Below are 144,179 nucleotides of genomic sequence, written 5' to 3' on the forward strand. Positions count from 1 at the left end.
TTTTGTGTGCGAAGTAAAATATTGGTAAGATTATTTGTATTTTTATTATTTTCTCTTCCCTTGTACTAATGAAATACAAATTGTTAGACGTTTCCTTCATTGAGGTTCATCTTGTCTTTTCAAGAATTTATTTTCTTTGCAAGTTTTACCAATATCTTTGCACCCATTTCATCCATAGTGAATTTTATAGGGTGTTCGTTAAATGGCTTGTGATTTTATTATCCTCCTTTAAAATAATGGGTAAAACATGAACATTGACATTGGTATTAATGAAGAACAAACTACTGTAGTAGTTTCCATCATTATATCATACATGAAGTATGAAGTGTGGGAGCATTTGATTTATCAAATTTGTAGATCTAATGTAATGCCTACCCCTAGTCTACTTTTAATATTTTATTGTCATATTCTTTTAGGTCAACTTTATGGTTATATTTTATGACTAATGGTACTTGATTACCAAATTTGATTGAATGTTATTTCATACTTAGTTTATATATCTGATGAGCTACTTGATACTCAATTGTTTTATGTGTTTATTATTAGTCTTTTGATGATGATATATGTATGTTCATATGGTGATTTTAGTTATTTTATGGTGATAGTTAGATGGATGATTTGTATGCAGTTTCCATGGTTACCTACCCCATACTTGCATGTGTATGGTGTACATGCATATTTTACTTTATGGTTGACATTTTTGATGTGGTTGAGGGACAGAGTCATAGTCACCTACGAGTCAGGATTTACATGATGTACCACTCCCATCATTGTCTATTTAGTGTAGATTTATATGTATATGTATATGCTCAGCTTTTATGCAGATTGCAAGTGCCAGACATCAACTTCCCTCAATTGTTAGGATGAGTGTGCCCTATCGTAGTATCTCAATGGTAAAAGATGGGAGATAGTTCTTAAGTTCAAATCCTAACCCTAAGCCAATAGTCCTATAAAGTAGGACACGTATCTGAGTTAGTTGCCCTTCCAAATTCATCAAATGATGTGAATCTAAGATTTTGACCCCTTGAGTTTGATTTAGAACTTTATTTTTAAAATGAGTTTTATTTAGTTTTGTGGGTCTATTGTGATTTTCAGTTATAATTAAATCAAATAAAAAAATTATTAAATGATTTAATTTAACAAAAAAAAATTATATTAATTTTTTTTAAAAATTATGTTTAATTAATTAATTAAATATAAGAAATAAATATAAAAGATTTAATTAAAGTTCTAATTTTGGTATAATTACATTTATTTAATTTAATAATAAGTTATTTAGTAGTTTCATTTTAATAATAAATTCCTAATATTATTATTAGTTAAATTAATAAATATATAATTAAAGGTGTCTTATAAAATAAAAGAGAGAATAAATTTAATAAAGTTTATTTTAATTAAAATATAAAAATAGTTTGCATATAAAATTAAAATAAAATAAAATAATTAAGAAAAAGACACCTTTGAGAAGAAAAATTCTCCATATAAACATATAGCATGATCTAGGAAATGACAAAAACATCCTTCAAGATAATTTCATTTCTTGGCTCTCTCAAAGAGAAATTTAAAGATTTTAGAAATAAAGATTTTCCATGTATACTTACATTTCTTTAGGATTGCTAGAACTATTATCATCTTCTAGTGGCAAGAATGTACCAAAACCTTTATATCTCGCTTTGTAATGTAGCATTGAAAGATTGAATGGTCATGCACCATTCTTGTGTATCTAAAGAGTTGAGATACTCCAAATTGTTTGATAGATTGTGATGCCCCCAAATCATAAAGGGCTATTCACACTGATAGTCTTGCTGAGAACTTCCTTTCCATTTGTATCACATAAAGAAAGGTCGATGTGAAATTGGGATACCTAAATAAAGATGGGCAAGAAAAATGAATAACAACAAGATACCTATTGTTAACATCTCAATGCAGTTTTCGAAAGAGACTTGATTATTTTGAGATTATCAAAATAAAAAATGTAGCCAGGAACACAAAAAAAGAACAAAGAGTTGTAAGATGGTGGCTAGAATATTGTTTCTTCTTTTATGTGAGTGGTTGTGTGAAGGAGAAAAAAAGCTCCAGATTGTAATCCCAAATATATATATACCTCAACATTCTCATAGTAATCAATATAAAACTTCTCAACATGAACTTTGGTTTGAAAACAGGGAATTGGTTTAGACAAAATCTCATTTGGAGTAAGCACATCCCCCATCATAAAATTCAAGCCTTGAGGAACTGTAACTGAACCCAAGTAGCCCCCCATAGAACTTAGAGGTTCCCCTACCATTATGAGAAAAAGAGCTACATGTACACCAATAGGTGCAACCCTACTAGCAAGCCCTTTGAATCCATATAGACCTGATTCACCGAAGAATGCAAGCCTCAAATTTTGAAAACAAAAGATCATATTATCCATGGAATAAGAGCAAAAACATTAGATGAATGCTATGCGATCATTTCTTTCAAATAATCACAATTAGGTTACCTCATATCTTGAACCCATCAGAAGAACACCAAGGTCTTGAATATGAGTTCAAGGAAGTGATTATATAACTTCTAGTTTTAGGATGGTGGATCCAGACTTCATGAATGCTAAGGAGAAGGCTATAAATGTCCTAGGGAACCCTAATGCAAGGGTTGGTAAATGCCATTGTACGACTATAGTATGGAATAATAGATTGTGCCTAGAATTGTAGTGACGGTTACTAGTTTTTATTAAGTTTTGAAGTGAATAGGGAAGTATTTATGAATTTTATTAGATGGAATAGTGTGTATAGTGTTAATACCTCCTTGTGAAAGCATTAAGTTAGATCTTTTCAAGTCTTTCAAGTGCTTTTTTTAATTCTTTCTAAGAAGACTATGCTCCCCATCTAGTATCTATGATGTCATTATCATGACATTATAATTTGGAAGCATGGAATGTTAATGTAATTCTAGAAAAAGTAGAATGCTAATTTTAAAGACAGACAAAATGCAAGCATCCCCTCATAATAAAGGCAACGCCTTGAATAAAATCTGGCATTGAAGGATCCCTCATTTTGGTAAAGATCATCAGAAAACTATAAGAGACATGAAATTTGCACAGTTCATGATAGTTCTAGTGAATGCTTTTGGATATAATGATGTAACTTTTTTCAGCATCAACAATTTGGATTACACTCACATTTTTTCTCAAATGTTGATGCTGAAAAACACTACACAGTTTTATCCAAAAGCATTCGTCAATCCCATATAACTACCCTTGCTTCCTTTATAGGCTATATTCTAGATGCCTGTATGAAATCTCTTTCTTGAAGCATATAGGGGAAAAAGTAGCTATAAGTCATATATTAACTATGGCATGGAATCCTTGTAGCACTAAACTTTTCAAAGATTTTCTTAATTGATGTCTTTAAGGATGTGAAAATTTTAAAAATAGACCATGACTAGAATGGCTCACTGCCAATCACAACAGATAAAGAGTGTAAGTAAATCAAAATTTTCAAACCTGAACCAAGTCTTCCAATCATTCAACCTCTAAGCTAAGATCTTTCAATGCCAAACATTAATACCTAACTCATTTAAACACATAATGAAACCAACATCATATGAGGAGTACATTACCATATCAATGGACTAATTTCTGCTGCCTAATGATTTACATGTTGCCAAACATTGAAGCTATCAATACAAAGCAAGGAGCTATTAAAATTATTATCTAGGAGAGAAAATCAAATAAAAATAGCAAATGATTATCTTAACTTACCATCTATGGCTATGCAATGAATTTGTGCAAAGCATTTTCTAGCCTTAATTTTGACATAAATTCCCACCAAACATAATGCAAACGTAGCTCCACCAACTACTCTACATGCTATGGTTATTGCTTGTTTTTTTGCCCTTCCTGCAGAATAGAACACTTTGCCTTTCATAATATTCCCAACAATAGGTTAATTTGCAGAATTATGGGTATCTTAATTTGATATAAAGGCAGCCTAATTAAAAACACACCTTTGTTTCATGTCAGGAAACTTACTTCCATTTTTGTTAAATGCTTATTTAATAGTAAAGTGATTGAATCATATACAAATGGTAAATGGGCATTCATTGGTAGAAACAAAGTAAAGCATTAAATTACTCTTCGTGAACCAGGATTTAAAGGAATGCATAGGATTATAAGATCATTTGTCAAACCCAAAATAAAGAGTAGCATGACAAATACTAGTGCTTAAAGATCTCTATCTTTCATAGTCTATATTATTATAAAATTATCTCTTGGTAATATACTATATAGAATGTTTGAATCGAGTAGTCTTAGATAACCCTGAAGAGCACTCAAGTATAATGAGAAACCAGCCAAAAGGGTGTTGTACATAACGAGCATAAGAAGACTATGCTTCTGTGAAAACAAGAATTAACATGGCTGAAGTTCTGAACATACCAAAATTAGAGAAAAGACACTAAATACAGATTAATAATGAAAGATGAATCATCGCAGAGCTGAAATTATAGTTCATATAGTTTTGGCTTGTCTAAACCAATATAGAAGATTAAGCAATCTAACACATAGAGAGCAGCTCAAGAGTTTTCTATAAAGCTGAAATCAAGACAAGTAACTATTTGAATTTTGACTACACTACACGAATCAAATCTTATTCAGTGCTTGATCACAATATTTCTCCAAAGTAGAAAAATTAAAATAGGTAGCCTAGATAATATAAAAGAGAAAAAATTAGAAGGTACAAGCTGGGTGCACATATGGCAAAAATCAAAGTGAGCCCCAATCTTTTATTCAACAACCCAATCACTAAATCAGTCAGTTCCAACTTCCACATATCAATGAATATTCACCATCAAAAGCATCACAGTTTAGGAGAGGGGAAAGGTTTCAAGTATTTGTCAAGCAGTCTTATCTGTCCACATTGAGCTGAGCATGTCATATTTATAGCCAATTCTTACACAAGACATGAGCAAATCCACAAAGTCTCTTGAAATATGAGTTTAATTATAATTAACTATTATATAAATGTGTTAAGATGTCTAAAAACCATACTTGTTGGATGATTATGAGTCTTTTCATGCCAAAAGCAAAAGGATAGATAATGACACTACATAGACGTTATAGCTATACATCTCTTCCGCTAACAGCTATGCATCCTTTCCACAAACAAGTCTCTAATGTCCATGACTTGCATTCGACATTTTTACATACCCATCGCGGTGTAACAAACAGCAGTGCTAACAAATTAATTTGTTAAAAAAAAAAATTATAATTCTCCAAGTGCAGCAATGAAGAGGTCCAATTCTTGCAACATCAAAAAAATTAAACATATAGGTTTGTTGAAGAGGTGGGACTGACTCCTAAAGAAATATGAAGCATAGAGTTAACTGCTTAAGTGTTAACATAGACTGTCATTGTATGGTATCAAAGGCCTATGAGTTCAAGAAACAATTCATTCAAAACCTGTCTTACAACATTACTTGATATCCATACAATATCATCCAACTGGCATTAAGAAAATTTCAAATCAATCATCACCTACAAAAAAATTTAGTTTTCCTGCAATAATACATTCTTTTTGGAAGATTCAATAAGCATGCAAAAGGAATAGCTTAATCTAGCCTTTATTATTTGAAGTATTCATGTAAGCTTTAAGGACTTTAAATAAAAACAGTCGGGACTCAACAATATGAAGGCATATGAGTTAAAGCAATAGATATATTAAAAAGGAACACAATATCAGAGAAAATTTTATTAAGACTATGTGTAGAATTATTTTTCACAAAGATTAAATAGCAAATAAGGTAAAAAACAGACTAAAAAAACTTACCTCAGTAAATGTTGCTGCTGTTTGTACCACACGGGTAACAAGTTGCCTATGACTACTTGAATATTCATCTGATAACTTAATATATTGCTCCCCAAGTCGCTTAAGTTTTGCATTTGTGAATATGAATCCATCCTTCCATGTTTCTAAGACTATATGTGATGTATTCAACTTCTTCTGTACTTTTGGTTCCTCTTGTCCGAATTGTGTGCCTTTGACAAGTTTTAAAGCCTTGTCAATAGGAAGATCTAGATCATCTACTGCTCTATGATGTACTTTTTGAATTTGTTCTTCCACTTCATCTTGTTCACTCTTAAGTGTCATCAGACCAGGATCGTAACCAATTGAGATCATGTACTGTCCATTGTCAAGTTGATCGAGATTAACAACAACCTCCACAAGTGCTGCAAACTTTGTCAAATGCTCTTCATCTGTCCAAAGTTCAAAGGTATCCAAATATCTTTCCCTGATCAATAAAGAAAAGTCCCCTTGATATCGTTCAACTGAACTTTTGATTATAGGAAGTTATATGCTTGTGTATCACATGTAAAATAACTATAGTGAACAAAAACAATCCAAAAATAGTTTAAGTGCTTGAAAACCATAGTTCTCATCTTGTAAAAGATGTGATATCTGTAAACTGCAAGCTTAGCATGATAGCTAAGAACAATCATAGATGATGAAATACACCATTCAATCAGTAAGTGCAATTGCACAGCACAAAGATAAATTTAGATACAAAGCAATGATCAACATTCATTCAAAAGAACGATGTCATTTTTGTGAAAGAAACACTAATTTAAGTGCAAAAGTATCCATGTGATCATAAAAGAGAAAAAACACAAAGCACGTTTATTGCAAATGCATAGTATAAAAAATCAAATAGATTAAAACGTAAAGGTCCTTGCCTAATAGAGCTTTAGAATATCTTGTAGATTGGCCCCACCCTTCTCCAATTTTTGCACAAGTCAGTCAATATCTACAATTCTTTCTAGATGAAGTCTTAAATCTTGGCGTAATACTGCATCCTCAACAAATGCCTGCACCATATCTAGTCTACACTTGATCTCTTCTACATCTAAGAGAGGTTGCTGGAGCCACCTATTCGGCAGTCTCTTCCCCATGCCAGCAGTACATGTCCTGTTCATCAATCCAAATAAACTAAAGTTCTTTCTTCGCATCTATTTTACTTTTAGGAACATTCAATGCTCGTAAAGCTGCAGCATCCAGCTGCATAAAACTGCCTATGTGATAATACTGAATGGTAAACTTTCTATAATTGCTGTCATCTGCAAGAAAATCTGTGTAAGAGGGGAGGGCCCCCCGAGCTCCAGCAGCAGACTCTGAACTTGCAACTATATCCTTCAATGACTCAAGTGGTACAAGGCGACGGAGATCTTGATCAACATCCCTAGACTTGAAATCAGATTTCTTCTTTTCAGTTAAGAGAACATTACAACTTACCAATACATCATGCAGGCATTTATTATTAGTGGATTTTCTACTGCCTAGAGGTAACAAGCATTCCCCACAACCAAGAGCTATCATAGAAAATTCCAGGTATGAGTATAGGCTGTCATCAAGAAACTCGGCGATGCCTAAAGTTCTCTTTGTCGGGTCAAAAAAGGCCATACCCACAAGGTAATCATTTTCATGAATAACATATTGAAGAGCGATTATCATTGGTGTATCTTGCATGTCATTGCTAGCAAAGAGAATGTCCTCAAAACTGCCAAGCTTGCCAGGGGTTTCAGTTTTTGCCAACCTCCAATTTGATCCACTTCCCTCAAAAGGCTCCATAGTATGATCAGTTCTCTCTAACAACAAGTTTTTGATAATTGTTTCAAACATATTCCTGCTAATGCTCACACTTGAGGGAGCATCATGTCCGTTACCCAACTGACAAAGAGTAGTTGTGGTGTGGTAGTAAGTTTTTGCAATGAAGAGTGCATCATCCCCATGAGTAGTATAGTAACCCTGATATCATCAAATCTTTAGTCAGTTCTATGATCATCTTATCATCTGTCAACTTGAATAACTCAGTTCAAAATATAGCTGCAGAAATTATGCTGAAGTTATACCTCTTAAATATTATAGTCTCACAAACATCAATATAAGCTAAAAATCAGTAAAAATTAGAAAGCGGCAAACTATAGCATCGAATTATACTTTTTCCTGTATGAAAGAAATTAAAATGCTAAACATTGTTCGTGTAGTGTTTAAACTTTGAAGACATGATTCAAAAACCAAATTAATTATTTTCTCCAAACAAGTGCAGATTATTCAAACCATATTAAGAAGATATATTGGCATGAATATAGCATTTACTTTCGAGTTCTGAGGTTAAAGATGGAACATACCAGTACTTATTACTGGATATACTTTCAAGGTGACACCTTCAAAATTTCAGTTCTATCTTACACATTATTCAATCCTAAACTAAAGCAACACACCAGTGTTTATACATTTCAACACACACTTCACTGAGTATAAAATGCAAAAGTCGGTAAAGATGCATGAATTAAAATAAGGATAAAAGTGTTTTAAAAAAATTGAAATAGATTTTTTCTTTAAATAGAGAAAATAAAGCAACACCATTGTTACAGATACTTAACATTCACATTATTTATGAATCTTCTGTACCTTAAAACATATCCATCTTTCTAATATTTGGATAAATTAATACTGCATTAAGCAACTGCAGGAAAAAGGACAATTAATTTAATTGATTCAAAGACATTTCCGTAATCTTGAAAGGGATAGAAAGATCACTGAAAGCACTATTTGTAGAACCCTATATGGGTCACAAGGAGAATGGTGTAACTATTATTTGAGGAAAAGTCAAATATACCACTTGAAGGCAAACTATAAACTTTTTGAAATAGAGTATGCTTAAGGTCAAATCCAATCCAAAAGTGTTTGAGGTTCATTAGAGTTGACAACAGTAGGTTGGAAGATTGGTGAACCTATCATAGGTCATTGAGGTTAACATTTTCATTCTTTAGGGATTCCAACATCTTGATTGGAATTCATGATTATCATGTATACAAGATTTGTTGAAAATCTGATTTGAAGTTAGGCTTGGAACTTCTTCAGTTGGAAGGCAATGAGTTCTCAGATTATCTACATGTAACTATACCATACTAGGAAAGAACACTATAATATGTCACACTCCAACAGGCCTGTGTTACACCCAGTTGTAAATTGCGAAGTTTTGTAAGGGTCAGCAATATGGAATCCCCTATAAGGCCCATGTGTTTGAAAGGGAAAATCAAAAGTTGTTCTTCCAATAGAAAAACATTAAATATTCTTGAAATAGGACAGCTTCAAGAAATGCTTAACTCAAAAATATAGAAATTGGAACCATTATTCAATCAATGAGCCTATGATTTCTACCTATTATTCAACTCCCATGATGTGTTGGAAAAGTGAGAGACAGTCGAAAACATTTCATAAATACTATGTAGATGTGCAAATATTATATGACAACACAACAACATTAAATGATAAAAATAAGAGAATTGATGTTGAAAATATAATGATGATGAGGAAATAAGGTGGATTGGCAAAGTTGGGTTTACTCTCAAACTTAATCACGAGGTTACAATCTAGGAGAGGAAGAGTATACAATATGAAAAATTATGAGATAAATGAAAAAATATAAATTCATTTGGACTCCCATGGAAGAACACTTGTAAGCCAAATAGTATTTATCTTGGAGGTGACTTACAAATCCACCTTTAGCTTCAGCTAGAAATTTAAAAACATTAATAAACAAAAATAGCTTTCATCTTCCCTATAGCTATTGAAAAGATCAAATAATACTAAGAGATAATGATGCTTAGGTTAAATTTATAACCCAGCCAAGCTACATATTTTTCTTGCAATAAGGGAAGAGATGGAAAAGATACAAGTGAGACCTTTGAGGATTTGACAAATGGGTGAGTAACTTGTTTATTGTTCCACTCCAAGTACTTTGAAGGTTTTTCTTATCATTACTTTTATTAATTTAGGAAGATAATATTTGCTAGGGATGGGGATAGCAAGAAAAGCTCTAGTGAAGGAGACAAAAAGCCATCCACTTCTTCCTTCATTCCTACTCCTTTGTCATCTTTATTCCATTCACTTTGTGCTTTTGTGTATGATTATTTTCTGCCTGATGTATTGGTCCATTGTGTTGTTTTCTATGTTATTTTCACAAAGCTTGATTGATTAGTGTCATAAATTGTCCCTTTACAATTTCACACTTAGTTTAGGCTCACTTTAGTGGTTGTGCCTTTAGGCTCACTTTAGTGGTTGTGCCTAATTTTATACAACTTTGGGACCATTTGCATAATCTTGGTGCATTCTATAATTTCTACGTTCTAAAATAGTTTTTAATAATAAATAAATAAAATTAAAATATGAAAATTAATAAATAATAAAATATATAATAAAATAATTACAAGTTAATTAAGTTAAATGAAAGGTCAAGAGATGTGAAATGAAGAAATGTGACTCCCTTGACATTAGATATAGATGAGAGGAGAGTTCATTTGAAAGGGTGAGAGAGAGGAAGGAAGAAAGAGGAAGGAATGAAGAAGAAAGGAACATAGATAAATAAAATAGAGAAGTGACTCTTTCAAAGGGTTGTAACTCTTCGAAAGGGTTGTGACTCTTTTAAAGGGAAAAAATGTTGAAGGGTTGCGACTCTTTCAAAGGGTGGAAATTGTGACAAGTTGTAACCATTGCAAAGGGATAGACATGATGAAGAGGTGTGAATTTCCCCCAAATTGGAAGATATAAAGGGTAGAAGGTTTCATTGAAGAAGAACATCCAACCGAGATCACTTTGGGGAATAATATATTATTCTCAAAGGAAACAATAGAAAGTGGTGACTCAATCCTTATGAAAGGTGGTAAGCCTTCCAACAATAAAGTAAAAAGGAGGATTGGTAAAGTACTCATTAAAAGGTGGATCAGAGTGGAAGGCGTAATCAAATCATCCAACAATTAATACATTTAGAAGTTCCTTACTAAACATCATGGGAACAATTGAAGAATATATCCTAAGGAATCATTGAGGAAGAATCAAACACAATAATAAGTCAGAAGCAGTTATAGGAATTAAACAATAAGATAAAATGGAGATTAGGCATATGAAAGCAATAGACCCCTAGGATTTTCATAATTGTTATTACCAGCATCTTGTAATCTATCAATTGCTCTTGTGGTATTTATCATTTCCTATGTGTTATTTTTCAATCAATTATATTTATAATGATTTGATATAGAATGTATATTCAATAATCTATTTGTGAACTTTCATCATTATAGAAGGATGTGTAAGAGAAAGAGGAATCATTAGGAATGCCATCTAGATAGGGACCCCGGGTGAATGATCAACCATGTTGCTAGCCACCTAGGCCAAAGCTCCATTCTTAAGCATAGATAGAATAATCAAGGTATTGAAGATCATTAGCTACAGAAGCTATCTACTATACCTGTCAAGCAACATATTGAAGAGCGATTATCATTGGTGTATCTTACATGTCATTGCTAGCAAAGAGAATGTCCTCAAAACTACCAAGCTTGCCAGGGGTTCTAGTTTTTGCCAACCTCCAATTCGATCCACTTCCCTCAAAAATCTCCATAGTATGATCAATCCTCTCTAACGAAAGGTTTCTGATAATTGCTTGAAACATATTCCTGCTAATGCTCACACTTGAGAGAGCATCATGTTCATTAGCCAATTGACGAAGAGAGGTTATGGTATGGTAGTAAGCGTTTTCAATGAAGAGTGCATCATCCCCATGATCATTATAGTAATCATGATATCATTAATTTCTTTAGTTAGTTCTATGATCATCTTATCATCTATCAACTTGAATAACTTAGATTTTGTGTTATTGGTAGAAGTTTGTGACTGCTCCTCTTTCATATCCTTTATATCTCTGTGTGCCCCCATCATTTGATAATCTATGATAGAGTGTTGAATCTTATTCAATGCCTGGGTGAATAGATGACTTCATATCTTAAAGTGTTATATCACAACCTCCATCAGCCAATGACTATCTGATATGTGACTCTTGATTTGAGTCAAAGTGTAATATTTTGATACTTTTCTAGTAATAAATAATTTTCTATTGGACCCTCACCAATATTTAGTTGATATATAGTCGAACTACTACCATTGAAGACTTACTGGTTTCCTTTCTACTCACTGCCTTCCTCAAATGGGATGTTAGCATACTCTACTACTGCAATGTTCCCTATTGAGACTTTTACCAACTTACTCTACTATTCACAACTAGGGTTTAGATCCCACTCAAATATAATGATATAACACTTTCCTTACTAGAAAAGTGCCAATTCCTAATGATCAACTTTCATCATTATACATTTAAATTACATTAAGGAATAGTTGATGATTCATAATACATTTTCAACCATTCAATTCCTTGTTGCACTCTTCATCACTAACCTTGAGAAAGATGGGGAATTACTTATCCGTGGGCCTTGGAAACAATTTCTGAGTAGGCTCCCTGAAAGGATTTGTGGTACATATATCTAATACCTATCATGAGGCTACCTCCTCAAGGATTAATTTCTTGGCTATCTGAGGGACTGCAGAGAATAAAATTTCTAATGAGGAACAAGTAGGTGATAATTGGAGAAACCTTGTGGTATGCTATTGGGTTTAGTTTGAAGTGGAAATGGTAAACTTCAACCAATTGGGTTTAGCATTGGATGAACCTGATCCCCTTCCAAAGTATCTACTAGTGCCAAGACCAAGGAAAGGAATGGGACCCATAGTGTAGTGCACAATGCACTAACAACCCCTCCTTTAGGATGCACATGGGCAGGGAATGATTAGCCATTATATGTGAACTAGTCACTATTGTCTTGTGATTCACATTTGAGTAGGTCAATATAGTCCTTGTGATGTATGTTGGAGCTACTTACTATGTATGTGATGTATGGAAAGCTAGTTAACTTGTATACCTATGATGTGTATGAGCAATTTTCTGTATATGAGACATGTGCTCATTATAATCATGATGTGTGTGATTTGTGATATGGGGTTGAGGTTGTTCAGAGCAACTGTCAAATGACTATTGAAAACTAGAACACTAAGGAGAGCTATAATTACCTATTTACAAAATAGCTAAGACCAAAGACAAACATCTATTCAAAATAAGGATTGTTTGTATGGTGGCTTTTGGACTGCAACACCATCTATTATCATATGGGATTTATGGTAGGAGAGAAATAGATGCATTAAAGAAAAAAAGGATAGGATGGGAACAACTTACCAACAAGATGGAGGTTTCCATTATCAAGATTGTGAATAATAAAATATTGAATATGTAAAAATTGGTGGAAAAGATGAATTATTGGGATGAGAAGATGAGAGATAGATGGATTTTGGTTTTGTGATTCTTTGGTATGTTAGTTTGAACTTCACTTGGTTTCAAGAATACTATAATATTCTCTACTTAACAAGGTCAACCACGTGAAGGTGGAAACTCATTTGGCCTCACCCCCTCCCCTAACATCAATCTAAATTATCCATTATTATCTAATTACATATTTCATTCATTCATGCATCCATTTATGAACTATAACATTCAATCAATAAAATCACATAACATTCATTAATATGATATAAAATTTATTAATACACAATACTAATGAAGACTTCATTAACGAATAACAATATTCATTAACATAAAATAAAAATCAATATTAATATGCAAAATTCATAGATAATTACTTAAAACAAAGGTTTTTCATCATCCAACAAGGTTTATCAAACACCATTTTAAAAACATCAATTCTCCTTTTTGTTTTTCTTAGCTCTGTTAAGAAAAACGCTGAGAGGAGCATCAATATCTTCCTTATTTTCCTCCTCTTGTGGCACATGTAATGTTAAATTACGATTGCTCCTCCTCTTTGAAGGAGTAGGAGGTTGCTGCACTAAAGGGGGCTCTATTGCAAGAACAAGTAAATGGGTTAAATTCGCATACTCTTTTTCTTTTTTTAACTATTACAAGTCTATAATTAAGTACTAGTACAACACAACATGCATTTTTCTTACTTGAAAATGCGACATCATGTACATTAACATTTTCATCCACTGCCACGTCAACATGCTATCAATTTATGTTCAAAACTAGAACCAAAAAAGAATTTTCTCAACTATTCAATTTCATTTACTTCTCATCTGACCAATTTACCTATTTCTCATTTGGTGCAGCAAATTCTTTGGTAAGGCTTTCAGATTCTTGGCATAGGTGTGTAGCCATGACTTTATAGCCTTCCTTCAAGGAAATTTTTCTATCTTCATCTGTGACCTCCACATTGAATTTTGTGCCCTGTATTTTTTGCTTAACACCATGAGTTTTCCATGTATGGTTTCATTAAATAAAATTGTTTGCAACATTATATATATATATATATATCTTTGTGTGTGTGTGTGTGTGTGTGTGTGTGTGTGTGTGTGTTTGTGTGTGAAATTTCATTGTTGTTACTTACAAGTCGAGACTGAAGATTCTTATAGCCACTAGAGCCAAGTTTGTGTTGGCCAACTTTTTTTAGTCTCACTTTTGTAACCATAGATGTATCCTATAGTCTATTAACAGTTTCAAACATGTTAGATTATATATTTACAAAGATCACTAATTAGTGCATGATTAAAATGTACTTATTACTATCATTAGATACCTTCTTTTGCACTGTGCGAGTTCATTTACTCTATTTTTACATAGCCTTTTCTCCTTTGCATCTTCTATTATTTCATTCCACTCCATTGGTGGAATCATAGGAGGATGCTTGTACTTTGGGTTATCCATAAGACCCCTTCTATATTGATCCCTCATAGCCTTTATATGCCTTGATACTTTTTTTAGAAGTAGGCCACTGTCAAAAATGTTTTTTTCCAAATAAGTCCTCAAAAGATGTAATCAGCTAATTTTTTAATTCAGAAGCCTGTAAATTCCACCTTTTTAAAAATGAAAAAAATTGTTAGATCAATAATTTCAATATAATACAATAAACGAAAGAAAAGAAAAATTAAGTAGCAATGATATGAAACTACATACCTTTTACGTATGGTGGGTTCAAATAGCCACTATATCATATTAGAAAGATGGTCAAAGAAAACATTATTACCTAAAAAAACATAAAGAGATTATCAATCCAAAATGAGTTATGTATAAGTAAACTAAATTTATACTTTAAATAATAACAATTTTAAAGCACCTCAAAGCTTTCGTAATTTAAATGGAAACATAGTTTTCTTGTTCAGCAATAATGTCCCTTCAAATGAACTAGTACTAGTCACTCGGATTGCTCTAGGAAATGGATCATCTTCAGTAGTACTATTCTCTATTTCTCTATCAAATAAAGGTCTATCTATTAGTGAAAAAAATAGATACATGAGTATAAAATCCACCCAACAAAAAAAAAAAGCATGGTTAGCACATTATGCAATATAGAAATACAAGGTTTTACTAGTTGTACTAGGCATAGACAAGGATGTTTGTGTGCTCCTTGTTGCCGACAATGAATAGAGCAATATTAGACCATCGACCGAAGGAGGTGTTCACACTTTATCGTGAGTTGAAGATTACAATATTGTTAGCAAAGACATTTGCAATGGATAAAGATGAAATGGGATACTAGCTAGAAGCGTCCAAAAAAAGAAGGTTGTGTTATAATGTTGATGAAAATGAATAAAGAAATTGTTACTTACACGAAGGTTGTGCACTACAACCCTCACCATGTTCACCATGTGATTTCATAGTTGTCACATATTTCTGTAAAAGAATACAAATATTTTAGATCATGATCCATAAGATACTATAGAATATTAACATCTATTAAACTTCTATTATTACTTTAGATTAATTACTGCTTACCTTCAAAGATTGGACCCTACGGTCCAATTCTTTTTTTAGTGCCTATTTCTCCTCACTTGTGTCACAATCGATGATAATGTTAACAATTTCATCAATGTATCTTTTTTTGAGTTGTTGGTCCATGAACATAGGGTTAGCACTAAAGGTGATGTCATGTACAAATGATGCCCATATTTTAGATCGCATTTGATCTGCTATCATTGTAGCTTTTTCCTATCATTTGTGACATTAATATCAGTAAAATTTCATCAAAATAAATCCAACCATAAAGAAAAGAATATAATAATACAACTTTTTTTTCTATATAACAATAAAAATTACAATAATTAATGTTTACCTCCGCTGAAGGTGATTAAGTTGGTGCAACCTTGCTTGTACGTGGTGGTCTACCCATGTTGCCTTGTGAAAAAGATTACTAATTCTTAGAAATCAGCAGCAAAATGAAAGTATTTGACATGTAGTACTTAATGTTTGTATCTGCACATATGGTTTTGAAAGAAAACTTTGGTGTAACTAATCTGTATATCCGCAAAATTCAAAATTAGTAAAATTTCATCAAAATAACTCCAAAGCCATAACAAAAAGAACATAATAATACAAATTTTTTTTGTAAATAACAATAAAAATTACAATAATTAATGTTTACCTCCACTGAAGGTGTGTGAAATGATGCATCTCCACCTGTACGTGGTGGTCTAGCCGTGTTTCCCTTTGAAAAAGACTAGTAATTCTTAGAAATCAGCAGCAAAATGAAAGTATTTGAAATGTTGTACTTAATGTTTGCATCTGCACATATGGTTTTGAAAGAACATAATAATAAGACATTTTTTTCTATATAATTTGAACAATTACAATAATTAAGGTTTACCTCTGTTAAAGAAGGTGTGTGAGATGGTGCATCCCTACCTGTACAACATGGTGGTCTATCCATGTCACCCCGTAAAAAAAGAATTAGTAGCAAAATGAAAGTAATAGACTTACCAAAAAAAATATTAATAATAAAGTAGATTGTATATTTAAATCATTTATCTTAAGTTAGCCAAAAATTTGGTGTAACTAATATGTATATGTAAAAAAAATATTTGAAATGTTCTACTTAATGTTAATATATGCACATATGGTTTTGAAAGAAATTTTTGGTTGTACATGACCCTATCATAGTTGAAATTGATTGTACCTAGATAGACATTTCATTGATCATCATCTTCATCCATGTCATCATCATTATCATCATCATCATACTTGTCACTTTGATCATTGTCATCACCACCACCATCTTTATCACCATCATCATCATCTTCATCACCATCATCATCATGACCATCATTGCCATGATCATCACCGTCTTCATCAACATGATCATGATTGTCATCATCATCATCATCATCATCACCATTATTGTCAACATGACCAAAATCATCACCATTTTCTTCTTCATCATTGGGTAAAAATCTTTCGTGATTATCATTTTTGTCTTTTGCTTCTTCAGTATCTTCTTCCATCACATTATACTTTACTGCCCTTCCTCTTGAATTGTGTCTAACAAAAAATGACCAACCTGGTTTGTGTGGAACACCAAAGTAAAACACTTGCTCGTATTGGCTTGGGAGAACATAAGGCTCATCTCCGACTAGCTCAAATGCCCTTGTATTAATCATTGTAAATCCACTATCATGTTCAATGATAGTTCTATAAGGATCATTTTGATTAAGTCATAGCCTGAACCATTTGATGAAAAATAGAACTATTTGAATGAATTAAAGTCGCACTCAAGTATATCATCCAAAATGCCATGGTATTAATTTTTAGATTGTTGAGGATGTATGTCAATTCTAGAGGAAATATTGGTGACCAAAAAGACTACATTTATCCCAGAATCATACATTTTCTTTGTTTCATCTGACTTTTTTATGCAAAATTTACAGCCATGGTAGTACATAGCTTTGTGATGTTTGACCTATAATTTTTCAAACATGTCAAGATTATTTACATCAATTTGTGAGTTGATATTAAACTTATGGCTTATTATTAGTAATCTTCTACATACTTTTGTATCTCTTAATCCATATACTAGATCAAGTACCATTGGCATAACATTGGGATCTCCATTACGATGAGCTTCTTTAACCAACGATGCAACACTATCCCATGTTAATGAGTGACCATTTTCTTGAGACTGTTCAATCCATACCGTCATCCAATCAAGATTATTTGCAATATACAAATGTAGTGCATCCCACTCATGACCAACTATAAAGAAAACAATTAGACTAGTTAGAAACAACTTATATTGATGATGGATAAATTAATAAACTACAAAGAAAAAATTTATAATTACTTGTCAATCTCCTCAATCTACCTTTCCCTATCAAGTACTCTCATTTGAATTTGTCATTAGAGTTGGGATCCCAAATGTGATCTATATGGATATTTTCTACAAACTTTGGAAGATAATCACTAATGTAGACCATGGTCTAGTAAACCATATATCCCTCTACCATAGAACCCTCAAGATGTGCTCTTTGTTGAACCAAGCCCTTCATAAATTTCAAGTGCCTCTCAACCATTCACATTGACCTAGTTTGTATAGGTCACACAATTCAATCTCCTCAACTTGATGTATGAGAGTGTTCTTGAGCATTGAAAAAGGTTGAAGGTAGACACTTTTTCTTTTCACACATAAGCTATGAAATTTTTCTCTTCCAATATTTTATATCTTTTTTTATCAATTTTTTTAGATGATAACCACTTGAAATAGATTCAACACACAAGAACATTAGATTTTAGATAAAATTATACAAATCTAAGAAAAAAACACTTCTAACCTCATATATTTTTCAAGGTTGTATATAACTTGTTTAATATTGTTCTCAAACTAATGTGGGAGGGATAGAGGTAGGACGTACTACAATCATTGAAAAATGATCATTTTAATATATTATTAAATAATACAATGGGTAGTACATTAAATTTTAAAAATATACTGTAAATAGAGAATATGACTTACCTTGATGAAGGTATGCCAATCATGTGTTTTCAACCTTGGCCCAAAATCACCTGTCTTTGATAGAAGAGTGCTTATATTTGTAGCAAATCCTATTGAAATTTTTTTTTTAATGACTTCTTTTAATACATCACTTTTTTGCTTTGTTAATAACCAAGGAAGGGCACTTGCATTTATGCAGTCTCCATTGCTATTTGATTCAATGAAATCTTTTAGTGCATTGGATTCATGAATGTCAATACAATTTTTTTGCAATTTTTTCTCTATCATGCCTCCCAATATTTTCCATAGTGTCTCTATTACATTCTTTTGAATATGCATAGCATCAAACAAATGCATGATTGAGAGATCCTTGTAGTACAATAACCTACTAATTATGTAGGATAACTTTTCATTTTTCTAAGAAGTTGGTCATTGATTCCTTGACGACCTTCATGAGCATCAATTACATCATTTGTAAATAAGACAATATCAAAATAAAAATTTTAAACTCCGGACAACAAACTAGACATTACCTCAATGATTTAGTCGATGATATTCCAATTTCCATAAATGAAGTTTCATTCTTTGTGGACTTGATGATGTCTCTTCTTTCCCATTAAAAAGATATTTTTGAGTAATTTGATACTTATGATTATTGTGAAGAAAGTTCCTAAACTCATCAAACACCTACTTTCCTAAACTTCTTGAATGATGTGATTTCGTCTTCGAACCACAAACTGGACATGTGAATTTTTTTTTTCTGCAAACCTAAAAGATCATGTACAATTTTCATGTGCATCTTAAGAATACAATAAGTAACGTGTAAACACTATAATAGACCAAAAATATGTGATCTTAACAATATAACATACCACAAAAATGAGTTAGCCCAGAGGCATCATGCATTGTCCATACAAGCATTGCATTGAATTGAAATTGTCGATGTCCTATTGGTCTAGAGATCTCATACATAGTGATGTCATTCCATAACTTTAAGAACTCATCAATTAGGGGCTCAATATGCACATTCATATCTTTAACTTGGTACTTACCCAGTAATTGAATGAACATAAACATTACATAATTATTATGACCATTTTCATGTATTTTTTATAAATTAATTTAGAAAACTATTAAATGTAAAAATTCCTAGCACAATCATTGACAACATTATGTACTCCCTCTTTATGAACGTCCAAGGAGAAATGTTATTGTTAATAACAAAACTAGGCCACACTGAGTAAACATTTCTCATATCTTCAAATGGATTGACATTGTCTGCTGCTAATGAAAGCTTCAAATTACAAGTTTCTTCTTTAAAGTGTGACCATGTTTCTTCTATCTCTTTAAATGCAGAATCATCTGTAGGCATTCACATAATAAAATCTTGACTTCTATTGCATGCATGGTAATTCATAAATTGTGCCATGCTAGTGCACTTGAATAATCGTTGAAGATGTGGAATAATGAGAATGTACCAAAGAACCTTGTGAGGCACCTTTTTTGTTATTTGATCTAACTGATATCTACTAATATGATAATCAGGGCATTGTATTGCAAATTCATGTTGTTTATGATATGGAATGTGATCATTGGGACATGTATGTATTGTCTAATACTTCATTCCAGTCTGATTTATAATGGTAGATAATTCTTAGTACCAATGAGGTAAAATGTTTGATGGTGGTAACAAAAACTCACCTATCAACCTACAACAACAAATATGCGTTATTAATATAAAAAATATTAATTGAATACTAATATTGAAGATGAAAAAGTCGCATACCTTAGCATACATGATATTGCTATATTGGATAAACCATTCATAACCTTTAAGTTCACCCAAAACACTATAATCAAGAGAAGAGTTGTGTGGGAGCCTTCGTATAGGTCTCGTGTGCCTTCTCCAGTAAAGGTATAGAAGGATTATCTTCATCATCATTATCAAATGCATTAGTACCATCATCGTGAGCCTCTTCATCACCTGCTCCAGTACCATCTTCATCAAAAATGTCCTCTAGCACGTTATCATCTTCTTCCATGGGAGTGTTAACCTCAACTTGGATATTCACACCTCCATGTTCCTTTAGTAGGAAATCCACACTTACAAATGGACAAAAATTGTGGCCACCTTCAATGCGACCATGTTTCCTACAATGTCTCTATGCTGTTGTGATTAGAATTCATCAATTCTTTAAGCCTTTACACTTTTTGCAAGGACTATTACATTAATCAGCTTTTCTTTGGAACTGAGATCACAATGTAGCTATTGTCTCATTATTTTGTTCTGGGTTCATGTTGTTAGGCCCAGTCTTTCTTCACAAGAAAATATATCTACAAATAAATTGGACATGTTGTACTTAATGTTTATATCTGTACATATGGTTTTGAAAGAAAAATTTGAGCTAACCAATGTGTATATTATCTGCAAAAAAATTGAACATGTACTAAATGTTTATATTTGCACATATGTTTTTGAAAGAAAATTTTGGTGTAACTAATGTGTTCTCTAATTGTAACAACACTTCTACATTATAATACAATGAAGGTTTTGCAATTTTGAGTGCAATTCCCTAGGTCTCCAATGATCTAGAACATAAAAAGATAGTAAATAGATGGATTAAAATATTTTGAGCACAAACCAATGAGCTTTTTTACAAAGATTGTGTGAAGAAGTGCTCAAAGGTTTTAAAAAGAGTACTTAACTATGAATGTTGTTACATGTGTTTCATCAAGTCTTTAATTTTTTAATGTACTGAGACCACTTTAAAGGTACCAAAGAAAAGTGTTTGGGGTGAAATTTTATTTCACAGAGGCATATTTTGTGCAAATAGATCTTGAAGACCTTAGAAGGTAAAATAAAATGTTTCCAAAACTATGTATTCTACTTGGCATTTTCTAATAACAATAGTTTGAAGAAAGATCTCTTTTTCATTGTTATGTGAAATTCTACATAAATATCCTTACTATTTTGTCATTCTTCACTTTCCAATTGTGATCAGATAGATTGTTAAAGATGTGACTCCATGTAACATGAGTGTTGTTTGCAACCTCCATAATTTGAGTACACATTAAATTACCAAGCACTCTTTGCATAGAGACGAGACATGATACTCAACATGGATTCTTTCCTTATTAATGATATTTTGTTAAATTTCTATGTGACCATAGGTGTGTACATAATTAATATAAGATGTTATAGATGCCAATGTGAACTCTAAGGCATACAAAATCAAAAGTAATAATCATATATGCTCGAGCAATTCATGATAACTAATAATTTAATAAACAAAATCTGTTGAGAAAAATTACCAATGCTACATTTTTAACAACTAAAAGACTATAAGCCAAAAAAAATAAAATGAATACACAAAGGAATTGCATCATAGGAAATAGAAACTATGCAAAAAAAAAAACTTTAACATTGTTATCAATGCCCAATCATAATAGGTATTCGTAGTGTTCCTATAATATACTCTATGATTGATAATGCATATGAATGTGAAAATTATTTCTAGATGATAGTCAAATTTTTTTTAAATATCTTACAATCTAGAGTGAATTTTCTTAGATGGAACAAGCTGAACTTTCAAAATGTGGTCAAACAAAAGATAATTGTGTATGCAATCTGCTACAATTTCAACAACCTGCATAGAAGCACAACATCATCACATGGAAAGAAGCCAAATATAGATGAGAATATACTATTAATAACATAATCTTATGTCTCTCTTAAGTAACATAAATTTACTTGCCTTAGGAGACTCGAAACTAATGAAACTATAGCATCTTCTACTTATAACTTCTTAAAATATTGTTATATTATAACTTAACCACTCGAAATGTTCCCAACACCATAGGAGACTAGGCTACACTAATATGTACTTTGTTAAAATGTCTCAATATAAACAACAATAAGACTCTATTTATTGTTAGTAATTTTTTGTAGTCCATTGATTATAATTATAACTTGCAGAATTTAGCGTTTCCTTGAGCTCGATTTGTTTGAAGGAGTTATTGTTATAATACTTGAAGATAGGTTAGGGGCATACACGTAATTTGAATTCAATTAATTCATGGACTTGAAATTTATAGTTATATATCAATTCAAGTATTCTTTCAAAGACTATGTTTTAGTAGACTAGTGGTCAGATAACGCTAACAACTATTTTTTCTTTTATACATTGATTAGATTCTTTTATTTAAACAAGTATTTCTTTTTCTTTTTCTTTTTTACTGAAAATGAGTAAAATGAAGAGAGAAGTAGTTGAAGCATTATTCAGGAGCTTCCAAAATTTCACATGAAGGTAGTGCCTATAGACTATAGTGAGTGCCCCATCTGCCTTAAGGAGTTCCATGTAGAAAATGAGGTATGCAGTTTAATATTGTTATAAATAATTGCGTTACACTTTTTTAAGGGAAACTTGGTTCATATATTTAACACTTGGTTGTGTTTTAATGATAACTAACCTCTCTAATTATAGGTTTGTGGGCTACCTTACACACAGAACTTCCATGTTGAATGTACTGATTGATGGATGTGCCTTAGCATAAAATGTCCTCCTTATCATTTCTTTATTTTTCCCAACCTGGACCTTAATGCCTTATTATAGAGCATGCTTTGATAAATACACATGCAAAATTGCTCTAATTTTTTGTGGAAGTTGAAAGACTTTGAACTTAGGTTTCTAAGGATTTGAGTAGGCTTCTACTTTCAAAAAGACAAAAAATAAAAAACTAATATCTTTAAAAGGTTATTTTAAAATGTAATTTTTGTACATCACTTTAATATGAGATAAATTTAAATTTATACTTAACAATGAAACAAATACACCTTTATAATATACAAAAGTTATCATATAATTTATGATTATTGTAAAAAATTAGAACCTCTTAGATAGAGATTAAGTCTTTGGGAAGATTAAGTACATTCCATGTGGTATTGCTTATTAAGAATTTTTTTAAGTCACTTAATTGCACACTTTTATTGGTATACGATCAAAATATTATTACAAATTTTATAGTTATCTTATTTGTAGGCTTGTAGTGGGAAAGTTATGGTGCTTTTCACCAAATCTTCAGAGGCTAGCCTTCTTTTTGTATCAACCTTGTATCACTTTTGTGGGTGAGTGCAATGGAGTCTATTTGAGAGCATCCATTTAAAGAATAGGAATAGATTAACCCAACAACACCTTTGTCTTCAGCAAATAGAGCTTAGAAGGCATGGATTTTTATAATATGATTGATTTGAAGGACACCAATCCATATAATATATTCATGTTTTTGATTAAGTAAAACAGGTTTTACAGGGACCCTGAAACCCAGAATTTTTTACAACATATTTGAAATAGAAATATTAAATAAAGTCCAGCTGCAATCCATCTGCTTATCAAAAGCCAAAGCCAAACAATAGGCCCACAACTTGGTACAAAAAGCTTGCTACATTAGAAAAATATGAGACAAAAAGAAAGCACTCACTATTAGCTTTCCCTATCAAGAACCTGTAGGGTCTCTGCAGCTTCATTGGTCTTCTGGTTGTCCACGTCCTCCTGATCCTAGTTCTAAGCATCCGTCAGATCCCTAGTTTCTTTCAAATCATCCTCAGCCTGCCCAATGTCCAAGCTGGCCTTCTCCAACTTTTCACCACCATAACCAATAGTCATCAGTGATTCACCTAGACTATTAATATTCTCATTTAGGGTGTTCAATGTAGTAATCACCTGATTAGCTAGGTTCTGATGGGAGAACTCCATCCTTTTGACTCTTTGTTCAACCTTGGTGATTCTATCCTCCTAGTCAACATTTTATCCCTAGATGTTGTAGTGTCATTGGCTTCCATCCTAGCTTCTCTTCTCTTCATTGTGCCCCTAGTTGCTGTTGATTCCCTGGCTTCCTTCTTGGCTTCTTTTCCTCTTAAGGTCTTATAATATATTTATGTTGGATTCTTGAGGATGTGGATGTTGTGTTGAGTGACTAAGAACCCACTGGATTGTAGAAAGAAGCAACATAATTAATAAAATATGGTGTTTCATTCAATCTTGAGGAGTATTCAGATTTACTTTCTGTTACTACTATGGGGAGTGAAAATAAGTTAAAGATTATTGTACAATATCGAAATTTTGAGTCTTTAAGGGATATGTAACCATTTTAATTCCTAGAGAACTTATAATCATAATAGACTGATGCATCCTCTAAATTTGTTATGTATGCTTCTTTGATAATCATAATAGATTGATGCATCCTCTAAATTCATTCATGTATGCTTCTTGTGAATTAGTTTGTTTTATGTATCATATAATTTATTTTATTTTTGTATTTTTTTTGTAATTTTTTTGCTTATTAGGAGTCTACTTCAAGTTTTTTGGGTTGCTGTGTTGCAGCCATGTCAATTTTTTGAATTACAAAATGAATATAAATATTTAAAATAGAAACAATTATTTTAAAAGATGAGAAGCTCTTAGGTAGAGATTAAGTATACAGGGTATGTGCAGGATCATGGTCAACCAAACTATGCTCTTAAGTGGCAATAAAAAATTAAAAAATCAGGGGGGTATGTGCAAGATCATGGTGTACCAAACTATGGCCTTAAGTGGCAGTGAAAAATCAGCAAATTAGGTTTATGTCAACTTGACACATAATTTTGAAGTGGTTATGGACTTTATATCAAAAATTTGTAAGAAAATAATTTGTAGAAAATTGAATTTAGTTTCTAAACTACTAGGCCTTATCAGGAGAAAAAAATAATTGATTGGTCAAAAGTTTGAATTTTAATGCAGTACTAAGAAAATTTCAGGGCAAAAATAAAAAGTAGGTGTATGTCTGGACACCTTAATCAAAATCAAATCATAATATTTTTTTAATATAATTATAGATATGAAAACTAGACTCATGCTCGGATGTGACGCATATTTTTTGATATTTTTATTTCAAATAAATAATTAAATATGAATTTTCTACCAAAACTTTTTTGGATTAAAAAAAGTCCCGTGTCTGACCACCCTAACTAATAGAAAATTTGATCAAATTTTTTTTTTTTGTTTTTTTCTTATACTAGGTGAAGTATAGAATGTGACGCAACTTTTAGATTTAAAAAATGTTATACCGTTTGAAAGTTATAGCTATTTTTCATTTAGTTTGTCAATCAACACTTTACAATAATCTTCATTGATAATTAACTAATAAATACTTATCGAACTCAGAATTTGACAGAAATTATATTGATGGAATCTAGAGAGTGATATTAAAAAACCCATTTCGTTTCATTCAATTTTGATCAAAATAACATTGTCAGACGGCTACCCGAAGTCTGAGTATCACTAAAACTCTCTATAAACACGTCTTTGGGGTTGACCGGGCAGGCTTGGTAAATACCAAGCCTGATCGGATATCCGATTCAAAATCAAATATCCAATTTCAAATCGGATATCCGATTTGACATCGGATATCCGATATGGCTCGGTAGTCAAATTCCAAAAATCTTCAAATTTTGGAGGGAAATTCGATTTAAACGTTCTAGTTTTTTATTTTTAAATTATTTCACTTATATTAATATGTAAAGGCATATTTTAATATATTATATATATATAATAACGTAATGTAAACATACAAGATATAATCTAGTAATATATAATAATATCTTATGTTAATCTTATTACAATCTATAAATATAATATATATTATTATTACTTTTACTAAATATAATAACGTAATTTATATATATATAAAATACGTATTATATATTATTATATTAATAAGTATGTTATTAATATATACAATAACGTAATATTTTCATTAAATGTAATATGTATTATATATTATTATATTAATATGTATAATAATATAATATTTATATAACAACGTAATATTTTTATTAAATATAATATATATTATAAATATTATTATATTAATATGTATGTTATTAATATATTTATATAATAACATAATATTTTCATTAAGTATAATAATGTAATATGTATATGTATATATATATATTATTATATTGATATGTATATTATTAATATATATGTATATTATTAATATGTATATTATTAATATATAAGAGTCAAAGGGGTTCATAGGGTGACCTATAACCCTCTTTGACCCATTAAACGATGATATATGTCTCTCGGATCCCTAGGGACATATGTCGTCCTTTAATGTGTCAAAGGGGGTCTCTTTGACCCATTAAATGACGACATATGTCCCTAGGACCCCCAGGGACATAGCCGAATCGTTCATATTGGTCAAAGGGGGTCATAGGGTGACCTATGACCCCTTTGACCCATTAAACAACAACATATGTCTCTAGGGGTCCTAGGACCCCTAGGGACATATTCGAATGAGTATTATGAGTCAAAGGGGGTCATAGGGTGACCTATGACCCTCTTTGACCCATTAAACGACGACATATGTCCCTAAGGGTCCTAGGACCCCTAGGGACATATTCCAATCGTTCATATGGGTCAAAGGGGGTCATAGGGTGACCTATAACCCTCTTTGACCCATTAAACGACGATATATGTCTCTAGGGGTCCTAGGACGCCTAGGGACATATTCGAATGGGTAATATGGGTCAAAGGGGGTCATAGGGTGACCTATGACCCTCTCTGACTCATTCAACAACAACATATTTCTCTAGGAGTCCTAGGACCCCTAGGGACATATTCAAATCGTTCATATGGGTCACAGGAGGTCATAGGGTGACCTATGAAACTCTTGATGCATTAAACGACAATATATGTCTCTAGGGGTCCTAGGACCCCTATGGACATATTCGAATGGGTAATATGGGTCAAAGGGGTTCATAGGGTGACCTATGACCCTCTTTGACCCATTAAACGACGACATATGTCCCTAGGCATCCTCGGACACTAAGAGACATATAAAAATGGGTAATATGGGTCAAATGGGGCCATAGGGTGACCTATGACCCTTTTTGACCCATTAAATGATGACATATGTCCCTAGGGGTCCTAGGACCCTAGGGACATATTCCAATCGTTCATATGGGTCAAAGGGGGTCATAGGGTGACCTATGACCCCCTTTGACCCATTAAACGACAACATATGTCCCTAGGGGTCCTAGGACCCTTAGGGACATATTTGAATCGTTCATATGAGTCAAAGGGGGTCATAGGGTGACCTATGACCCCCTTTGATGCATTAAACGATGACATTTGTCCAAATGGGGTCATAGGGTAACCTATGACCCTCTTTGACCCTTTAAATGATGACATATGTCTCTAGGGGTCCTAGGACCCCTAGGGACATATTCGAATCGTACATATGGGTCAAAGGGGGTCATAGGGTGACCTATGACCCTCTCTGACCCATTAAACGATGATATATGTCTCGAGGGGTCCTAGGACCCCTAGGGACATATTCGAATCGGTAATATGGGTCAAAGGGGGTCATAGGGTGATCTATGACCCTCTCTGACCCATTAAACGATGAGATATGTCGCTAGGGGTCCTAGGACCCCTAGGGACATATTCGAATGGGTAATATGGGTCAAAGGGGGTCATAGGGTGACCTATGACCCCCTTTGACCTATTAAACGATGACATATGTCTCTAGGGGTCCTAGGACCCCGAGGGACATATTAGAATGGGTATTATGGGTCAAAGGGGGTCATAAGTTGACCTATGACCCTCTTTGACCCATTAAACGACGACATATGTCCTTAGGGGTCCTCGGACCCGAAGGGACATATTTGAATGGGTAATATGGGTCAAATGGGGTCATAGGTTGACCTATGGCCCTCTTTGACCCATTAAATGACGACATATGTCCCTATTGGTCCTAGGACCTCTAGGGACATATTCGAATGGGTAATATGGGTCAAAGGGGGTCATAGGTCCTCTTTGACCCATTAAACGACGACATATGTCCCTAGGGGTCCTAGGACCGCTAGGGACATATTCCAATCGTTCATATGGGTCAAAGGGGGACATAGGGTGACCTATGACACTCTTTGACCCATTAAACGATGATATATGTCTCTAGGGGTCCTAGGACCCCTAGGGACATATTTGAATGGGTAATATGGGTCAAAGGGGGTCATAGGGTGACCTATGACCCTCTCTGACTCATTAAATGATGACATATTTCTCTAGGGGTCCTTGGACCCCTAGGGACATATTCGAATTGTTCATATGTGTCAAAGGGGGTCATAGGGTGACCTATGGCCCCCTTTGACCCATTAAACGATGACATATGTCCCTAGGGGGTCCTAGGACCCCTAGGGACATATTCGAATGGGTAATATGGGTCAAATGGGGTCATAGGGTAACCTATGACCCTCTTTGATCCATTAAACGACGACATATGTCCCGAGGGGTCCTTAGACCCCTGGGGACATATTCGAATCATTCATATGGGTCAAAGAGGGTCATAGGGTGACCTATGACCCTCTTTGACCCATTAAACGATGACATATGTCCCTAGGCGTCCTCAGACCCCTAGGGACATATTCGAATCGTTCATATGGGTCAAAGGGGGTCATAGGGTGACCTATGACCCGCTTTGACCCATGAAACGACGACATATGTCCCTAGGGGTGCTAGGACCCCTAGGGACATATTCGAATCATACATATGGGTCAAAGGGGGTCATAGGGTGACCTATGACGCCCTTTGACCCATTAAATGACGACATATGTCTCTAGGGGTCCTAGGACCCCTAGGGACATATTCGAATGGGTATTATGGGTCAAAGGAGGTCATAGGGTGACCTATGACCCTCTTTGACCCTTTAAACGACGACATATCTCCCTAGGGGTCCTTGGACCCTAAGAGACATATTCGAATAGGTAATATGGGTCAAAGGGGGTCATAGGGTGACCTATGACCCCCTTTGACCCATTAAACGACGACATATGTCCCTAGGGGTCCTAGGACCCTAGAGACATATTCGAATTGTTCATATAATATAACATATATATTACATTTTGTATAGTTTTATATTATATTTTATATTTATTATATTAATTTACTATATATTATAATATAAAATATTATTATTATAGTATATTATTATAATTGATAATATATTATACTTTTTTATTATATGTTATATTATAAGATATTACTTTTTATTATTATATTATTATATATATGTATATTATATTACATTACTATATATTATAATATATGAAATATTATATTATATTATTATAATATAATATGTTATTATAATATTCTTATGGTATAATATTATAGGATTATAATATAATAATAATATTATTATTATATTATAGTATAATAATTATTATTATAATAATATTATTATATTATAGTATAATAATAATTATAATAATATTATTATATTATAGTATAATAATAATTATAATAATAATATTATTATAATATAATAGTATGATATATTATTTAATATTATTATTATTATTTTATATCAATAATAATAATATTAAATAATATATCATACTATTATATGATTTTAATTATTAGTCGGATATTGGATTTAAAATCGGATATCCGATATCAAATCGGATATCCGATATGATATCGGATATCTGATAAGGCTCGGCTTAACCTTCCAGGTTTGGTTCCTAGATAGGTAAAAAAAAGTCAGAGCGGATTTTGAAGTGCTTTTAGGCGTCTTCAAACTCTTTTTTTTTTCACATCGCCACTTTTTGGCACACCATGATCCTGCACATACCCAGGGTTATATCAACTTGACGTGTTATTTTTTACTTGTTATTAACTTTATATAAAAAAGTTAAGAGAAAATAATTTGTAGCAAATTGAATCTAGTTTCTAAACTACTAGGACTTATCTCAAAAAAATAAAAATTGATTGGTCCAAATTTTGAATTTTAATGCAATATTACAAAAATTTCAAAACAAAAATAAGTAGATGTATGTCTGACCACTTTAATCAAAATCAATGATAGTATTTTTAAATAATATTCTAGATATAAATAGTAGACTCATGCTTGGATGTGACACATATTTTTGGGTATTTTTATTCTAAATAAATAATAATTAATTAATTTTTTACTTTAGTATTTTTGGAATAAAAAAACTCTCGTGTCTGACCACCTTAACTAATCCAAAATTTTGCAAAAATCATTTTTTCATTTTTTTCCCTTATAGTAGAAGAACCATAGAATGTGATGCATCTTTTGAATTTAAAAAATGTTGTACCATTTTAAAGTTATAGTTGTTTCTCAAGTAGTATCTCAGTTAGCACTTTATACTTAACTCCATTAGAAAATAAGTAATAATTACTTACTAAACTCGTAATTTGACAAACCTTACATTTATGAAAAGATAAGAACATTCTTAAGAAATCTTTTAAATTTTGGTGGAAAAAAGTCGTCAGCTACATGTTTGAAGTAAAAATCACATAAAAATAGGCCAAAAGCTCATTTTTAGGATGTTTTTAAAGTTGACCATATAGGTTTGTTATCAAAAGGTATAGTAGACCTTATAAAGATATTAATTGTTTTCATTTAGTATCAAAGTAGGTGGGAAAAAAGTTGGAATAGATTTTGAAATGGTTTGAGATATTTTAGAACTATAAATTTTTAGATCTCCACTTTTTGGCACACCATGGTCCTGTACATACCCTAGAATTAGACGATTGGTATTAGTTGATAGATTAGAAGTTTTGAGTTTTTCCTACAATAGTCTAGGTTCTTTTCATAATATGACCATTCCATGAAAATCCAAGGGCCCTAGCTTCATCGGATGTGTTATTCTAACCTATATAATAGCCTACTAACCCTTAAAATATAGAAATAATGCAACATTAATTGATTGTTATGGAACAGTGAGGGTTTCATGAAGAAATTTCAATGAAAATGGTGGTTAAGTACAACAGGGTGAGTTTTGGCCACATGAAGGGGGTATTTTGTGATTTGGATCATCTTATATGATTAGTGTGAAGGTGTATGATCAACAAAATTGATCTAGAAGTTTGGGGAATGGTGATATTGGTGATACCCTAGATTTGAGGGTTTGAATGAAGGTAATTTGGGATTTTTGGTTTCCATGAAGTTTGAAACAAATTTTTTAGGGAGTTGGTGGTCTTATGCCATGAAAGATTATTGTTGAAAGTTACAAGGTCTGGGAGCCAATATTACTAGGAGTTGCTTTGTTAAATTAATCATTTTCATGCTAAAAAATAGGGCATTGGTCAGAAACAGGGGTGTTGGTCCAAAATGACCATATGAAATATTTTGGTATGTTTTAGTACTTTGAATAGAGTGTCCATAAATGTAATTATCTTGTCAAGTGCTACTAGTTTGTCAATTAGGTCTCCTAAGGTGCATTGGAAGAATTAGGCTTTGGGAGTTGGGTCTAGCCAATTAGATGGTTAAATATAGTTGAATACACATTATATAAATCATAAAATTCTTATTTAACCCTTGGTTGAGTCCCTTGGATATTTGGAGTCATTTGGAGTCATATGGGGTTTGTAGGTGTTTTGGGCAACTTGGAAAATTTACATGCTTGAAGAATTTTGTAAGTGGAGTTTGTCTAGTGAATTCAAAGGTGTGGAGATCAGTGTGTTAACCAAGAAGATTGAATGGGTAGGCTCATTACTTCAATTTCACTTGAGGAAGATATAAGGGTATTGTTTCAAAAAAAAGGGATAGTTATTTCATGCATCAAATCAATGGTTGACTATTGATTTTGCATCATGCATGGAGAAAACCAATCAACATTAAATAATTAGCCTTTGTCAATAAAGGAACTTGGGAATTGATTGGATCCTCCAAACCCATTGGTACAAATGAGTCTTTCAAAACAAAAATAAAGGATAGAAGATGAAGAGATTTTTTATTAAAAAGCTTAATGGACCACCATTCAAGTTTTGTTAATTTTGGCAGCACAAATCGAATGGAGACTAAAATTAATTTTCTCAAAAATGATCTGAAAGAAAGAATTAACATGTCTTTCAGTCAATGCTTTGAAATAAGAAAGATAAGCAAGCTAATGGTACCATGCTTCTTGGAAAGAAAATATGTCATTATTGTATCGATGAAATTTTTTTGATGGTTTGGTTGTCAAGTATAATACTATAAAGTTAAGAGACAACATTCTTATAAAACTAAATGTGGTATAGGTTTTTAAGTCATAAATCATGGAATGAGTGTCTAAAAGATGTTAATGCATAGTGAGTAGAAAAATATCTTGAAGACCTTAGAAGGTAAAATACAAAACAATTATAGGCTGCGAGACTATCATAATGAGGATAGGTAGACATTATTGTTTATTGTTAGCTTTGTTTATGGAATTAATCTCTCTTAATTTTACTAATTTTGTGTTATTCCTTTGAACCATTTCAACCCTTCTTGTTGTGTTAGTGGTTTGACCAATACCTTCATTTTCTACAAGAAAGGGTTTCTCTAAAATCAGATATCCGATTTCAAATCGGATATCCGATTTGACATCGAATATCCGATATGGCTCGGTAGTCAAATTCCAAAAATCTTCAAATTTTGGAGGGAAATTCGATTTAAACGTTATATATTATTATATTAATAAGTATGTTATTAATATATACAATAACGTAATATTTTCATTAAATGTAATATGTATTATATATTATTATATTAATATGTATAATAATATAATATTTATATAACAACGTAATATTTTTATTAAATATAATATATATTATAAATATTATTATATTAATATGTATGTTATTAATATATTTATATAATAACATAATATTTTCATTAAGTATAATAATGTAATATGTATATGTATATATATATATTATTATATTGATATGTATATTATTAATATATATGTATATTATTAATATGTATATTATTAATATATAAGAGTCAAAGGGGTTCATAGGGTGACCTATAACCCTCTTTGACCCATTAAACGACGATATATGTCTCTCGGATCCCTAGGGACATATGTCGTCCTTTAATGTGTCAAAGGGGGTCCCTTTGACCCATTAAATGATGACATATGTCCCTAGGACCCCCAGGGACATAGCCGAATCGTTCATATTGGTCAAAGGGGGTCATAGGGTGACCTATGACCCCTTTGACCCATTAAACAACAACATATGTCTCTAGGGGTCCTAGGACCCCTAGGGACATATTCGAATGAGTATTATGAGACAAAGGGGGTCATAGGGTGACCTATGACCCTCTTTGACCCATTAAACGATGACATATGTCCCTAAGGGTCCTAGGACCCCTAGGGACATATTCCAATCGTTCATATGGGTCAAAGGGGGTCATAGGGTGACCTATAACCCTCTTTGACCCATTAAACGATGATATATGTCTCTAGGGGTCCTAGGATGCCTAGGGACATATTCGAATGGGTAATATGGGTCAAAGGGGGTCATAGGGTGACCTATGACCCTCTCTGACTCATTCAACAACAACATATTTCTCTAGGGATCCTTGGACCCCTAGGGACATATTCGAATTCTTTGTATGGGTCAAAAGGGGGTCATAGGTCACTTGACCCATTAAACGATGACATATGTCCCTAGGGGTCCTAGGACCCCTAGGGACATATTCGAATGGGTAATATGGGTCAAATGGGGTCATAGGGTAACCTATGACCCTCTTTGACCCATTAAACGATGACATATGTCTCTAGAGGTCCTAGGACCCCTAGGGACATATTCGAATCATTCATATGGGTCAAAGGTGGTCATAGGGTGACCTATGACCCTCTTGACCCATTAAATGACGATATATGTCTCTAGGGGTCCTAGGACCCCTAGGGACATATTCGAATGGGTAACATGGGTCAAAGGGGGTCATAGGGTGACCTATGACCCTCTTTGAACCATTAAACGACGACATATGTCCCTAGGGGTCCTCGAACCCCAAGAGACATATTCGAATGGGTAATATGGGTCAAAGGGGGTCATAGGGTGACCTATGACCCTCTTTGACCCATTAAACGATGACATATGTCCCTAGGGGTCCTAGGACCCTAGGGACATATTCGAATCGTTCATATGGGTCAAAGGGGGTCATAGGGTGACCTATGACCTCCTTTGACTCATTAAACGACGACATCTGTCCCTAGGGGTCCTAGGACGCCTAGGGACATATTTGAATCGTTCATATGAGTCAAAGGGGGTCATAGGGTGACCTATGACCCCCTTTGACCCATTAAACGATGACATATGTCCCTAGGGGTCCTAGGACCCCTAGGGACATATTCGAATGGGTAATATGGGTCAAATGGGGTCATAGGGTAACCTATGACCCTCCTTGACCCATTAAATAAAGACATATGTCTCTAGGGGTCCTAGGACCCCTAGGGACATATTCGAATCGTTCATATGGGTCAAAAGGGGTCATAGAGTGACCTATGAACCTCTTGACCGATTATACGACGATATATGTCTCTAGGGGTCTTAGGACCCCTAGGGACATATTCGAATGGGTAATATGGGTCAAAGGGGGTCATAGGGTGACCTATGACCCTCTTTGACCCATTAAACGACAACATATGTCCCTAGGGGTCCTAGGACCCCTAGTGACATATTCGAATGGGTAATATGGGTCAAAGGAGGTCATAGGGTGACCTATGACCCTCTTTGACCCATTAAACAAAGACATATGTCCCTAGGGGTCCTAGGACCCTAGGGACATATTCGAATGGTTCATATGGGTCAAAGGGGGTCATAGGGTGACCTATGACCCCCTTTGACACATTAAATGACAACATATGTCCCTAGGGGTCCTAGGACCCCTAGGGGCATATTTGAATTGTTCATATGAGTCAAAGGGGGTCATAGGGTGACCTATGACCCCCTTTGACCCATTAAACTATGACATATGTCCCTAGGGGTCGTAGGACCCTAGGGACATATTCGAATGGTTCATATGGGTCAAAGGGGGTCATAGGGTGACCTATGACCCCCTTTTACCCATTAAACTACGACATATATTTGAATCGTTCATATGAGTCATAGGGGGTCATAGGGTGACCTATGACCCCCTTTGACCCATTAAACGATGACATATGTCCCTAGGGGTCGTAGGACCCCTAGGGACATATTCGAATGGGTAATATGGGTCAAATGAGGTCATAGGGTAACCTATGACCCTCTTTGACCCATTAAATGACGACATATGTCTCTAGGGGTCCTAAAAGCCCTAGGGACATATTCGAATCGTTCATATGCGTCAAAGGGGGTCATAGGGTGACCTATGACCGTCTTGACCCATTAAACGATGATATATGTCTCTAGGGATCCTCGGACCCCTAGGGACATATTCGAATGGGTAATATGGGTCAAAGAGGGTCATAGGATGACCTATGACACTCTTTGACCCATTAAACCAATCAACATTAGATAATTAGCCTTTGTCAATAAAGGAACTTGGGAATTGATTGGATCCTCCAAACCCATTGGTACAAATGAGTCTTTCAAAACAAAAATAAAGGATAGAAGATGAAGAGATTTTTTATTAAAAAGCTTAATGGACCACCATTCAAGTTTTGTTAATTTTGGCAGCACAAATCGAATGGAGACTAAAATTAATTTTCTCAAAAATGATCTGAAAGAAAGAATTAACATGTCTTTTAGTCAATGCTTTGAAATAAGAAAGATAAGCAAGCTAATGGTACCATGCTTCTTGGAAAGAAAATATGTCATTATTGTATCGATGAAATTTTTTTGATGGTTTGGTTGTCAAGTATAATACTATAAAGTTAAGAGACAACATTCTTATAAAACTAAATGTGGTATAGGTTTTTAAGTCATAAATCATGGAATGAGTGTCTAAAAGATGTTAATGCATAGTGAGTAGAAAAATATCTTGAAGACCTTAGAAGGTAAAATACAAAACAATTACAGGCTGCGAGACTGTCATAATGAGGATAGGTAGACATTATTGTTTATTGTTAGCTTTGTTTATGGAATTAATCTCTCTTAATTTTACTAATTTTGTGTTATTCCTTTGAACCATTTCAACCCTTCTTGTTGTGTTAGTGGTTTGACCAATACCTTCATTTTCTACAAGAAAGGGTTTCTCTAAAATTTCTTAGCTCTCCTACTAGAATAGTATTTCCTTTAAAGCCATTAAAGTTGAAGTAAATTAGTTCCTTGTAAGAGTGAATATACTTTAAATATCTTCCTTTGATTGAGAAATTAAGAGAATTTAGAAAATTTTCTTTTGGAGAAATAAATTTTTTTCTTGTAGTTGAAGGGGAGCCAAAAAAATGTTGTTGATCTTTGTAGAGATCTCTGGTGGGGAAGAAATCTATACCTTCTCTCCTTCTTATGCTTGCTCTAATTAGGGCCTTTAATGTGAACTTGTCTATGATGTTTGATCAGGTTTGACATACTTATCCTCCTTCTCTAGATCCCATATTCTACTTCCTAAGAAGGTTTTTGTCTAAAGGATCCCATTTTGCTGGTGCACTCCTAAATCTGGCTATAAAACCATCATCACTGCAACCTAGTACCAACTAACTCCTCCAATGGATTCTTCTTCTCAATTTTTTCCTTTCAACTAGAAAGAGTTGAATACCCTTTTATATCAAGGGGATTATATCTCAATTCTTTACAAGAATGCAGATCAACAATGTAAAACAAAAAGAAAATCATGAACTAAATGATATCCTAGTTTGTCAATTAGGTCTCCTAAGGTGCATTGGAAGAATTGGGAAAAGTAACAAAAAATGAACTGATTAATTAGTGATAAGATGACTAAGAAATGAACAAGAATTCTAACAAATTATCAAACCTTGTACTCAATGTTTATGATGTACTAGTAGTAAGGATTGTTGAGAGAGTTCGACCAGGATTAATTTCCCACCAAAATTAGTGATGAGATGACTACGAAATGTAACTTTGGCAAAAATGTAGTGAGGCTAAGAAAACTAAAGTTCAATGTGGCACCCAAACCATATCTAGCATGCTCCCTCACCAAAGTTAAGTAAAAATGCACACTAAACTATATTATTGTACAAACAATATCTTGTGTGCTCCCTCACCAAAGTTTAGTAAAAATGCGCCTTGATCATTTGTGAAATTTCTCATCTTGGGAATCCATGCGCGAATTTATGTATAGTCCTTAATAAAGCCACACATAATTAATTTAGTATAGTCCAAATTATATTATGACTCAAGTTGGTCAAAATTTTGACCAACTTGGGAATAGTTTGGATATCTTTAACTTGGGTGAATGATGTTGGTCAAAATTTTGACCAAATCAAGAAAAAAAATTTGTGACCAACACGGGCATGAAAACCAAAAATAAGGAAGATTCATAGCTTTGGTCAAAAAATTTGGTAGAAAAATGGGTGCAAATTTGCTAGTGAAAACAAAATGTATCAGCAATGCAAATGAAAATTTGGAATATTTAGGCATATCCATCAACGAAGAAGGTATTAAAACTCCTATATGTGATAAGAAAAAGGTGAAGAGAGGAAGGAAACCCCTAAAAGAGCTAAGGGAAGCAGATGGTTAGGAAAAATAACAAAAAAAGATTTGTCAGATTCTTAAAGTAGGGAAGGAAAGAGCCTTCCCATGACAATATGAGAATAAAACCTTGGAATGCTAGGGGTCTCAATGCTCCTATAAAAAAATTATTGATAAAAAGAAACTTAACACAATTTGAATAAAAAATTATATTAATATAAGAAACTAAACTAAACAAAGAAGAAAGTATAAAACTAGGTAAAAAAATAGGTAGTTGAAACATAATCTTACAAGAATCAAGAGAGCATCATGAGGATTAGGAATAATTTTGAATCCAAGAAAGATTAATTTAGACTTAATGAAATCTAATTAAAATTGGATGAGTTGTAAAGTTAAGAGTGTCAGAAATGATCTTTAAATAATACTAAGAAATATATATGGCCCAACTCAAAGTGCAAATAAAAATTAGTTATGGGAAGAAGTTAGCCTATTTATGAGAGACCATAATAATAATAATATATTAATAGGGGGAGATTTTAATGCAATTTTAAGTTTGGATGAAAAATATGGAGGGAGGCAGTATACCTCGCAAGCCTCCAAAGATTTCAAAAATTGGATAGAAATAGATAAATTATTAGATATCCCCTATAATAATGGAACAGACACTTAGACCAATAGAAGGGAAAATTTCACTTATATAGTAGAAAAATTGGATAGATTCTTCCTTAAAGGATAATTAAGAAACATAGATAGGGATTTAGAATCAATTGTTTTGCCTATAGCAAGATCAAACCATTACCTAGTAAGAATCAAATTATCTAAATCTAGGAAACCTCATAGAAATCCCTTTAAGTGTGAAAAAATGTGGTTCCTTGATGACAACTTTATGGATCAGATCAAAATATGGTGGAAGCAAGGTATCTTTAAAGGATCTTAAATGATTTGTTAAGTGGAAAAAATGAAAAATTTAAAAGAGAATATTATTAAATGGAATAAAAATCATTTTAAGAATATCTTTAAAGAAAACTTAGACAATGAAGAAAATCTTAAAAGTCTTAACGAATAAATAATAAAAAAGGTAATGGATAATGAAAAATATATAAAGGAAAAAGAGATGCTAGATAAACAAGAGGAGATATTAGCAAAAGAAGAAATGTATTGGAGATAAAAATCAAGAGAAACCTGGTTAACATAAGGGGATTGCAATAAAAAATTCTTTCATAAAGCACTATATTTAATATATCTAGATAATAGATTATAAAAGTCAAAGACCCAATAGGGACTAGGGTTGAAAATCTCACAGAGATAACAAAAAAATTTATAGATTATTTTAAAACATTCTGAATAATAATGGAAGCTCCAATAGAACTACACAAATTAAAAATGCTAGAATGAATTTCAAAAATAGTAAATTTAGAAGACAACAAGTGGCTAAATAAATCCATAATCATAGAAATTAAATCAACCTTGTTTAGCATGAAGCTAGACAAATCCCTAGGGCCAGATGGATTTCAAGCTTTCTTTTATAAAAAATGATGGGATATTATAGGGATAGAGTTATGGGGTGCTATAGAAGCATCTAGGAATGGGGGATCCTTATTATTAGAGATCAATTACACTTTCTTAACTCTCATACCAAAAAAAATCTAAATCTGAATATCCTTGAGACTTTAGACCTATTACCCTATGCAATACCATTTACAAAATTTTATTGAAAGCCTTATTCAGATTCTTCCTAAACTTATCTTAGAAGAGAAAACATGATTTGTCCTAGGTAAGTCCATTCTAGATGGTATAATAATTGTACAAGAAACAATGCATTCAACAAACAAGAACAAAGAGGTCAGTATGTTTATGAAGTTGGATATAGAAAAAGCATATGACATGGTGGGCTAGAGAATCATTGCATAAGTTTCTTGCTCGTCAGGGTTAGTTATGTCTTAAGAACAATTGAATTGTTAAAAGCATGCACAAATTTATCATATATATTGAAATTTTTCATAATGTGAAAATGGGGAGAAATAAAGATATAAATAATACATTTATATTCTTCTGATTTGATAATTAAAAACAATAAATTTTCTATGAGCTATTTAGATGGCTTGACAAGAATTCCAAATGAAGATGTTCTTCTGATTTGATAATTAAAAATTATTATTTTTCCTTGAACTATTCAGGTGGCTCAACAAGCATTCCAAATGAAGATGTTAAAAGTAATCTCCCAATGAAGAAGGGAAAATGTTGCCTCTCATGTACACAACATTTATTAAGTGTAATCTTAGGTTTGAATATTTCTTCAAAATCAAAAGGACAATTTTAAATTTGATTCATTGTTCTCATTATGATTTAGCTATACGTTATAATTATGTTAATTAATGATTATTAATGTTATTGGACGAGGGCTATCTTTTTTTTTTAAATAATGAATTAAAAAATTATTCAGTGGCTAGCCAATATTTGTCTTTTCCAAAAAATAAATAAATTATAAACTAGTGCTTGTACTTTTGATTACGCCAGTCAAATGATGTCATGAAGTGTTGGCATGGAAATTTTGTAACATTTTGTGTGCAAAGTAAAACATTGGTAAGATAATTTATATTTTTATTATTTTCTCTTCCTTGGAACTAATGAAATACACATTGGTATACGTTTCCTTCATTGAGGCTCATCTTGTCTTTTCAAGAATTTATTTTCTTTGCAAGTTTTACAAATATCTTGCACCCTTTTCATCTGTAGTGAATTTTATAGGCTCTTGGTTAAATGTCTTGTGCTTTTATTATCCTTCCTTAAAATAATGGGTGAAACATGAGCATCGACATTGTTATTAATGAAGGACAAACTACTGTAGTAGTTTCCATCATTATATCATGTACATGAAGTCTGGGAGCATTTGAGCTATCAAATTTGTAGATCTAATATAATGTCTACCCCTAATTTACTGTTCATGTTTTATTGCCATATTCTTTTAGGCTAGCTTTATGGTTATGTTTTATGACTAGTGGTGATTGATTACTAGATTTGATTGGATGTTATTTCATACTTAGTTTATATATCCGATGAGCTACTTGATGCTCAATTATTTAATGTGTTCATGATTAGTCTTTTGATGATGATATGTGTATGTTCGTATAGTGATTTCAGTTATTTTATGATGATAGTTAGATGAATGATTTATATGCAATTTCTATTGTTACCTACCCCATACTTGCATGTGTATGGTGTACATGCATGTCTTACATTATGGTTGACATATCTGATGTAGTTGAGGGAGGCAGTCATAGTCACATACAAGTCACGATCTACATGATGCACCACTCCCTATCATTGTCTATTTACTATAGATTTATATGTATATGTATATGTATATGCTTGGCTTTTATGCAGATTGCAACTGCTGGGTATCAACTTCCCTAAATTGTTTGAATAAGCATGCCCTATCGTAGTATCTCAATGGTAAAAGATGGGAGATAGTTCTTAAGTGCAAATCTTAACCCTAAGCAAATTGTCCTATAAAGTAGGACAAGTATCTAAGTTATTTACCCTTCTGAATTTGTCAAGTGACGTGAATCTAAGACTTTGACCCTTTGAGTTTGATTTAGAACTTTATCTTTAGAATGAGTTTTCTTTATAGTTTTGTGTGTTTATTGTGATTTTCAATTATAATTAAATCAAATGAAAAGATTATTAAATGATTTAATTTAACAAAAAATTTATATTAAAAAATTAATTTTTAATTATATTTAATTAATTAAACAAATATAAGAAATAAATTTAAAAGATTTAATTAAAGTTTTAATTTTTGCATAATTATATTAATTTAATTTAATAATAATTTATTTAGGAGGTTTATCTTAATAATAAACTGTAACTATTATTATTAGTTAAATTTTTTTTAAAAATATTAAAAGTGTGATTGTAAAAACAAAACCCTAATGGGAAAGCTCTTTATTAAGGAAATAGAGCTCATTTCTATAGACATAGGTGGTTTGGAGGAGCAAATTTTGAGAAAGGGGGTTTTCAAGAAGACATGAATTCTTGCAAGCTTTGACCATTAATTTGGTTAGCATCAGATTGAGGTAGGACCTTGTTGAGATTTGCACAGTAATTTTCCTTCAAAATTTCTCTATCTTCTCCATGTTTGTTATAGATCTACTTTCAGAAATAATTCTGGTTGAAACCCTTGTTAAAATTTATGTTCTTTATTATTGAAAAATATCTATGAATGATATCAAATTGGAAATCCTTGATTGAGAAATCCTTTTTTTTTTAATTGGATTGATTTTGGAAATTATGAATTAGGATGGGGTTTAGAAAATAAAACTAAATTTAATTATTAAATTTGATTGTTTTTAGTTTTTTGCCCTATCAAGATTAAAATTAATATCTATAATAAAACAAGGGGGTTGCTGAAAATTATCCGTATACCATGCCTTTACTGAGTTTTATAAAAATACTATTGTTAAATGAAGTGGGGACATTTTCTTTTATTCAAGCGAATTTATTAATAAAAAATAAATTTAAAAAAAAGGAGAGAGGAGGGGCTGTGACCTCCCCCCTCGACTATGATGGTAGGCACGCTACCAAGGTAGCGAGCTGCCAAAGCAGTGAGACCGCTTGCGGCCTTCACCCATGGGGTTGCTATATGAAATCACATAAATTTTTATTATTATGTTTTTTTTATAATTAGAATATTATTATGATTATTATCACCATTATTATTAATTTTTATATTATTTTAATATTAATGATTATTATTATTAATAAATTAATATATATTATTTTGTTAATAATTTAATAATAATAATTATTAATAACTTAATAATTATTTCTAAAATTTTAATAATAATTCTTAATTATCAAACGTTCTTAAATAAAATATGCTTTTAAAATCTAAATAAACTTTTCTTTTAAAATTTTGAGAATGTTATTTTGGAAAGGGTAAAGTTGATATGTAAATGATTTTATACTAAATTTGAAAACTATAGTAAATATAACACTTGATGAATAAAAAAAGGCAAACCTCATGATAGTATCAAATTTGCTGAAGAGTAGGAAAATCTTGATTGACAAAAAAGTGATTAATACCTATCATCAACAACCACGACAGATAAGATAACAAGAAAGATAGAAATAAAAACAAATATGGAACCACAGAAATGCCTTAGAATTGAGAAAATCATGTTAAAAAATAAATTTTACATCCTAGTAGAAAGGCATGAAGAGTGCATCAAAGAAATAGTGGTTGACTATAGGAAAAATGATTCAAGAATATCTAAGAAAATCATCTTCAAGCCAAACAAGTAGACTAATGAAAGGCAAAAAATGGATGAAAAGGAAGGATGGAGGCAGGTTCGACCCTAGAAGCAAAAAAGCTCAATGAAAAATTTTCAAAAAGGGATCAAGGGGGGCCAAACAAAAAACTTGGATGAAAACGAGGACAAAAACTAGAGAAAGGAGACCATCTTCGGAAAAACTAGGTATGCAAAAGAGATACAAATGTCAAAGGCAAAATTGGGCAAGATAGCCCCTAAAATCCTAACCCTAAATTGGTCTAATCCTTATTTTTCCCAAACCGTCTTTCATTTCCAAAGCCAATAGTGTCCCATTAAATCTCAACCCTAAAATTAGCACCCAACATCCAGTAAACAATCTCAGGGAGGAGAAAACATCAAAACCACTACACCCTAGATTCCAATTTGGGGAATTTCAGTATGACAAAATAGTCAATCGATAGCAAGCAAACCATGAATCAGAAACAAAAATTGATAACACGATAACCATAAGTGATAAAAATATAGGAGAAAAATAGTTTGAATGTGAAAGAAGTGGACTATATGACATCTGGATAGGCACACAGAAAGACCAAAATTGATGAAATGACTCAAATCAATGGGCATGAATCAGGTAAGTATATCCCCCCTTTTAGATTCTTTAATTTATATAAATTACAAAGATGTAAAATTTAGAACATATTTTCTTAAAAGAGAATTAAAAATTAAAAATGGTTATAGTTTAAACTTTGTAAAATAGAAGCGAAATTTCAATGATATAGAAATTAAAAATCTCAATATAACTAAGTGAGTATAATTAAAAAAAGTTCTAGTAGAACTATCTGACATAGACATATTCATTAAGATTGGAGAAAAACTAGGAGGAATAAAAGAATTTGAGTGACATCATTCGGAAACAACCAATGTAAAATTACTAGTTAACCCCAAACCAGATAGTGATGAACAAGATCAAATCAAAATAATAACAAATTGTTTAATTTATACAATCAAATACATGGTCAATCCAAAAGAATGAACAAGATGAAACTTAGAGAGAACACTTTGATAGTGAAGAAGATTAGGAAAAAGAGAAAAATCAGAGAATAGAGAAAGCAAAAAATTCTTGGCTAACACCTAAAAATGCAGATAGAAGTAGATAAGAACAATCCAAAGAAAAAACAACAATGGAAGAACTCATAGAAGTAACTAGTGAAACAAATGGTGAATGAAATTATAATATTCCTCCAACAACTTCAAGCCAATGGTGTAATATCACAATCAGAAAAAGAGCCAAAAAAAAAAGCTATAAATTTTGAGAAAACCTAAAGAATTGAGGTGATCCTTTCAGAAAACCAAAAAAATACAAATGAAGAAAATGAAGACACAATAGGAAAAAAAGTAAAATTTTGGAGTATAGAGGACTACAGGGTAGTCACAAAGAACCTAGAACAAAGTAATGATCAAAATACTGATAAAGAGGATAAGACAAACTTAAGGAAAAAATGTGAAGAATATGACATAATGATGGATTCATAACAAAGAATTATAGAAGAATTAGATGATCAAGAAAATGGACAAAATGAAAAAAAAAGGATACAAAACAAAGAGCAGTTGAATTTAGAAGAATAGATAATAAAAGAGATGGAAAGAGAAAAGGAAGAGGAAGAAGGAAGGCAAACAAAAAGTATCAGCAATGCAAATGAAAATCTAGAATATTTAGGCATATCGATCAACCAAGAAGGTATTAAAAATCCTAAATGTGATAAGCAAAAGATGAAGAGAGGAAGGAAATCCCTAAAAGAGATGAGAGAAGTAGATGGTTAGGAAAAGGAACAAAAAAATATTAGTCAAATTCTTAAAGTAGGGAAGGGGAAGAGCCTTCCTGGGACAGTATGAGAATGAAAACCTAGAATGGTAGGGGTCTCAATGCTCCTAGAAAAAAATGATTAATAAAAAGAAACTTAACACAATTTGAATAAAAAATTATATTAATGCAAGAAACTAAATAAAACAAAGAGGAAGGTATAAAACTAGGTAAGAGAATAGGTAGTTGGAACATAATCTTACAAGAATCAAGAGAGGATTAGGAGGATTAGGAATAATTTGGAATCCAAGAAAGATTAACTTAGACTTAATGAAATCTAATCAATACTAGATGATCTATAAAGTTAAGAGCATCAGAAATGATCTACAAATAATACTAATAAATATATATGGCCCAACTCAAAGTGCAGATAAAAAATAGTTATGGGAAGAAGTTAGCCTATTTATGATAGACCATAATAACGACAATATATTAATAGGGAGAGATTTTAATGTAATCTTAAGTCTAGATGAAAAATATGGAGGGATGTATTATACCTCACAAGCCTTTGAAGATTTCAAAAATTGGATAGAAATGAATAAATTATTAGATATCCCCTCTAATAATGGAACATACACTTGGAACAATAGAAGGAATAACTTCACTTATATAGCAGAAAAATTGGACAGATTCTTCCTTAAAGGAGAATTAAGAAACATAGATAGGGATTTAGAATCAACCATTTTGCCTATACCAAGATTAGAGCATTACTTGGTAAGAATCAAATTATTTGAACCTAAGAAGCCTCATTGAAATTCCTTTAAGTGCAAAAGAATGTGGTTCCTCGATGACAACTTTATGGATCCGATCGAGTATGGTGGAAGCGAGGTAACTTTAAAGGATCTAAAATGTTCTATTTTGTGGAAAAAATCAAAATGTTAAAAAATAATATTCTTAAATAGAATAAAAATCAATTTAAGAATATCTTTGAAGAAAAATTAGACAATGAAGAAAATCTAAAAAATCTTAATGAAGAAATAACAAAAAAGGGAATGGATAATGAAAAATATATAAAAGAAAAATAGATGCTAACAAAACAAGAGGAGATATTAGCAAAAGAATAAATACATTGGAGACAAAAATCAAGAGAAACCTGGTTAATAGTAGGGGACCACAGTACAAAATTCTTTCATAATAGCACTATATTTAATAGATCCAGAAATAAGATTATAAAAGTCAAAGACCCAGTCAGGACTGAAGTTGAAAATCGTACAAAGATAGTAAAAATATTTATAGATTATTTTTAAAAACATTTTGAATAATAATGGAAGCTCAAATAGAACTGCACAAATTAAAAACGCTAGAATCAATTCCAAAAATAGTAACTTCAGAAGACAACAAGTGGCTAAACAAATCCAAAATCATAGAAGAAGTTAAATCAACCTTGTTTAGCATGAAGCTAGACAAATCCCTAGGGCCAGATGGATTTCAAACTTTCTTTTATTAAAAAATGTTGGGATAGATTTATAGAGTGTTATAGAAGCATCTAGGAATGGGGGATCTTTATTATTAGAGATTAATTACACTTTCTTAACTCTCACACCAAAAAAATCTCAATCTAAATATTCTTTAGACTTTAGACCTATTGCCCTATGCAATACCATTTACAAAATTTTATCAAAAGCCTTATCTAGATGGCTTAAATTGATTCTTTCTAAACTTATCTTAGAAGAACAAACATGATTTTCCCCAGGTAGGTCCATTCTAGATGGTTTAATAACTGTACAAGAAACAATACATTCAACAAACAGGAATAAAGAGGCGAGTATGTTTATGAAGTTGGATATACAAAAAGCATATGACATGGTAGACTAGAGATTCCTATGCAAAGTACTAGGAGCCTTTGGTTTCTCCCAACAATGGATTAACTTCATTTTTAAATGTATATCTAAACCTAAAATTTCACTCCTAATCAATGGGACCCCTGTAAGGTTCTTTGATATATCAAGAGGAATAAGACAAGGAGACCCACTATTGAATTTCAATTTATAATCATGGCAGAAGCCTTTGGATGGTAGATCCAAAAAGTGAAAACGTAATGCAATATTAAAGGAATTACAGTGACAGAGAATGTCCCAAACATCACCCATCAAAAATTTGTAGATAAAACAATCCTACCTGATAAAAGCACATTAGAGGAAGCACACAAATTTAGAAAGTGCAAAAATTTAGAAATATTATCCAATTATACATAGAAGCATCAGGACAAAAATTAAATGCGAAGAAATCATACATCTTCTTTATTAACACTAAACTTGAAGTAGAAAATTAGATTTGTAACATCATGGGTTATAAGAAAAGAACATTCCCATGTAAATACCTAGGTATAGAACTTGAAAAAGGTTCGAGCAGTAATAAAGGCGAGAATACTATCTTAGATAGAATGGATAAAAAAATAGGACATTGGAAAGGGAAATAATTAACAAAAGTAGGAACAATAACAATGATTAAAGCTATCCTTTCAGCTCTACCAACTTTTCAACTATCATATCTTCCACTAAAAAATAAAAATAAAAAGTAGAAGCAAAGTTGAGAAACTTCTTTTGGAATGACATGGAGGATCATAAGAAAATGGGACAATATAAGAAAACCCAAGGAACTAGGGGGTTTAGGGATTAAAAATCTAAACTGGCAAAATGAAGCCTTAGGAGTTAAATTGGTTTGGAGACTTTATAATGAGAAGGAACAAATATGGGCTAAGATTCTATATAACAAACACTTAAATGCATTTGACCCTACTTCCTTATTGAGGATGCAAAATTTACCCAAAGGATCTATAAGTTGGATTTTCATAGTCAATTGTAGAGAACTAATTAGGAAATATACAACTTGGGACACAGGAAGAGGAGAAGAAGCCCTTTTTTGGGAGGACTCATGGGATGGTCACCCTTCCCTTGACAACTTAGGCATCCCAGAGAATGTTAAAAACACATTGGTAAATTTATGGGGGGGAAAAGTTAGAAATTATAAGCATTTGATAGAGAAATATGGCAGAGCAACATGGAAATGGAAAACTCTAGAAAACATTGAATTGGACTGCAGAGAAAAGGAGGCTTTTCAAAGGATTATCAGAGAAAGGAAAGTAAATCACATTGAAAGAGTAGAAAAGCACATATGGGGAGCTTCAAAAGATGTAAAATACTATGTGACAAAAGTTTACAACCTCATCATTGAATCAAAAAGATGGGAAGAGGTAGAAATGCCTCTGAAGCTTTTTTGGGATTCTGCCTGCCTCCCAAAAGTAGGAATCTTTCTTTGGGTTGTCCTCCAAAATAGGATTTTGACAATAGACAAACTCAGTAAAATAGGTTTTGAGGGGCCCTCAAGATGCATTTTGTGTAAGAAAGAAAGTGAATGTATAGATAACCTATTATTTCAATGTAGCTTTTCTCAGTATTGTTGGGAATGGTTAAGACAAAAGCTACCCTAGATTGCACTATTCCCTAACAATCTAGAAAGCAATCTAAAAGGTTGGCCTATTGACAAGTTTCATAATGTGTGCAACAAAGTGTGGAATATAAGCCCTTCTATCCAAATGTGGTAAATATGGAAAGAAAGAAGCAAAATAATATTCTATGAAATGGAATTTACAAGCTTCTTGCTAAAGAACAAGATAGAAGCATGCATATTAGAAGTAATGAATTCTCACCTAAAGAAAACTATTATAAAAGAAGGAAAGTTTACAAAATAGGATGGAGTGATGAAAATAAATTGGAACAAACTGATTAAGCCCCCTTTACTTTACAAAAAAAATAGTCAAGAGGTTAGGCACAATTGCAAATGGGAATCTCCCCCCTTAGTTGGACAAAACTGAACTTTGATGGAGCCTCCAGAGCCAACCTAGGTGTACCAAGAATATGATGTATAATAAATCAGGATTTAGGAAAATGGATTATCAAAAGAGTAAAACATATGGGAAATATAACTAACAATTTAGCTGAACTGGTAGCCCTCATAGAAGGACTCAGATTATGTAACAATTTAGGGATTAAAAGACTAATCATCAAAGGGGATTCTCAGATTATTCTTAATGCTTTGAGTAAAAGGAGTACCTCAAATTGGGTATTAAACTCAAAAGTAGAAGAAGTTTTAAAGTATTTTGATCTCTTTGAGGATACTAAAATTCAACATATTTTTAGAGAAGGAAACCAAAAGGATGATTTCTTAGCAAATAGAGGGGCAGATGGAGAAGAAATATTATTAGTTAATCAAGAAATTTAAAACCATTATTAAACACTATAGTAAATATAAAATCCTTATAAGTAATAAGAAAATAAAGTTAATTTCTAAGGAATGATGAATAATGATGGAAATATTAATCATCAACCATCATAAGTTTATTAGGCTTCTAGAGCGTTAGGTAGTCTTTCCATCTATAAAAGGAGCATCTATGTCCTATAGCAACATATGACATATGTTTGTTAAATTTAGTGTAGGGCTTAGTATGGAAACAACTATGGTCATTTTTCATGCATTAGAACCTAAGACTATGGCTTTTAGGGGTAATGTCAAGCATGAAAGGTGGAATAGGATTTTGAATCCTATGGATAATCTTTCGAGGGTAGTGATCAGTAGGGTTTTAGGAGATCAGATCTTCAATTATGACTATACTTGGAGGATGAACAACTCTATTATTGAGTCCTTCATAGCCTATCTAGTTAGGGCTAACATAGAGCATGGTTTGATTGTTAATCTATGTTGGGATATCTTCAATTTAACTTCGTTAAAAGGGCTGGAAAATACAGTTAAGAGTATTGTGAATCATAAGATTCTACTCTTGAAGGTATATATGAACCACCTACCTAGTAGACCAGGTCAAGATAAGATATTTAGGTGCCCTATTCTAACAATTAGGGACAATGCCAAGTTTTTCCAAGCTTGATAAAAAATGGAGGCAAATATCTCTTTTCTCCTGAGTTGGAGAGGAATGGTGGTTGAGCCAAATATTAAATGGCTACACAGATATCTAAACATATATAATAAACAAATGTAGAGCTCGAGGTTGATTTGGAAAGCTTGGAGAATGTGGAAATCATTCTACCCATTATGTACAAAATAAGCAAAGAATAAACATCTTTCATCTCCCTTCTGGGATGCCTAGTGACAAACCATAAGGAAGCTATGGAGATTATCATGGTTTGCATTAATAAGGATGATGTATAGATGGCCAGTCTTATTGAGCTTACTAGTTTAGTTACTATGTGCAGGTTTTCGACTTTAGGGTTTTTTTTTGCAATGCTTTGTTAGTATGGGCTAAGACCTTTTTGTTTGTTTCCCTTGTAAATATATGGCATTTAAAGATGTATATGGGGTTCTGTCAGGTTTTCCTCTTAATTTTTAAGTTTTCTAGATAGATACAATTGCATCTTGCTCTTTGTATGAACAAATTTGTAAATTTATATAAATACATAGTATTTTCACTATTCTACTCTTTATGTGTGGAAAATTACCCTCGAATCTCTTTTGGCATATCTATTTTCACTACTGAAGAATTTTTGTAGTAAATTTTTGGTGAATTTAAAAGTTTCTACATTAACAACATACTGAAATAGAGAAGGGCTAGAAAGCATTATAAAGATGAAACTCAAACAAGTACAATCAAGGAAACATAATCTAGTATCATTAGTAAGGATATTACTCATTAGTTAACAATCAATTCAAAACTAACACTAACAAGGGTACAAAAATTTAGATCATTATTTCATTAAACTAAATCATTAAAAGATTGAAAGAGGATTTTAAAAATAAATTCTAAGAATACATGGTTCAAATTTTTGCATTAAGTATAAAAATTAACAGGTTAAATTGAATAAACAAGAAAGAGAATGATCAAAGCAAGTTAGCAATTAGACTATTAGGATTCTTTTTCAAAAACTAACAATGTAAATACATGTTGTCATCTAGTAAACTTAGGCTAATGGATAGGAAACTAATTCCCCAAAATGTTAGCCCCTTCAGAAAATTAAGGTAGAATAACCTCAAACACATTCTAATTAGGTTTCATGAAAAAATAAAAGAATATGGTTAAGTATCATTGTAAAGAAGATGTTTAATTATTTGATCATTTTCTAATTATTTGATTACCTTGAATTCCATGGGAAAATTGCAAGATGAGAAATCTAATACAATTAGACTTTAATTTAGCCTTTTATTATTAACTTAATAGGGGCAACACTAAACGTGGGTACTAATTTTCATAAGAAACCAAGTTTGAAAATACATTATATGGTGATTTAGAGGATGGATTATTAATAAGGAATCCCTTTATTTTACCTAGATTGTGAGCTTATTAACTATGATTTGGAAGCTAACTACTAACCTTTTAGGGAAATTAACTATCTTTTTTTTGTAGAATTTCATCCATATCTCTCAAATTAGGTAAACATTTGGTTCTCAGGATAAGGATTTCCACTTTTCATCCTCTCAAGGAAGTTTTTTGAGTATGACTTGAACACATATATCAAAAAGAGATTTTATAAACTAGGGTATGATCCTTTAAAAATGTATAATATAAGACTTTGGTCATAGGCCAGACTGGAGGTTTCTAACTCTTTTCTTTCCTACCAGTGCCCATTTGAATGGAGAAAATTTGTAAGTTATTTTATTCATTATATTATAATACAAGGCTTTAGTCATTTACACACACACACACACACATAACACTCAGTGAAATGAAAACTTGAACCTTATTGTGATGTATGTTTTACTTTGTGTTGGATTTGGGGTTGACTTAGTATGTTGACCAGAGGCCCAAGAGTTACTATTTTATGATGTTATATGAGATGTTGTGGTTTATGCTTTCATCTTTGAGATATGGATCAATGTTTATTATTTGGTCACGATCTTTTATTTTCGACCACTCTGATGTATTTATGTATTTCTATGATGAGTTTTGATCAGTTGTTTGTTAGTGCTTTCTAGTTGTTTGTTTAGGACTAAGGTGAATGGTGCGATTTTTTTGGTGTAACCTTTGAGTTTTGATCAATTATCCTTTGGTGCTTTCTAGTTGTTTGTATATGGCTGAGGTGATTATTGTCAGTTTCTTGTTATAACCTTTGAGTTTTTGATCAGTTATCTTTCAGTGCTTTCCAGTTGCTTATATAAGGATTGATGTGAATATTGTGATTTTATGAGTTGTACTTCTCATTAGCTTTGAGTAGGTTATCTATGTGTATGTTGGGAAGTGGCTCACAATGGAAGCTTGAGCCTTAAAGAGGTTGCTTGGGTAACCCATTGTAAGTTGTTTAATTAAGTGAAAATTTTTTATTAAATAGGTTTCAAATGCATTAATAAGAGTTAGTGTTTTCCTCACCCATGCATTCAGTGCTAGTATAGGCTAGGATGGGAGTAGAGAGGATGCTTGGTTGCAACCTTGCCATGCTTGTATGCATTGTCTATACGAAAGGATATCGATGCCACATAAAGATACTAGGGGGCTAGAGTCTAGAGGTTGCCAGGGTAACCTTAGAGTTGACTCATGCCATGACACTTACTGACTTACATAGTAGATTTCTTATGTGTCTTTTGTTGCCTCAAGGATTAGATGATACTTGTGTCTTGATACCCTTTGAGATAGTTTTCTATCAACTTTTCCTTGACCTAGATATTGGTTATGACTTTTGTGGTTTTATATCCATATGGGACTTGAGATTATATCCTCAGCATGGTGGGAGTGGGCCATTTAGTTTCCACGAGGCCAGGTGGTAGTTTTTCCTATACCATTGAGGTAGTTGGATGTAATTACTAGATGTACTTGTGTAGTTGTTTCTTTCATTTTGATCTTATGTTTTTGTTGGATGCTTATATTATGTTGTACTGTACTTGAATAATCAAAGATCTTATGAGATGATGTATTATATTCATGATGTATATTATTTGAGCTTTTCATACCCTGTGACTTGTACATTGGATGATTATGCATTCTGGTTATGCCAAGTGACATCATATTTAATTGAATTCATACTTGTGATTATATTATGATGTGGATTTTGGTTATGTATCATATTTTGTATCAATGAAATCTCATGTATGTGATTCAACATTATGTAACCCTTAAGAGATGTAATCTATTTTTGGTTTTTTTGTATGTATGTGAGTTATTCCTTCCACTATATTATCTCTTGTTATTTTAATCTTTCAAAAAAAATGTTTGTAAAGATTATAAGTGACACTTTAGGTTAATTTTTTTGGGGTTCCCTTGTGGGGTGTTACATCTAAGATACTTAGCCCTTCAACTAATGCACCTGAATGTTAGTTTGAATCACCATGGAGGCTTCATAAATCTCACAATGGTTTGACCAAGTTCCATCTTATGCCATTTCATTGAGATTTAATTTCCTCTTGGCTCTCCTCATTTTTTGGTTCATCCAACATGACACTTAATTGAAATTGCTTGCCTCCTTATTTGGTGGGCATTTTAGGCTGAGGAAGAGATGGTCTTGCTAAAACTTTAACATATAATTTAAATAGATAATAAGATGTATAGTTAAAACTTGGCTATAAACCATAAATATTTTATTTCAAAAGAGAATAATGTTGAATGTTAAACTATTTATAATAGTACCTCAACCTCTGCATAAATTGTCAAATTCATTCATGTGTAATCCTAGAAATTACAAAGAAGATCAATTGTAGAATTCATTTAAAATGAGATGAAATGATATCCATGCGTTATAAAACAAAAAAAATCTTATATTCACAATTTTCAAGTCTATATTAAACTCCAAAAATAGAAAGATGCCTTTTCTGTACAACAAACTGCCTATTCTAGTTTTAGAAAATGCATTTTCCCCATTTTCTCATCTATATGAAAAGAACGCATAACACATCAAAATCTTCACACAAACATAGCAAGTATCCAAGAGATAAATGAAAGATGCCTGGTTGAACATCAAGCTACCTATTTCACTATCAAAAATTGAAACCTTGAAGAGCACATTCAAGGCAACAAAATATGAGACCTAAATAATTAAAATAGGGGAAAACTAAAAGGATTTTGTTAAAGGAAAAAAAAATATCAACATTGGATTTATGTTGGAGCATCAAAGTACTCCTCTACCAAATGCAGTGTCTCTTGTGATAACCATAAATTTCCTCCCAAAAGTTTAACACTAACAAGCTATGAGTTAATGCAAAAAAAAATTGAGAAGCTTATTCAAGTGAGGCTACATCATTACATATGCATTTCCTTAATGAAGTTTTTTAATTGCACATAAATATAAAAGGGAACCTATTAGTTATGCCCATTTTGCAAGTTTATACTCTCTTTCTCCTACTCTCCAGTAAGCTTTCTTGATCATCTCCAATTCTCGTGCCTCCTTTGATCATCTCCAAATAAATAATTTGAATTTTTTCAAACTTTCATTGTTCAATGTTCTAAATAATACATGTACTCCTATTTATATTCTATCATAATCAACAAGATTATTTAATATGAATGCATTCTAATACAATCAACACACACAAACACTCATAAGACACTATTTTTCAACCCAAATTTTTAACACTTATTTGAAGAAATCAATTCTAGAGAAAAATTAATACACATTTTATATAAGCACAGGTATAATAATCATTTCAAGAACCTTTTTCTATGCGAGTGTGTCAATTCCATTACCATCTTTAGTTTTACAAGGTTAGACTACCTCTCTTCGACAATATTCCCCCTTTCTTATAATGTGGCATTCCCTCTGTTCATTCATAGGAACAACACCAAATTTCAGTCCATCATATATCATAAATCAAATCAAATTTCTAATGAAATATAAAATCAAATACTTCCTTATCTCAAGAAGTCTCAAAATTAGTAACATATTGCCTTAAAATCACATGATATTACACACATACCTGTGCACGTACCATACCTTGGCATCACCTATGGATTTTGCCTTACTAGCAGGTACTTATTATCCACAATCTACCATACTTTTACACATGCACTAAAAATATCATTAGCTCATATATAATATCAATATCTCAAGGAGATTAATTCAAATATCAGGAGTCAAAAAATTTGTTCAACTTTATGACTTCTTAACTTATCTTTCAATCGCATCTTGATCATGAGTAACATAAATAATCAACCATTCATACTATGTGTACCATACATACCATCTAATATGTGGTGCATGCTAAGTTTGTACCCATCCACATCAATAGGTCAGTGTCAATGAAACATAATCAAGTAATGTTATCATGATACATATAATTTGTCATTGTTTAAATCATCATGAAATACAAAGACATCCACACATAAAATCATCAATGTACTCATCAAAATTTGATCATCATAATGCATACATATGCCTGCAAAAGGTGACATATAATGTAATTATATCATAATGTGTCATATAGCTCCAAATTAACAACATACATTTAACCAATATAATAGAAAGATCAAGGATATAAAGTCACACAATCAAATGTGTCAAGTAACATTAACCCAAGTTCTACATCAATAGGTTATTCAACCAAATCCCAACACAGATGTTGACCAAAGGGTCTAAGTTTATGTCGAACACCATATCGACTAGGAGTCAAACAAATAACTCAAGATGACCACATCAATGATCATCATTCATTGACCAAATTGACTAAATAAAAGGATTAAACAAATTTATATATAGTAGAAGTCACATGCATGGTGGATCATCACATATACATAACACCAATGCAAAAATATTATCAAAGTAGGTAAAAGAGGGATCTATACATACCTGTTTGCATTCTCATAGGACAACCACATATCCATATACTTGCCACATAGGAAAAAATTTCAAGTTAGGTTAGTCCAAAATTGTCTACAATTAGTTTAATTTAACAAGTAGATACAATATAAATTCTAATTAATTTTGCAACTTCATTCTACTTTCCAACTTACATGTTGAAATGATAGATATAAGAATAATTACATTTCATAAACCAATTGTCGACCAAATTGTTGATCACAACATATCATCACACATGAATATTTCATAAATGAATATACTAAATAAGTTGACGTACATGTCAAACTATATTTCATCATATGTAAGAACCATGTCCTACTAAACAATTGTCATATCATTATTTGCAAAGACACATAAATGAGCAAGTAAAACCCTAGTTGTATAGTCAACAATTATTTCACTCACCATAATTAAAGGTTAGAAAATAATTTTCCATTTGAGAGTGACATTATCCAAGGAATCCATCCATCAAAGTGCATGATTTAATAAATATATGAAGTATAATTTAAAGCATCATACCTCAATGGCATCATAGAAAATGTCAACCTACACATTGAACATGGAATAATAAGCACATATACAAGTGTAATGTCATCTACCATATGATCAATACCATTAAGTAAATCAGCTAGGTATGCTCACCAATCACCTACAAGGATCAATAAATCCAATTTTTATCAATTTAGTGACCTTAGGCCCTCAAGCCCATCTTGTCACCATAGTGTACTTAACCAACATATAAGCACATGTTGTGATGTATGACCTTCATGCCATTAAATCATCACATAAAATATGGTTTGAGGCACTTTAATCTCACCAACTACAGAGTGATTTTTTCTTGGGACTCTTCCTAACATGAAGAATACCCTGACCCTAGCACGAGACACCTAGCTTCCTAGAACAAGATGGATCAGATGGATTCAATGTGTTTGTGAAACACACTGCATGCAACCATGTTCTTAGTAGCCTAATCATAAAATGTAGTAAGGAATAAAAATAAACTACACATCTACACATATGTAGTAAAATCAAATAAGCGTAACCATATACATATATGCATTATTTGGAAAACAAATGGCTTGGCCAAGCACTTTATAAAGCTACATTTATTGGTAGAGCAAACAAGAACAACATGTACCATTCTACAAAATTGGCAGATAGAGAAACTAAACATGAAGTATCCATCTATCTTTCCCATAGCTACTACATTACACCCAGCCATGAGGGAAAATAACAACATTTTGTAGTGTCAGTATTACACTGATAGGTAGAGTGGAAAATGAAAGTAGTACTTCTACCCTTCTTGTTTGTCCACATTGGGCATCCACACTAGAAGGTAAACTTCCAAAATAATAAAAATAACATAAAATAAATGCAAAAGGAAGAATGACATGGTCTTCACAATCTACTCCCTCATACATCCTATCAAGGCTCCACAATAAACATCATAGATGACATCACTTCCAAATCACAGGACTAGCATCATCAAAAATACACACACCCTAGCCACCTCAAGATAAAAGAAATCTTGAAAACAAGATTCATAATTCTCAAGTCAAAGTCCAAAAAGGAGATACAAAACCAAAATAAAAGTGAACAAGAGTCACGGTAAATAGGTCACATAAGAAATTGGTGGCTTGGTGGTCATAAAGAATGTAAAATTTTAAGCTAGTCTTTCATCACATCCAAGTTCATGAAATTGAACAGAATAAAATAAAACCCCAATTCACTTAAAGCACATTGACTATCACTAGTCACCAAGAGGGAGTAGATGTTTGAACATAACCAAATTTCTCATGCATCACATGCAATTTATTTTGATAATCACACATTTCTAAATGCATAATGGAACATGCAATACTTTTGTAATCAAATCCATGTTCTTCCTACTTATTATATTAGGTTAATCAATGAACCTCATGAATCTTGCATCAAATAGAAATAGATTCTTGCACCACATGTGCGTCACATGTCATTTACATAATAAAAAGATATTTTTCAGTGCTATCACAAGCCAAATCTTCATTTGGCAAGCTCTCATAGCCTAGTGCAAAATGCAACCATCCTTTGACTATATCAATAGTTCAATTTTAATACTTCAATATGCATATTATACCATCACATTATTTAAAGTAAATATAATCATAACATATAAGATACACAATTTACCAGTCATTCCATAAACTTCTCATTTTTGACAATCTTTAAAAGAATGCAATTTTAACTCAAGATCATGACATTCATAAGAAACATCATATCCTTCTATGTCAAAAGTAATCATAGCTAAGAGGCACAACATGCAGTCTATGTCATCAACTCATACAACATAAAGTAAACTAGTTGACTTATAGTTGTGTTTCTAGCGTAGTGAACTCAAGGCCCAAGTGTGGAACCAAGAGCTCTAATACCATTTGTAAGGACCGCCTCTACAAAACCAATGCCACGTTAGCATTCTCCATAAAATGAAAAAATTTCAACGAGAGTCAAATCCTTTGAATATTGAGTAGTCAACATTAGTAGATTTACATAAACTATCATTAGCTTTAACTAAAATGATATATATACATATATGCTCAAGTTCAAAAAAAATCAAAATTTTATTGCCAGATTACCAATACCATATACTGGATATCAGATAGTTTAACCATGACGACCAAGTTGAAATGAGCTCTAGAACTTGTCTAAGAAAAGAAGGGTGAGAATATTATAGGATTCAGGGCATAAATAGATTGACTGTGTATCAAACTGAATTCTCTTACATAATAAATGGTGCTTCAAAATTATGAGTTACTAGCTTGTCAAAAGATTAACACTAATATCAGTCATTCCCTGAATTATAGTTGCAATTTTTTTTCAATAATTAAATTATAAGTTTTGTTAATGGCTTTCAGTGCCAAAGAGAAAAGAATGGGATTTAAAGTTTGGTTTAACATGACAAGTTATAAGAGCATCAAGTAAAACATGATAAGTTTGAGTATGTGGAAAAATAAAGTAGGAAGCAACATATAAGTGCTAGAGTACTAGAGTTTTAATGATTAGTACAAAGCACATTTTATCCTATCAAATTACTAGTAGAACCATTTATTGTGAAAAGCAGGAATGGTGAAATTAGTACCAGTTTCAATTGAAAAACTAGTAGTGCTTTAGGAGCAATGTTGGAATGAGTAATTTCTCCCTCAAATGAATTGTAAAAGCATCATTGTTAGGTAAAGTTCTGGAAGTCATAAATAGTTCTAGAAAAGTCTATTTGTGTTTTGTCCGCTAATTTAGATGTTTTCTGAAATGATCTAAGACTTCTATAAATAGAAGCATCATGTAATGTAATTGATATGGACAAAATGATTATTGAAATATATTACTGCCATAGTAGATTGAGTATTATTTTCATTTTTATTTATTTTGTCTAGTCAATTTTCTTAATCATCTCCAGCTCGCACACCTCCTCCTTTTACCTTATACCCCCTCCATCGATGAAATCGTTCTCATTTATCTACCCTCTTCTGAGATTCAGTTGCAATGGAGAAACATAAACGGGTAAGCACCCCTTTTTTAATAAAAGACAATCCTACCATTGTAACTGACCCAACTGATTTGATTTGACGCACTTTTCCAAAAAACTCTGCATTTTTCTTTACTAATTAATAAATTTTCTAACAAAATTTTTAAATAAAATCTTTGTGGCATGATGTTTTCAATTTCGTTCGATTTGTGAACAAATGGGTTGTGACACTACTGGAAGCATCAGTGAATTCCGGCCACCCTTAAACATCACACACTAAGGAAGAAAATAAGTTTGAAAAAAAAAAAGTCAACTTTGACTATTTAGCACTTTTAGCCTAGAAATGAAGCTTAGTGTGTGATGTTTAAGCCGTCAGGTGAATTCCTTGATACCTAAAGACCTTATTCATGATGGAAAGGATTATTCTAACAAGAACTGGTCGCCTGAAGGTATTTTTAGTTTCTTTTTAAAAAAGTCTTTAACATATTCTGTTATACATGATTAAATCCATAGGATTTCTATGGTAACGTGGCTAAATATTTCTATGGTAAGTGGAAAAGCTATTGTTGGAATTTCAGGCTATAGGAACCCATTTCTAATCTTTTTCAAACAATAGTAATGTACTAAATAGTGTATTTATAAAAATGGTTGTCCTTTGAAGGTTTTCTTTTGCTTCTTTGAGTAAAAAAATTTCAGGCCATAAGCTATAGTTATAGGTCAGGAACTATTGAAGCAATGAAGTAAAAAGTAGATGTAAAAATGGTTGTTCTTCAAAAGTTTTCTTCTTACTTCTTTCACTCCTTAAATTTTTAGTCAAAGGCTAGTTGACCGTTAAAACTTGGAAGTATGCATGAAATAGGTTAAAAGTACTAATATTTTCATTAAAAATGTGAAGAAATAAAGTTATAAATTGCATATTTATATTTTTTTGATTTGATAATTATAAAGAATTATTTTGCTATGAACAATTCAGGTGGGTTCATTAGCATTCCAAGTGAGGATATAGATAACACAATGTCCTTGAGGAAGCATATATTGGAAGAGGGAAAGGAAGATGTGGGAATGGAATATGTGCTGAAAGATGCATCTATTGGAGACATCGGTGAATTCCTTAATATCTAAAGACCATAATTGTGATGAAGAGGATGATGCCACAGGGCACAGTTCTAAAGATGACTCTAACAATAATTGCTCCTCTGGAGGTAGTTTTGTAAGTTAATATTTTTTTCAAAAAAAATTAAACTATTGAGCCATGGGGAGGTCTATGGTGATGTACATAACTATCTATGATAAGGGGAAAAGCTTTCCTTGGAAATTAAGGATACAAGCACACTAGTCTTATATTTTCTTTTACAAACTATATTAATAACTAAAGATACATATTTATAAAAATGAGCATCTTTTAGAGTTTTATTTTACTTCTTTCCTTATTTCATTGCATAAGTTTCTTGGCCATCAGTTGTAGTTATGTCTTAAGAACAATTGAATTGTTAAAAGTATGCACAAATTTGTCATATATATTGAAAGTTTTTGTAATGTAAAAATATGGAGAAATAAAGATATAAATAATATATTTATATTCTTTTGATTTGATAATTAAAAATAATAATTTTTCTATGAACTATTTAGATGGCTTGACAAGCATTCCAAATGAAGACATTTTTTTGATTTAATAATAAAAAAAAGCCATTTTACCCTGAACTATTCAGATGGCTCAACAAGCATTCCAACGAAGATGTAAAAAGTAATCTCCCAATGAAGAAGGCAAAAAGTTGCCTTCCACGTACACAACATTTATTAAGTGTAATCTTAGGTTTGAATATTTCTTCAAAATCTAAAGGATAATTTTAAATTTGAATCATTGTTCTCATTATGATTTAGCTATATGTTATAATTATTTTAATTAATGATTATTAATTTTATTGGATGAGGGTTATCTATTTTTTTTAAATAATGAATTAGAAAATTATTGAGCCATAAAGGATGGCTAGCCAATATTTGTCTTTTCCAAAAAAATAAATAAATTATAAACTAGCACTTGTACTTTTGAATGGTGCACCAATGAAATAATGTCACTAAATGCTTGCGTGGAAGGTTTGCAACATTTTATGTGCAAAGTAAAATATTGGTAAGATTATTTGTATTTTTATTATTTTCTCTTCCTTGATACTAATGAAATACACATTGTTAGACATTTCCTTCATTGAGGTTCATCTTGTCTTTTCAAGAATTTATTTTCTTTGCAAGTTTTACCAATATCTTTGCAACCTTTTCATCCATAATGAATTTTATAGGGTCTTCATTAAATGGCTTGTGCTTTTATTATCCTCCTTTAAAAAAATTGGTAAAACATGAACATTGACATTGTTATTAATGAAGAACAAACTACTGTAGTAGTTTCCATCATTATATCATACATGAAGTGCGGGAGCATTTGATCTATCAAATTTTTCGATCTAATGTAATACCTACCCCTAGTTTACTTTTATTTTTTTATTGTCCTATTATTTTAGGCAAACTTTATGGTTATGTTTTATGACTAATGGTACTTGATTACCAGGTTTGATTGAATGCTATTTCATACTTAGTTTATATATCTGATGAGCTACTTGATACTCAATTAGTTTATGTGTTCATTATTAGTCTTTCGATGATGATATATGTATGTTCATATAGTGATTTTAGTTATTTTATGGTGATAGTTAGATGGATGATTTGTATGCAGTTTCCATGGTTACCTACCCCATACTTGCATGTGTATGGTGTACATGCATATTTTACTTTATGGTTGACATTTTTGATGTGGTTGAGGGACGGAGTCATAGTTACCTACGAGTCAAAATTTACATGATGCACCACTCCCCATCATTGTCTATTTAGTGTAAATTTATATTTATATGTATATGCTCAGCTTTTATTCAAATTTCAAGTGCTAGGCATCAACTTCCCTAAATTGTTAGGATGAGTGTGCCCTATCGTAGTATCTCAATGGTAAAAGATGGGAGATAGTTCTTAAGTCCAAATCCTAACCCTAAGCCAATTTTCCTATAAATTAGGACAAGTATCTGAGTTATTTACCCTTCCAAATTTGTCAAGTGATGTGAATCTAAGATTTTGACCCTTTGAGTCTGATTTAGTACTTTATCTTTAAAATGAGTTTCCTTATTTAGTTTTGTGGGTCTATTGTGATTTTCAATTATAATTAAATCAAATAAAAAATAATTAAATGATATTACATGTCAAGATTATTTATATCGATTTGTGAGTTGATATTAAACTTATGGTTTATGATTAGTAATCTTCTACATACTTTTGTATCTCTTAATCCATATTCCAGATCAAGTACCATTGGCATAACATTGGGATCTCCATTACGATGAGCTTCTTTAACCAAAGATGCAACACTGTCCCATATTAGTGAGTGACCATTTTCTTGAGACTGTTCAATCCATACCATCATCCAATCAAGATTATTTATAATATACAAATGTAGTGCATCCCACTTACGACCAACTATAAAGAAAACAATTAGACCAGTTAGAAACAACTTATATTGATGATGGATAAATTAATAAATTAAAAAGGAAAAACTTATAATTACTTGTCAATCTCCTCAATCTACCTTTCCATATCAAGTACTCTCCTTTGAATTTGTCATTAGAATTGGGATCCCAAATGTAATCTACATGGATATTTGCTGCAAACTTTGGAAAATATTCGCTAATGTAGACCATGGTCTGGTAAACTGTATATCCCTCTACCATAGAACCCCCAGGATGTGCTCTTTGTTGAACCAAGCCCTTCATAAATTTCAAGTGCCTCTCAACCATCCACATTGATCTCATTTGTATACGTCCACACAATTCAATCTCCTCAACTTTATGTATGAGATAGTGTTCTTGAGCATTGAAAAAGGTTGAAGGCAGACACTTTTTCTTTTCGCACATAAGCTGTGGAATTTTTCTCTTCCAATATTTTATATATTTTTTATCAATTTTTTTAGATGATAACCACCTCAAAGAGATTCAACACACAAGAACATATAAATGAGATTTTAGATAAAATTATACAAATCTAAGGAAAAATACTTCTAACCTCATATATTTTCCAAGGTCGTATATAACTTGTTTGATATTGTTCTCAAACTAGTGTCGAAGGGATAGAGGTAGGATGTATTGCAATCATTAAAAAATGATCATTTTAATATATTATTAAATAATACAATGGGTAGTACATTCAATTTTAGAAATATACTGTAAATAGAGAATATGATTTACCTTGATGAAGGTATGCCAATCATGTGTTTTCAACCTTGGCCCAAAATCACCTATGCTTGATAGAAGAGTGCTTATATTTGTAGCAAATCCTATTGGAATTTTTTTTTATGACTTCTTTTAGTGCATCACTTTTTTGCTCTGTTAATAGCCAGGGAAGGGTACCTGTATTTATGTAGTCTCCATTGCTATTTGATTCAATGAAATCTTTTAGTTCATTGGATTCATGAATGTTAGTACAAATTTTGGCAATTTTTTCTCTATCATGCCTTCCAATATTTTTCATAGTGTCTCTGTTACAGTCTTTCCAATATGCATAGCATCAAATAAATGCATAATTGGGAGATTCTTGTAGTACAATAACCTACTAAATTGTGTAGGATAACTTTTCATTCCTCTAAGAAGATGTCATTGATGCCTTGATGACCTTCATGAGCATCAATTAGATCATTAGTAAATAAGAAAATATCAAAATATAAATTTTAAACTTTGGACAACAAACTAGACATTGCCTCGATGATTTAGTTGATCGTATTCCAATTTTCATAAATGAGGTGTCATTCTTTGTGGCCTTGATGATGTCTCTTCTTTCCCATTAAAAGGATATTTTTCAATAATTTGATACTTATGATTATTGTGAAAAAAGTGCTTAAACTCATCAAAAACCTACTTTCCTAAACTTCTTGAATGATGTGATTTCATCTTCGGACCACAAACTGGACATGTGAATTTTTCTTTTATCTAAAAATCTAAAAGATCATGTACAATTGTCATGTGCATCTTAAGCATACAATAAGTAATGTGTAAACACTATAATAGACCAAAAATATGTCCTATTGGTCTAGAGATGTCATACATAGTGATGTCATTCCATAACTTCAAGAACTTGTCAATTAGGGGCTCAATATGCATGTTCATATCTTTAACTTGGTACTTACCTAGTAATTGAATGAACATAAACATTACATAATTATTATGACCATTTTAATGTATTTTTTATAAATTAATTTAGGAAACTATTAAATGTAAAAATTCCTAGCACAATCATTGACAACCTTCTATGCTCCCTCTTTATGGACATCCAAGGAGGAATATTATTGTTAATAACAAAAATAGGCCACACTGAGTAAATAGATCTCATATCTTGAAATGGATTGACATTGTCTGCTGCTAATGAAAGCTACAAATTATGAGATTCTTCTTTAAAGTGTGACCATGTTTCTTCTATCTCTTTAAATGTAGAACCATCCATAGGCATTCACATAATTTCATCTTGACCATTGATTTGATACATGAAATAACCATCCGTAGGCATTCACATAATATCATTTTGAATAATCGTTGAAGATGTGGAATAATGGGAATGTACCAAAGAACCTTGTGAGGAACCTTTTTTGTTATTTGATCTAACTAATATCTACTATTATGATAATCAAGGCATTCTATTGAAAATTCATGTTGTTTATGATATAGAATGTGATCATTGGGACATGTATGTATTGCCTGATACTTCATTCCAATCTAGTTTATAATGGTAAATAATTCTTGGTACCAATGAGGTAAAATGTTTGATGGTGGTAACAAAAACTCACCTATCAACCTTCAATAACAAATATGCATTATTAATATAATAAATACTAATTGTATGCTAATATTGAAGATGTAAAAATCATATGCCTTAGCATACATGATATTGCTATATTGGATAAACCATTCATAACCTTTAAGTTGACCAACAATACTATAATCAAGAGAAGAGTTTTTTGGGAGCCTTCGTATAGGTCTCATGTGCCTTATTAAGTAAAGGTATATCAAGATTATCTTCATCATCATTATCAGATGCACTAGTACCATCATTGTGAGCCTCTTCATCACTTGCTCCAATACCATCTTCTTTGAAAATGTCCTCTTGCACATTATCATCTTCTTCCATGGGAGTGTTAACATCAGCTTGGATATTCACACCTCCATGTTCCTCCTATAAGAAATCCACATTTACCAATGGACAAAAATCGTGGCCACCTTCAATGTGACCATGTTTCCTACAATGTCTCTACGATGTTGTGATTAGAATTCTTCAATTATTTAAGCCTTTACACTTTTTGCAAGGACAGTTACATTTATCAATTTTTCTTTGGAATTGAGACCACAATGTAGCCATTGTCTCATTCTTATTTTTTGGGTTCATGTTTTAAGGCGTGGTCTTTCTTCATAGGAAAATATATCTACAAATAAATTGGACATGTTGTACTTAATGTTTATATCTATACATATGGTTTTGAAAGGAAAATTTGATCTAACTAATGTGTATATTATCTGCAAAAAAATTGAACATGTACTTAATATTTATATCTACACATATGATTTTGAAAGAAAAATTTGGTGTAACTAATGTGTTCTCTAATTGTAACAACACTTCTACATTATAATACAATGAAGTTTTTGCAATTTTAAGTGCAATTCCCTAGGTCTCCAATGATCCTGAACATAAAAAGATAGTAAACAGATGGATTAGAATGTTTTGAGTACAAACCAATGAGCTTTTTTACAAAGATTGTGTGAAGAAGTGCTCAAAGGTTTTTTAAAAGAGTGCTTAACAATGAATGTTGTTACATGTGTCTCATCAAGTGTTTAATTTCTTAATGCAATAAGACCACTTTAAAGGTACCAAAGAATAGTGTTTGGGGTGAAATTTTATTTCACAAAGGCATATTTGGTGCAAATAGATCTTGAAGACCTTAGAAGGTAAAATAAAATGTTTCCAAAACTATGCATTCTACTTGGCATTTTCTAATAAAAATAGTTATAAGAAAGATCTCTTTTTCATTGTTATATGAAATTCTACATAAATATCCTTTGTATTTTGTCATTCTTCACTTTCTAATTTGGATCAGATAGATTGTTAAAGATGTGACTCCATGTAACATGAGTGTTGTTTGCAACCTCGATAATTTGAGTACACATTAAACTATGAAGTACTCTTTGCCTGGAGACGAGACAAGATACTCAACATGGATTCTTTCCTTATTAATGATATTTTGTTAAATTTCTATGTGACCATAGGTGTGTACATAATTAATATAAGATGTTACAGATGCCAATGTGAACTCTAAGGCATACAAAATCAAAAGTAACAATCATATATGCTCAAGCAATTCATGGTAACTAATAATTTAATAAAAAAAACGTGGTGAGAAAAATTACCAATGCTACAAAACAAAGACCTATTTTTAACAACTAAAAGACTATAAGCCAAAAAAAATAAAATGAATACACAAAGGAAGTGCATCATAGGCAATGGAAACTAATGCAAAAAAAAAACTTTAACATTGTTATCAATGCCCAATCATAATAGGTATTCATAGTGTTCTTACAATATACTCTATGATTGATAATGCATGTGAATGTGAAAATTATTTCTAGATGACAGTCAATTTTTTTAAAAATATCTTACAGTCTAGGGTGAATTTTCTCAAATGGAACAAGCTGAACTTTCAAAATGTGCTCAAACAAAAGATAATTGTGTATGCAATTTTCTACAATTTCAACAACCTGCTCAGAAGCACAACATCATCACATGGAAAGAAGCCAAATATACATGAGAATATACTATTAATAACATAATCTTATGTCTCTCTTAAGTAAGATAAATTTACTTGCCTTAGGAGACTCAAAACTAATGAAACTATAGTGTCTTCTACTTATAACTTCTTAAAACATTATTATATTCTAACTTAACCACTTGAAATGTTTCCAACACCATAGGAGACCAGGGTACACTAATATGTACTTTGTTAAAATGTCTCAATATAAACAACAATAAGACTCTATTTATTGTTAGTAGTTTTTTGTAGTCCATTGATTATAATTGGAACTTACAGAATTTAGTGTTTCCTTGAGTTTGATTTGTTTGAAGGAGTTATTGTTATAATACATGAAGATAGGTTAGGGGTATAAACATAATTTGAATTCAATTAATTCATGGACTTGAAATTCATAGTTATATATCAACTCAAGTATTTCTTTTCTTTTCTTTTACTGAAAATGAGTAAAATGAAGAGAGAAGTAGTTGAAGCATTATTCAGGAGCTTCCAAAATTTTGCATGAAGGTAGTGCCTATAGACTGTAGTGAGTGCCCCATCTACCTTCAGGAGTTCCATGTAGGAAATGAGGTATGCAGTTTAATATTTTTATAAATAATAGCATTACACTTTTTTAAGGGAAACTTGGTTCATATATTTAACACCTGGTTGTGTTTTAATGATAAGTAACCTCTCTAATTACAGGTTTGTGGGCTACCCTACACACATAACTTCCATGTTGAATGTACTGATTGATGGATGCACCTTAGCATAAAATGTCTCATTGTCATCTCTTTATTTTTCCCACCCTGGACCTTAGTGCCTTGGCAAATGCCCAATGTTCTCAAACTGGAGACTCTAGTAGATCTTCTCAGGCATTTGCAAATGCCCAATCTTGTCAAGCTGGAGACTCCAGTAGATCCCCATTTCTTTGCAAATGTGGTAATATTTAGGTGGTTAATTTAATTGTTGTCATTTTCATAAGAGTGCATATTTCATCTTCATTATTCGTAGGCAAGAGTACATAAAATTATATATAAGTATTATAAAAGTAACTCAATTAAAGATAAAAGACTAATGCAATAATAAAATAATAGTTAACAGTCCAAGGCAGACCAACTTCTGTCATTGTATAAAAAACATTTGGTCTTGGGTACCAAATTTATTGTTTCTAATAGCACTCTCTCTCCATCTTTGTAAAAAAATTATTCATTTTCATCTAGTTAAATAGCCACCGTAGAATGTAGATGGTAGTGATAAAAGACACATACAGGTTAGTAATCTCGAGGGAATGCATGCCCATTGAAAGTGGCACCAAAAATTTATGGAGAAGACTATCAAAGAATATGTTAAAATACATTTCATTGATGCAACATAATTGATGGTCATGTTCTACATAGGATATCAGTTAGAATTGTAGCTGCAAATTCAGCAAAGCCACATTTTTGAAATGCATTGATTTACAGTAAAGAATTGTAGCCCATAGGAGATATGGAATTAAATAAATTTAAGACAATATCATAGACTCCAAATAATTCATTTTAGACCTTAAAATCCTCTTGGGCCTTTAGGAAGATTAAGTACATGGTTTGGGTGACTAATGTCCTTTAGCACATTTGAAGGCATTAGGAAACAAGCCCTTTTCTAAGAACTTGACAAGAAACTTTTGAAGCCCCAATATCCCTCTGCACCAATCTGCCTTATTATAGAGCATACTTTGATAAATGCACATGCAAAATTGCTCTAATTTTGTGTGAAAGTTGAAAGACTTTGAACTTAGGCTTCTAAGGATTTGAGTAGGCTTCTAATATCAAAAAGACAAAAAATAAAAACTAATGTCCTTAAAAGGTTATTTTAGAATGTAATTTTTGTACATCACTTTAATATGAGATAAATTTAAATTTATACTTAACAATGAAACAAATACACCTTTATAATATACAAAAGTTATCATATAATTTATGATTATTGTAAAAAATCAAAACCTCTTAGATAGAGATTAATTCTTTGGGAAGATTAAGTACATTCCATGTGGTATTGCTTATTAAGAATTTTTTTAAGTCACTTAATTGCACACTTTTATTGGCATACGATCAAAATATTATTACAAATTTTATAGTTATCTTATTTGTAGGCTTGTAGTGGGAAAGTTATGGTGCTTTTCACCAAATCTTCAAATGCTAGCCTTTTTTTTTAATCAACCCTGTATCACTTTTGGGGCTGACTACAATGGAGTCTATTTGAGAGCATCCATTTAAAGAATAGGAATAGATTAACCAAAGAACACCTTTTTCTTCAGCAAATAGAGCTTAAAAGGTAGGGATTTTTATAATATGATTGATTTGAAGGACACCAATCCATATAATATATTCATGTTTTTTATTAAGTAAAACAGGTTTTACAGGGACCCTGAAACCCAAATTTTTTTTCAACATATTTGAAATAGAAATATTAAATAAAGTCCAGCTACAATGCATCTACTTATCAAAAGCCAAACCCAAACAATAGACCCACAACCAGGTACAAAAAGCTAGCTACATTAGAAAAAGATGAGACAAAAAGAAAGCACTAACTATTAGTTCTCCCTATCAAGAACTTGTAGGGTCTATGCAGCTTCATTGGTTTTTTGGTTGTCCATGTACTCCTGGTCCTAGTTCTAAGCATCTGTCAGATCCCTGGTTTCTTTCAAATCATCCTCAACTTGTCCAATGTCCAAGCTAGCATTCTCCATCTTTTCACTACCATAACCAACACTCATCAGTGATTCACCTAGACTATTAATATTCTCATTTAGGGTGTTCAATGTAGTAATCACCTGATTAGCTAGGTTCTGATGGGAGAACTCGATCCTTTGGACTCTTTGTTCAACTTTGGTGATTCTATCCTCCTAGTCAGCATTTTATCCCTAGACGTTGCAGTGTCGTTGGCTTCCATCCTAGCTTCTCTTCTCTTCATTATGCCTCTAGTTGCTATTGATTTACTGGCTTCCTTCCTGGCTTATTTTCACCTTAAGGTCTTATAATATATTCATTTTGGATTGTTGAGGATGTGGATGTTGTGTTGAGTGACTAAAAACCCATTGGATTACAGAAACAAGCAACATAATTACTAAAATATGGTGTTTCATTCAATCTTGAGGAGTATTCAGATTTACTTTCTGTTACTACTATGGGGAGGGAAAATAAGTTAAAGATTGATGTACAATATTGGAATTTTGAGTCTTTAAGGGATATGTAACCATTTTAATTCCTAGAGAACTTATAATCATAATAGACTGATGCATCCTCTAAATTTATTTTGTATGCTTCTTTGATAATCATAATAGATTGATGCATCCTCTAAATTCATTCATTTACGCTTCTTGTCAATTAGTTTTTTTTATGTATCATATAATTTATTTTATTTGTGTAGTTTTTTGTAATTTTTTTGCTTAGTAGGAGTCTGTTTCAAGTTTTTTGTGTTGCTGTGTTGCAGCCATGTCAGTTTTTTGAATTAAAAATTGAATATAAATATTTAGAATAGAAACAATTATTGTAAAAGATTAGAAGCTCTTAGATAGAGATTAAGTGTACAGGGTGTGTGCAGGATCATGGTCAGCCAAACTATGCTCTTAAGTGGCAATAAAAAATTAGAAAATTAGGGTTATGTCAACTTGACGTGTAATTTTCTACTTGTTATTAACTTTATATAAAAAACTTGAGAGAAAATAATTTGTAGCACATTGAATCTAGTTTCTAAACTACTAGGACTTATCTCAAAAAATAAAAAATTGATTGGTCAAAATTTTGAATTTTAATGCGATATTACAAAAATTTCAGGACAAAAATAAGTAGATGTATGTTTGACCACCTTAATCAAAATCAATGATAATATTTTTAAATAATATTCTAGATATAAATAGTAGACTCATGCCTAGAAGTGACACATATTTTTGGGTATTTTTATTCTAAATAAATAATAATTAATTAATTTTTGACTTTATTTTTGGAATAAAAAAACTCTCATGTCTGACCACCTTAACTAATTCAAAACTTTGCAAAAATCATTTTTTCATTTTTTAACCTTATTGTAGAAGAAGCATAGAATGTGATGCATCTTTTAGATTTAAAAAATGTTGTACCATTTTAAAGTTATAGTTGTTTCTTAAGTAGTATCTCAGTCAGCACTTTATACGTAACTCCATTAGAAAATAAGTAATAATTATTTACTAAAATATTAATTTGACAAACCTTACATTTATGAAAAGATAAGAGCATTCTTAAGAAAAACTTTTCATTTCATCAAATTTCGGTGAACAAAAAGTTGTTAGCTACATGTTTGAATTAAAAATCACATAAAAATAGGCCAAAAGCTCATTGTTTGGTTGTTTTTAAAGTTGACCAGATAGGTTTGGTATCAAAAGGTATATTAGACCTTATAAAGATATTAATTGTTTTCATTTAGTATCAAAGTGGGTGGGAAAAAAGTTGGAATAGACTTTGAAATGGTTTGAGATATTTCAGAACTACAGATTTTTAGATCTCCACTTTTTGGCACACCATGATCCTGTACATACCCTACAATTAGATGACTGGTATTAGTCGATAGATTATAAGTTTTGAGTTTTTCCTACAACAGTCTAGATTCTTTTCATAATATGACCATTCCATGAAAATTCAAGCACCCTCGCTTCATGGGATGTGTTATTCTAACCTTTATAATAGACTACTAACTCTTAAAATGTAGAAATAATACAACATTGATTGATTGTTATGGAACAGTGTGGGTTTCGTGAAGAAATTTCAATGGAAATGGTGGTTAAATACAACAAGGGGAGTTTTGCCACATGAAGGGGGTATTTTGTGCTTTGGATCATCTTATATGATTAGTGTGAAGGTGTATGATCAACAAAATTGATCTAGAAGTTTGAGGATTTGTGATATTGGTGATACCCTAGATTTGAGGGTTTGAATGAAGGTAATTTGGGATTTTGGGGTTCCAAGAAGTCTGGAATAAATTTCTTAGGGATTTGGTGGTTTTATACCATGAATTATTATTATTGAAAGTTACAAGGTCTATGAGTCAATATTACTTGGAGTTGCTTTGTTAAATTAGCCATTTTCATGCTAAAAAATAGGGCATCAGTCAGAAAAAGGGGTGTTGGTCCAAAATGACCATATGAAAGATTTTGGTATGTTTTATTACTTTGAATAGGGTGTCCATAAATGTAATTATCTTGTCAAGTGCTACTAGTTTGTCAATTAGGTCTCCTAAGTGCATTGGAAGAATTAGGCTTTGGGAGTTGGGTCTAGCCAATTAGATGGTTAAATATAGTTGAATACACATTATATAAATCATAAAATTCTTATTTAACCCTTGGTTGAGTCCCTTGGATATTTGGAGTCATATGGGGTTTATAGGTGTTTTGGGCAACTTGGAAAACTTACATGCTTGAAGAAGTTTGCAAGTGGAGTTTGTCTTGTGAATTCAAAGGTGTGGAGATCAGTGTGTTAACCTAGAAGATTAAATGGGTAGGCTTGTTACTTCAATTTCACTTGAGGAAGATATAAGGGTATTGTTTCAAAACAAAGGGATAGTTATTTCATGCATCAAATCAATGGTTGACCATTGATTTTGCATCATGCATGGAGAAAACCAATCAAGATTAAATAATTAGCCTTTGTCAATAAAAGAACTTGGGAATTGATTGGATCCTCCAAACCCATTGGTACAAATGAGTCTTTCAAAACAAAAAGAAAGGATAGAAGATGAGGAGATTTTTTATTAAAAAGCTTAATGGACCACCATTCAAGTTTTGTTAATTTTGGCAGCACAAACCGAATGGAGACTAAAATTACTTTTCTCAAAAATGATCTCAAAGAAAGAATTAACATATCTTTCAGTCAATGCCTTGAAATAAGAAAGATAAGCAAGCTAATGGTACCATGCTTGTTGGAAAGAAAATATGTCATTATTGTATCGATGAAAAGTTTTTGATGGTTTGGTTGTCAAGTATAATACTATAAAGTTAAGAGACAACATTCTTATCAAACTAAATGTGGTATAGGTTTTAAAGTCATAAATCATGGAATGAGTGTCTAAAAGATGTTAATGCATAGTGAGTAGAAAAATATCTTGAAGACCTTAGAAGATAAAATACAAAACAATTAAAGGTTGCGAGACTGTCATAATGAGGATAGGCACACATTATTGTTTATTGTTAGCTTTGTTTATGGAATTAATCTCTCTTAATTTTACTAATTTTGTGTTATTCCTTTGAACCATTTCAACCCTTCTTGTTGTATCAGTGGTTTGACCAATACCTTGATTTTCTGCAAGAAAGGGTTTCTCTAAAATTTCTTAGGTCTCCTACTGGAATAGTATTTCCTTTAAAGCCATTAAAGTTGAAGTAAATTAGTTCCTTGTAAGAGTGAATATACTTTAAATATCTTCCCTTGATTGAGAAATTAAGAGGATTTAGAAAATGTTATTTTGGAGAAATTACAATTTTTCTTGTAGTTGAAGGATAGCCAAAAAAATGTTGTTGATTTTTGTAGAGATCTCTGGTGGGGAAGAAATCTATACCTTCTCTCCTTCTCCTACCTACTTTAATTAGGGCCTTTAATGTCAACATGTCTGTGATGTTTGATCAAGCTTGACATACTTATCCTCCTTCTCCAGATCCCATATTCTACTTCCTAAGAAGGTTTTGGCCTAAAGGATCCCATTTTGCTAGTGCACTCCTAAATCTAGCTGTAAAACCATCATCACTACAACCTAGTACCAACTAACTCCTCCAATGGATTCTTCTTCTTAATTGTTTCCTTTCACCTAGAAAGAGTCAAAAACCCTTTTATATCAAGGGATTTCTATCTCAATTCTTTACAAGAATGCAGATCAACAATGTAAAACAAAAAGAAAATCATGAACTAAATGATATCCTAATTTGTCAATTAGGTCTCCTAAGGTGCATTGGAAGAATTGGGAAAAGTAACAAAAAATGAACTGAGTAATTACTGATAAGATGACTGAGAAATGAACAAGAAGTCTAACAAATTATCAAACCTTGTACTCAAGGTTTATGATGTACTAGTAGTAAGGATTGTTGAGAGAGTTCAATTAGGATTAATTTCCCACCAAAATTAGTGATGAGATGACTACAAAATGTAACTCTGGCAAAAATGTAGTGAGCTTGAGGAAACTAAAGTATAGTGTGCCACCCAAAACATATCTAGCATGCTCCCTCACCAAAGTTAAGTAAAAATGCACGCTAAACTATGTTATTGTACAAACAATATCCTACGTGCTCCCTCACCAAAGTTTAGTAAAAATGCACCTTGATCCTATGTGAAATTTCTTATCTTGGGAATCCATGCGCAAATTTATGTATAGTCCATAATAGAGACACACCTAATTAATTTAGTATACTCCAAATTATATTATGACTCAAGTTGGTCAAAATTTTGACCAACTTGAGAATAGTTTGGATATCTTTAACTTGGGGGAATGATGTTGGTCAAAATTTTGACCAAATCAAGAAAAAAAAATTTGCGACCAACACGAGCATGAAAACCAAAAATAATTAGGAATAATTTTGAATCAAAGAAAGATTAATTTAGACTTAATGAAATCTAATCAAAACAGGATGAGTTGTAAAGTTAAGAGTGTCAAAAATGATCTTTAAATAATACTAATAAATATATATGGCCCAACTCAAAGTGAAAATAAAAAATTAGTTATGGGAAGAAGTTAGCCTATTTATGAGAGACCATAATAACAAAAATATATCAATAGGGGGAGATTTTAATGTAATTTTAAGTTTGAATGAAAAATATGGAGGGATGCAATATACCTGGCAAGCCTCCAAAGATTTCAAAAATTGGATAGAAATAGATAAATTGTTAGATATCCCCTATAATAATGGAACATACACTTAGACCAATAGAAGGGAAAACTTCACTAATATAGTAGAAAAATTGGATAGATTCTTCCTTAAAGGATAATTAAGAAACATAGATAGGCATTTAGAATCAAACCATTACCTAGTAAGAATCAAATTATCTAAACCTAAGAAACCTCATAAAATCCATTTAAGTGTGATAAAATGTGGTTCCTTGATGACAACTTTATGAATCAGAGAAAAGTATGGTGGAAGCAAGGTAACTTTAAAGGATATTTAATATTTTGTTTAGTGGAAAAAACAAAAAATTTAAAAGAGAATATTCTTAAATGGAATAAAAATCATTTAAAGAATATCTTTAAAGAAAAATTAGACAATGAAGAAAATCTAAAAATTCTTAATGAATAAATAATAAAAAAGGTAATGGATAATGAAAAATATATAAAGGAAAAAGAGATGCTAGAAAAACAAGAGGAGCTATTAGCAAAAGAAGAAATGTATTGGAGACAAAAATCAAGAGAAACTTGGTTAACAGAAGGGGACTGCAATAAAAAATTCTTTCATAAAGCACTATATTTAATATATATAGAAATAAGATTATAAAAGTCAAAGACCTAGTAGGGACTGGGTTTTAAAATCTCACAGAGATAGCAAAAATATTTATAGATTATTTTAAAACATTCTGAATAATAATGGAAGCTTGAATAGAACTACACAAATTAAAAATGCTAGAATGAATTCCAAAAATAGTAACTTTAGAAGACAAGAAGTGGCTGAACAAATCCATAATCATAGAAATTAAATCAACCTTGTTTAGAATGAAGCTAGACAAATCCCTAGGGCTAGATGGATTTCAAGATTTCTTTTATAAAAAATGATGGGATATTATCGGGATAGAGTTATGGGTTGCTATAGAAGCATCTAGGACTGGGGGATCCTTATTATTAGAGATCAATTACACTTTCTTAACTCTCATACGAAAAAAAATCTAAATCTAAATATCCTTGAGACTTTAGACCTATTACCCTATCCAATACCATTTACAAAATTTTATTGAAAGCCTTATTTAGATGGCTTAAATTGATTGTTCCTAAACTTGTCTTAGAAGAACAAACATGATTTGTCCCAGGTAAGCCCATTCTAGATGGTATAATAATTGTACAAGAAATAATGCATTCAACAAACAAGAACAAAGAGGTGAGTATGTTTATGTAGTTGGATATACAACAAGCATATGACATGGTGCACTAGAGAATCATTGCATAAGTTTCTTGCTCGTTAGTTGTAGTTATGTCTTAAGAACAGTTGAACTATTAAAAGCATGCACAAATTTATCATATATATTGAAATTTTTCGTAATGTAAAAATATGGAGAAATAAAGATATAAATAATGCATTTATACTCTTCTAATTTGATAATTAAAAATAATATTTTTTCTATGAGCTATTAAGATGGCTTGAAAAACATTCCAAATGAAGATATTCTTCTGATTTGATAATTAAAAATAGCTATTTTTCCTTGAACTATTCAGATGGCTCAGCAAGCATTCCAAATGAAGATGTAAAAAATAATCTCGCAATGAAGAAGGCAAATTGTTGCCTTGCACGTACACAACATTTATTAAGTGTAATCTTAGGTTTGAATATTTCTTCAAAATCTAAAGGACAATTTTAAATTTGAGTCATTGTTCTCATTATGATTTAGGTATATGTTATAAATATTTTAATTAATTATTATTAATGTTATTGGATGAGGGCTATCTATTTTTTTTAAATAATGAATTAAAAATTTATTGAGTGGCTAGCCAATATTTGTCTTTTCCAAAAAATAAATAAATTATGAACTAGTACTTGTACTTTTGACGGGTGCAAGGGTTACGCCAATCAAATGATGTCACTTAGTGCTAACATGGAAATTTTGCAACATTTTGTGTGCAAAGTAAACCATTGGCAAGATAAATTATATTTTTATTATTTTCTCTTCCTTGGTACTAGTGAAATACACATTGGTAGACTTTTCCTTCATTGAGGCTCATCCTATCTTTTCAAGAATTTATTTTCTTTGCAAGTTTTACCAATATCTTTGCACCCTTTTCATCCATAATGAATTTTATAAGCTCTTGGTTCAATGGCTTGTGCTTTTATTATCCTCCTTTAAAATAATGGGTGAAACATGAACATCGACATTGTTATTAATGAAGAACAAACTACTATAGTAGTTTCCGTCATTATATCATGCACATGAAGTCTGGAAGCATTTGAGTTATCAAATTTGTAGATCTAAGATAATGCCTACCCCTAGTTTACTTTTCATGTTTTATTGTCGTATTCTTTTAGGCCATCTTTATGGTTATGTTTTATGACTAGTTGTAATTGATTACTAGATTTGATTGGATGTTATTTCATACTTGGTTTATATATCTGATGAGCTACTTGATACTCAGTTATTTTATGTGTTTATTATTAGTCTTTCGATGATGATATATGTATGTTCATATGGTGATTTTAGTTATTTTATGATGATAGTTAGATGGATGATTTATATGCAATTTATATGGTTACTACCCCATACTTGCATGTGTATGGTGTACATGCATGTCTTACTTTATGGTTGACATTTCTAATGTGGTCAAGGGAGGGAGTCATAGTCACATACTAGTCATGATCTACATGATGCACCACTCCTTTTCATTGTCTATTTAGTGTAGATCTATATGTATATGTATATGCTCAGCTTTTATGTAGATTGCAAGTACCAAGCATCAACCTCCCTACATTGTCTGGATGAGTGTGCCCTATCACAATATCTCAATGGTAAAAGATGGGAGATAGTTCTTAAGTCCAAATCCTATCCCTAAGCCAATTGTCCTATAAAGTAGGACAAGTATCTAAGTTATTTACCCTTCCGAATTCATCAAGTGACGCGAATCTAAGATTTTGACCCTTTGAGTTTGATTTAGCACTTTATCTTTAAAATGAGTTTTCTTATTTAGTTTTGTGGGTTTATTGTGATTTTCAGTTATAATTAAATAAAATAAAAAGATTATTAAATTTAATAATAATTTATTGAGGAGTTTTATTTTAATAATAAACTCTAAATATTATTATTATTTAAATTAATAAATATATTATTAAAAGTGTCTTATGATTTAATAAAAGAGAGAATAAATTTAATAAAGTTTTTTAAAATTAAAATATAAAAAGAGTTTGCATATGAGATTAAAATAAATTAAAATAATTAAGAAAAGGGTTTATGTGATTGTAAAAATGAAACCCTAATGGGAGAGAGCTCTTTATTAAGAAATTAGAGCTCATTTCTACACACATAGGTTGTTTGGAGGAGCCAATTTTGAGAAAGAGGGTTTTCAAGAAGACGTGAATTCTTGCGAGCTCTGACCATTAATTTTCTTAGCATTAGATTGAGGTAGGACCTTGTTGAGATCTGCACAATAATTTTCCTTCGAAATTTCTCTATCTTCTCCATGTTTGTTATAGATCTGCTTTCAAAAATAATTCTGGTTGAAACGATTGTTAATATTTACTATTCTTTATTATTAAAAAATATTTATGAATGAAATCAAATTGGAAATCCTTGATTGAAAAGGGGGGTTGCTGGAGATTATCCGTATACCAGGCCTTTACTAAGTTTTATAAAAATACTATTGTTAAATGAAGTGGGGATATTTTCTTTTATTCAAGAGAATTTATTAATAAAAAATAAATTTAAAAAAAGCAGAGAGGAGGGGTTGTGAGCTCCCCCCCTTGACTATGATGGTAGACATGCTGCCAAGGCAAGGAGCTGCAAAAGCAATGAGGCCACTTGTGGCCTCCACCCATCGGGTTGTGATATGAAATCACATTATTTTTTATTATTATGTTTTTTTATAATCAAAATATTATTATTATCATCATCATCATCATTATAAATAAATGTTATATTATTTTAATATTAATGATTATTATTATTAATAAATTAATATATATTATTTTATTAATAATTTAATAATTGTTATTATTAATAACTTAATAATTATTACTAAAATTTTAATAATAATACTTAATTATCAAATGTTCTTAAATAATATATGCTTTTAAAATTTGAATAAATGTTTTCTTTTAAAATTGTTATTTAAAAATGTTGAGAATGTTATTTTGGGAAGGTTAAAGTTAATATGTAAATGATTTTATACTAAATTTGAAAACCATAGTAAATATAATGCTTGATGAATAAAAATTTGCAAACCTCTCGATAGTACCGAATTAGGGACAATTAGGGACAATGCCAAGTTTTTCCAAGCTTGGCAAAAAATGGAGGCACATATCTCTTTTCTCTTGAGTTGGAGAGGAATGGTGGTTGAGCCAAATATGGAATGACTCCAAAGATATCTAAACCTATATAATCCAAGTGTAGAGCTTGAGATTGATCTGGAAAGCTTGGAGAATGTGGAAATCATTCTACCCAACCTTTACAAATTAAGAAAAGAACAGACATCTTTCATCTTTCTTCTAGGATGCCCAGTGACAAACTACAAGGAAGCTATGGAGATTATCATGGCTTGCATTAAGAAGGATGTTGTATAGGTGGTCAATCTTATTGAGCTTACTGGTTCAGTTCTTGTGGTTTTGACTTTAGGGTTTTTTTTTGTTTTTTTTGCAATGCTCCGTTAGTATGGGCTAAGACCTTTTTGTTTGTTTCCCCTATAAATATATGGCATTTAAAAATGAATATGGGGTTCTATTAGGTTTTTATATCAATCTTTTAGTTTTCTAGATAGATACAGTTGCGTCTTGCTCCTTGTATGAAAAAATTTATAAATTTATATAAATACATAATACTATTTTCACTATTCTACTCTTTGTGTGTGGAAAATTACCCTCAAATCTCTTTTGGCATTTCTATTTTCACTACTGAAGGATTTTGTAGTATATTTTTGGTGAATTTAAAAGTTTCTTCAATGACAACATATTAAAATAGAGAAGGGCTAGAAAGAATTATAAAGTATGAAACTGAAATAGGTACAATTAAGGAAACATAATTAAGTATCATTAGTAAGGATATTACTCATCAATTAACAGTCAATCCCAAACTAGCATTAACAAGGGTATAAAAAATTGGATCATTATTTCATTAACCTAGATCATTAAAAGATTGAAAGAGGGTTTTAAAAATAAATTCTAAGAATACATGGCTCAAAATAGAGAAGAATAATGCATGGACATTAGTACCAGGAACTGTAGATAAAAGTGTGATAGGAACAAAACTGATATTTAGGAACAATTTGAATGAAAATGAAGATGAAGTAAGAAACAAAACAAGACTAGTTTGCAAAGGTTATGCCCAAGAAGAAGGAATTGAATATGGTGAGATTTTGCACCTACGGCAAGATTGGTAGTAAGAGTATTGTGGGCCTATGCTACTTACAAGAAGCTTAAATCTTATCAAATGGATGTAAAATATGCATTTTTGAATGGATATAAAATATGGATTTGTTGAATCTGATCAAAAGAACCTAGTATGCAAGTTCAACAAGGCACTATATGTACTGAAGCAAGCATCGAGAGCATGGTATGAAAGGTTACATTGTTATTTGATTAAAACTGAATTTTCTACAAGAAGTCGGAACAATAATCTATATTTTAAAAATAAATTTGAGAATATGGTGGTAATTGCTGAAACTTTTGTGGATGACATTATATTTGGTGGGAATGACTTACTATGTAAAATATTTTCTGCTCAAATAGTAAAGAATTTAATATGTCAATGTTTGGTGATAATAATTTTTTTATTGGATTAAAGTTCATCAAACAAAGAATGGTATACATGTCACCTAATCTAAGTATGTAGGGGAAATCTTGATTTTTTTTTGGAATGGATGAGCCAAGACCAGTTGGTACAACTATTGCAATTGGAGTAAAATATTTAAAAGATGATACGACTGCTGATATAAATGAAACTCAATATATATCAACAATTGGCAATTTGTAATATGTTGTTCATAGTAGGCAAGATATCACACATGTTGTTGGAATTGTTGCAATATTTTCATCTAATTCAAATGAAACACACATGATAGATATCAAGAGAATATTCAAATTTATCAAAGAGACTCAAGATTTTGGACTATGGTACAAAAAGATGGTGATTTTACTCTTAAAATTTATACAAATGATCATTAGGATGGTAATGCCGACGATAAAAAAAGCACAAGTGGTGAAGCTTTCTTTTTCGGAGAAAGATTGATAACATGGTTAAGCAAGAAATAAAGCTTCATTTCACAATCTATTGTTGAAATTGAGTATATTTTTGCTACAATCAATTATTCTAATATTATTTGGATTAAGCACCTATTGGAGGGAATGCAAGAAGATATAAGTGAGCCTATTACTATTTATTATGATAACACTAGCGCAATAAATATATAAAAGAATCTAGTGATGCATCTAAAGACAAAGCATATATCAATGAAGTATCACTATTTGAGGGAGAAAGTACAACACAAACAAGTATGGCTTGAATATATGAAGTCTAAGGAGCAAATTGTAGATATATTTACCAACTCACTACCTAAAGATGCTTTTGAGTATCTAAGAGGTAAACTAGGGTCTTTCTCCTATCAAAAATTCACTAAGTGAAGATGCATGTTGGATCAATTCATGGATGAACAAAAATATCTTTGTAGATTTGATGTAAGAGTTCACACTTTTGGAGCAATTATGAAGTTGTAAAAACAATTGGAATAAAATTGATAGAAATAGTATATGCAAGGTATAATGTATGAGTACAAGGCTTCATAAGTTTAACATTGGAACTTATAGTTACCTTTGGCATTATTGTCAAAGGCCAAAATAATCTATGAAAATCAAAATGAGATGAAGAGAGTCAATAAGGAAGAATATGAAAATGGGAAGTGATATACTATGGGAGAGAATCAAGAAACTAATACAAAAGATTGAAGATACTACTGAATAGAAAGAGATTGTATCCTATGGGGGAGAAATGTTGAATATTGTTACTGCTAAAGAATTCAAATGAGTATATCTAATGATGAAATTTTTTGTGAAGAATTTAAATGAGAATTGGGAGCTAAAAGTATGTATTATTTTAAATGCATACATGCAATTATCTTATGTATTGTTTTGTAATATAAAATTGCATGTTTATGTATTGCCATCAATGCCAAAGGGGGAGATTGTTAGCCCCAACTGATGATGTAACAAAGAATGCTTCGAACGTATGTGAAACAATCATATCATTTGTTATACTTCCATTGAGGCCAAAGTCTTAGTTACTTAGAAATTATTCTAATTAAATAGAGTGGCATATCATTTGATTGATGAAGAGGATTCAAAGAAAGTATGATGATTCAATAGAGTTGATAAGTATGGTATTCAATAGGTGCTTGAATCAGTTGGAGAGTGATAATGTAATATTGGTTTGATTATTTTACAATCATGTTATCCTATAAGTAATGATGAACTTTATTTATTCAATGAGCTATGCAAGATACACTAAGTAACAAGGTGAAAGAAGGAATATAATATTTCCTGAGCCACTACAACATTAACCAAGTAATTCATATATTAGAAAAGTAAGGTTTCACTAGAGAAAAATTTAATGTTCACCAAGTATGAGCTAGAAGAAAAAATTTTAAAAATGGAATCTAAGGCCAACTTATGGTGAAAATAAATTATGTTTGAGAATTTCAAAGGTTTGAATCAAAGTTTGTTACAAGATCAATGAATGAAAAAATAAAATGAAAATCTAGTGATAGCTTGATTGAAACGAGATAGGGATGAGAATACAATTTAATCAATGTTTGATTTTCTAAGTGACTAGGTATAATGAATCTAGTATCTATCTATGTGGTAAATCAACAAAAAATGGAAGAATTTGCAAGCAGAAAGTTTACTATTTAAGGAGATACTAGAAAAAGTTTTTGGTTGTTAATTAAGTTGTTGGTTGAATGCAAAATGGGTGTGAATTATTGATAGAGAAGGAAAGAACCAAGGAGAAATGAGAAGTGTAGAAGGAAGATCAAGTAGAGTTAAAGAAAAGTGAAAGTGTGAAGGAGTGAATTAGCCAAGTGAAGATCAGAGAAGAGAGAAGACATAACATAACTAAGATCTAAACAAGTGACATAGTACTTAGAAATCTTAAAAATTTTGTGACTAGTACTTTCTTAACATTATAGAAGAAAAATATATTAAATGAGTGGACCTAAAAAGTTTGGGAAATCATATGGTAATATCGATTGGTGATGTTTGTAAGTCCTCTAGAGTGGGCCACTCTTTAGACAAGACCAAGGAGTGATAAGGCCTAGATAATCTTTCTATTAAAACCCTATAACTAAGTCACACTAAAATTGTGCATGTAACCTTTAACAAGGTTCTATCCTTGTAGAGCTCACTACGAAAGAGTGAAATTATTTGGGTTTCCAGTCCCAGGTGATTTTTCCCTTTATAAGATTTGTTAGTTCAATCATGGTGTCAAATGTGTGAATTTTTTTATGTTGTAAATTGATTTTCATGGTATTTACTTATTACTACAACTTGATAACAACTAGATAATAGTAAAGTAAAAGATAAGCTATTATTTTATACTCTATAATAACAGAAACAATGAGATAACAATTTGGAGTAAATTGTTTACAAGTGTGAATTATGAAGTTGAATGAGATCACTAAGTTATTTCTTTTGATTCTAATAAAGTTTTATTGGTACTAAAATATTTGGAAGGCCTATAGGATAGCTGGTTATAATTGATTCACCCCTCCCCCAACTCAATTGTCTAACAATAAATATTTATTATTGTGGAATTATATCAGATCAAACATGAGCTTGGCCGAGAAATAGTAAATGAGGATTGAATTAAGTGGGCATCAATCAAGAAGTTATAGCCACTAGGAGGTCATCTATTGAAGTGAAAAGACAATAAAGTTAGTTTAGAGCACACCAATATCATAAATGTAAAACAAGGGAAAGCTTCATTATCTTCAAATTCTACTAAAAGGGGAAAACCCCAATCATTTTTTACTATAGGAAAAGTGAGCTAGGCCACATATATTAGTAGTTGAGAGTGAAAGTTAAGACCTCTAATATGAACGTCACCCGAATTAACTGCTAGACTATGGGTGAGATCTCAAATGCCCTAATCTTATTCCATGTATACAAAATGAAGGAGATCCTCAAACTCAGAGCTATGTAAAAAGGGGAATGCACCTATATAGTTTTGTATATCTATAGTGGAAAAATGTCCATTGATTTGACAAGAGGTTATCTTGACTCCTTTCTTTCCTACTAGTTCCTATTTGAATGGAGGAACCATGCAATTTTTTTTGATAATTAATAAAAAGTTTGGCCTAGACCTTTTAGTGATAAAACTTTGTGGCAAATAATTGGTAATGTGAAACCAAATTCAATACATCTTTGCCATAGATTCTCTCATTGGGAAGTGAAATCCATGGTCAAGGCTTTAACTTAAAACATGTCACCGTCTTAAGGGCAAAAAGAGAGAAAAAATAGTAGATAATGGAATAATATGAAGAATGTGTCAATGTTAAATATGTAGACATGAATTTTTTTTTAAAAAATTCAATTAATTATCTAATGCTCATTTTTGTCAAATTAGAATTAGAATGGGAATTTCTGCAATTCTATATTTTTAGATAGAAGATTGAATTATGGTTTTGGGGGTTAAATGGGGATACCAAATAATAATTTATCTAAGTTCCAATTATAATTTTGTAAACCCAAACACTAGATCTAGAACTTTCTAGCATTACAAAATCTAATTCTTGTCCAATTTTAGCAACCAAATATGCCAAAGGCACAATGTTCAAGGTAAGTTTGAAGGTAATTAAAACCACAAAGTACTCCAAAAGGCCAAACAAACCCTCAATACCAATAACATCTTTGATAGAAGGCACAACTCTTGGCACACACCTAACCAAATACAATTCTTGACTCAGAGAAGATTTCTTCAAATGGGTCCAAAACAATCCTTCCCAGAAGTGAGCACACAACCAAAGAGAAGAGACCCATTATGAAGGGAATATAGATGAAAAAAATCCATCAAGATAGAAGACTGAGCAGCTAAGCAAGGAATCAAGAACTCCAGGTAGACAAAAGATCAATGAACTAGCTTAAGAATCTATAGAGGCCAAGAGGACCTCATATCGACAAACCCCAATGTAAACCATAAAATGCAAGAAAGAAGGGGTAGAACAAAGCACAATTGCACAAAAACCTTCCCAAAACCATTAGAATGATCCTCCTCATCAACATCATCCTCCTTAGAAAATTCACAATTTCAAAACCCATTATCCTTCCTCTTCCCACTCAGAGCCATAAATTGAAATGCATGATTTTATATATTGGTGAACAGATTAATACTCCTTTTTAAAACATAAAGAAATTATTAAAAATGAACTTGTTAAAAATATTTATAAATTCATTAGTTTGATATACAAGTTCATCGAACAAATAATGGTATATATGTGACTTAATCTAAGTATGTAGGGGAAATCTTGAAAACTTTTGGAATGGATGAGCCAAGACTAGTCATTACACCTATGGTGATTGGAGTTAAATTTTTAAAAGATGATAATATTGCTGATATAAATGAAACTCATACATATCAATGATTGGTAATTTACAATATGTTGTGCATAGTATGCAAGATATTGCACATGTTTTTGGAATTTTTGCAAGATTTTCATCCAATCCAAAGGAAACACACATGATAGATGTCAGGAGAATATACAAATTTATCAAAGAGACTCAATATTTTGGACTATGGTATAGAAAAGATGGTGACTTTACTCTTAAAGTCTATATAGATGAGTATTTTGATGGTAATGTTGATGATAGAAAAAACACAAGTGGTGAAGCTCTTTTTTTAGGATAAATATTGATAACATGGTTAAGCAAGAAAAAAAGTTTCATTTCACAATCTATTGCTGAAATTGAGTATGTTGTTGCTGCAATCAATTATTCTAATATTATTCTAATTAAACACCTATTGGAGAGAATGCAAGAATACATAAGTGAGCCTATTACTATTTATTGTGATAAGACTAGTGCAATAAATATATCAAACAATCTAGTGACCCATGCAAAGAAAAAACATATATCAATGAAGTATCACTATTTGAGGGAGAAATTACAAGAAAAACAAGTAAGACTTGAATATGTGAAGTCTAAGGAGAAATTTGTAGATATATTTACCAAGTCATTTCCTAAAGATACTTTTGAGTATCTAAGAGGTAAAATAGGGTGTTTCTCCTATCCAAAATTCACTTAAGTGAAGATGCATGCTGTATCAATTCATGGATGAACAAAAATATATTTGCGAAGTTGATGCAAGAGTTCACACTTTAAGAATAGTTATGAAGTTGTGAAAATAATTGGAATAAAATTGATAGAAATAGTATGTGCAAGGTACAAGGTATAACTACAAGGATTTGTAAGTTTCACATTGGAACTTATAGTTGCATTTGGCATTGTTATCAAAGTGGGACACAATCTGTGAGAAACAAAATAAGTTGAAGAGATTCAATAAGGAAGAATAAGAAAATGGGGAGTGATATACTATGGGAGAGAATTTTTAGAAAGAATGAGTAGTAGATGTAAAACAGGGGGGAAAGAAACAAGAAACTAATACAAAAGATCAAAGATACTCCTGAATAGAAAGAGATTCTATCCTATGGGGGAGAAATGTTGAATATTGTTACTACTGAGTACACTTGATGATGAAATTTGTTGTAGAGAATTTAAATGAGAACCAAGAGCTAAAAAGGTGTATTATTGTCAATGCATAAATGTTATTATCTTATGTATTGTTTTGTAATATAAAATGACATGTTGATGTGTTTCCATAAATTCCAAAGGGGGAGATTGTTAGCCCCAACTGATGATGTAACAAGAATGCTATGAATGTATGTGAAACAATCATACCATTTGTTATGTACTTTTAATTGATTCCAAAGTCTAAGTTGGCTAGACTCTATTCTAATTCAATAGAGTGCCATATCATTTGATTGATGAACAAGATTTGAAGAAAGTATAATGATTCAATAGAGTTGATAAGAATGGTATTCAATGGTCACTTGAATGAGTTGGAGAGTGATAATGCAATATTGGTTTGATTGTTTTACAATCATGTTATCCTATAAGTAATGATGAAATTTATGTATTCACTAAGCTATGCAAGCTATACTAAGTGACAAGGTTAAAGAAGAAGTACAATATTGTCTGAGCTACTACAACGTTAATCAAATAATTCATATATTAACTGAGTAAGGTGTCACCAGAGTAAAATTTAATGTTCACCAAGTATGAGTTGGAAGAAAAAGTTAAGAAAAATGGAATCTAAGGCCAACTTATGGTGAAAATAAATTATGTTTGATAATTTCAAAGGTCTGAGTCAAAGCTTGTTACAAGATCTATGATTGAAAAAATACAATGAAAATACAATGATAGAGATTGAAACAAGATAAGGATGAGAACAAAATTTAATGAAAGTTCCATTTTCTAACTGACTAAGTATAATGAAACTGATGTCTATTTATGTGGAAAAGCGACAAATTTTGAAAGAATTTGGAAGCAAAAAGTTCACTATTTAAGGAGATATGGAAAATGTTTTTGGTTGTTAATTAAGTCGTTGGTTGAATGTTGAATGGGTGTGAATTATTGATAGAGAAGGAAAGAAACAAAGGGAAACAAGAAGTGTGGAATGAAGATAAAGTGCAGTTAAGGAAAAGTGAAAGTGTGTAGGAGTGAATCAACCAAGCAAAGATTGGAGAAGAGAGAAGACATAGCAGAACTGAGATCTAAACAAGTAAGGTAGTGCTAAATCTTACAGATTGTTTGATTATTACTTTCTTATCATTGTAGAAGAAAATTATCTTAAATGAGTGGACCTAAAAAGTTTGTGAAATCCTATGGTAACATCGATTAATGATGTTTGTAAGTCCTTTAGAGTGGGCCACTCTTTAGACAAGACCACAGAGTGATAAGGTCTAGATGATCTTTCTATTAAAATCCATTAACTAGGTCACACTAAAAATGTGAATGTAACCTTTAACAAGAATCTCTCCTAGTAGAGTTCACTTCAGAATAGAGAAATTATTTGGATTGTTAGTCCTAGGGGATTTTTTCCTTTACATGGTTTCTATGTTAAATCATGGTGTCAAATGTGTGAATATTTTCATGTTGTAAATTGATTTTAATGGTATTTACTTATTATTACAAATTGGTAACAACTAGATAACAGTAAAGTAAAAGATAAGCTATATATTTTTATACTCCATAATAACAGAAACAATGAGATAATAATTTGGAGTAAATTGTTTACAACTGTGAATTGTGAAGTTGAACGAGTTCACCCAGTTATTTATTTTGATGTTAATAAATTTTTATTGGTACTAAAATATTTCGGAGGCCTACAGGATAATTGGTTATAACGAATTCATCCCTCCCCCCTGTCAATATCTAATAATTGATATTTATTACTGTGGAATTATATTAGATCAAACATGGGCTTCGCCAAGAAATAGTGAATGCAAAATGAATTATGTGGGCATGAAGCAATAAGTTATAGCCTCTAGAAGTTCATCTATTAAAGTGAAAAGACAATAAAGTTAGTTTACAACACACCAATATCATAGATGTAAAGTGAGGGAAACCTTCATTATCTTCAAATTCTTGTAAAAGGAGAAAGACCCAATCTTTTATTATTATAAGAAAACTGAGCTAAGCCACATATATTAGTAGTTGAATGTAGAACTTAAGACATCCTATATGAAGGTCACCCCAATTCACTGCTAGACTATCGAAGAGCTCTCAAAAAGTCCCAATCTTACTCCATGTATGTAAAATGAAGAAAATCCTCAAACTTAAGGCTATGTAAAAAGGGAAGTGCCCCTATATAATTTTGTGTATCTATAATGGACAAATTTATGTGGACTTGACTAGAGGTTATCTTGACTCCTTTCTTTCCTACTAGTGCCTATTTGAATGGAGGAACCATGCAATTTTTTTTGATAATTTATAAAAAGTTTGGCGTGAACCCTTTAGCGATAAAAATAAGTGGCAAATGATTGCTAATGTGCAACCAAATTCAATAGGTCTTTTCAATAAATTCTCTCGTTGGAAAGTGAAATCCATGGTCAAGAGTTTAACTCAAAACATGTCACCGCCTAAAGGGAAAAAAGAGATAAAAAATAGTAGATAATTAAATAATATAAAGAATTTGTCAATGGTAAACATGTAGACATGATTTTTTTAAATATTTCAATTAATTATCTAATCCTCGTTTTTGTCAATTTAGAATTAGAATGGGAATTTGACCAATTCTACCTATTTAGATAGAAGATGGAATTATGGTTTTGGGGTTAAATGGGGATGCCAAATTCTAATTTATCTAAATTCTAATTCCAATTTTGTACACCCAAACACTAGATCTAAAACTTTCTAGAATTATGAAAGCTAATTCTTGTCCAATTTCAGCGACTAAACATGCCAAAGGCACAGTGTTCAAGGCAAGTTTGAAGGTGATTAACACCAAAAAGTACTCCAAAATGCCAAACAAAGCCTCATTGCTGATAACATATTTGATAGAAGGCACAAATCTTGGTCCACACCTTACCAAACACAAGTCTCAGCTCAGGGAAGATTTCTTCAAATGGGTCCAAAATAATCCTTCCCAAAAGCGAGCACACAACTAAAGAGAAGGGGGACCCATTACGAAGGGTATACAGATGAATCTGATATCTATGTATTTGGTTAATCGACAAAAATTAGAAGAATTTGCAAGTAGAAAGTTTACTACTTAAGGAGATATTGGAAAAAAAAATTGGTTGTTAATTAAGTTGTTGGTTGAATCCAAAATGGTTGTGAATTATTGATAGAGAAGGAAAGAACCAAGGGGAAACAGGAAGTGGAGAAGGAAGATCAAGTAGAGTTAAAGAAAAGTGAAAGTGTGAAGGAGTAAATTAGCTAAGCGAAGATCAAAGAAGAGAGAAGACATAGCAAAACTGAGATCTAAACAAGTGATGTAGTACTTAGAAATCTTACAAATTGTTTGACTATTATTTTCTTACCATTATAGAAGAAAAATTTCTTAAATGAGTGGACCTAAAAGGTTTGTGAAATCCTATGGTAATATTGATTGGTGATGTTTATAAGTCCTCTAGAGTGGGCCACTCTTTTGATAAGACCAAGGAGTGATAAGGCCTAGATGATCTTTCTGTTAAAACCCCATAACTAGGTTACACGAAAAATGTGCATGTAACCTTTAACAAGGTTCTGTCCTAGTAGAGCTTGCTTCAAAAGAGTGAAATTATTTAGGTTGCTAGTGCCAGGTGATTTTTCCCTTTACAAGAACTCTTCATTAAATCATGGTGTCAAATGTGTGAATTTTTTTATGTTGTAAATTAATTTTCATGGTATTTACTTATTATTACAACTTGGTAACAACTAGATAATATTAAAGTAAAAGATAAGCTATATTTTTTATACTCTGTAATAATAGAAACAATGAGATAACAATTTGGAGTAAATTGTTTACAAGTATGAATTGTGAAGTTGAATGAGATCACGAAGTTATTTATTTTGATTTTAATAAAGTTTTATTGGTACTAAAATATTTGGAAGGCCTATGGGATGGTTGGTTATAATTGATTCACCCCTCCACCCCTCTCAATTGTCTAACAATCAATATTTATTATTGTGGAATTATATCAGATCAAACATGGGCTTGGCCAATAAATAGTAAATGAGGATTAAATTAAGTGGGCAGCAATCAAGAAGTTATAGCCACTAGAAGGTCATCTATCAAAGTGAAAAGAAAAGAAAGTCAGTTTAGAGCACACCAATATCAAAGATGTAAAACAAGGGAAAGCTTCATTATCTTCAAATTTTGCTAAAAGGGGAAAGCCCTAATTTTTTTTTACTATAGGAAAAGTGAGATATCCCACATATAGTGGAAGTTAAGACCTCCTATATGAAGGTCACTCAAATTCAATGCTAGACTATGGGTGAGCTCTCAAAAGCCCCAATCTTACTTCATGTATGTAAATCAAAGGAAATTCTCAAACTCAAAGCTATGTAAAAAGGGGAATGCCCCTATATAATTTTGTGTATCTATAGTGGAAAAATGTCCATGGACTTGTTAAGAGGTTATCTTGACTCCTTTCTTTCCTACTAGTGCCTATTTGAATGGAGGAACCATGCAATTATTTGTGACAATTACTAAAAAGTTTGGCCTAGACCTATTAGTGATAAAAAATAGTTGCAAATTATTAGTAATGTGCAACCAAATTCAATACATCTTTGAAATAGATTCTATCATTGGGAAGTGAAATCCATGGTCAAGGCTTTAACTCAAAACATGTCACCGTCTGGAGGGCAAAAAGAGAGAGAAAAAATAGTAGATAATGAAATAATATAAAGAATGTGTCAATGTTAAAGATGTAGACATGAATTTTTTAATAAAAAATTTCAATTAATTGTCTAATGCTCATTTTTGGTAAATTAGAATTAGAATGGGAATTTCATCAATTCCATCTTTTTAGATAGAAAATTGAATTATGGTTTTGGGGGGTTAAATGGGGATACAAAATTCTAACTTATTTGAATTTCAATTCTTATTTTTTACACCCAAACACTAGATCTAAAACTTTCTAGAATTAGAAAAGCTAATTCTTGTCCAATTTTAGCAACCAAACGTGCTAAAGGCACAATGTTCAAGGCAAGTTTGAAGGTAATTCACACCACAAAGTACTCCAAAAGCCCAAAAAAACCCTCAATGTTGATAACATCTTTGATAGAAGGCACAAATCTAAGCACACACCTAACCAAATACAAGTCTTGGCTCAGAGAAGATTTCTTCAAGTGGGCCCAAAACAATCCTTCCCAAAATTGAGCACACAACCAAAGAGAAGAGACCATTTACGAAGGGTATATAGATGAAAAAAATCCATTAAGATAGAAGACTCAACATCTAAGTAAGGAATCAAGAACTCCAAGTAGACAAAAGATAAATGAACTAGCTTAGGAATCCATAGAGGCCAAGAGGACCTCATATCCACAAACCCCAATGTAAACCATAGAATGTGGCAAACAAGGGGTAGAACAAAGCACAAATGCAGAAACACCTTCCCAAAACCATTAGAATGGTCCTCCTCATCACCATCATCCTCCCTAGAAAATTCACAATTTCAAAACCCACCCTCCTTCTGCTTCCCGCTCAAAGCCATAAATTGAAATGCATAATTTTATATATTGTTGATAAGATCAATACTCTTTTTTAAAATATAAAGAAATTATTTAAAATAAACTTATTAAAAATATTTACAAATTCATTAGTTTGATATACAAATTCATCAAACAAATAATGGTATATATGTGACTTAATCTAAATATGTAGGGGAAATCTTGAAAACTTTTGGAATGGATGGGCCAAGACTAGTCATTACACCTATGGTGATTGGAGTGAAATTGTTAAAAGATGAAAATACTGCTGATATAAATGAAATTCAATACATATCTATGATTGGTAATTTGTGATATGTTGTGCATAGTAGGCAATATATTTCAGATGTTGTTAGAATTTTTGCAATATTTTCATCTAATCCAAAGGAAACACACATGACAGATGTCAAGAGAATATACAAATTTATCAAAGGGACTCAAGATTTTGGACTATGGTATAGAAAAGATGGTGACTTTACCCTTAAAGTCTATACAGATGATTATTTGGATGGTATTGTTGATGATAGCAAAAGCACAAGTGGTGAAGCTTTCTTTTTAGGATAAATATTGATAACATGGTTAAGCAAGAAACAAAGCTTCATTTCAGAACCTATTGCTGAAGCTGAGTATGTTGTTGCTACAATCAATTATTCTAATATTATTTTGACTAAGCACCTATTGGAGAGAATGCAAGAAGACATAAGTGACCCTATTACTATTTATTGTGATAACACTAGTGCAATAAATATATCAAAGAATCTGGTGATCCATGCAAAGACAAAACATATATCAATGAAGTATCACTATTTGAGGGAGAAAGTACAAGAAAAACAAGTAAGGTTTGAACATGTGAAGTCTAAGGAGAAATTTCTAAATATATTTACCAAGTCATTGCCTAAAGATACTTTTGAGTATCTAAGAGGTAAACTGGGATCTTTGTCCCATACAAAATTCACTTAAGTGAAGATGCATGTTGTATCAATTCATGGATGAACAAAATTATATATTTGGAGTTGATGCAAGAGTTCACACTTTAAGAATAGGTATGAAGTTGCAAAAATAATTGGAATAAAACTAATGGAAATAATATATGCAAGGTACAAGGTATAACTACAAGGCTTTATAAGTTTCACATTGGAACTTATAGTTGCATTTGGCATTGTTGTCAAAGGGGGACACAATCTGTGAGAAATAAAATGAGTTGAAGAGATTCAATAAGGAATAATAAGAAAATGGGGAGTGATATACTATGGGAGAGAATTTGTAAAAAGAATGAGTAGTAGATGTAACCAAAGGGGGAGAGAAATAGGAAATTAATACAAAAGATCAAAGATACGACTAAATAGAAATAGATTGTACACTAGGGGGAAGAAATGTTGAATATTGTTACTGCTGAAGAATTAGACCGAGTACACTTGATGATGAAATTTGTTGTAGAGAATTTAAATGAGAAGCAATAGCTAAAAAGTTGTATTATTGTCAATGCATGCATATGATTATCTTATGTATCGTTTGTAATATATAATCACATGTTTATGTGTTGCCATCAATTCCAAAGGGGGAGATTGTTAGCCCAAATTGATGATGTAACAAGAATGCTATGAATGTATGTGAAATAATCATACCATTTGTTATGTTTTCATTGATTCCAAAGTCTAAGTTGGCTAGACACTATTTTAATTCAATAGAGTGTCATATCATTTGATTGATGAAGAGGATTTGAAGAATATATAATGATTTAGTAGAGTTGATAAGTATGGTATTCAATGGTCACTTGAATGAGTTGGAGAGTGATAATGTAATATTGGTTTGGTTATTTTGCAATCATGTTATCCTATAAGTAATAATGAACTTTATATATTCGCTGAGCTATGCAAGTTATACTAAGTGACAAGGTTAAAGGAGCACAATATTGCCTAAGCTAGTACAACGTTAAGCAAAAAATTCATATATTAACTGAGTAAGTTGTCAGAAAAGTAAAATTTAATGTTCACCAAGTATGAGTTCTAAGAAAAAGTTAAGAAAAATGGAATCTAAGGCCAACTTATGGTGAAAATAAATAATGTTTGAAAATTTCAAAGGTGTGAGTCAAAGTTTGTTACAAGATCAGCGACTAAAAAAATACAATGAAAATATGATGATAGAGATTGAAACGAGATAAGGATGAGAACAAAATTTAATGAAATTTCCATTTTCTAACTAACTAAGTATAATGAAACTGATGTCTATTTTATAAGGCAAAGCAAAAAATTTTGAAAGAATTTGGAAGCAAAAAGTCTACTATTTAAGGAGATATGGAAAAAGTTTTAGGTTGTTAATTAAGTTGTTGGTTGAATGTTGAATGGGTGTGAATTATTGATAGAGAAGGAAAGAAACAAAGAGAAACAAGAAGTATGGAAGGAAGATCAAGTAGAGTAAGAAAAGTGAAAGTGTGAAGGAGTGAATCAGCCAAGCAAAGATCAGAGAAGAGAGAAGACATAGCAGAATTGAGATCTAAATAGGTAAGGTAGTGCTAAATCTTATAGATTTTTTGACTATTACTTTCTTACCATTGTAGAAGAAAATTATCTTGAATGAGTGGACCTAAAAATTTTGTGAAATCCTATGGTAACATCAATTAGTGATGCTTGTAAGTCCTTTAGAGTGGGCCACTCTTTAGACAAGACCACAGAGTGATAAGGCCTAGATGATCTTTCTATTAATACCCATTAACTAGGTCACACTAAAAATGTGCATGTAACCTTTAACAAGAATCTCTCCTAGTAGAGCTCACTTCAAAATAGAGAAATTATTTGGGTTGTTAGTCCTAAGTGTTTTTTTCCTTTACAAGATTTCTATGTTAAATCATAGTGTCAATTGTGTGAATGTCTTTATGTTGTAAATTAATTTTAATGGTATTTACTTATTATTACAAATTGGTAACAACTAGATAATAGTAAAGTAAAAGATAAGCTATATTTTTTTTATACTCGATAATAACAGAAACAACGAGATAACAATTTGGAGTAAATTGTTTACAGGTGTGAATTGTGAAGTTGAACAAGTTCACCTAGTTATTTATTTTGATGTTAATAAATTTTTACTGGTACTAAAATATTTGGGAGGCCTACAGGATAATTGGTTATGACTAATTCATCCCTCCCCCCCTGTCAATATCTAACAATTGATATTTATTACTCTAGAATTATATCCGATCTAACATGGGCTTGGCCAAGAAATGGTGAATGAAAAATGAATTATGTGGGCATCAAGCAAGAAGTTATCACCGCTAGAAGTTCATCTATCAAAGTGAAAAGACAATAAAGTTAGTTTACAACACACCAATATCATAGATGTAAAATGAGGGAAACCTTCATTATCTTCAAGTTCTGGTAAAAGGAGAAAGACCCAATCTTTTATTATTATGAGAAAACTAAGCTAGGCCACATATATTAGTAGTTTAATGTGGAAGTTAAGACCTTATATATCAAGGTCACCCCAATTCACTGCTAGATTGTCAAAGAGCTCTCAAAAAGTCCCAATCTTACTCCATGTATGTAAAATGAAGAAAATCCTCAAACTTAAGGCTATGAAGAAAATCCTCAAACTTAAGGCTATGTAAAAAGGGAAGTGCCCCTATATAATTTTATGTATCTGTAGTGGACAAATGTCTGTGGACTTGACTAGAGGTTATCTTGACTCCTTTCTTTCCTACTAGTGCCTATTTGAATGGAGGAACCATGCAATTTTCTTTTGATAATTTATAAAAAGTTTGGCCTAAACCCTTTAGCGATAAAAATAAGTGGCAAATGATTGCTAATGTGCAACCAAATTTAATAGGTCTTTTCAATAAATTCTCTCATTGGGAAGTGAAATCCATGGTCAAGAGTTTAACTCAAAACATGTCACCGCCTAAAGGGCAAAAAGAGAGAAAAAATAGTAGATAATTAAATAATATAAAGAATTTGTCAATGGTAAATATGTAGATATGATTTTTTTTTATTTCAATTAATTATCTAATCCTCGTTTTTGTCAAATTAGAATTAGAATGGGAATTTGACCAATTCTACCTATTTAGATAGAAGATGGAATTATGGTTTTGGGGGTTAAATGGGGATGCCAAATTCTAATTTATCTAAATTCTAATTCCAATTTTGTACACCCAAACACTAGATCTAAAACTTTCTAGAATTACAAAAGCTAATTCTTGTCCAATTTTAGTGACTAAACATGCCAAAGGCACAGTTTTCAAGGCAAGTTTGAAGGTGATTAACACCAAAGAGTACTCCAAAAAGCCAAACAAAGCCTCATTGCTGATAACATCTTTGATAGAAGGCACAAATCTTGGCCCACACCTTACCAAACACAAGTCTCGGCTCAAGGAAGATTTCTTCACATGGGTCCAAAACAATCCTTCCCAAAAGAGAGCACACAACTAAAGAGAAGGGGGACCCATTACGAAGGGTATACAGATGAAAAAAATCCATCAAGATAGAAGACCGAACATCTAATCAAGAAATCAAGAACTCCAAGTAGAAAAAAGATCAATGAACCACCTTAAAAATCCATAGAGGCCAACAGGACCTCATATCCACAAACCCCAATGTAATCCATTAAATGTTGCAAGGAAGGGGTAGAACAAAGAACGACTGCACAAACACCTTCCCAATACCATCAGAATGGTCCTCCTCATCAACATCATCCTCCCTAGAAAATTCATAGTTTCAAAACCCAGCTCCGTTTTTCTTCCCACTTAGAGCCATAAATTGAAATGCATAATTTTATCTATTGTTAATAAGATCAATACTCTTTTTTAAAATATAAAGAAATTATTAAAAATGAACTTATTAAAAATATTTATAATTTCATTATTTTGATATACAAAAGTCTTCTATAAATTTTTTAAATACAAATAATTATTGTTGAATATAATAATCTACTTAAATATATTTGTATTCACATTCAACAAACTCAAATGCATCTCTTCCTCAACAATGTTGTCAAGGATAAAATCATTATAAGGAAGCCTCCAAAAGAGATCCTATAACACCAAACCAAATCAACCAATCATAATTAAGATAAATAATTTATATAATATATAAATAAATATGAACATTTAAAATGGTTTTAATTACAACTAGTAAAATAATATTATAAATTGTAAATCAATTACTATTTACCACTTCAGAGATGTAACTATACTGTGAACACTAGTGAATAGTGTTGGCCTATTAACGAATAATGTAAAATAAAATTATTGAATAGACAACCAATAAAAATATTAGTGAAATAAAATAGTTGAATAAACAAACATTGAAAAAATTAGAAAATAACTTATGAAAAATGTTAAAAAAAATTAAATATCTAACCAACCAAAAAATAGTGCATAACATTTTTTTTTTCATAATATTGTTTTGGTCCCTAAGGGCTCCCCCTTTGATATTTTCAACACTGGATTCATGCCACTTTGGTTAGGAGTTGAAGATTCTTCCCCATTTGCAATTAAAAATTTAATAAACCAACCAATGAAAATAAATTTTTAAATTATTTATTCAAGATATTATAAATAAATTTTAGAACAAATATTTTTATATTTTTAACCTTAGGGTGTATCCCCATCACCCAACCCAACCCAACGAATAGGATGAAATAAGATGCAATACAAGTCCATCGTTTTCATCCAACCTCAAATTGAATCCAAGACTTTAAGGAGAAAACCCAAGACTTTAATAGAACAAGTATTATTGAAAACTATTTACCACATAACAAAAACATAACTATAACAAAAATTCATATGAATACATAAAAATGATAAATAAAATAATTAAATAGCTAACCAATGAAACTAACTTTTAAGAATATGCGTACATACATTGAAAAACGTTTTGCACTTTGCCCAAAAAACATCGCACCCATTCAATTTAGAATTTGCACCAAGTCAAAGTTGCACACTCTATAAAGTAGAAGTTCTACAATTTCATTTGTCACTACTCCTTATAGAGTTTTTCGCACAACATCACATCGAAAGGAAAATTTAGATTTGTTGTAACTGAAGATCAATTATCTAACATGGAAGCTGCGAGGGAGGACAGAATTGTTTTAAGGAGGTATGGCAAGCAATTATTTTCTTAATAGACATGATTTACCTACAATCAATAATGACAATTTGAATTTTCATATATATATTTTCTATCAATGAAGATCAGGTAAATTTTCATTGAAAGTTCAGTAAGAAGTTGTTTTACAATAGTAATGAGGATCACTCTTTGTGATTTAGAATAATGATGTCCTTTTGGATTTTACTATTTTTTAAAAATAAAAATGTGTGAAAATAGTTATATAAATTGATTTAGGTTTTTTGATTGTGTATGTGTTTCTAAGTATGAATATTTCCTGTCATTCTCAGTAACAAGGATCATTTTTTTTAATTTAGAATAATAACATTGTTTTGGTTTTTACTGTTTTTAATATAATAAATATGTGCCAAAATAGTTATATAAATTATTATAGGTTTTCAGATTCGATTGCGTATGTGTTCTGAAGTATGAACATTGGGGATGAAAGATAGCAAAAGATGTATAACCTCTCTTGCTATCTTTAATTTGTATAAACCTATGATCTTGCTATCTTTCATTTTCATCCCATGATGGATCCCTAATGTGATTGGAAAGGTTGATGTTAAAAAACACATTCACAATCGAATTCAAAAACCTATGATAACTTATGATAGATTATAAACCTAATATAGCAAATATGTTTGAAAATAGTTACATAAATCTAATATCTCTTTGTATCTTAATAGTTGATCCATATTTCTGACAAGGCTCCAAACTAAATATTATCTATTTAAGAACATTCACTAATCCCATCACAAAATTTCGAAGCATAATAATCTGTAGAACTCATGATATTAAATTCTGAAAATTTATAATTAAATTAATGTCACTTTCAAATATATTTTAGGTATGATTCTAAAGGTTGATGCAGATAAAATTGACATTCTTGAATCCACAAACTAGGACAATAAGTAAGAAAAAAGATAATAATTATCCAAGTATGTTTTCTACACAATCTTTTAAAAAATGATTTAGATTAAGCAATTGTTTCCCCTTACATTTCTATTCTGATGCAAAAGTTCTTAGGGTCCATTAATCTTGATCAGCTAATCTCGATTTATATATTTTTTAAAAATATATTATCTTAGACCTAAAAACTATGTTTTATATGATAAATAATAATATTGTTGTCGTCAAATTTGATTTTGGAATGGATTGTGTTTTATTTTTCACATGACTTTTCAATCACAGAATGTGATCCATCATTAGAATGAAAGAGAGAAAACATAATGATAGGTAAAAGAGTGATATGAAAAGTTGATGTAGAAAATAAAACACAATACGATCCAGAAACTAGGAAGACATTCTTTTAAAATGTTGCATGGGGGATTTTTGAAGAGGGACTTCTGGAGTTTTCGCTCTGCTAGGGTTTTCTTGCTTCATGCAAACTTGCAATTTTTTTTGTGTACAGCCTTCCGCTTGTACTCCCCTTCTGTCGGCACTTGTCATACCGCATTTACTGTGGGAGCTTTAGGTTAGGATATAATGGCTCCGGCCAGCGGTGAACCAGTTGTTTCTGGTGTTCACATTACTACTTCGGACTGCCATGGCGCCGCCACCAAACAAACGCCCGCGCAAGTTTGTCCCGAAGGTTTTCCATGAGGTAAGCATGATATTGTCCTTCCTTTGCAAGAATTTGATGTCGCATGTGACTGGTTAGAACAACATACCTTGATTGGATATTTTTTTGGTAGGACCCCACCTGAAGCTATGCTCAGAGAATGGGTTAACAAAGCTGGACCCCGCATGGCAACCACCTTGATGCTGTACAAAACCTTACCAAAGGTTTTTTTTAATTTCGTTTCACTAACCCATCACAAGCTGATGCGGTTTTTACCAACGCCCCTTGGTCTGTGCGTTCCTCTCTCCTTGTATTTCAGAAATGGTCCTGAGACTTCTCTGTCTTGGACGATAAAAAGCTTAGGGTTCCTGTTTGGGTTGAATTCCCAGGTCTACCCTTGCCCTGCTGGCCTTTTATTGAGTCTATTTCCCAAGCCCTTGACAAAGTTGTTACCAAGGAGCCAAAAAATTTTTTTAATGCTCGCCCTTAGTGGCATGTTTGCATTGAAGTTGATCTTTCTAAAGATCTCAAGGATTCGATGGAAATCCAGATTGGCGCTCAAACCTTCGCATAGAAGGTGCTTTACTTGAACCTACCTAACACCTGTTATAGGTGTCAGTCTGCAGAACACAAGATCAGGGACTGCCCTTTGGCCACGCCTAGGATCAAATCCCAGCCTAAAGCGACGCCTGTCAGGTAGGTCGAAGGAAAAAAAGAAGAATGGGTTACTGTTGGGCGCAAAGGCAAGCCTGCCTTGAATCCTTTGGCCCCCAAGCCATCCTATGCGGCCGTAATCGCGATTCCTCCTACTTCCATCGAAGTATCAACACCTACTAGCGTGGAGACGCTAGCGGCTTTTGTTGCACCGATTTTGGTTTTGTAGGTTTCAAACCCTGCTGGCTTGCAGGGGATTAAGGTAGCCGCCAAGACCTCGTCCTTGGCTGGGTCTCGTTCTCCTCTTGCAATCTCTTCCATAGTACCACTAGCAACAAGGCGTTCTCACAGTCCTCCTCGACATGTGGAAATATCAGGGGTCAAATGGCAAGCTGTAAATCCAGAGGATTTCCTGTCTGACTTCCAACCAGTTTCTACCTTTTTGCAGAATAGTTACTCCTCTCTCGAGGACGAGGATGATATGGAAGAGTTTTCATGAACTTCCTCTCCTGGAATGTTCGAGGTCTTACATACCTCCCCAAAAAATTCTATGTCCGGGATACCCATCATAGACTTGGGAATTTAGATTTTCTTTGCCTGCAAGAAGTTAAGATTTCTAGTTTCATGCTTTCTGCTGCATGCCGAGTCATTTGGCAGGATAGTGTCATGTTTTCTTCTTAGCATGAAGCTAGCCGAGGTGGTGTAGTTACTCTCCTGTCACCTCACCTTCATTCTTCTATTATTTCGCACGGTTCTGACCCCACACACCGTATTATTTGGGTTTTTCTTTCCATCAACAATCATTCTTTTGGAGTCATTAATGTTTATGCCTCTAATGATGCTGTGGAAAGGGCACAAATGTGGGTTTGGCTTGCTGACAACCTACCGCCTGCTACTTGGGTCCTATGTGGGGACTTCAATATGGTTGAAGTGGCCTCTGACAAAGATGGCATTCTACCTTTCCGTTGGATAGCTGGGAAAAGACAAGCCTGGTTTCACATGCGTCATAAATTGGGCCTCTTTGATCCCAATACTAGCCGCTATCATGATAATGGGGCTTGGCACACTTGGTCCAATTTTTGAGCCGGTCCTGATCGCATATTGAAACGTCTTGATCGTGCTATGATCTCGGTGCAATCTTTTTTTTATTTTTATGAAGATCATGATCTACCTTTCATTCCCCTGACAGATGTGATGTTGTCAGACCACTATCCCATTTATTTTGGCATTTCTTGGCAAATAGCTATCCCCAAAGTGGTTAAGTCTCAATTCTTCCTCAACACATCTGTGCTATTGCATGCCTCCACTATCTCCCACATACAACGTGTCTGAAATTTGGAACCATGTCCACATTCCCATCGAGGTTGGATTCAATGGTGGAATGATGCCATTACCAGAATGGCTCATTTTTTGTGCATCTACGGGCGTCAGTTGGCAATTTTTAGAAAATGTTCTTATGAAGCCAACACCCTTGCCCTCAAAAAAGCCTCTGAAGCGCTCACCTTCAACCCTTTTGATGTGGATCTGCAACTTCAGCTTGCCAAGCTTTGCCATGAAAAGAAAATTGCTGATAACTATGCTACCCGAGGAGCTCAAATCAAAGCCCGTCTCCACTGGTTGGAGGTTGGCGACAAAGCCTCGAAGGAGTTCTTTCAGGCTCTACGAGCCCATCATACCAATATTGGGATTAAAAAGATAAAACAGGGAGCTGAGGTTCTTTCCAATCTATCAAACATCCTGCAAGCTTTTGTTCTTCACTATGAGAACATTTTTGATTCACAGGGCCATTCGGTTGCTTAGGAGGAGGCTCTCATAAAGTGTATCTCTGTTACTCCAAACCGCCTCACGGTTGAGCAACGTGCTTTCTATGAACAACTTCTTTCCCTCCGAGACCTTAAAGAGGCAGCTTACTCCATGGTGGATGAAAAATCCCCTAGGTGTGATGGATTTCCTTGTGAATTTTACAAACATCTTTGGGAGCAAATTGGTCCTGATTTGCACAAAGTCTATCTTGAAGAATACCATTCTAAAAGCTTAGGAATGATCATAAATAAAGGCAATATTAAGTTCATACCTAAAGCTGGTGATCCTGAGGACATCTGCAATTGGAGACCCATCACCCTCCTCAATGTGTCTTATAAGATCATTGCTAAGGCGCTCTCTCTCAAAATCCGCCATATGCTTCCTCTAATTGTGCGGCCTGAACAAACTGGCTTCATCAAATCCAGGTATATTCTTGACAACATCATTGCTGTCTGGGAAGGTATGGAATGGGCCCGTAAGTCCAAGCAGTAGGCTATCTTTTTAAAGATAGATTTTGCTAAAGCCTATGATCATATTGAATGGCCTTTCATTTTGGCTATGCTTTAGGCTCTGGGTTGTGGTCCCAATTTCCTTTAGTCCGTGGAGATGCTCTTTGGTGACGCTAATGCTTGCATCACCATCAATAATTCACAATCTTAAGCTTTTGGACTTTTTTGTTCCATCAGACAAGGTTGTCCGTTAGCTCCTGTGCTTTATGTCCTTGCTGCCGAAGGCTTTGGTTATTTACTTGCTCATTCTGTGTCTTCTGGGCTGGTCCATGGCATTTCCTTGCCTGATTCTTCCTTCTAGTTAGTCAATGGTCATTTTGCTGATGATTATTTTCTCACTCTTCTTGAGGATGAAGAAAACATCAAAAATGTGTTAGATTGTCTTGACACTTTTTGTCAAGCCTCTGGATCTGCCATTCAATGGCATAAAACGCTTTGTTACCGACAGTCTTTTTTGCCAGCTCCACCTTGGCTCAGCCAATTCCAATGGAAATGGGTTACTCATGGAGAAATTTTCTGCTTTCTTGGCATTCCCTTTGCTTTCCAGGCTTCCCCTGTGGAACTTTGGAATGATGTGCTTACAAAGATTACCAAAAAGCTTGATTATTGGATCACTAAGCTGCTTTCTCTTGCTGGTAAGTTCTAGATTTGTTTTAAGATTTTGGCTGCCACCCATGTGTTTTATTCTTCTTGTTGGGCTCCCTCCAAAGCTTCATACCTCAAATTAGAACGTTTGCTCAGAGATTTACTTTGGGCATTTGGTTTTGACCATCATGGTTTTCACAGAGTTGCTTGGGATTTTTTTTGTCTCCCAAGGGAATCTGGGGGTCTCGGCCTGCTTTCCACTCGGAAGCAGGGCCTTGCTCTCTATGCTAAATGGATTATAAGAGCTATTTCTAGAGATGAAGCTTGGAAAATTCTTGTCAGACATTGCATCTCTTCAGGCTTCCTTGCTAACAGACTGGCCTGAAAGGGAATTGGTTTTCAGACTCTTCTCACTATGCGAGAACTAGTGGTCATATAGGGCTCCTTCATTATAAAGAGCATGTGGAAAGCCTGGGAAGCTGTTAAACCTTGGCTTCATTGGGCTGGTAATGAGTTCCGCAATGGGCTATCCTTAAATCAGTAGAACATTTGGTGGTCTCCCCTATTTGTCTTCCTGGTTATTCCTCTTGCCAAGACTCAAGGTGCCAGTGCTCTGTGTTTCTATAAACGAGGCATTCGCACTACTAAGGATATCTTTTCAAGAGTCACCATGAATTTTAGGTCTTGGGAGGATATGCAAGTTCAATATCGCCTTGTTCGTGCCGATCGTCAGACTTATGAGCTTCTGTTGTCTTCCATCCCTGTGCACTTACTTCATAAAGTGGGGATTCAATCTGTTTGACCTTGGTGGTATGATTGGAAGTGGTTTCCTGCCACTCCATTTACCAATTATAAGCCCAATATGGGATATAGATGGCTTTCACCCCACCTTCCGATGGTAGACATGCTTAATCAACGGTGGCATTTGCATTCTTCGCTTTCTCAATGGAGAAAATGGTTCGACACCATTTGGAGTGCCATTACAAAACCTAAGATTGCTTACTTTGCTTGGTGCCTTGCTTTCCAAGGTCTTCCCCTAGGGCCTCGGCTCAAGCACATTGGGGTTCCTGACCCCAGATGCCCCTTCTGTGGCCAACCTATGTCCTTTTTGCATATTTTTTGGTTTTGCAAATGTGCTCAGAATTATTGGCACTGGATCCATGATTTTTTCAAGCCTTTCAAGCCCGAACCTTTTTCATGGCACATGATCCTTCTGGGTGATTCCCCCATATTTCCTCGAAAGTTTTTCCAGATTTGGCATACCTTCAGGATGGAAATTTTTTTTTCTCTATGGAAAGATAGGAATGCAGTTTTATTCACTCACAGTTTTTTGGATGTTAACATTGCAATGTACACTAAGGCATGCATTTGTAACAATGTCATTATGCAGATACAGGTGCAAGCTAATAAAGTTGCACTGGAGATTGCCCACTTACAAGAATTGTTAAACCACTGGGGCAATGCTCCTTGTACCGTTGCCAGAGTGCCTCTGGAGGCCTCAGCTGATGCTTCCTCATCCCACAGTCGCCGTTCCAGACGCCAGTCCTCTGGCCGCCATTCTCACATGCCGCACTCCCAGGGTCCCTGCCATCGCTCTCCCAGCGATGGTCATGGCAGTTGGAGGCGCCGCTCTGCTTCCCCACCACGTCGTGGTGCTAGCTGGTCCCTAGCTCCCCCCCCTAGGCAGGCTTCTGGCTGGTCTTCGGCTCCTCCCCCTAGACGGGCACACCCTGGCAAGTTTCCTTGGCTGGCCTTGGCAATTTCTCCTCCACGGCCAGACAAGAAGGATGCGGGGACTGCAACTACACCAGATCCTATAGATGCTGCTGACCGCTGGACTGTTCCTAGTTTGCCTTACAATCCCACTGATGCATGGGGATTTCCAGATAAAGATGATCCTCCTCCCTCTGCTGGTACTGCCTTGGCAGCATGAGGATTGTTTTTTTTTTTTTTTGATGAATAGTTTATAGTTTCTGGCTGTAGCCATGTTGTTTGCTCTGGCTTTGGCCGATTGAACTCATTCGCGGGGTGATCCTGTATCCCCTGGCCCTTTTTTGTGAATTGTAATCTTAGTAAATTTTATTAATTGAAAAGGACTATTCATCAAAAAAATGTTGCATGGGGGCAAAAAATTTAATACAAGGGTTGTTAGGCCCTTACCTGCGGGGCGCCATGATTGCAGAAGAAGAAAATGCTATGTTGCAATGGAGGGAGGATGTAGCCCTCAAAAATTTCAGAGGAATACAGAGAAATAAGTAAACATAAACGAAAAAAAATTTAAGAAAATTGGCAGGAAAGTCTAGTTGGAGACTCGTTCTTCTCAGCCAGGCCTTGGGTTTCTTATATACAATGCAACTCAGGCAGGTATTACTCTGGTCTATTTAGTTGAGTACATTCATAATCGTTAAGTTGTTTCGTATTCTTGCTTAAAGATTTGTTCCTTTATGGTTTTTATGGGTAATTGATAGTGGCTTGGCAAGCATATTAGCTCCCTTTAAGTTTTATGGATATTTGATAGTGGCTTGGCAGGCATATTAGCTCTCTTTAAGTTTTGTGTAAATATAAACCAAAGAATTTAGAACTAAAGAGGTGATAGTTGTGTCTGAAATTATATTGAACACCATTCCTGAAAATTCAAGGTTCGCTTATGGCATATGTGAGGTCATAGAAAAATTGGTCCCTAAACATTCTTGAAATTTATCAATTACTCTCAATGCAAATGGCTCACGCGTCACATATATCTTACAAGATACTGGTACTTGGCAATGTTTAAAAAAGCTAAAGGGTAATTCAACTTGCAATTCACAGTGTCTCCCAAACAGTGGGTCAACATGCAGCTAGTCATTACAGAGAAATTTTCAATTGTTCCCGACTGCCAACAGCAACACAGATTAGAAGAACAGAAGGATCTGCTTTGGTATTCAAGTGTTGTGGTATACAAATTGCATCTGGTTTCGCTATAGAATTTCATGTTTCAGGGAATGCAATCCACTTGTCAACTGTTAGGTCTCATCAAGGGCTAGCCACTTGACACATTTGTGCTAATCTGGTATATCATATTCCTTGTGCTTTTGGTAAAAGAAAGAGGAAACGATATTCTCTTTACTTTTTTGGAGACATTCAGTTGCTAAGTTGTATTGGATGTCTTCAGGCTTAATCCAAATTTATCTTGACTTCCTACTCTCTCTCATGAAATAGATAGTCAAGGAAGGCTGTAAAATTTGGGGCATACAATTACTTGCTAGCTATCGGGTCTTCCAAGCTAGTTGATAATAAAAATGGCATGATAATTTTCTTAGCAAAGTTTGTATGTTTGCTGAGTATACCCTGCATTTGTGTAGCAAGACTCCCTCATATCTCCTTCTTCATCCTCTTCTGCAATGACCAACACTAAAATGCTTTGAGATTGAAGGTAGTGGTGCTTTGTCATGCTTGAAACCTGCAAATGTGAAAATAGCAGATGTTTCTTTAGTGTCCTTTGCATGATCATCTTAATGGTGGTGATTGCTACTACAACTTTATTTTGTTAGCTGAAATTCTATACGTTTTTGTGATGCATGAAATACGTTAAATTATTGCCATGGGCTAGAAACTACAGTGCACGAATCGCTACAATGTTCTGTTCATGTTATAACTTTCTGATGTGTAACGCTTTTGGCTGTACATTGTTATAATATTTCTTGTCAACTTAAAGTGCTACAAGGAATACTACAACAGCTGAGATTATGTGGATTCTCATACTACAACCATGAACATGCTATACCTTATGAGATTTTGTGCAAAATACAATTATAGTGACCATGTAATCAATGTTATGATGCGATCTGAAACTTCCTCTTTTGGAGTGCTCCACTTCTTACACCCTTCTTGTTATGCACAAGTAATGATTGTTTTTCTTCTCCTACTTTGCATAACCAATTGAACTTGGATTTTGTTCCCATGGCCATCCATGATAAGCACGGTATCTCCCTCGGTTGCCCATTACTGTACAACATGTGGAAAAAATACATGCTACAAAAACACCATTGTCATGGAAATATATACATGTTTACAACACAAGAATATCTTGTAACGATAGCAATAATTGTAAACTTTGCATATATTTCGGATTCATATCTCCTATGAGTGTGTTCTGACCTTCCCCTTCCTATTGCCTTGGAAAGTAGATGGTTCTTTTGTCATCCTTGCTATGGAACATATATTCCTTAGTGGTTTTGTATTGCATAATATCAGAAGCTATTTTACCTCTGACTGGTACAAGGAACAAGATACTTGTGTTCTTTTGTAAAATATCCTTCTTGCATTTGAAACATTAATGAATTAGTTACGCTTTTTATGCCATTCTTGATTTCCCATACGTTGGGTTGCCTCTTTCCTAGGCTTGGCTAGTGGTTATGTTGGCAGAGTTAAATCCCTCCATTTCTACTTCACATATACTGGAAAGAGTAGTCTCATACTCTTCTGCCTTATTTGAAAGTGCTGTGTCTCTGAAGGCTCTACTTTCCCATCTTGAGGCAGAATCTCACTCTCCTCTACTACATTGTGCTTGTATTAATCTAGCAGTGACAACCTGCAAAATGATGATTCATAAAAATAGGAATAGAGTATATTTTACCTTTCTTGAACCATTCTTGGTCTGTGCATGGTGTAGACTCCTTCAAACATTCACCAATCTCCATGTTCTTGATTCCAGGGCACTCTTATTGAGATATTTGCTCAACTCAAACTGTGATGCTTTGATTGGCCATTGATTCTCCTTCCCTTATACTCTATCATAGCCCATCCGTGTTAGTAGCTTGGAGCCTGCACCCTCAGTATGCTTTTTTTTATTGCCAACAAATTGATCAGATTTCACATTTTGGAAGAAGACATGTTTGTTGTTCTCTTTGCATGCATTTCACTATCTAAGAATTGCAAATTAGGTTCATATTGAATAAATACTAGTGTATATTTTTCTTCTTTTAAACCAAAATAGAGAACTGTATAAAAATCGATATTCCTAATGCTGATGTGTAGAAGGCTGAAAATATTAGAACTGTATGTCAAGATGAGAGGAGCACCATACTGCAGAACAATGAAAGTTTGTAGTTGTGCTTCATATTGTTCGAAGTCCATCTTCACATTCTGTGCAATCAAACACATTTGATTCAAAGGACTTCAGTACTACCTTAACCATTCAATCGATATTTTCATTCTTCAATGCAATTGAGGTTGGATATGATGAGTTAAAATAACTCTGAATTTTTTTCTTATTCTCTCGTCCATTATACTCTTTGCCATTCTTAGTACTATTTATTAAGTGCCTGCTAGAAATATTTTAGGAGTCACTAAGCTGTAGGTCTAAAATGACCATTCTTCTACTTTAGAATGTGTTAGCAAGCTATCACATTTAGTCTTGTCTGTGTTGATGCAAAATAGTGTACTAAGCATAAACTGGTCTATTATCTGTAGAGTGTTTTTATGTGTCTTTGGGAAAGTTCAACATCTAAAATGTTTTTCAGAAATCTTAGACATGGAGACGTACTTGTGTGATTTCATTGAATGTAACTATGGAAATATGATGTTTACAGCTATCAATTGAAGATTCTTGCCACAGCTATTGAGAGGAACACAATTGTTCTACTAGAAACAGGCTGCGAAAAAACACATATTGCAGTTCTCCTTATGAAATATATCGCTCAAAACCTGCAAAAGGAGCACAAGGAATGCCTGATAATATTCTTAGCACCTGCAGTTGCATTAGTCAAACAGGTAACGTCGAGTACACTATTCTGTCAATCTAAAATAACATGAGAGATACGATGTGATCAAGTGCCTGATTGAGAACATAATCATAACCTCTCTTCTTCAACTTTGAAAATTCCAGCAATTTGAATATATAACAATACATACAAACTTGCAAGTGGCATGTTATATTGGAGGGAAAGCAGTAAAAGACTGGAAAGAAGCAACATTGAATGAGGTAACTAAATGAAACTTCAATATAACATACCATTGGATTCAAATTGCTTTTCCATTTTAGTTCTGAATGGTCTGGGGATCAAATTGCAGGTGCTTGTGATGACTCCTCGGATTTTACTTGATGGCTTGGATAATAATTCAATAACCCTAGAGAAAGTCAACCTCATGATCTTCGATGAGTGCCATCATGCAAGCAAACATCATCCATATGCTAAAATTATGAGGGTAAGTGATTGAATTTGTTTCTAAAATTTTGTTAAAATATGAAACTAATTAACAATTTATATGTTTGTATTGAAGGTTTATCAGAAAACGTCTCAACAAAAGCCCAAAATATTTGGAATGAGTGCATCGTTGGTCACAAATAAGGGTGAGTACACTATCTGATATAGGAAAATAAAAATAAAGGACTATCATCAAATTTAAGAGACATTTTTCCTGAGATCTCATCTTTCTAGCTGGTATGCATATGCATCATATATTCTTTTAAATTGTATGTACTTGGACCTATTAAATTTTTTGTGATCTGACAGTTACTGTCTGTGCCTCATCTTACAAACCTACACTTTTTTATAATTATTCATATTCTTGACTGATGATGATATGGAAGTTGTTGTGTCTTTGGCCCAACACTTCATGTCCTCCTTGTTTCTAGATTTTCATGTCCTCCTCGTTTCGTGTTTTTATGGATGATGCTTGAATGATTATCTCATTTCAAACTTGTCACATCCCATCAGATGCCTCCACAGTGAATGTGCAACGAGAAGATAAAATATATATTACAAAAAGAGATAGTAAACAAATAAATAAAATAACCAATTAGTATGATTTTTCTATGGATTGATGTGGAAATGCTATATTTCACCCTGTTTGGTTGAGGATGAACCCCTGGTGTAGTATGGGATGCACCAAATCCTCTTCCCAATTATATGACGGAGCAAAAGAACAAGGAAAGGAATGAGGCCTATGGTGTAGTACATAATGCACTAACATCTTTCTCTTTTGGGGATGCACTGGGGATAGTGGATAGTTATGCACTATATATGAGCTGATCATTATTCTTAGAGTGATTTTGTAAGAGCCAATAATTATTGTCTGGTGTATCCTCTATTAGTTAGTCACTATTGCGTAGTAATATATGATGGAGCTACTCCCCGTGTATGCGATGAACAACAAGCTAGTCAGCTTGTAATGTACCTGCAATGTGAAGGACCTAGTCCTTGTATAAGGAACACCTTCTCAAGACCTCTATGTTATTGGAAATGTTGGGCAAGCATAACATAGTGGTCCAGACCACTATGTTATGGAAAATGTCAGGCAAACATTAATGTGTACCTGTGATGTGAGGGAGTTAGTCCTTGTACCCATGAGCATATGGCTAAGTGATAAAACTAATGAATGATAAATATGGGTATTCAACCAACATTGGATGGTAGTAGATATGTTTTATTGGATGGGACCAAGCTCTTAGTATCACATAATTAATAGATAAGATTAAAGATATCAAGATCTCATCAAGAGGAGAGAGTAACCTTCCTTTGATTGCTAAATATGAAGCCTCTAACTTACCTTGGGAGGATACATAGGGAGGGTTACTAGGAGTGTTTATAATCTTCACTTCGGAATTAAACAAAAGTTACTTGGTTGTTTTAGTGAAAATCAAAAGTAAAAATAAAAGTTGCAACTAAGGGTGGTTGCTACATAGGCATCTGGTAAACCAAGTTCAAACACTAGAGACCTATGAATCCCACTTGAGTTTAGATTAAGGATATAATATTGTAGCATTGAATGATCCTAATTAAGTCATACTCTTGGTCCACATTTTCTTTGAAATCCTTCAATAAATTTTAAGCCTATGAGAATGGTTGGCTAACCCTAAGACATCCTAGGGAGAGTGTGAAAGGGAATATTCTTATAAGAATTGTCAACAAATATCAAATTGTGTAGTGAAATTTATGTTATTTAATTTTTATTAATTTGATGACCAAGTTTTACTCTAATTTGAGATCCTGTCATGTCTGGTAGTTATCATGGTATATCTAAAAATACTAAGATTTGTCTCTTTATAGGAGCATGAATTGCTAATTATACAATTGGCAACACCCTCCAAGGCTAGTTTGCAAAATAGTAACGAGACTCACCAAGTCGTCAAATATCTTATATTTCTATAAGGCATTTCTATTAATATACCTGGCTCTCTGAGTCATTGCTGAGTCACCACCGAGTCCGAGCTGGGTCACGAGTCTAATTGCCCTTGCCGAGTCAGAGCTGTGTCCGAGTCTTATTACTTTGGTTCGTAACTATCTTAATACTTGAAATTACTATATATTTGAATGAGCAAGAGAGAATGCTTACAAATTAAATGAAATTGAGTTGGTTGATTGATATCCTTTATTTAATGGGACCAAGTTCATATTACCGCTTAAATCAATAGTTAAGGTTAAAGAGATCAAAATATCATCTAGAGGAGAGAATAAAATCCCTTTGATTGCTAACTACTAAGCCTCTAACTTCCTACAAGAGGATATGTAGGAAACATCACTAGGAGTGAACTGTCAAGGCTTAGATCTAGGTCTATGGATGACTCTAGTTATGGAGACTGAACACTATCATGAGTGAGCATGGAGTGTTATATTGTTGTTGCCAGCATGGTGAATGGAGGAGTATTTGTAATCTCCACTTCAGAATTAAAAAAAAGTTACTTGGTTGTTTGAGTTAGTGAAAATCGAAAGTAAAAATAAAAGTAGCAACTTAGGGTGGTTGCTACATAGGTATTAGGGAAACCAAGTTCAAACACTAGAGACCTATGAATCCCACTTGAGTTTAGATTAAGGATATAATATTGTACCATTGAATGATCCTAATTAAGTTGGACTCTTGGTACACATTTTCTTTGAAATCCCTCAATAAATTTTAAGCCTATGAGAATGGTTGGCTAACCCTAAGACATCCTAGGGAGGGTGTGAAAGGGAATATTCTTATAAGAATTGTCAACAAATATCTGAGTGTGTAGTGAAATTTGTGTTATTTAATTTTTATTAATTTGATGACTAAGTTTTACTCTAATTTGAGGTCTTGTCATGTCTGGTAGTTATCATGGTATATCTAAAAATACTAAAATTTTTCTCTTTATAGGAGCATGAATTGCTAATTATACAGTTGGCAACACCCCACATAGTTTGTAAAATAGTAACAAGACTCGCTGCAAGTCACCCAGGTTGGTGAGTTAGGTTACCCGTAACCATGACCCACCAAGTCATCAAATATCTTATATTTCTATAAGGTATTTCTATTAATATACCTGGCTCTTTGAGTCACTGCAGAGTCACGATTGAGTCTAAGCCGGGTCCGAGTCTCATTGCTTTGGTTTGTAACTATCTTAATACTTGACATAACTATATGTTTGAATAAGCAAGAGAAAATTCTTATAAATTAAAAAAAAATTACTTGGTTGATTGAGTTAGTGAACATTGTTAAGTAAAAATAATAATAGTAGCAACTCAAGGTGGTTACTAAAAATCTGAATAAATTTTGTTTTACCCATAAAATAGCAGGATTTGTCTTATCTCATGTATTTAGGAATCATCGTAGGTTTACCCTTAGTATAGGAAAAATAATTTAATATGTAGATGAATAGAAGCTTTTGCAATGAGATATTAGATTAGTAGTAGTGAAGAACGGACACCAAGAACAAGAATAAGTGGTACTGGTGATTAATCCTTTTTAAAATTAAGTCTACAGAAATTTCCTAACCATAAATACTGATTCATTCCATTACTAATCTAATCTAATATGATACAATATACTGTAATTATGTAATTATGAAGTATATATCTCTTGGAAATAACACTCAACAGTTCGTAAATAATATATTTAATGTTGAGAAGATGCTATTAGCTATTTATATTTGCATTGATATCTGCAGGGTTTTCTTCCAGCAGTGATTGTGAGAAACAAATAACATAAATTGAAGAAATCTCAGATGCTCAGGTAAATCTGATGACCCCTATTGTGAGAAACTAGTAACATTTCCGTCATTTCTTCTTGGATCTTAATTGTAACCGCATTAATTAACATGCCGAAACAGACCATTACAGTGGAAGATAAGCGTGAACTTGAGTCGACTCCAGACCCTCCAAAGCAAATAACTAAATTTTATTCCTTGTCAATTGAACATCAATCCCTACAAAACAAATTGGTTTCTGTGCATCATCTTTTTGAGGAAAGCATATCAAAAAGCATCAGAGCAAATGTTGAATATTGTCTTCAGAATCTGGGTTTGCTCTGTGCTTTAAAGGTATGGTTTTTTACTTTTTTAATATTAAATTTTTATTTCAGTAATGTTCTATTGAGATTTTCATTTGTCACACTGAACATATATAGGATGTTAAAGAAAATACATTTGTAGTTCTCGTGGTATTTAAGATGCGCAATTGTAGATGGATTTACTGTTGCTCTAACTAAACCCCTTCTGTTATTATACCTCATCATACATTCATTCCTTGGCAAGTCTCAGTATGGTATCTTCCATGCACGACTCTATTGTTTGATCCAGCTGTCACTTGCATCAAGTGCCTTTTTGTGCAGTGCCTACATGACTGTGTTATTCATCTTGATATTTTTTGATTTCAACTTATAAAAAAATTTAGAAGGTTTAAGCACTCTTACTGCTACAACATTCACATGAGTTTATCTCTGAAAACTTCTAATCCTTTAACCGATAGTGGTGCTGATCAAATATTCTAAAAGGAATTTTAAAAAAATATTTAGAAAAGAAAACTATTGATAAAATTTTAAAATGAAGGAGAATAAACCTGCTACTGAATCTTCTGTTTTCTACATAACTCACCTCCTTCTCTGTAGATGGAGAAACGATGTTTTCATTAGACCACCAGAGTTGCATTTTTCATTCACAGACAAACTCAATGCAGTTCTGATGATCTAATTAAAAAATGATTTCAACACTTACAACTGCAACCTCACTTTTTTTATAAATGAATTCACAGTCTAATGAAAATACTAAGTCCTGTATGAAGTCTCCAAACACATGCTTCATTAATAAACTAACTGAAAATGCTTTGAATGTTACATGAATTCAGAGCCCGGATATATATAGGAGCGAGGACCTTGCATGCAACTTTACTACTGAGATTTTCTCCATGTGTCTTCCATAATTCTGCTAAATTATCATTATTATTCTTTCACACTCTTAACAAAATACCTGCGTGTCTGCTGAATCGTGGATTACTTCATCACTGCTTGATGCCTGCCTGTGTGTGTACTATACCTACAGGTTGTGCCTCTTCCTCAGTCATGTAGCTAACATGCACAGATCAATCACCAAGTTGTTCAGACCTAATTACATTAAGGTGGGTTCTTTTGATATCCACAAAGTAGATTCTGTCATCATATAGATTCCTCCCACTTTTTTTTTTCATTGTTCTTTGGTCAACTAAACTTCATCTTAGTGACTGTTCCACTATGTGATCCAATGAAATTTCATTTCAACTGTGCAAATTAAGTTTCTTACGATGAATCCAAAAACATACCTCAAACTGTTGTCAAGGATCAAGCTTATCTATACCTACTTCGCTGTCGTAGCTGGGTGTAAATCTTTTTCTTCCTGTAATTAAGTCTAAGGAAGTGCATCGATTGAGCATACGTGCAGGTGTAAATCTTTTTCACTTTTGTGATCCTCTACTCCTTTACGATATACTAAAATGATCAAGATTCAAAAGAGACAACAAGACTTGCCAATAAGGCTTGGGAAACATGATTTTGTGTATGTTAAAAGAGAGAACATCTGGACAACATCTTGATATTGGAGCTTTGCTCCTTGAGAATGATGTTTTGTTCTGCTTTCAGTTGCTTGAGCTATATCCTATATGTCTAACTTTTACCTTCACACACTTTATAAAGGATAGCCTCAGGTCTAGTGGTTATTAATAATAGCTAAGTGAATTTAATTGTTTCTTTATGATAATATTAATTTGTTCAGAACTTTTATTCATGTCTTCTTGTTACATAACTAATTATTAGACTACACGAGACTGGTTTTATACATTAACATGAAATCTATCAATCATATAGGCTATTCAGTTATACAGTGAAAAAGAGAAGTTACATGAGACTGCTACTGGAACGGTAGAAATGGAGGAATATGCTCTAGATGATTATCTAAAAGATGCTCGTAGACTCTTTGAAGAAGAATTACCATCTGGTATGCATGTCCACCACACTTTCAAGGGGTAGTAAATCATGAACAATAATTTTCACACGAAACTTATTTGGTCAGTTGAGAAATCTTTATTAATTTTTTTGCTTTGCACTTCTAGAACCTAGAATAACTGGCATAACTGCTAGGATGGTCAGAGTGCCATCATGCAATCCCGGCCAATTATATAACATAGATGTAAGATTGCTAAATATTTGTATAAATAGGCATTCTAACCACTCTGAATGTTCATAACATGGACATTGAGGAGTCTATTAAGGAATGCAGCTAAAAGTGATCATCATCAAACAAAAATACATCTGACTGAATCCGACCATCTTATTCTGAATTCAATTGTCATGGATTTTCATAAATCCGAAAGAAACAAATTACAGCTGAAAAAAAAGTTGTTGATTTTCTTGTAGTATAAAATGTTGTTACTTATTCGGTGTAAACATCAAATTAAAAATATTGAATTTGAGACTTCAGATGTGAACAAATTATTCAAGACACCTGAAGGAATTCACAATGCTGTTAAACATGGCATTTTAACTCAAAAGTTGGAGCAACTATTTTTTAATACAGAAGAGGTATGAGAAATCTGTGAGAAAAATTAATTAAAATTTCAACAACTCACAACCCTAAACCTAAAATTTATACTCGGCACTTAAAAACTGCTCAGCACATGAAGGTGCCGAGTGCCAGTTTTACTCGGCACTTGATGGTGCCGATGCCAATTACGCTCGCACTTGAAGATGCCGAGTGACAGGAAAAGTATATGTGCCAAGTTAGCTCGGCACAAGGAAGCCGAGTAAGCTCGGCACACAAAGGAAATGCTCGGCCACAATGGATGCCGAGTAAGCTCGACTCCAACTAAAGTTTATAACTTAGAAAAATTTCAATGTGAATGCATTCACCATTAAAATCAGACAGCCAAAGCTTTACGCTTTTGAACAAATTTCTCAAATGTAACATACAAGGGAAGATCAATAGATTCAAGTATGCTTGCTTGCATTCTATTCAATCTTTCATTAAACTATTACAAATCTGGGAGCATCCGGTTTCAACCAAAAAATCCTAAAATAACCCTAAATTGATAATACTTCAAACTTCAATAAACTTTAAACATGCAACTCTAATGGCTGCATACAAAGGTGCCTGGAGCAATCACTGCTTCAACAAGACGAATCTAACAATGAAAAACTTACAGAATGATCAGAGAGAAGACATGCAACTGCAGGCATGAAATAAACAAACTTCCTTCTCTGCACTTTGACGATTGGATCTGCTCACCTTCTTCCACTGCTCTTCTCTGCAACTTCTAATCTGATCTACTTGATTTGCAAAACTCTCTGTTTATCAATGAAGGAATGTAGAAACATTCCTTTTGTCTTTTGACCTAAAATGTTTTTCCCAATCAACGTCCAAATTCAAAATCTCACCTACCAAAAATGAATGCCTGCCGTCCATGAATGCCTGCGGTGACCTGACAGGGTAGATGGGCGTGGGGCTCGAGGACAACCTGCAGACGTTGACGTTAATTTCCAACAAAATCATAGTAATGTGATATCAGTGTCTATTTGTAGTTTTTTTATTGCATTTTGATAGAAGACTGACTCCTAGTTTTAACAGTGATGAAGATCCCAGAAAGGTTTCCTGTATAGTATTTGTGGAAAGAGTGATTGCAGCTGCAGTAATCTCAAGTTTGTTACAACAGATTGATTGTTTGAAATGTCTGAAGACTGATTTCTTATCTAGTGTAAGCTCTACATTTGGTAACAAGACACAGAAAAAACCTTTAGAAAACTTTTCTTCTGGAAAGGTTGGTTGGATCTTTCATTTACTGGAAACAAATGTTAATTTGATTACGACCATGCTATTCAAACTTACCTAGATGTTAAATTTTTCTTAATACGTTGTTCAAATTTTTTCTTATACGGTGTTCAAATGTTATATCAAATTTTCAGTTGCATCTTTTTCAGAAATATATTTATAAAGGTTATTGATATTGATTTTTCAAAAATCTATGGGCTGTATTGAATTATGATGTTTTTTGAATATGAATGTGCAGGTTCAAGTTTTAGTTGCAATCGATGTGATTGAAGAAGGTATTGATGTAAAAAATTGTAACTGTGTCATCCGTTTTGATTTACCCGTAAGCCTGCTCAGTTATATTCAATCTAGTGGACGTGCTCGCCATGAAAACTCAGAGTTCATCTTATTTGTTGAGAGGTAATTTGCGAATATAAATTCAAGTAATTAATATAATGTTCAAGCTTACGGCTTTTACCTTGGAAAATTGAATTTAAAAAAAAAAAAGTAAATTACTACATTCTTATCTGTTTAAAAATGCATAGAATATGTTATTACAACAAGCTTTGAGTTTGGCATCATAGTCTAAACCATGGTCTCTAGGAGATGCATGATGTAAATAATCACTTTGCTTTTTCAACTTCAGTAGAATGTGATGATTTCAAATACCACATAAGTCATACGGCATTTGCAATTTGATAAAATCTAGAAATTCATAACCAATGTTAGTGTTATACTTTTACACTAAATGTTATCAATTTTTGAATTTCACAGAGGTAATGAGAAGTAGAAGGATGACTTATTTGATATAATCAAGAGTGTAGCCATAATAGAGGACATAATATCAAGTAAAAATGACGCTTCTATAACGAAGAGTTCAATTGAAAAGGATTTGTCAGTAGATGTTGAACAACTTCCAGAAATCACAACCATTGTAAATAGAATGCCTTACACTAAGGAGAAAAGTGTGGTTGAAAAGGATAAATCTAGAACTTTAAATGAAGTTGAAGATTTTGGTGAAGATCTTGGAGGAGCTCCTGAAAGAGAGGACAGAATTGAAGAAAGAGTAATTGAAAATGGGGATGAAATCCAAGAGGATTGCAATGACAAAGAGGGAATAACATCTACAAAATTAGGTATGCAAACAATTCATTCTCTTGTATTATTGGACAACCTGACATTAGAAATAGTTTTGCTAAACTTTTAGTATTATGTTGAAGTAAAACTATATTATTTATTGGAAAGAAATTAATATTTGATAAATTTGATTGTGATATATGGATTAAATGTGTTTTTTCTAGTAGCAGTTGAAAGTTTTCTCTTATATTTCCTTTTATTGCTTATATTTTTTTTAAAGAAAATATTTAACTTTTTTGAAAATTTTGAAGTCATATTGTATATCCCAAATAATAATAGAGGTAATTAAATTTATATTTCATCTATTAGTTATTTCTTAAAAGTGCGTTTTCAATAACGTAATTATTTATTTTAATTACATTTTATAAACAAAATTATTGTCAAATAAAAAACATTAATGAAACCGAGTAAAATGTCAATATTCTTTGGAGAAAATTTTGTTTTGATGATATTTTTGTTCTTTTATAATCTTTATTAATGAAAATTATGCAGGATTTTATTTGATGATTAGTAGGCTGTGATATTTGAAGATTTAATTGTCTGATATTATTTATTTTTCTTTCTGCAAGGTCTACCTGAAATAAGGAAGTTACATTCAACTGTTAAAATAGACACATTATCTGATAGTTGGGATGAAGAGGGGAGAGAAGTTACTTTGAAAGTTTATGAACTCCATTTTACATCTAAATCCAATGATAATAAGACATATTTGAATTTTGCCATGTTAATTAAATTTGAATTAGATGATGACATTGCAAATACAGATATAGATATGTTTTTAACTATAGATAAGCTTGTTAAGGCAGAATTTTTACGAAAAGGAGAAATGACTTTGGATTTAACTCAGGTATTGAAAGACAAACAACTTCATCTTCCAATTTATATATTACAATTTTCTTCCAATAAGTTATTTACTTCTTTTTGTATGAAACTGATAATAGTTTTGTCACTTGTGTATTAAACAGATGAGGAATGCAAAACATTTTCAAGAAATAATTTTCAATGGAATTTTTGGAAATCTGAGGAATAAGAAAAAATTCATGGAAATGAAAAAGCTATGGTGCACTTCCTAAACTTACTTACTTCTGCCCTTAGAATCAAATCAGTCTAGTCCAACTGTTATTGACTGGAAATGCATCGAAACATGTGCAACAAGAGCTAGAGAGTTTAAATTACTTTCAACTATTTCAGAAGAGGCTTCTATGATAGGAACAACAGATTTGCACAGTCGAGCGGACTCTGAAATTTTGATTTTGGCTAGTGACATCTGTGAATCTTCACATTTGATAGATAAAGCAGTGCTTACTGTTCATAATGGAATGCTTTATCAAGTCGTACAAATTATTCACGAAAAAACTGTTGAGAGTCCCTTCCCTCCCAAAAAAGTTTCTAATCCGCGTTATGGTAGCTACAGTGAATATTTTCTGAAAAAGTGAGTATCTCATCTTTGATAGTCTTAATCTTAAATGCCCGTTCAGGTGTATTCAGGTCGTGGCTATACAACCACGAAAATGCACTCCCTTTAATTTTTTTTTCTAACTTTTCAAAAAAAATTCTAAGTCCTCTCCTCCGTAAGAAAATGCATTTTCGTGGCTGTATAGACGTTGCCTTGGTCGTGGCTATACAACCACGAAAATGCACTCCCTTTACATTGTTTTTTCTAACTTTTCAAAAAAAATTCTAAGTCCTCTCCTTCATAAGAAAGTGCATTTTCGTGGCTGTATTTTCACATAGAGTTGATCACAATGGTTCTAATTAATTTATCATGATGATTTTACAAGCATGTAAAGAAACTAAAGCATTTAAATCAACCATTTCTTAGGGTGAAGCATGCTAAGCGACCCCGTAATTTTCTTACAACTTCCCCAAACAACGTCTATACAGCCATGAAAATGCACTTTCTTACGAAGGAGAGGACTTAGAATTCTTTTTGAAAAGTTAGAAAAAACAATGTAAAGGGAGTGCATTTTCGTCGCTGTATAGCCACGACCGTAATGTAGCAGTTATGGGAAAGATAGATGGATACTTCATGTTTAGTTTCTATATTTGCTAGTTCTGTAGAATGGTACATGTTGTTCTTGTTTGCTCTACCAATAAATCTGGCTTTATAAAGTGCTTGGCCAAGCCATTTGTTTTCCAAATAATGCATATATGTATATGGTTATGCTTATTTTATTTTACTACATATGTGTAGATGTGTAGTTTATTTTTATTGCTTGCTACATTTTGTGATTAGGCTACTAGACACATGGTTGCATGTAGTGTGTTTCACAACAACATCGAATCCATCTGAGTGTCTCGTGCTAGGGTTGGTGTATTCTTCCTGTTAGGAAGAATTTTGAGGAAAAATCACTCCGTAGTTGGCGAGGTTAAAGCGCCTCAAACCATATTTTATGTGATGATTTGATGGCATGAAGGTCATACATCACAACATGTGCTTATATGTTGGTTAAGTACACTATGGTGACAAGATGGGCTTGAGGGCCTAAGGTCACTAAATTGATAAAAATTGGATTTACTGGTCCTTGTAGGTGATTGGTGAGCATACCTAGCTGATTTAATTAATGGTATTGATCATATGGTAGATGACATTGCAGTTGTATATGTGCTCATTATTCCATGTTCAATGTGTAGCTTGACATTTTCTATCTATAATGCCATTGAGGTATGATGCTTTAAATTATACTTCATATATTTATTAAATCACGCACTTTGATGGACGGATTCCTTGGATAATGTCACTCTCAAATGGAAAATTATTTTCTAACCTTTAATTATGGTGAGTGAAATAATTGTTGACTATACAACTAGGATTTTACTTGCTCATTTATGTGTCTTTGCAAATAATAATATGACAATTGTTTAGTAGGACATGGTTCTTACATATGATGAAATATAGTTTGACATGTACGTCAACTTATTTAGTATATTCGTGTATGAAATATTCATGTGATGATATGTTGTGCTCAACAATTTGGTCAATAATTGGTTTATGAAATGTAATTATTCTTATACCTATCATTTCAACATGTAAGTTGGAAAGTAGAATGAAGTTGCAAAATTAATTAGAATTTATATTGTATCTACTTGTTCAATTAAACTAATTGTAGAAAATTTTGGACTAACCTAACTTGACTTTTTGGCCTATGTGGCAAGTATATGGATATGTGGTTGTCCTATGAGAATGCAAACAGGTATGTATAGATCACTCTTTTACCTACTTTGATAATATTTTTGTATTGGTGTTATGTATATGTGATGATCCACTATGCATGTGACTTTTACTATATAGAAAGTTGTTAAATCCTTTTATTTAGTCAATTTGGTCAATGAATAATGATCTTTGATGTGGTCATCCTTAGTTATTTGTTTGAATCCTAGTCGATATTGTGTTCGACATAAACTTAGACCCTTTGGTCGACATATGTCTTGGGATTTGGTTGAATAATCTATTGATGTAGAACTTGGGTAAATGTTAATTGACACATTTGATTGTGTGACTTTCTATCCTTGATCTTTCTATTATATTGGTTAAATGTATGTTGTTAATTTGGAGCTATATGATGCATTATGATATAATTACATTATATGTCACCTTTTGCAGGCATATGTATGCATTATGATGATCAAATTTTGATGAGTACAATGATGATTTTATGTGTGCATGTCTTTGTATTTCATGATGATTTAAACAATGACAAATTAGATGTATCATGATAACATTACTTGATTATGTTTCATGGACACTGACCTATTGGTGTGGATGGGTACTCACTTAGCACGCACCACATATTAGATGGTATCTATGGTACACATGGTGTGAATGGTTGATTATTTATGTTACTCATGATCAAGATGTGATTGAAAGATAAGTTAAGAAGTCATAAAGTTGAACAAAATTTTTGACTCCTAATATTTGAATTAATCTCCTTGAGATACTGATATTATATATGAGCTAATGATATTGTGACTGCATGTGTAAAAGTATGGTAAGTTGTGGATAAGAAGTACCTACTAGCAAGGAAAAATCCACAGGTGATGCCAAGGTATGGTACGTGCAAAGGTATGTGTGTAATATCATGTGACTTTAAGGCAATATGTTACTAATTTTGAGACTTCTTGAGATAAGGAAGTATTTGATTTTATATTTCATTGGAAATTCAATTTGATTTATGATATATGATGGATTGACATTTGGTGTTCTTCCTATGAATGAACAGAGGGAATGCCACATTATAAGAAAGGGGGAATATTGTCGGAGAGAGGTAGTCTAACCTTGTAAAACTAAAGATGGTAATGGAATTCACACACTCGCATAGAAAAAGGTTCTTGAAATGATTATTATACCTGTGCTTATATAAAATGTTTATTAATTTTTCTCTAGAATTGATCGCTTCAAATAAGTGTTAAAAATTTGGGTTGAAAAATAGTGTCTTATGAGTGTTTGTGTGTGTTGATTGTATTAGAATGCTTTCATATTTTAAAATAATCTTGTTGATTATGATAGAATCTAAATAGGAGTACATGTATTATTTAGAACATTGAACAATGAAAATTTGACTAAATTCAAATTATTTATTTGTTTTCTCATTGATTGTACTTGTACATATTGACCTAGCATCAGGACAATGCATTCTTTAAGTCGAGGAGGATGTCACAACCCGTTTGTTCACAAACCGAATAAAATGGAAAACATAATGCCACATAGATTTTCTTTGAAAATTTTGTTAAAAAATTTATTAATTAGTAAAGAAAAATGCGGAGGTTGTTTGGACATATGCGTCAAATCGAATCAGTTGGGTCCATTACAATGGTAGGATTGTCTAGAGACACTCATTTTTCTGTTTCTCCATTGCAACTGCATCTCGAAAGACAAAAAAATTATTCCGCAAATAAAAGAATGATGTCATCGACGGAGGGGGTATGAGGTCTACAACGGTCATCCTGATGATGGATCACTGTGTGTGATCCGAAATGTTGATGCTAAAAAATCTACACAATCAAATTCCAAAAAAACTCCAAAATATGTATTTACATTGTTAGTTTTTGACAAAGAATCCTAATAGTCTAATTGCTAACATGCTTTGATCATTCTCTTTCTTGTTTATTCAATTTAACTGGTTAATTTTTATACTTAATGCCAAAATTTGAACCATGTATTCTTAGAATTTATTTTTAAAATCCTCTTTCAATCTTTTAATGATTTAGGTTAATAAAATAATGATCTAAATTTTTGTACCCTTGTTAATGTTAGTTTGGGATTGATTGTTAACTGATGAGTGATATCCTTACTAATGATACTAAATTATGTTTCCTTGATTGTACGTGTTTGAGTTTCATGTTTTATAATGCTTTCTAGCCCTTCTCTATTTCAGTATGTTGTCAATGTAGAAACTTTTAAATTCACCAAAAATATATGACAAAAATTCTTCAGTAGTGAAAATAGAAATTTCAAAAGAGATTTGAGGGTAATTTTCCACACATAAAGAGTAGAATAGTGAAAATACTATGTATTTATATAAATTTACAAAAATTTTAATACAAAGAGCAAGATGCAATTGTATCTATCTAGAAAACTTAAAGATTAAGAGGAAAACCTAACAGAACCCCATATACATCTTTAAATGCCATATATTTACAAGGGAAACAAACAAAAAGGTCTTAGCCCATACTAACGAAGCATTGCAAAAAATACCCTAAAGTCGAAACCCTACACACTAGAACTAAACCAGTAAGCATAATAAGACTGGCCATTTATACATCATCCTTATTAATGCAAACCATGATAATCTCCATAGCTTCCTTGTGGTTTGTCACTGGGCATCATAGAAGAGAGATGAAATATGTTTTTTCTTTGCTTATTTTTTACATATTGGGTAGAATGATTTCCACATTCTCCAAGCTTTCCATATCAACCTCGAACTCTAAATTTTTTCATTATATAGGTTCAGATATCTCTGTAGCCATTCCATATTTGGCTCAACCACCATTCCTCTCCAACCTAGGAGAAAAGAGATATTTGCCTCCATTTTTTACCAAGCTTGGAAAAACTTGGCATTGTCCCTAATTGTTAGAATAGGGCACCTAAATATCTATCTTGACTTGGTCTACTAGGTAGGTGGTTCATATATACCTTCGAGAGTAGAATCTTCTGATTCACAATACTCTTAACTGTATGTTCCAACCCTTTTAACCAAGCTAAATTGAAGATATTCCAACATAGATTAATAATTAGGCCATGCTCTATGTTAGCCCTAACTAGATAGGCTATGAAGGACTCAATAACATAGTTGTTCATCCTCCAAGTATAGTCATAATTAAAGATCTAATCTCCTAAAACCCTACTAATCACTATCCTTGAAAGATTAGTCATAGGATTCAAAATCCTATTCCACCTTTCATGCTTGACATTACCCCTAAAAGCCATCGTCCTAGGTTCTAACGCATGAAAAATTACCATAGTTGTTTCCATACTAAGCCCTACACTGAATTTAACAAATAGATGTCATATATTGCTATAGGATATAGATGCTCCTTTTATAGATGGAAAGAGTACCTAAGGCTCTAGAAGCCTAATAAACTTATGATGGTTGATGATTAATATTTCCCTCATTATTCATCATTCCTTAAAAATTAACTTTATTTTCCATATTACTTATAAGGATTTTATATTTATTATAGTGTTTAATAATGGTTTTAAATTTCTTGATTAACTAATAATACTTCTTCTTCATCTACCCCTCTATTTGCTAAGAAATCATCCTTTCGGTTTCCTTCTCTAAAAATGTGTTGAATTTTAGTCTTCTCAAAGAGATCAAAATACTTTAAAACTTCTTCTAATTTTGAGTTTAATACCCAATTTGAGGTACTCCTTTTCCTCAAAACATTAAGATTAATCTAAGAATCCCCTTTGATGATTAGTCTTTTAATCCCTAAATTGTTACATAATCTGAGTCCTTCTTGGAGGGCTACCAGTTTAGCTAAATTATTAGTCATATTTCCCATATGTTTTACTCTTTTGATAATCCATTTTCCTGAATCCTAATTTATTATACATCATAATCCTGATACACCTAGGTTGGCTCTAGAGGTTCCATCAAAGTTCAGTTTTGTCCAACTAAGGGGGAAGATTCCCATTTGCAATTGACCCTAGCCTCTTGACTCTCTTTTTTGTAAATTAAAGGGGGGTTAATCAATCTGTTCCAATTTATTTTCATCATTCATCCCAGTTTGTAAACTTTCCTTCTTCTCTAATAGTTTTCTTTAGGTTAGAATTCATTACTTCTACTATGCATGCTTCTATCTTATTCTTTAGCTAGAAGCTTGTAAATTCCTTTTCATAGAATATTCTTTTGCTTCTTTCTTTCCATATTTCCCACATTTGGATAGAATGGCTTATATTCCAAACTTTGTTGTAGACATTATGAAACTCTTCAATAGGCCATTCTTTTAGATTGCTTTCTAGATTGTCAAGAAATAGTGCAATCTAGGGTAGCTTTTGTCTTAACAATTCCCAACAATACTAAGAAAAACTACATTGAAATAATAGGTGATCTATACATTCACTTTCTTTCTTACATAAAATGCATCTTGAGGGCCCCTCAAAACCTATTTTGAGTTTGTCTACTGTTAGAATCCTATTTTGGAGGACAACCCAAAGAAAGTTTCCTACTTTTGGGAGGCAGGCAGAATCCCAACAAAGCTTCAGAGGCATTTCTACCTTTTCCCATCTCTTTGATTCAATGATGAAGTTGTAAACTTTTTTCACATAGTATTTTACATTTTTTGAACTTCCCCATATGTTCTTATCTACTCTTTCCATTTGATTTACTTTCCTTTCTCTAATAATCCTTTGAAAAGCCTCCTTTTCTCTGGAGTCCAATTCAATGTTTTCTAGAGTTTTCCATTTCCATGTTGCTCTGCCATATTTCTCTATCAAATGCTTATAATTTTGAACTTTTTCCTCCATAAATTTACCAATGTGTTTTTAACATTCTCTGGGATGCCTAAGTTGTCAAGGGAAGGGTGACCATCCCATGAGTCCTCCCAAAAAGGGCTTCTTCTCCTCTTCCCATGTCCCAAGTTATATATTTCCTAATTAGTTCTCTGCAATTGACTATGAAATTTCAACTTATAGATCCTTTGGATAAATTTTGCATCCTCAATAAGGAAGTAGGGTCAAATGCATTTAAGTATTTGTTATATAGAATCTTAGCCCATTTTTTTTCCTTCTCATTATAAAGTCTCCAAACTAGTTTAGCTCCTAAGGCTTTATTTTGCCAGTTTAGATTTTTAATCCAAAACCCCCCTAGTTCCTTGGGTTTTCTTATATTGTCCCATTTTATTATGTTCCTCCATGTCATTCCAAAAGAATTTTCTCAACTTTGCTTCTATTTTTTTATTTTTTTAGTGGAAGATATGATAGTTGAAAAGTTGGCAGAGCTGAAAGGATAGCTTTAATCTTTGTTACTTTTCCTGCTTTTGTTAACTATTTCCCTTTCCAATGTCCTATTTTTTTATCCATTCTATCTAAGATATTATTCCTACCTTTATTACTACCTGAACCTTTTTCAAGTTCTATACCTAGTTATTTACATGGGAATGTTCCTTTCTTATAACCCATGATGTTACAAATATAATTTTCTACTTCAAGTTTAGTGTTAATAAAGAAGATTTATGATTTCTTCGCATTTAATTTTTCTCTTGATGCTTCTATGTATAGTTGGATAATATTTCTAAATTTTTGCGCACTTCCTCTAATGTGCTTTTATCAGGCAGGATCGTGTTATCTACAAATTGTTGATGGGTGATGTTTGGGACATTCTCTGTCAGTGTAATTCCTTTAATATTGACTTACATTTGCACCTTTTTGATCTACCATCCAAAAGCTTCTACCATTATTATAAATTGAAAAGGCAATAGTGGGTCTCCTTGCATTATTCCTCTTGATATATCGAAGAACCCTACAAGGGTCCCATTAATTAGGAGTAAAATTTTAGGTTTAGATATACATTTTAAAATGAAGTTAATCCATTGTTGGGAGAAATCAAAGGCTTCTAGTATTTTGCATAGGAATCTCTAGTCTACCATGTCATATGCTTTTTGTATATCCAACTTCATAAACATACTTGCCTCTTTATTCTTGTTTGTTGAATGTATTGTTTCTTGTATAGTTATTAAACCATCTAGAATGGATTTACCTGGGGCAAATCATGTTTGTTCTTCTTAGATAAGTTTAGAAAGAATCAATTTAAGCTGTCTAGATAACGCTTTTGATAAAATTTTGTAAATGGTATTGCATAGGGCAATAGGTCTAAAGTCTCAAGGATATTCAGATTTAGATTTTTTCGGTATGAGAGTTAAGAAAGTGTGATTAATCTTTGATAATAAAGATCCCCCATTCCTAGATGCTTCTATAACACCCCATAAATCTATCCTGATAATATCCCAACATTTTTTTGTAAAAGAAAGTTTGAAATCCATCTGGCCCTAGGGATTTGTCTAGCTTCATGCTAAACAAGGTTAATTTAACTTCTTCTATGATTATGGATTTGTTTAGCCACTTGTTGTCTTTTGAAGTTACTATTTTTGGAATTGATTCTGACATTTTTAATTTGTGTAGTTCTATTTGAGCTTCTATTATTATTCAGAATGTTTTTCTTCTTTTGCTAATATCTCCTCTTGTTTTGTTAGCATCTCTTTTTCCTTCATATATTTTTCATTATCCATTCCGCTTTTTATTATTTCTTCATTAAGAATTTTTAGATTTTCTTCATTATCTAATTTTTCTTTAAAGATATTCTTAAATTGATTTTTAATCCATTTAAGAATATTCTCTTTTAACATTTTTATTTTTTCCACAAAATAGAACATTTTAGATCCTTTAAAGTTACCTCGCTTCCACCATACTCAATCTGATCCATAAAGTTGTCATCCAGGAACCATTTTTTTTTGCACTTAAAGGAATTTCAATGAGGTTTCTTAGGTTCAAATGATTTGATTCTTACTAGGTAATGGTCTAATCCTGGTATAGGCAAAATGGTTGATTCTAAATCCTTATCTATGTTTCTTAATTCTCCTTTAAGGAAGATTCTATCCAATTTTTCTGCTATATAAGTGAAGTTTTCCCTTCTATTGTTCCAAGTGTATGTTCCATTATTAGAGGGGATATCTAATAATTTATTCATTTCTATCCAATTTTTGAAATCTTTGTAGGCTTGCGAGGTATAATACATCCCTCCATATTTTTCATCTAGACTTAAGATTACATTAAAATCTCTCCCTATTAATATATTGCCATTATTATGGTCTCTCATAAATAGGCTAACTTCTTCCCATAATTATTTTTTATCTGCACTTTGAGTTGGGCCATATATATTTATTAGTATTATTTGTAGAACATTTTTGATGCTCTTAACTTTATAGATCATCCAGTATTAATTAGATTTCATTAAGTCTAAATTAATCTTTCTTGGATTCCAAATTATTCCTAATCCTCCTAATGCTCTCTTGATTATTGTAAGATTATGTTTCAACTACCTATTTTCGTACCTAGTTTTATACCTTCCTCTTTGTTTTGTTTTGTTTCTTGCATTAATATAATTTTTTATTCAATTTGTGTTAAGTTTCTTTTTATTAATCATTTTTTTCTAGGAGTATTGAGACCCCTACCATTCTAAGTTTTCAATCTCATACTATCCCAGGAAGGCTCTTCCCCTTCCCTACTTTAAGAATTTGACTAATATTTTTTTGTTCCTTTTCCTAACCATCTACTTATCTCATCTCTTTTAGGGATTTCCTTCCTCTCTTCATCTTTTTTTTATCACATTTAGGAGTTGTAATACCTTCTTGGTTGATGGATATGCCTAAATATTCTAGATTTTCATTTGCATTGCTGATACTTTTTGTTTGCCTTCCTTCTTCTTCCTCTTCCTTTTCTCTTTCCATCTCTTTTATTATCTATTTTTCTAAATTCAGCTGCTCTTTGTTTTGTATCCTTTGTTTTTCAATTTTTCCATTTTCCTCATCATCTAATTCTTCTATAATTCTTTGTTTTGAATCCATCATTATGTCATATTCTTACCATTTTGCCTTAAGTTTGTCTCATCCTCTTTATCAGTATTTTGATCATTACTTTGTTCTAGGTTCTCTATGACTACCTTGTAGTCCTCTATACTCCAAACTTTTACTTTGTTTGCTATTTTTTCTTCATTTTATTCATTTGTGTTTTTTTGTGTTCTGAAAGGATCACCTCAATTCTTTGGGGTTTCTCAAAATTTATAGCTTTGTTTTTTTGGCTTTTTTTTTTTATTGTGATATTACACCATTGGCTTGAAGTTGTTGGAGGAATAGTATCATTCCATGCACCATTTGTTTCACTAGTTACTTCTATGAGTTCTTCCATTTTTGTTTTTTCTTTGGATTGTTCTTATCTACTTCTATCTGCATTTTTAGGTGTTAGCCAAGAATTTTTTGCTTTCTCTATTCTTTGATTTTTCCCTTTTTCCTGATCTTCTTCACTATCAAAGTGTTCTCTCTAAGTTTGATCTTGTTCATTCTATTGGATATCCTTTTATTTATTCTGTATGCACCTATTCCCTTGTTCCTCTCTCTTTTTATAAGGAGTTATATCTTTTTATGCATCTTCTGATGTCCACATAATTTATATTTAATCGATGATGTCATTAATTCTTAGAGTTATATCTTCATTGAGTTTTTTAATTTATTTGATGTTCTCCTCTAGACTCTGAATGCCTAGGTTCTTCTCTTAGACTTTCAACTTTTCTTCCTAGTACATTCAAGAGTTAGATTCCTTCCCTAAATCTCCTTTGAGTTGTTTGGTTGGCATCTTCGTCCTCTACTATTTTTCATTTCATTACTATACTTCTAAGAACACTCTGGATGATTTTAGGCTCTGTAATCTCCCCTTCTTCAGTCTCTTTGTTCTTTTCAATAATTATGTTGTCTATTTTATTTTGTGCTCTTTCTTTTTTTTCTTGTTTCCTCAGTTTCTCTTCTACTTTTACCTCTTCTATGGTGTGAATCTCTACATGATCTTCTTTCCTTACTTCCTCAAAATATTTGTAGGTTGATGCTTTTCTTATTCCTTTTTAAAGATAATTAACATGTCTAATTTTCCTAGTATAGACCATGTATTTGATTGTATAAATTGAAAATTTTGTTATTATTTTGATTTGATCTTGTTCATCACTATCTGGTTTGGGGTTAACTAGTAATTTTACATTGGTTGTTTTCGAATGATGTCATTTAAATTCTTTTATTCCTCCTAGTTTTTCTCTAATCTTAATGAATATGTCTATGTCACATAGTTCTACTACAACTTTTTTTAAGTATACCCACTTAGTTATATTGAGAATTTTAATTTCTATATCATTGAAATTTAGCTTCTATTTTACAAAGTTTAAACTATAACCATTTTTAATTTTTAATTCTCTTTTAAGAAAATATGTTCTAAATTTTACATCTTTGCAATTTATATAAATTAAAGAATCCAAAAGGGGGGATATACTTACTTGATGCACATCCATTGATTTGAGCCATTTCATCAATTTTGGTCTTTCTGTGGGGCTATCCAAATAGGGTCGTGGCTATACAGCCATGAAAATGCACTCCCTTTACATTGTTTTTTCTAACTTTTCAAAAAAAATTCTAAGTCCTCTCCTTCGTAAGAAAGTGCATTTTCGTGGTTGTATAGATGTTGCCCTACATTAAACCCAGCCATGAAGGAAAATAACAACATTTTGTAGTTTCAGTATTACACTGATAGGTAGAGTAGAAAATGAAAGCAGTACTTCTACCCTTCTTGTTTGTCCACATTGGGCACCCACACTTGAAGGTAAGCTTCAAAAATAATAAAAATAACATAAAATAAATGCAAAAAGAAGAATGGCATGGTCTTCACAATCTACTGCCTTATACATCCTATCAAGGCTCTACAATAAACATCATAGATGACATCACTTCCAAATCACAGGACTAGCATCATCAAAAATACACACACCCTAGCCACCTCAAGATCATAGAAATCTTGAAAACAAGATTCATAATTCTCATGTCAAAGTCCAAAAAGGAGATAGAAAACCAAAATAAAAGTGAACAAGAGTCACGGTAAATAGGTCACATAAGAAATTGGTGGCTTGGTGGTCATAAAGAATGTAAAATTTTAAGCTAGTCTTTCATCACATCCAAGTTCATGAAATTGAACATAATAAAATAAAAACCCAATTCACTTAAAGCATGCTGACTATCACTAGTCGCCAAGAGGGACTAGATGTTTGAACATAACCAAATTTTTCATGCATCACATGCAATTAATTTTGATAATCACACATTTCTAAATGTATAATGGAACATGCAATACTTTTGTAATGAAATCCATGTTCTTCCTACTTATCATATTAGTTTAATCAATGAACCTCATGAGTTTGGCATAAAATAGAAATAGATTCTTGCACCAAATGTGCATCACATGTCATTTACATAATAAAAAGATATTTTTCAGTGCTATCACAAGCCAAATCTTCATTTAGTAGGCTCTCATAGCCTAGTGCAAAATTCACCCATCCTTTGACTATCTCAATAGTTCAATTTTAATATTTCAATATGCATATTATACCATCACATGGTTTTAAGTAAATATAATCATAATATATAAGGTACACAATTTACCAGTCATTCCATAAACTTCCCATTTTTGACAATCTTTAAAAGAATGCAATTTTCACTCAAGATCATGACATGCATAAGAAACATCATATCCTTCTATGTCAAAAGTAATCATAGCTAAGAGGCACAACATGCAATCTATGTCGTCAACTCATACAACATAAAGTAAACTAGTTGATTTACAGTTGTGTGTCTAGCATAGTGAACTCAAGGCTCAAGTGTGGAACCAAGAGCTCTAATACCATATGTAAGGACCACCCCTGCAAAACCAATGGCACATCAACATTCTCCATAAAATGCAAAATTTTCAACGAGAGTCAAGTCCTTTGAATATTGAGTAGTCAAAATTAGTTGATTTACATAAACTATCATTAGCTTTAACTAAAATGATATATATACATATATGCTCAAGTTCAAAAGAAATCAAAATTTCATTGCCAGATTACCAATACCGAATACTAGATACCAGATAGTTTAACCATGATGACCAAGTTGAAATGAGCTCTAGAACTTGTCTAAGAACACAAGGGCAATAATATTGTAGGATTCAAGGCATAAATAGATTGACTGTGTATCAAACTGAATTCTCTTACATAATAAATGGTGCTTCAAAATTATGAGTTACCAGTTTGTCAAAAGATTAACACTAATATCAGTCATTCCCTGAATTATAGTTGTTGTTTTCTTTCAATAATTAAATTGTAAGTTTTGTCAATGGCTTTAAGTGCCAAAGAGAAAAGAATGGGATTTAAAGTTTGGTTTAACATGGCAAGTTATAAGAGCGTCGAGTAAAACATGACAAGTTTGAGTATGTGGAAAAACAAAGTAGGAAGCAACATATAAGTGCTGGAGTACTAAAGTTTTAATGATTAGTACAAAGCACATTTTATCCTATCAAATTACTAGTAGAACCATTTATTGTGAAAAGTAGGAATGGTGAAATCAGTACCAGTTTCAATTGAAAAACTAGTAGTGCTTTAGGAGTAATGTTGGAATGAGTAATTTCTCCCTCAAATGAATTGTAAAAGCATCATTGTTAGGTAAAGTTCTGGAAGTCCTAAATAATTCTAGAAAATCCTATTTGTGTTTTGTCTGCTAATCTAGATGTTTTCTGAAATGATCTCAGACTTCTATAAATAGAAGCATCATGTAATGTAATTGATATGGTGAAAATGATTATTGAAATATATTACTGCCGCAATAGATTGAATATTTTTTTCATTTTTGTTTATTTTTTCCAGTCAGCTTTCTTGATAATCTCCAGCTCGCACACCTCCTCCTTTTACCTTATACCCCTCCGTCGATGAAATCTTTCTCTTTTATTTACCCTCTTCTGAGATGCAGTTGCAATGGAGAAATAGAAAAGGGCAAGCACCCTTTTTTTAATGAAAGACAATCCTACCATTGTAACTGACCCAACTGATTTGATTTGATGTATTTGTCCAAACAACTCTACATTTTTCTTTACTAATAAATAAATTTTCTAATGAAATTTTTTAACAAAATCTTTGTGGCATGATTTTTCAATTTCATTCGATTTGTGAGCAAATGGGTTGTGACGCTACTGGAGGCATCAGTGAATTTCGGCCACCCTTAAACATCACACACTAAGGAAGAAATTAAGTTTGAAAAAAATAAGTCAACTTTGACTATTTAGCACTTTTAGCCTAGAAATGAAGCTTAGAGTGTGATGTTTAAGCCGTCGGGTGAATTCCTTGATACCTAAAGGCCTTATTCATGATGCAAAGGATTATTCTAACAAGAACTGCTCCCCTGAAGGTATTTTTAGTTTCTTTTTAAAAAAGTCTTTAACATATTCTGTTATACATGATTAAATCTGTGGGATTTCTATGGTAATGTGGCTAAATATTTCTATGGTAAGGGGAAAAGCTATTGTTGGAATTTCAGGCTACAACCACCCATTTCTAATCTTTTTCAAACAATAGTAATGTACTAAATAGTGTATATATAAAAATGGTTGTCCTTTGAAGGTTTTCTTTTTCTTCTTTCAATAAAAAAATTTCAGGCCATAAGCTATAGTTATAGCTCAGGAACTATTGAAGCAATGAAGTTAAAAGTAAATATAAAAATGGTTGTTCTTTAGAAGTTTTCTTCTTACTTCTTCCACTCCTTAAATTTTTAGTCAAAGGCCAGTTGACTGTTAAAACTTGGAAGTATGCACGAAATATGTTAAAAGTACTGATATTTTCATTAGAAATGTGAAGAAATGAAGTTATAAATTGCATATTTATATTTTTCTAATTTGATAATTATAAAGAATTATTTTGCTATGAACAATTCAGGTGGCTTCATTAGCATTCTGAGTGAGGATATAGATAACACGATGTCCTTGAGGAAGCATATATTGGAAGAGGGAAAGGAAGATGTGGGAATGGAATATGTGCTTATACACAATGACACCAAAATTAATCATCCAGAGAAGAGGGCCAAAGCTAGAAAGATGCATCTATTGGAGACATCAGTGAATTCCTTAATATCTAAAGACCATGATTCTAAAGAGGATGATCCCACAGGGCACAGTTATAAAGATGACTCTAACAATAATTGCTCCTCTGGATGTAGTTTTGTAAGTTAATATTTTTTTCAAAAAACATTAAGCTATTGTGTTATACATGATTAAATCCATGGGAAGGTCTATGGTGATGTACATAACTATCTATGATAAGGGGAAAAGCTTTTCTTGGAAATTAAGGATACAAGCACACTAGTCTTATATTTTCTCTTACAAACTATATTAATAACTAAAGATACATATTTATAAAAATGAGCATCTTTTAGAATTTTCTTTTACTTCTTTCTTTCTTTCATTGCATAAGTTTCTTGGCCATCAGTTGTAGTTATGTCTTAAGAACAATTGAATTGTTAAAAGTATGCACAAATTTGTCATATATATTGAAAGTTTCTGTAATGTAAAAATATGTAGAAATAAAGATATTAATAATATATTTATATTCTTCTGATTTGATAATTAAAAATAATAATTTTTCTATGAACTATTTAGGTGGCTAGACAAGCATTCCAAATGAAGACATTTTTCTAATTTGATAATAAAAAATAGCTATTTTACCCTGAACTATTCAGATGGCTCAACAAGCATTCCAATGAAGATGTAAAAAGTAATCTCCCAATGAAGAAGGTAAAATTTTTCCTTCCATGCACACATCATTTATTAAGTGTAATCTTAGGTTTGAATATTTCTTCAAAATCTAAAGGATAATTTTAAATTTGAGTCATTGTTCTCCTTATGATTTAGCTATATGTTATAATTATTTTAATTAATGATTATTAATTTTATTGGATGAGGGTTATCTTTTTTTTTTTAAATAATGAATTAGAAAATTATTGAGCCGTAAAGGATGGCTAGCCAATATTTGTCTTTTCCAAAAAAAAAAAAAAAAAAACTATAAACTAGCAGTTGTACTTTTGAAGGGTGCACCAATCAAATGATGTCACTAAGTGCTGGCGTGGAAGGTTTGTAACATTTTGTGTGCGAAGTAAAATATTGGTACGATTATTTGTATTTTTATTATTTTCTCTTCCTTGGTACTAATGAAATACACATTGTTAGACTTTTTCTTCATTGAGGTTCATCTTGTCTTTTCAAGAATTTATTTTCTTTGCAAGTTTTACCAATATCTTTGCACCCTTTTCATCCATAGTGAATTTTATAGGGTCTTCGTTAAATGGCTTGTGCTTTTATTATCCTCCTTTAAAATAATGGGTAAAACATGAACATTGACATTGTTATTAATGAAGAACAAACTACTATAGTAGGTTCCATCATTATATCATACATGAAGTGTGGGAGCATTTGATCTATCAAATTTTTAGATCTAATGTAATGCCTACCCCTAGTTCAATTGTAATGTTTTATTGTCGTATTCTTTTAGGCCAACTTTATGGTTATGTTTTATGACTAATGGTACCTGATTATTAGATTTGATTGAATGCTATTTCATACTTAGTTTATATATCTGATGAGCTACTTGACACTCAATTATTTTATGTGTTCATTATTAGTCTTTCGATGATGATATATGTATGTTCATATAGTGATTTTAGTTATTTATGGTGATAGTTAGATGGATGATTTGTATGCAATTTCCATGGTTACCTACCCCATACTTGCATGTGTATGGTGTACATGCATATTTTACTTTATGGTTGACATTTTAGATGTGGTTGAGGGACGGAGTCCTAGTCACCTACGAGTCAAGATTTACATGATGCACCACTCCCCATCATTGTCTATTTAGTGTAGATTTATATGTATATGTATATGCTCAACTTTTATGCAGATTGCAAGTGCTAGGCATCAACTTCCCTGAATTGTTAGGATGAGTGTGCCCTATCATAGTATCTCAACGATAAAAGATGGGAGATAGTTCTTAAGTCCAAATCCTAACCCTAAGACAATTTTCCTATAAAGTAGGACAAGTATCTGAGTTATTTACCCTTATGAATTCGTCAAGTGATGTGAATCTAAGATTTTGACCCTTTGACTTTGATTTAGTACTTTATCTTTAAAATGAGTTTCCTTATTTAGTTTTGTGGGTCTATTGTGATTTTCAATTATAATTAAATCAAATAAAAAATTATTAAATGATTTAATTTAACAAAAAAATTATATTAAAAAAACCAATTTTTAATTATATTAAATTAATTAATTAAATAGAAGAAATAAATTTAAAAGATTTAATTAAAGTTCTAATTTTGGTATAATTATATTTATTTAATTTAATAATAATTTATTTAGTAGTTTCATTTTAATAATAAATTCATAATAATATTATTAGTTAAATTAATAAATATATAATTAAAGGTGTCTTATAATTTAATAAAAGAGAGTATAAATTTAATAAATTTTATTTTAATTAAAATATAAAAATAGTGGTGGGTATATAGCCTAGGCTTTTCTGGCAAAGCTTGCTTGACAAACTTCGACAAAGGGTCAATAATTGGACTCACAGGTGGCTCTCTACTGCTGGTAGGGTTATACTCCTTCAATATGTAATTCAAGCTCTTCCCATATACAAAAGCATGGTTTAGGCTACCCCAGTGTATTTTCTTAAAGAATTTGATGCCCTCTCTCACCAATTTCTTTGGAGTGGCAATTTGCAACATAGCAAATGGAGCCTCATCAATTGGGATACTGTTTGTAGGCCAAAAAAGGAAGGAGGCCTTGGCCTTTGGTCTCCTATCTTGTGCAGTCAAGCTCTTGCTGCCAAGCTCTATTGGCATTGGTGTACTAGTCAGTCTCAGCTTTGGGCCCATATCCTATCACACAAGTATTTACCTGGTGTTGAACCTTCAAAAGTTTCTATGTTTTCTCTTGAGGGAAGAGGCTCTATGGTGTGGCATACCCTTAAGATTGGTGCTCACCTGGTGAAGAGAAGTTTATTTTGGATCTACAATAGAGGCACTGAGGCTCTATTTTTGAGTGATTCTTGGAATGGGCATCCTCCTCTCCTTTCCTCTCATCCTCAGCTTGCAGGCACTTTATGATTCTTTCCTTTCTGCTGGATGGAATAAGGTGGCTCATTATAAGGAGGCTTTTAACATGGGCCTTGTTGTGGGTTATAGATGGAAGAATTTTTTTGATTGGCCTTTGGGTGGCTCACTAGGAGATCGGCTAGAACTATCTCAAATATTGGCTTCTAGGGAGTGCAGCTCATTGTAGGAACTTGATGTTTTGGCTTGGGGAGGTGCTTTTTCTAGCAAGTATTATGTTTCTTCTGGGTACCTTGCGGTGACAAAGTAACTTTTTGGTGAGGTGGAGCTCTCTTGGTGGAAGAAAGTTTGGAATAGTTTTTCATGGCCTAAGTGTAACTTTTTCCTCTGGATTTTGGTTTAGAATCATTGTCCTACTTAGGATAATCTCTAAAAGAGAGGCTTCTAGGGGCCTTACATCTATGTTCTCTGCCACAATAGTGAAGAGACTGTATCTCACCTTTTTTCCAGTGCCCCTTTGCCAAACAGATTTGGCACCTCTAGTGGAGTGTGTGGGGATGCACGTGCTGGCATGTGTCCTCTTTGTCTAAATTCTAGGACCGTTTGGGCCATTCCCCTTACAAGACTTCTTTTCTTCAAGTTTCCTAGAATTTTGGCCCTTCCCTTATTTTATGGCATGTTTGGCTTGAGAGGAATAGAAAGACCTTTCATGATTTGCAGTTTGAGATCAGGCATCTATGGGGGAGAATTGTTAATTCCCTTTAGGAAACACTCCTTGCTAAATGTGACATTGGTGGGGGTTTGTATCCTATTGATGCTGGTATTTACTCTCGCCTCTCCTTACCTCTTTAGGGTTTCTCTCCCTCGATCCCCCACACCTGCTTTGAGAATAGAGCTAAGCAACACCCTTAATGAGTTAATCGTCAGGGACATTGGTCTCCTCCTGAGGTGGGCACTCTTAAAATCAACACTGATGGTTCTTCTCAGGGAAATCTTGGTCCGATTGTTATTGGGGGAGTTGGGCATGATAGTTCTAGTGATATCCAATTTCTATTTTCTATATACAAGGGTTACCATACTAATAGCCTCATGGAACCCCTAGCTATCTTGGTTGTAGTGGAACAGTGTTGTCTACGTGGCTGCAAAAGAATCATCTGTGAGACAAATTCATAGGTGGTTGTGAACTTATTGCATAATAGGAACCTTGTGCATGTGGATTCGCATTTGGCTCTTGTTATTCAGCAGATCATTCAGTTATGCAATTCTCTGGATTCTGTGTCCTTTATGCATATCCCTCGTGAGTGGAATGGTGTGGCTGATTGTTTGGCTAAATGGGCCTCTGAGCAAGGGCTAGCTTGGAACATTTGTGATCTTAGAATGCTTCCCCTTGATTTATCTTAGATGCTGGATCAACTTGTGGACAAGGATAAAGCTATGTAGTTCTCTTTGTTTCTTGTGTTGTTCAGCTCTCTTTGATATTCAATAAAATTTTTACCCCTCTTTTAGTTATATATATATATGTAGTTTGCATATAAAATTAAAATAAAATTAAATAATTAAGAAAAGGACACCTTTGAGAAGAAAAATTCTCCTGCTCCAACTTTATCTTTGCAGAGATTTAAAATGTTGCAAATTAAATGGCTCAGATAAGAAACAATTTCTTGATATAGCATAGAACAAAGAAGAACATAAACATATAGCATGATCATGTTTTATTTGAAATGATCTGTAACATTAATTCAAATACTTATACATAATATTTTCTAGAAATCTATAAATGAATAAGATATAATGGTTTAGAAGCTCTAAAATTTTAGAAAATGACAAAAATATCCTTCAAGATGATTTCTTTTCTTGGCTCTCTCAAAGAGAGATTTAAAGATTTTAGAAATAAATATTTTCCATGTATACTTACATTTCTTTAGGATTGGTAGAACTATTATCATCTTCAAGTGGCAAGAATGTACCAAAACGTTTATTATCTCTGCTTTGTAATGCAGCATTGAAAGATTGAATGGTCCTACACCATTCTTGTGTATCTGAAGAGTTGAGATACTCCAATTTGTTTGATAGATTGTGATGCCCCCAAATTATTAAGGGCTATTCACACTGATAGTCTTCCTTAGAACTTCCTTTCTATTTGTATCACATAAAGAAAGGTTGATGTGAAATTGGGACACCTAAATAAAGATGGGCAAGAAAAATGAATAACAACAAGATACCTATTGTCAACATCTCAATGTAATTTTTGAAAGAGAGTTGATTATTTTGAGATTATCAAACTAAAAAATGTACCCAGGAGAACAAAAAAAGAACAAATAGTTGTAAGATGGTGGCTAGAATATTGTTTCTTCTTTTATGTGAGTGGTTGTGTGAAGGAGAAAAAAATCTCTAGATTGTAATCCCAAATATATATATATATATATATATATACCTCGCCATTCTCATAGTAATCAATATAAAACTTCTCAACATGAACTTCGGTTTGAAAACTTGGAATTGGTTTAGAAAAAATCCCATTTGGAGTAAGCACATCCCCCATCATAAAATTCAAGCCTTGAGGAATTGTAACTAAACCCGAGTAGCCCCCCATAGAAATTAGAGTTGCCCCTACCATTATGAGCAAAAGAGCTGCATGTACACCAATAGGTGCAACCCTATCAGCACGCCCTTTGAATCCATATAGATGTGATTCACTGAAGAATGCAAGCCTCAAATTTTGAGAAAAAAAAGATCATATTATCCATGGAATAAGAGAAAAAACATTGGATGAATGCTATGCGATCATTTCTTCCAAATAATCACAATTAGCTTACCTCATATCTTGAATCCATCAGAAGAACACCAAGGTCTTGAATATGAGTTCTGGGAAGTGATTCTGTAACTTCTAGTTTTAGGATGGTGGATCTAGACTTCATGAATGCCAAGGAGAAGGGTATAAATGTCCTGGGGAACCCTAATGCAAGGATTGGTAAATGCCATTGTATGACTATAGAATGGAACAACAGACTGTGCCTTGAATTGTAGTGACAATTACTAGTTTTTATTAAGTTTTGAAGTTAATAGAGAAGTATTTGTGGGTTTTATTAGATGGAATAGTGTTTATAGTGTTAATTCTTCCTTGTGAAAGCGTTAAGTTAGATCTTTTCAAGTTTTTCAAGTTCTTTGTTTAATTCTTTCTAAGTAGACTATGCTCCCCATCTAGTATCTATGATGTCATTATCATGACATTATAATTTGGAAGCATGGAATGTTAATGTAATTCTAGAAAAAGAAGAATGCAAATTTTAAAGACAGACAACATGCAAGCATCCCCTCATAATAAAGACAATGCCTTGAATAAAATATGGCATTGAAGGATCCCTCATTTTGGTAAAGATCATCAGAAAACTATAAGAGACATGAAATTTCTATAGGTCATGATAGTTCTAGTAAATGCTTTTGGATATAATGATGTAACTTTTTTTGGCATCAATAGTTTGGATCATACTCACATTTTTTCTCAAATGTTGATGCTGGAAAACACCACACAGTTATATCCATAAGCATTTGTCAATACCATAAAACTATCCTTGCTTCCTCTATAGGTTGTATTCTGGATGTCTGTATGAAATCTCTTTCTTGAAGCATATAGGGGAAAAAGTATCTATAAGTCATATATTAACTATGGCATGGAGTCCTTGTAGCACTGAACTTTTCAAAGATTTTCTTAATTGATGTCTTTAAGGATGTGAAAATTTTAAAAATAGACCATGACTAGAACGGCCCACTACCAATCACAATAGATAAAGAGTGTAAGTAAATCAAAATTTTCAAACCTGAACCAAGTCTTCTAACCATTCAACCTTTGAGCTAAGATCTTTCAATGCCAAAAATTAATACCTAACTCATTTAAACACATAATGAAACCAACATCATATGAGGAATACATTACCACATCACTGGATTAATTTCTACTACCTAATGATCTACATGTTGCCAGACATTGAAGCTATTAGTACAAAGCAAGAAGCTATTAAAATTATTATCTAGGAGAGAAAATAAAATAAAAATAGCAAATGATTATCTTAACTTACCATGTATGGCTATGCAATGAATTTGTGCAAAGCATTTTCTAGCCTTAACTTTGACATAAATTCCCACCAAAAATAATGTAAACATAACTCCACCAACTACTTTGCATGCTATGGCTATTGCCAATTTTTTTTCCTTCCCTGTAGAATAGAACACTTTGACTTTCATAATATTCCCAACAATAGGTTAATTTGCAGAATTAAGGGTATCTTAATTTGATATAAAGGCAACCTAATTAAAAACACACCTTTGTTTCATGTCAGGAAACTTACTTCCATTTTTGCTAAATGCTTATTTAATAGTAAAGTGATTGAATCATATACAAATGGAAAATGGGCATTCATTGGTGGAAAAAAAGTAAAGCATTAAATTACTCTTTGTGAACCAGGCTTTAAAGGAATGCATAGGATAATAAGATAATTTGTCAAACCCAAAATAAAGAGTAGTATGACAAATACTAGTGCTTAAAGATCTCTATCTTTCATAGTCTATATTATTAGAAAATTATCTCTTGGTAATATACTATATAGAGTGTTTGAATTGAGTAGTCTTGGATAACCCTGAAGAGCACTCAAGTATAATGAAAAACCAGCCAAAAGGGTGTTGTTCATAACAAGCATAAGTAGACTATGCCACTGTGAAAACAAGAATTAACATGGCAGAAGTTCAGATCATAGAAAAATTAGAGAAAAGACACTAAATACAAATTAATAGTGAAAGATGAATCATTGCACAACTGAAATTATAGTTCATATAGTTTTGGCTTGTCTAAACCAATATAGAAGATTAAGCAATCTAACACATAGAGAGCAGCTCCAGAGTTTTCTATAAAGTTTAAATCAAGACAAATAACTATTTGAATTTTGACTACAATACACGAACCCAATCTTATTCAATGCTAGATCACAATATTTCTCCAAAGTAGAAGAATTAAAATAGGTAGCCTAGATAACATAAAAGAAAAAAAATTAGAAGGTACAAGCTGGGTGCACATATGGTAAAAATCGAAGTGAGCCCCAATCTTTTATTCAACAGCCCAATTGCTAAATCAGATAGTTCCAACTTCCACATATCAATGAATTTTCACCATCAAAAGCATCACAGTTTAGGAGAGGGGTAAGGTTTCAAGTATTTGTTAAACAAACTTATTTGTGCATATTGAGGTGAGCATGTCATATTTACAGCCAATTCTTTCTACTGGCATTAATATTTGGAGCTGTTTGAATATGGGTTTTTGCAACACCAAGAGGAAAAATAGTTGAGAAAAGGGAATTGTTACATTAAGTACCATGGTAGATTCAAAAAGAAAAACAACATCAAACATACCTTTCTTCTTGTGGCATTCTAGAATGAATGTAGATTGATGGAAGGTTGCACTCTTATGGAAGCTTTTTCAGCTCTGTAGCTCTATTAACACTCTTGACAAATATCACAACTTGATTGAAGTCTAGTGCATCAAGCAGATCATTTAGCTTTTGATTCTTCTCTAGCTTGCTCAGTTTGATGTAGTGTTGGAAGAATCTTAGGATATAAATACCAAACACAACAAAAGAGAGAATTGTTACTATTTTATCAGACATTGAGAGAATTGTTACTAGTTTATCAGACATTAATGAACTCAAATAAATTCAACATATATCTCCATAGGTTGTAAAGGAAACAAATGTGTGTAACATTAGGTGGTGTGAAAGCCATCAAGAGCCAAGAGTGCTACAATAATCCACCTCACATTTGTACCATGAAAAATAACTAAACATAGCTAGTGCAATTATCATCAAAACTTCCAGAGGTCAAGACATGATTTGTGCCCTCGAAGAATGGTTTATCTAGTGAACCTATCAAGATAATTATAGAGCAACTAAAGAGGGCACTTATATCTGAAACAAATGAGGTTGCCATATGACACTTTATTCACAAAGCTAAAGAAAATCTAGTTAGAAGATGCAAATATGAGTTAAGTCGTGACTATCCATTTGAGTTAGGTGATAATGAGATGCTGCAAAACATACCAAATTAGAGTTACCAATAAATAAAGTTTGCAATTCACACAAGTATATTTATTAATTACAATTTATAGACTTATTGTGCCGAAAGTATTAAATAAGAGAAACTAGTAAACAATATTCTATTGTCTCTTGTACATAATATTAAGTTCTGGTTAAATTTATAATCTTTTTT

General features: G+C 32.3%; 2 pseudogenes; both read right to left on the reverse strand.

Moving 5' to 3' along the window:
* Positions 1 to 5,404: 5,404 nt before the first annotated feature.
* Positions 5,405 to 99,982, reverse strand: LOC149552922 (DNA mismatch repair protein MSH2-like; annotated as a pseudogene).
* A 39,856-nt stretch (positions 99,983 to 139,838) lies between these two features.
* LOC149552923 (cytochrome c biogenesis protein CCS1, chloroplastic pseudogene) lies at positions 139,839 to 140,845 on the reverse strand (annotated as a pseudogene).
* Between the last annotated feature and the right edge of the window lie 3,334 nt (positions 140,846 to 144,179).

Source organism: Cupressus sempervirens, chromosome 6 (assembly GCF_028749045.1).
Source record: "Cupressus sempervirens isolate cs-2001-9-10 chromosome 6, ASM2874904v1, whole genome shotgun sequence".
In the NCBI taxonomy this organism is placed as follows: Eukaryota; Viridiplantae; Streptophyta; class Pinopsida; order Cupressales; family Cupressaceae; genus Cupressus; species Cupressus sempervirens.